Consider the following 144,179-nt stretch of genomic DNA (forward strand, 5'->3'; position numbering starts at 1 on the left):
GCTAGGCTAGATATTTGGTCAGACCAAATATCTGGCTGAGTTGAATCTCCACCGAGATTAGGGACATGACAAAGAGAAATAAATGGAAGGTATATTTGTAGCTGCATAAATGTAGCTCTCAGGTAAAAGTAAATTTGGAAATATATACCAGTTACATATAAGGAGGAAGGACATAATTAACAGAATACTGTTTGCAGATTTATGTATTTTATAGACCAATAATTCAAATGCAATGCCTTTCTGTTGAGTTTATTCATTTATCTACATTCTACATATAAAATAAAATTTTTGTATCAATATAATAAAACAGTTAAAAGTAGATCATTGATGGAGTTGGCATGATTCCATTTCTTGTTGAGCAAGCCTATTTCCCTCGGCTTCACTTCAGGAAATAGCCTTGCTCTTGGGGAACTGGAATCTTGCTGACTTCATCAACGATATACATAACTTGTATATTATATTAAGTATATATACAGTCACACTTCAATATCTCAAACACTGATATCTCGAACACCATGGATATGTCGAACACCATGGATATGTCGAAGTGATTTGGAAGTCCCAACTGCTTATTCTTTAAGTATTTTACCCTCAATATCTCGAATCCTTGGATATCTCGAAATTTTTTTTTGGTCCCTTCGAGTTTGAGATAACGAGGTTTGACTGTATATATATTCCAATTGCTATATCACTTTTATAGACGATGTAGTTGACATTTGACCAAAAAATAATTTGAAACAATTTCTCGACAGGCATACTTTTCTGAAAAATTATTTTAAAAAATAATAGTAGTGCATTTCTTTGACAGGTTACACTGAAATTAATAACTACAGTGTAGTGTACAATGGAATCTCAAGCCCAGACACTGAAGACCTGCAGTTTGTGTGTCAACCCTTTAGTGCTGCGCTGTAACACCTGTTGTGTAGGGCTGTGTAGCTCCTGTGTGGAAAAGCATGTATCTTCCAATAGAGGGCACATCCATGATGTGTCCCTGTATGCTGACAGCCCAGTCTTCAGTCAGGCCAGAGTACTTATCAATGTAAAAAGTCCCCTAAAAAACATCAAAAGGGTTCGGTTCCTGAGAGGGAATGAGGTTTGGATCAGTGGAAAAGATAAAGGGATAAGGAGAGTCGATATAAATGGGTCTGAGATTGGTACAGTAAATACTGTATCAGGAATATTTCCACACGATATTGCTGTCACATCCTCTGGAAATCTCCTGTACTCTGATTTCAGGTCCTGTACCATCATGGAAGTAAAAGACGGAGTTATTTCCCCATTGATAAAATATGAGGATTGGACACCCCAGGGCCTTTGTAGTACATCTGATGGAGGACTGCTGGTTAGCTTGATGAAGCCAAATTTTTCAGAGAGTAAAGTAAATCGATATGCAGGAACTGAGCTGATACAAGAGATTCAGTTTGATGGAAAGAGAAAACCAATATTTGGAACAGGAAATTTTTTGTTATATCTTGCTGAAAACAAAAACAAAGATATCTGCATTGCAGACTGCAATGCTTATCAAGTTGTTGTCCTAAACATTTATGGAAAAGTCCGTTTTCAATATAATGGTTTAACTTCGAAGTCTGTAACAAAATTTGTTCCACGTTGCATTGGGACAGACAGCAAAAGTCAAATCTTGGTTGCTGATCGTGAAAATCATGTGGTCCACATCATAAGTAAAGATGGTCAGTTTGTGTCCTTGATAGATAGCTGCAGTCTTAGTCATCCATGTGGCCTCGCAGTGGATGATAAGGATAGGCTCTGGATTGGAGAGTTCGATTCTGGGAGGTTGAAGGTCATCAGTTATTGATCCGTGTTGTATTTTGATGTGATTTCTACACTTCTGGCATTTAGAAATTTAAATTTACTCGGCTGTGTGTTTTAAAAATGAAGTACAACATTGATATTTTTATACCCCCCGCAAATAAAATTTAGGGGGTATATTGGAATCACCATGTCCATCTGCCTGTAGACAAGATTTTGTCCCGAGCGTTTCACGGAAACTATTGCATAGATTTGTCTAAAAATTTGTACACTTATTATTCACCATATGAAGGTGTGCACCTGGTATTTTCATCATGATTGAAGAATTTTTCTGCATTTTACAGGTGTTTTTTTCCTTTTTATTATGTGGTTTTGTCCTGACCTTTTCTCAAAGACTATTTCATAGAATTGTATGAAAATTTGTACACTTATTATTTACCATATGAAAATGTGCACCTGGTATTTTCAACATTATTTGATAATTTTTCTGCATTTTACAGGGTTTTTTTTTTTCATTTTTATTGACTTAGTCATTTTGGGTTTATTTCTAAGGTTTGAGACACAGAATCTAGAACATCTGTCCAAAAATGTGAACTACATCTTAAAACTATTCATTAAAACAAAAAAAAATCACCAAGTATTAAAAACAATTTTTACATTAGACAGCAGATAGTGTAAATCCATTTGTCCCTTTGGAGTAATGAGTGAACATGCATCCAGTTAAAGATTAATTAATGAGTTCAGTGTTGGAAGTTGTTAGGGCATCTCTGATCAAGAATGTGTTATCTACATGTATATCTCCTGGGAATTTAAAGATCTCTGTTCTTTAATTCTCTTAATTATAATTTATTGTCTGTCATAGTACATAGTTACTGGATGACCTGAGCCTTTCATTTTTAAAATGAATTTGATATAAAGTTATCAAGATTAATTTGATTTTGTAATTAATTAATTATTTTTTTCAAAAATCAATTTGCAGAATGTCATGTCTCAAAAAGATGACAGATAGTTGCAATTTATTTTTTCAATGTATTAAAAAACAATGTAATTATAATATATTGGTACAGTGTATTGATGTTTTATTAGGTTGTTCCTTGGTTTCATTCATTAAAAAAAAATGTAATGAGCAATTATTTTTTCACTTTAAATGTTAATAAGAAAATTGTGAACACCTCTTAGATCCATAAAATATTAGTGATTTGGCACCTCTTAAAAACCCAGCTGGGGGTATTTGTCCCTTTTGGACAGTTCTAGTTTATATACACTGTACAATCATATAAAATGTGTCTTTATTATCTATTTTTATGCCCCCTTATCGAAAATTCGGGGGTATATAGTTTTTGCCCTGTCCATCTGTCTGTCTGATTGTCTGTAAAAACTTTAACCTTGCCCATAACTTTTGATTGGTTGGAGGTATGACTTTCATATTTCACATGTGTATTCCTTGTGAGAAGACCTTTCTTTGGGTATTATCATATTTGATCTTTTGACCTTGACCTTGGATTTTGAACCACTTTTGCAAAATTTTATGAGACTTTAACCTTGACCATAACTTTTGAACAGTTGGTGTTTGGGCTTTCAAACTTCACATGTGTATTCCTTGTGACAAGACCTTCCTTTGGATACCAACAACTTTGACGTTTTGACCTTGACCTTGGAGATTGACCTACTTTTGAAAAAGTTTAACCTTGTCCATAACTTTTGAACGGTTAGTGCTAGGGCTTTCATATTTGATATGTTTATTCCTTGTGACAAGACCTTCCTTAGGATACCAATCACTTTGACCCTTTGACCTTGACCAAGGTGTTTGACCCTTCTGAAAAACTTTAACCTTGGCCATAACTTTTGAATGGTTGGTGCTAGGGCTTTCATAGTTCACATATGTAATCATTGTAACAAGACCTTCCTTTGAATACCAACCACTTTGACCTTTTGACCTTGACCTAGGAGTTTGACCTACTTTCGAGAAACTTTAATCTTGGTCATAACTTTTGAATGATTGGTGCTAGGGCTTTCATATTTAAGATGTCTATTCCTTGAGATAAGACCCTCATTTGTACCAACCACTTTGACCCTTTGACCTTGACGTTTGACCTACTTTTGAAAAGCTTTAATATTGTCCATACCTTTTAAACATTTGGTGCTACGGCTTTCATTCTTCACATGTGCATTTCTTAGGACAAGACTTTCCTTTGGATACCAACAATTTTGGCATTGACCTTGACCTTGAAGTTTGACCTACTTTTAAAAAACTTTAACCTTGGCCATAACATGTGAACGTTTGGTTCTAGGGATTTCACATTTCATGAACATGTGTACATCAATTGTGAAAAGACCTTCCCTTGGGGCCCCATTTGACCTTGACCTTGATGTTTTACATTTAAAAACTTTAACCTTCACCATAACTTTTGAATAACTGGTGCTAGGGTTTTCAAATTTCAGGTATATTCCTCGAGACAAGACCTTTCTTTGGGTACCAACATTTTTTATCTATTGACCTGGAGTTTGACTTGCATTTGAGAAACTTTAACCTTCGCCATAAGCTGCCATACAGGGGCATCAGTGTTTCACAAACACATCTTGTTTTCTATATTACTACTTATATTTCATTAATAAGCAGTTATTTAATACATTATGCTTTAATAAAAACATTTTTTTCATAATATTTTGATTTATTTTTCAAAATAAGCATTAATGTTTTCAAACAAAGCAATATTTCATCTACATGATTACTTAAGAGATGAATTTAATATTTGAGAATTCATGAGGACATGAACTACGATGCTTCATGCCTGCATATTTCATGAAGCATGTTAGCGCTTCATGATAACTATGCAGGCATGAAGCATTGTAGTTCATGTACCTCATGAATTCTCAAAAATTAAATTCATATCTTATATTGACATTATTTTTCTGGTGACTTGCCACATATTTTTGTCTTTCAAGGATCATTTCTGAAAAAAAAAGTTTGCACTATTTTTTGACTTCAATCACATCACAATTGAAATATTCTTACTCATCCCACGGTAGTTCATGAGAACATGAACTTTTTCTGATTTGCAAAGAATCTTGAGGAAAAATATTTGGAAATGTAAATATGTGTATTGGATCTAGCTAGGTCTGCTGTGTGATTAGGAAGGTGGACTTTAAATTGACACAGTGAGTAGGGCTCTTGAATTGAAAAGAGAATAAGTTGCTTAATTTTTTCCTCCCTGGTTACACAAAAAATAGTAAAAATTTGATCAAAACTCTAAGGTGATCTTTTTCCTTGTCTTAAAGGTGCTTGGACACAGATTTGAAGTTAACATTTTCTCAAATTTTCTGCATAAATTCATGACTTATATGTTGCTATAGCATTTCATACTAAAATATAATAAAAATCTTATTTCATCTCGAAGTTACTGAAACTTCAAATTTATGGACGCGTTTGATTGACACATCCTTGCATTTTCACAAATTTTAATTCTATTCTTAATACTTAAAAAAAGTGGCAATTTTGTTTTGTATTAATGAAAAATATTAAAACTATAATCCAGAAAAATTCAGAGTAGAAATGTTCGAAAGCAAAATCCACTCACAGTATTGTCAGTCCGTGCTCAGTGGTGTGTGCAGACTATAACAATTAAACACACCCGGTGAATCGTAAACATTAACAATAACAGAGCTCGTGCCCTGTTTACAGAAACAGTTTATGTTTCACGGGTGTATTCAATTTGTTAAACTCTGTTCACAACACTGAGCACGGGCTGACAATATTAGTGAGGGGGTTTGCTTTCGCACATTTCTACTCTGAATTTTCTGGATTATAGATGTAATGTTTTTCATTAATACACAAAAAATAGCTTCTTTTCTTAAATATTAAGGGTAAAGATAAAATTTGTGAAAGTGCAAGGATGTGTTAATCAAACGCGTCCAGGAATTCATAGTTCCAATAATTTCCAGATAAAATAAGTTTTTAATCATATTTTCGTGTGAAATGCTATTGCAATATATAAGTCGTGATATTATACAGAAAATTTGAGAAAATATAAACTTCAAATCTGTGTCTAAGCACCTTTAAAGGCCTAGTCATCTGTCCAGACCTCAACAAAGTTGGGGTAGTTTATTGAATACTCAGAACTCGCTGCATCCCAGGTTAAAGTTTTCTGTCTAAGTATTTCTATGTCAGTGGCAAGGATGATGCATTTAATATGGTTTTTTTTGTACCATTCAGGTTTCAGATGCTGCAATTCCAGGCAGTATTTTCCACAAGAATGATTGGTTAATGTTTTTGGAGCAGGATGAAGTTTTTGGAGCAGGTCTCATTCCCAAGCAACTATGAACCCTACTTGGACCAAACTTGCAAAGATGCACACTAGCATACTTGCTTCAGGTACTGCATCTGACCTACATTTTCTAGATGAATGAACAGGTTAGAATTGAGAAGCAAGTCCATTACCAAGTAACTAAAAGCCTTATCTGGACCAAACTTTCATGGATGATTCATGTAGGAATGAAAATACAAGATTTGCTTTGGATTATTCTGGACATGACCTACATTTTCTGGATGAATAAGCAGATTTTTCCCCCAGGTTATTGTAAGACCTATGCTAATCAATCTAGGGATGCATACTATCAGACTTGCAAAGAAAAAGTTTTTGGAGCAAGTCCATACTCAAGTACCTTAAAAACCCTACCCAGACCAAACTTGCATACATGTTGCATCTAGGGATGCATACTACTAGAACATTTGTTTGGTGCAAGACTTTGGGAGGTGAGCTTTTGTAATCTTTGCTTACCTTTGTTTTACTATGTTTACTGAATAAACACAAATATGACAGGTTGAATAGATAATCAAGAGCTGACTGTTCATCATTGATGTGATTCCAAGTTCTGTGCACAAATATGGATAATAAGGTAATATGAATTAGAGAAATCTACATTGAACTAATTGTCCCCAACTTTTGTATAAAGTAGGGGATATTAATGTCCATCAACCTGTCTTTTTGTCAGTTGCACTTTCTTGTCCAGATGATGTCTCTATTTGCAATGATACATGTATATTATACCTCCCTAGTGCTTGAAGACCCCATTTTGATGTAAAAATGACAAGCATTTATATATTACATTAAATGGTTTCAAGACGTTTTTTTTTTTTTTTAACTTTTGCATTAAAATTTTATCAATAAGTCAGTACATGTACATAGGAATTTTAAAGATAAAACCCATATTAACTTTGAGGTCCATGGGTCAAGGTCAGAGAATCCTTTACATGTATTGCCTGATACTGAATAACTTTTGTTCTCTTTGAGATGTTGCAGTTCAATTTCAAATCATAATGATCCCTACAATCCTTCTTTTCTTTCTCCATCTGCATCTCCATTTTATTAAGTCTACCGCCCACTTGTTTTTCTTCAGCAGGGAATTCCCTGCATTACCTTGTGTTGTTGTTCTTGTAGCAATAAATTATTTCCAAAACAGTCCTCTACCATTGAAAAAAAAAAACTACAGGCAGAAAATGGTAATAACATTTTTTTTTAAATCTATGTACCCCCCCTTCCCCCATTCAAAGATCAACCCTAGTTATTTGAGGTCCTTTCTTCCTTTCCTTTTTCTTCTTCTTTATTTTAATGTCTTTTTTAACTTCTTCATGCTTTTGCCTTTGCTGAAAAAAGGTAGAACAGGAGGTTATTTACTGCAACAACAACAAAACACACAATAGAAATAGAACCATGGGCCACCATGATAATCTGAGTTACAATTCTCATTCTGACAAATGAACATGTAGATTAATGAAACCCCTTACTGCTACTGTGAAGTACAAGATTGCAAGAAATACAGTATATGACTGGGTCTCAAGTTTTATAGATTGTAGACTTGTTGTCATTGTATTTCTGTGTAAATATTTTTTACCTCTACTGTTGCCCCACATTTGAGGCTATGGCTTACATTAACTGAAATCTATGCTTCATGAGGGTGCTTGCAAATTAATACGAAAAATCAAAGATTATTGTTTGTTTGATGATGTTTAAAATATTTATTTGTACCAATTTCTATGTTAAACTTTGACTCTAATTATAGCCCCCCCCCCCCCTTTTGCCCCAAGGGCCAGGGATCTAGAAAAAAAATTGAATTTGCACTTTGTTAGAATGTTTGCAAATTTATTTGATTGACTGTGGCTCTGACAAGGATTTCTTACTTTAAACATTTCAGTTAATGACAGACATGTATGTAGATGCTTCAAATCTTGACTAGGTTGCACTGCTGTTGTTGAGAAGATTTTTAAGTTTACCAAATTATTTTTATGTAAAGCTTTTCTCCCTCTTGTAGCCTTACCCTAGCTCCCTGGGCTATGGTTTGAGCATATTTGAATCTACAGAACACGGGGATGTTGCGTAATTGTGAAACAGTGTTTTTGAGAAAGACATCTTTCTCAAATAGTACAATGTCAAACTTTGACTCCGATTGTGCCCCTAGCCTAGCCCCATGGGTACTTGACTTCAAGAAATTGAATCTACAAATGGATGCCTCCATATGGTCCTTCTATTCTTGAGAACAACACTTTTTTCAATATTTTTTCTGCTATATTCCTGTAAAAAAAATGACCCCCCTAACCCCCTCCTGCTTTCCAGTCCTTGGACATGAACAAACTGGAATCTAGTTTAAGAATACATACATGTAGGGAGCATTCCCTTTAATAGAAAGCATGGCCTTTAACATGAATAAATTCTCTCATCTCTGTCATCCAGAGATATTTTGTGGAAAATAGGACAGTGATGATAGAAAAAAAACTTTGGAAATCTTACATTACTTACAGATGAACAGAGATACATGTACCCCAGATTAACTTTGATCAGAAAAAGAACTGAACCTATGGTTCAAGTGACCTAACAAATGTCACATACATATATAAGTCTGTCCGTCCATCTGTCTGTCTGTCTGTCCCTCTGTCAGTCTGTCCCACTTGGTTTTCCACACTTTTTTCCTAAACGCTTGCAGATATTGAGCCGATTTTTGGCATGTGAGTGTATCTTGATGAGTTACAGATCAAGTTTGCATTTTGTTCCGCTTCATTGATTTTTGAAGGAATTATGGTCTTTTCAATTTTTCAGGGTTTTCCGCAATTTTCTTCTGAACGCTTTCAGATATTGAGCTGATTTTTGGTATGTGACTTTACCTTGATTAGTTATAGATCAAGTTTGCATTTCGTTCCGCATCATTGATTTTTGATGGAGATATGACATTTTCAATTCTTAAGGGGAACCAGATTACACTTGCCAGTAGGGGACTAGTATTGCTAATGCAATACTCTCAGAATGCTTGTTTATGCTAGGTACAGTCACAAATTTTCTGCAGAAATTTGTTACAGCATAAGTAGAGTGCATTTAAGACATTCAATGGCACTCCAAGTAATGCACATATTTTTCTACCACAGAAATTGTGATTCTGTGGAATTATCACCCATGGAAAAAAGTCTGTTTACAGTAAATATTTATATACATTAGGCCTTCTGCTGATTTTACTCTGTTACAATATCTGTATTATGAATCTAAACCTTTGCTTGCTGCATACAACGTGAATAGGGTCACTGATTATATGTTTCACAATCTTACCTGTTTAAGTTGATTCTCTATCGTGAAAGGATTCAAATAATTCTCCTCTTTTTCTATCAAGTTGACTTCTTGTGCCATCTGTAATGATAAGAATTGTGATAACAGTGATACCCTGATTCTGTAAAAAAAAAAAAATCCTAGTGTCTTCACCATTATCTAGGCAGCTGTCTAATTAACTCAAGTTTATAATTACTAAATCAACATATGTTTCATATTCTCTGAAGCTATTGGTTACCCTGCTGACACTAATTCTTACAAACATCATCAACAGATTTACACAGAGTCTGGTGTAAAAAGTCAAGTTCAGATAATAAAACAAAAAGCAATTAACCAAGTTCTCTATCATCGAAACATGGAGAAGAGTTCTTGCTGTCTTTCTACAAATACCAGATAGTAAGAAAAATCTACAAGTATTTCATACCAAACACTTGCATTGTTAATTTGATAAGTGCATTAAATCAGTTTCAGAATATGTGTCATTTTAACAGGAAACATGTAATCTAAGGCATAGATTTCATGAAATCAGCAGGCATAAAAGCCTCTTTAATCCTTTAATCATTTTTGGAAATGCATACATCCCCCCCCCCCAAAAAAAAAATTATTGATTTACTTGAAAATATATATCATATATTATATGTAAATGTACATTATTTATACCAGATGTAGGAGTTTGCCATCTGTCCCATCGAACACCCCTGACTCTTTACAAAACCAATAACACCAACCAATCAGAAACTGCCAGTCTTTGTTTGAATCATAAATAGCATGGACAATGTCTGGAAGTCGAAGAACTAAGTCTCCAAACATGGCTGTATTTTCAAACACTTTAGAAAGTCCTGAAATGAAGGAAATATTACAGATATAAATTCAACTCTGACCACATTCAAGTACCAATAGTGCAGTGTATATAATGCAGATTCTGGGTATACCTATACAAAACATAGGTTACGAAGCTCCTCTCAACGAATGTTATCTATAAGTAAGGCAAATTTCACATAATATTTTTTTTTCTAGTTTGGGTACATCCCAAGATCAATATCCATGCAAGTTTGGTTTAAGTGGGACTTATAGTTACTTGGAAATAGACCTGCTCAAAAAACTTTTAACCTGTTTTGTAATCAAGAAAATTGTGGTCAGTTCCAACATCCAAAGCAAGTCTAGAAGTTTTCATCCTTAGGTGCACCATCTATGCAAGTTTAATCATAACAAGCCAAAATATTATAAAGCTTCTCCAAAAAATTACCCTGGTCACTCATCTGGAAAATGTAAGTCAGATTCAGAATCCAAAGCAAGTATGAAAATGTCCATCCCTAGATACATCATCCATGCTAATTTGGTTAAAATATGGCTAAAATTCACTCATCTGGAAAATCTAGGTCAGATCCAGCATCCAAAGCAGGTTGGTTAGTGTACATCCCTAGATGCATCATCCATGAAAGTTTGGTCCAGGTAGGACTTATAGTTACTTGGGAACGATACTGCTCCAAAATCTAAACCTGGTCTCACATGTGGAAAATCTAGCTCAGATCCAGCATCCGAAGCAAGTGTGGTAGTGTCTATCCCTGGATGCATCATCCATGCAAGTATGGTTAAGGGTAGGGCTTATACTTACCTGGGAGCGTACCTGCTCCAAAAACTTTAACCTAGTCACTCATCTGGAAAATCTAGGTCAAATCCAGCACCCGAAGCAAGCGTGGTAGTTTCCATCCCTAGATGCATCATCCATGCAAGTTTGGTCAAGGTAGGGCTTATACTTACTTGGGAATGGACCTGCTCCAAAAACTTTAACCTGGTCACTCATCTGGAAAATGTAGGTCAGATCCAGCATCCGAAGCAAGTGTGGTAGTGTCCATCCCTAGATGCATCATCCATGCAAGTTTGGTCCAGGTAGGGCTTATACTTACTTGGGAATGGACCTGCTCCAAAAACTTTAACCTGGTCATTCATCTGGAAAATCTAGGTCAGATCCAGCATCCGAAGCAAGTGTGGTAGTGTCCATCCCTAGATGCATTATCCTGCAAGTTTGGTCCAAGTAGGGCTTATAGTTACTTGGGAATGGGACTTGCTCCTAAAACTTTAACCGGGACGCTAACGCGGACACTGACGCCGACGTCGGGGATATAGCATAAGCTCATCTCGAATTCGTTGAGGTGAGCTAAAAAGCCACAAGTGCTAGCCAATAAAATGAAAGAAAAAGTGAGCAAGCTCACATACCCCACGCTCCCCCAAAACTCGACAGTGCAACACACCTAAAGGCACAGTGCATTTTAAATACACAGTATAATTCAAAAAGGGTCATTACTTGCAAAAAATCATCACATCAAAACTTCTTGCATATAAGGACATTCAAATCTTTGTACATGTAGTTACAAATTTAATTGGGCTGAAGTTTCTAGATAAATAATGGAATCAAAATTTCTTGGTAATATACAAATCTATACATTATGTCTGAAATACCTGCAAAGTTTCAGGAAATTCAGTGCAGGAGTTATGCTGACAAACTGTTATTTAAATTCCTCAGTGATTTCAATTTGTTAATGAGTGTAAGTCCATGTCCAACACATGACAACTTACACATTTATATAATTGATGGAAACAAAATTATGATGTAGTCATATGAATTTGTTTATATACTGTACTTATGAAATTATTTAAGGCAAAGCACCAATTTGGGGGGGGGGGGGGGGGGGGGGGGGAGAACTATCAAAGATTCAAGATTTTGTGTGTGTGTTCAATCATTAATATTTTGATCTCAAAATCAGTAGGGGTCTTTTAAGGTCATAAAATATTTCACATAAAATGTCATTACAAAGGCTGATTCCAGTGGATTTCCTTATTACCTAGCTGGAAAGTTTCTTCAATAATAGGCAAAACTCTTAGGGTAAAAATAACGGGATCGGAATTTCCTGGTAATGTGCACATCTACACACTGTATCCTAAATATCTGCAAAGTTTGACGAAATTCTGTGCAGCAGTTTAAGAGGAGTTGCGTTGACAAACTGTTCATCTGTATATTCAAGATATGGCCAAAAATCTAAGTTGAAAAGTGCCGAAATTCCCAGAAAAAATAAAGGAATCGGAATTTCCTGGTAATATGCACATCTACACACTGTGTCCTAAATATCTGCAAAGTTTGACGAAATTCTGTGCAGCAGTTTAAGAGGAGTTGCGCTGACAAACTGTTCATTTCTACATTCAATATATGGCCAAAAATCTAAGTTGAAAAGTGCCGAAATTCCCAGAAAAAATAAAGCAATCGGAATTTCCTGGTAATATGCACATCTACACATTGTGTCCTAAATATCTGCAAAGTTTGACGAAACTCAGTGCAGCGGTTTAGGAGGACTTGCACTGATAAACTGTTAATCTCTACATTCAAGATATGGCCAAAAATCTAAGTTGAAAAGTGCTGAAATTCCCAGAAAAAATAAAGGAATCGGAATTTCCTGGTAATATGCACATCTACACATTGTGTCCTAAATATCTGCAAAGTTTGACAAAATTCTGTGAGCGGTTTAGGAGAAGTTGCGCTGACAAAAAAACAGGACTGACGGACTGACTGACTAACTGACTGACGGGTCAAAAACATTACACCCCCCGCAACTAGTTGCGTGGGGTATAATAACTAACAATGTTCATAGTAATATAATGTCAGAAAATGTTAACCCCTTCAAATTTTAAAAAGAAAACAGAGACTTTTAATCTTTTTCTCTAGTATAAATATACGCCACTGTATTGGCTGCCAAATTTGACAGATGTAGATAATTTATGGTGTTTAAGCCATCATAAATCTGTCATAGGTCAGTGATCTGTGGTACAATGAAGACAATCAGGCCTGCCACACTTAGGATGCTGAGGTATCACCCAGTCTTCATTATAAACTACTGGGAATAAAGCTATACTGTACACATGGCCTCTTCTGTCCAACAGAAGATGAACTCTTAATGCCCTGTCCCTGAAGGAGCAGAGTTAGTAGTGACTCCACTTCATAAATCAAACTGAAGTAGTATTGTGAAAAACTGTCACAGTAAACCTTCTGGGAAAAAAATTACTGCATCTGTAATTCGTTTAAACAAGTTAATTTTATTATCTGTGGTACTTAATGTAATTAAATATGAGTTTTCTTTCTCATTACTTTAGCTTTTTGAAAAAAAAAGGGAAAAAGCTGCATGGTAAAACTTAGGAGACTGCATGTAACATGAAAGGAGAAAATATCTGTACACTCTGAGAAAGTGCATTATAAAGTTTCTTTCTTAATAGTTTGTTTCAAATATTTTAAATGGTAAAAAAATAATAAATAAAAATAATAATAAAATATAATATAATAATAATAATAAAATAATAAAAATGGTAGCACTTCAATAATTTTATGGAACACAATTAAATTTTACGACAAATATTGGCAACTTTTTCTACTGCATGTTAAAACTGTAAAACCCAATTACTTATATAAAGGTGAAATACATGTATACTGTAAATTTAGAACTAAATATGATAACAAGTACAGTCAAACCTCGTTATCTCGAACTCAATGGGACCGAGAAATACTTCAAGATATCCAAGTATTTGACATATCGGGGTAAAATACTTAGAGAATATGTGGTTGGGACTTCAAAATCACTTCGACATATCCATGGTACTCTAGATATCAGTGTTCGAGATACCGAAGTTCAACTGTATACAATTTAAAGACTTGTATTTAAACAGTTAAAGGCTTTCTTAAAGGATTTTTATCATGTCTCAAAATTTTTGGATATGACAAAGTTTACATGTTATTAAAATCATATATAAAATTCTTTGCTAGAAAATTAATATTTTTGATGTTTCAGTGATTCAAAGTTTGAATTTCTCAATATGCATATTTTGATCGCCAATGTTACACGCCATTGCTCTGACGTCATAGGTGTCAATCCTAGTCAAGCTAAGTACTACATGTAATTGTATACACAAAAGGGCTTATTTGTTATTTGTTGCTTCTGTTAAACCTGTTAGAAAATAATTAAGTGATAATTGAATAATATGTATGACTTTTCCTGTCAACTTAACAGGACTCACATTTTCTAGGGGGGTCCAAGGTCACTTTTAGTGGCTTTACTATATACATTTAATAACTCTGCAAATTCCAGGGGAGTCCAAAAGCCCCCCCCCCCCCCCCCCCGCCCCCTCTAGATCCGCACATGCATTTTGATCATTAATTATGTGGCTTAAATTAAAAATGAATTACAGCACATACACTGCAAATACACATGTACAACTGAATCTTGCAAAAGACATTGCAAAATGTTTATGTTACCAATTCCTACATTTACATACACACACTGAAATTCCTAACATATCTGAAGTATGGCATTAGCAGAGTTTTGTTTTAAACAAAGTAACAATAATCTATGGTTTGTTATGTTTCAATCCTTAAAGCTGTCAGCTTCCCTTGAACACTACCATCTTGTATTGTAATAAATTTAATATTAAAACATTTTCTTGTTGATTCGACCCCTAAACTTTGATGTTTGGTTTTTTTTTTTTTGCAAATAAATGAATCATTGATAAAATGTAAATTATCATATTCTAAGTCCCTCCTTGCAAGTCTGATCAAACCACATGCAGAGTATCCATATGAAAATCCAAATCATGATAACTTCATAAATAATCTAAGATAATTTTTTCATCAAAGAGGGTCAACTGCACTCCCTTTAATGCCAAAAGCTCAACATAATTAATTTGACATTTCCTACAAACTTTTTCATGCTTATCAGAGTAGCTCAATAGGAGCTCAGTTTAAAGTGACCTTGGCTTGATAAATTGTATTTACAGAAATGTGATGATGGTTGGGTTTGCTAAAGCATAAAAATACAAGCTCCCACTGGGAAAACATTTAAACTCATTTACTACAGGCATGCTCCCCATTCCTAATTTTGTTTCTTTTGAATCATTTGAAATTGAACAATGACTCATTTCTGAAATGTTACCCTAACCACACTCTATAGATATTGGGAAACTAAGTACAGAAACTGAAGCTCATGTAACATGAATACTAGGGGCCCGTTTTACAAAAGAACTTACGACTAAGACCAAAATTTAATTCTGCTTGTAACTTTTCAATTTACGTTATATGGTTTTACGAAAATGGTTTAATCTTTTTAAAAGGAATTTAGTAAAATATTTTTACGCTAGCCTAGCAATTTTAAAAAAGAATCGTTAATTTTGAAGAATTGTACAATAAATTTAATTTTTTGGTCTTAGTCGTAAGTTCTTTTGTAAAACGGGCCCCACGGTACCAAACCAGTTAAAATACTGTACAGAGTCATTGTATGTATTAAAGCTTAATGTTACCAGGTTACAGAATTCTGAATGGCAAAAATGATTTATAGTAAATATACTGAACATTTTACCGAGCCTCATTTCAATTACCAGTAAAACAAATTCATTGTATACTACATTACAGTATAGTACATTACTTCACACCTGAAATAGATTTAATATACATGTTTTATAATACAAGTATATAATTTTAAATTTTAAATTCTTGCAGCAAAGAAGGGAATAAAAATTTTCATAGTGAAAGATAAATATGAGCTATAATTAAACATTAATTATCAAGCTGAAGCATACGAAGAGTTTTTTTTCAAACACAACAGCTTCTCTTTATCCTAATTCATTTTTCATCAAGCATGCATCAACTTTAAGACATCATCTAAATTTAAGGTTAGGAGTACATCAATGATGTTTTATATTGTATCAATGGGACTTTGTGGCTCCTAGAAGATTCCAGATAATGATCTCTATTTACCAAAGAACAGAGAAGGCTCTCATTAAAACATCAGGTCTTGTGATAAGCTGGGCTTAATATTTTTATAACATTTATACATATAGCTATCATTAATGTGCTTGTTTTTTTTGTTTTGTTTTTTTTTTCTATTTCTGATGTTTTAACATTACTACACTACAATAAACCTTTGAAATGGTTCTTACAAAAGCTTACTGGTATCTTCAAGAGTATTTTACAAAATTATACCATCTCTGATCGTGGAATTATCTGGAAAAGGGTCTCCAGGCACATACCCCCAGACAGTTAGATTTGCCTTGGCTTCATTGATGACCTACAAAAATCAATGAACAATGCATGAATGAAAATATGATTTTCTTACACATGCAATTCTTATTTTCTACTTTTTTAATGATCTCAAATTTTTGTTAATTCTTGGAATAAAATCATTCATGTTGCTGTAGCATATCGCATTTTTTGTAATTTCATGTATTAAGTGTGTAATTTAAATCATTAAGTGAAATTACAGGCGTATTCATTGTACGTGATATTTTGAATTCCTACTGTAAAAAGCTTCTGAAGCGTCAGCTCAACAAGTTTATATCGTTGTTTGTATTCTCCAAAGTTCTGGATGGATTTCACAGCTTCAAGTTGTAGTGCTCTGTGTTCTTGGAATAATTTTTTATCTGTCATTAAATTAGGAAAGATAAGGAGTAAAAAATGTTTGGAGTTCTACTGAATATAATTATTGTAATGGTAGCAGAACATGGCAGTCAAGCCTGTCATGAGAAATATACAAGCTGCCTCATGTTTTTTCTTGTTGAGTTGAAGGTACCGTATATCTATAGCTAAAGAATTTAAGTGTGCAAGTCATTACCTCCAAAAAAAAAAAAAAAAAACACTTCACCTAATGCATTACTACATGTACATTATTATGAATAAATTTACATAATAAAAAAATACCCTGGTTGCTATGGTTTGTGAGTTAAGAAAGTTAAGTCCACTGACTAATTCTCTCAGTCACAGTTGTATAATATATTTTGAAACAAGTCCTCCAAGAGGCAGGGATTGCATGTGTTATATCATATAAGCAGAAATTTTAGCAAGGATTTAATTTTGGCATTTTAATCAATAGTTCATGAATATTTTATCAAATATTCACTAAAATTACTTCTTGCTTAAATATATTACTGATGGACAAATTGCTAAATTTGCTTCTTGCTGAAACTTCCACTCATATGGTATGATTTTATCTGGGACATTAAATTAGATCCTTTCATGAAATAAATTTATGGACTACTCTAACCTGTAACCAAGTTTGTTGCTTTCAATCATTTACAAATGGTTTGCAACAAAAAAGTAATGTACTAGGGGAAGGAACTCCTACAATCTCTCACATAATGTGTCATCATTCATAGTTACTTATGATAATCTAGGTTTTCAATGAGTTTAAATGAAATCCATTTCATTTTTACTACAAACATAAAGATTTCTCCCTTTATGTACATCTATGCAAGAGGTTCAATCTCTGTATCAAGGTTAAATGAAATCCCCTCAAAAAGGATTGAAAATTTGACACATTAACATATATATATAGGAAGATGAATAGTCTCTGGTATTATTCAAACATTATGGAAGATAAAGACACATCTAAAAACATCTGTCAATAATCTTGGTCAAAATTAAAAAAAGAAATCCTCTCGTTCATTTTTATTTACATGTAATAGAGAACAGTCACAAAATGATTACTATTACAGCTGTATAAAGGAATAACATTTAAATTGTAAATAGAGAGAAGTGAAAGTAAATATGAAGGAAAGAGGAATCTAGAGTACCGGTAAGTAAAATGACAGGAGTGAATGTAAGAGATAGAGGAGCAGAAGTCTTAGATTGAAAAATGACAAGGAATGGACAGAAATAGAACTTTGAAGTTTAAAGTGAGATCATTTGTTGAAGTTAAAGCAAGAGGGATTAAAGTTAGACTGCAAGGTGCAGAACTTCAGAAGAATATAGGATTGAGAGTGAAAGGAATAAATGTTAGGGTGAGAAAAATGGAAGAAAAAGTGAGGGAAATGGAAGTGAAGATTAAGAAGAATAGAAGTGAGAATTAAGGCCTATTTACAGTCTGACTTCAGTGACTTGTAAGATGTGATTTCAGATGTGATTTCACATCTGACTCCAGTGTTTCATAATACATTGTATGATTTGTCAAATATGTAGTTCATTAATATTTCCCTCCAAATTTCTTATTGTTTACAATTTAACAATGGAAAACGGCAATTACATACAACCTTTCCTTTTCCTAATGATAGCAGCTATGTACCATTTGAACACAGAAGAACATGGGCAAGACTTTGGTTAGGACATGGTGCATATCATGCAATAAGTGAGGAATTAGCTATATGAAATACCTAAATGATTTCATTTTTTCAGACAAATTTACTTCTAAGTATAATTTGTTAACCAATAGATTTGTTCAGTTTAACTTTCCTGGCATTATCAATTCAAGTACATGGAATGAAAAACTCCCCCAAGATTTGGCCATGTAATATATCACATTAATCTTAAAATTGATCTTGAGCAAAAGTTCGGGAAAAATCCATGTGTTAATTGTACCTAATTCAGATCAACCTTTCTGACCTTGCTTATGATCGGTTGAAACCATCTGACTTGCCAGACAGAATAGAGCATGTCTCTATTCCATCTGACTTCATATCTGGCTTATGATTTTCCTATCTACACAGTATGATTTGTAAGATGTGGTGAGTCACATCTTACAAATCATACCGTGTAAATAGGCCTATTAATGGGTGTATGAGAGGGATGGAAACAAGAGGAATGAAAAGTGGCATTTTCTTAAAAGGTTCATGTGGCATTTTGGGATATGATGGCCTTAATATTGAGCTCCAGGGTAAGGCAATATGAGACTGACTGGCTAAAAATGGCCTGACTCTAAACTTTTTTTTAACCTCCATTAAACAATAATTTTTTTTCCTTATTTATTCCTAAATTTTCTCATCCCATCAATATGAATGTTGACATTTTCTTGGGAAAAAAAAATTCTACCCACCCATTTTTTTTACCCTGAGTCGGGAGAGGGCAAACAAACATTACGGTACTTCAAAGATGGCCTGACTTAAATAATATAAGGTGATGGTTGTCTAATGTTTCATTTGTATATATGTTTTTTTTGTTCTCCTTACTGTTACAAGTTTGAATGAGCATATTTGATGAGAATCATTGAAAAAAGCTAGTAAAAATGAGATGGAAGTGAAAGTGGGGTGAATGGGAGTATACCAGAATATTATATTACGAAATTAGGAACTTCATCTTCCTTTAAAGTTCTTGTACCATAAGTATTTTTAGTTAACTTGACAACAGACAACAGAATAACAATATGAGGAAAAGAAATTCAAAATCAATTAAATATACATGATTTTATGTTCATACTGTCTTTCTAACATTGAGCTGCTCATATCGATTGCATTATAATTTATATAACAGTTTAGTAACTATTCTCTATTGAGAAGTTGATGGCTCGTTTTAATACTCCCCCTCAAGGGGAGGAGTATTAAAACGAGCCATCAACTTCTCAATAGAGAATATTTAGTAACGTACGTATATAGGAAAAGGTTTTATGAATACACAATATATCTCAAATGGAAATGTAGAAAAGTTTAATTAAAAACTTTTTTTTAAAAAAAGCATGTTATCAGCAATTTCATACTCAATCAACTGTCTATTTCCCTTTCTAAAATTCAAGGGATTTTTGACCAAGAAAGGCCTTATAATATATATCCCCAGCTCCTCTAATTTAAAGATATAACAAGGATACACATTTCTAATGGTGATCTCTGTCCTTTGGAAACATCGGGTGGTTCTTTCTGAGTTATAGTACTTGGACATATCGATAATAAAACCAATACACATCTCACACAGCAAGCAGTAACCATCATGAAACACTTTGTTTTGGCCCCAGTGTCAACACGTGCTATGAGGCCAAAATATCGGAAATCCCCTTAATCGGAAAGCCTCTGGAATGTTTATAACGTAAGGCGGTAAATTCCGTAACCGGAATTAGAAATCTCCAACATGGCTGACGTGGATTTTCTAAAAAGCCAAGAGGTGCTCAAAATGCTGGAAAAATCTTTATTTCTTACGATTTATGTCAAAGCTGAATTGCGAATTTTTCAATTTTCTCTATTGTTGTAGACTGTGACGTTAAGATTTTTAACACAATGATTTCTTCAGAATACACTGATCCAAAATAATTTAGCTTGAATTTTCTCAGATGTCCATTGACTTCTTAACAGCATCCAAGTCGTTGAACTAATTCAAAATATTTGTCTGAATAAACGATCAGTTGGAATTTGAAAAAAAAACAATAATTTAATACTAATATTTTTGCAATATATTCAAATTCACTAATTTAAAAGGCTTATTCCCCCATACATTTTGCATTAATTTCAGCCTCTAAGATAGCCCTTATTTGAGTGTGTACTAAATACATACTGTACTTGTGTCAGTAACCATTTCGTAATATTTAAAATTTGTCCTCTTCAGGGAATGAATGATGTCCCATTGGAAGGAGAGATACTGACAAATGATGATGGCAAGGACAGTGATGATCAAGAATTCAACACATTGGATGAACCAGTCAGAGAAACTATTGTAAGTGAATGAATAAATCAGAGAAACTATTGAAAGTAAATTAATAAGTCAGAGAAACTATTAATAGTGAAATAACAAGTCAGAGTATACGTAAGTGAATAAAAATTCAGCAGAAACTATTATAGTGAATAAATTAAGTAAGTCAAAGAAAATATTTTATTTCATTGAAAAGGGGGGAAAGTATTGTTATGTAATCATGATATTTCAGGAAAATATTGCAATATATCATATATCAAGTTCTTGCATTTTCTAGTTTCTCTTTTTTTTTTTTTTTTTTAAATTTTACTTAAAGGAAGAAAAATGTACTAGCAGTTATTTCAACCTTTTGTACTTTTTAAAACCAAGAATAAAGCTAAGCTCAGATTTAACTTTTTCTCTTTTTGCTAGCAAAGAACTTTTATTCTTCTTTTCGGATTTTTAATGAATTCTGTTAAATTGTTTATGCAAAACATGCACTGCAGCACATTATATACTTTCAGAAAGTATAAAAAAAATATATATATATGCTTCATTTCATATATTGATGTATCAGATCAACACACACTGCATCACAATACATCGTTATATCAATGTATTGTTATATATACATCTATAGTGTCTGAAACAGCGAGAAAAGGTATGAAATATAAATATCATTTGAATCAGACAGAGAAACTATAGGACCTGGGTTTTACATTAACTTCACTAACAGATTGAATTTAATCATACAGCAACATTAACAGTGATTTAAATTTATATACTAATTGTTTTCAGAAAGATGTTTTTGTCATTCAATGAAATGTTTTTTATATTTTTTTTTTCATAGATGAGGGATCTTAAAGCAATTGGAATCAAATTTTGGCATGTACTGTATCCCAAGCAAAGTAAAACATTGCTTAAAGAATGTGAGTACCAGTAACAACTGAAAATGTTGATATTTTTCTGAAATTTTTAAAATAGGTATATTTAAAGGTTAAACATAATCATAAAAACATAACCAAAATGACACATTTTGAATCTGAATGTTATTTAATGTTAGTACTGACTTTCATGCTTTAGCTTTATAGTCGTATGTTTCTAAATACAGATTGGGTTTAGAAAATCATGTCATTTTATCTATTTCAGGGGATTTGTGGGGTCCATTAATTTTATGTGTGTTTATGGCAATGTGAGTATAAAGGAGAATTATCTTTGTATGTATGTCTTCTTCACCTCTGTTCAAAAAGTTTGAAATTACCCCTCATTTTAAGGTCCTGTTTTAAATGCCCCCTAAAGCACTGTGTGACTGTTGTATTTCAGAATGTTACAAGGGTCTTCCTCTGACAGCAGTAAAATCAGTAAAGACAAGGAGGGTGATGGAGGGCCTCAGTTTGCTGAAGTTTTTGTCATCTTCTGGGTTGGAGCAGTGGTTGTTACTCTCAATACAAAATTACTAGGAGGAAACATGTGAGTCCCCCACCACCACCCCACCCCAAAAAAGTAACGTATCCAAGTGTAGAATATATATTTCTTTGCTTTTTTTTTATGTAATTAACAATTTTAGACAATATTTATTGAGATGAAATAGATGATATATATCGTTTATGTAACCATAAACAATCAATTTGCAACCTTTACATGAAATGAATGATGATAAATGTTATTAAAATACCACCTCTCAAGGGTTTCAAGAATAAACTTTTCCCCATTCCTTGGTGAAAGCAGTGATGTTTATCTGTGTCTGTTCCTCAAACTGTTTTCTGACAATACCTTCTCCTTCAAAAACAAGAGGCCCATGGGCTACAATGCTTACCTGAGAGACATTGTCCCTCCTGTTCTTCATCACAAGATTAAAAGAAATATTAACCAGCATTATTCACATAAAAAATGCTTACCCAATACTGTGGCCCCACCTAGCCTTAAGGGTCATAACCTAACCTAACTTGAATCAACACATCCTAGGGATGCTTCAGTATCACTAGGACTAACATGGTCTTGCTGTTCTGCAGAGGAATTAAACATGCATTAGGTTAAAATTGCTCCCTGATTTTTGGATCCATTTTTTGAATTAATTGATTCCAAACAGTGAGTGTGATTTAGTGTGGCTTAGATATTTTTCAGTATAATTTTTTTGACCAAAATCCTCATTAATTTCCTTATGAAATATTGATCTCCTGTTGTGGCCCCACCCTCCTCCTGGGGGCCATGATTTGAACAAACTTGAAACTGCAATATGTTTGTGTAATTTTTGTAAACGTAAAACACTGAAATATCAAGTGACCATTGTTATATATATATTTCTCCCAAAGATCAAGTTTTTAGCTCACCTGAGCTGAAAGCTCAAGTGAACTTTTCTGATCACCCGTTGTCCGTCGTCCATCCGTCTGTCCGTCCGTCTGTAAACTTTTCACATTTTCAACTTCTTCTCAAGAACCACTGGGCCAATTTTAACCAAACTTGGTACAAAGTATCCTTGGGTGAAGGGGAGTTTAAATTGTTAAAATAAAGGGCCAAGTCCCCTTACAAGGGGAGATAATCAAGAAAATACAAAAATAGGGTGGGGTCATTAAAAAATCTTCTTCTCAAGAACCACTGAGCCAGAAAAGCTGAAACTTATGTGGAAGCATCCTGGGGTAGTGTAGATTCTAAATTGTTCAAATCATGACCCCCGGGGGTAGGGCGGGGCCACAATAGGGAATACAAGTTTTACATTGAAATATATAGGAAAAATCTTTAAAATCTTCTTCTCAAGAACCACTGAGCCAGAAAAGCTGAAACATGTGGAAGCATCCTGGGGTAGTGTAGATTCTAAATTGTTCAAATCATGACCCCCGGGGGTAGGGCGGGGCCACAATAGGGAATACAAGTTTTACATTGAAATATATAGGAAAAATCTTCTTCTCAAGAACCACTGAGCCAGAAAAGCTGAAACTTACGTGGAAGCATCCTGGGGTAGTGTAGATTCTAAATTGTTCAAATCATGACCCCCGGGGGTAGGGCGGGGCCACAATAGGGAATACAAGTTTTACATTGAAATATATAGGAAAAATCTTTAAAAATCTTCTTCTCAAGAACCACTGGGCCAGAAAAGCTGAAACTTATGTGGAAGCATCCTGGGGTAGTGTAGATTCTAAATTGTTCAAATCATGACCCCGGGGGTAGGGCGGGGCCACAATAGGTATTACAAGGGGGGAAGTCTGGTAATGAACAGCATGGCCAAAGTTACACAGGTGAGCGATGTGGCCCATGGGCCTCTTGTTTTATTTGTAGGGTTTTTGATTTTTTTTTAATTGTTAATGTTAGAAGATGCTACCATGTCCAGGTTATAAATGAGTTTAGATGATATTTAAGGAGTAACTGTCTTATTTTTTGGATTCATGATGTGATCAATCGAGTGGCTTGCGTGATAATTTGCATAAACGCCAAAGGCGTTTATGCATAAAATTATCACGCAAGCCAATCGATTGATCATCGTCATGAATCCAAAAAAATCTGACAGTTATTCCTTATATTTACATGCTCCTGATTCTGCAAATTCCCGTGTTAATAGCCCTGCTTCTGTCTCTATTTGTCCCGCCCCGCACGTGATTTTTTTTAACCGTGCCTATCGATGAACCAGTAGATTTATGTAGAAATAAAGTATTTTTACAATTTGTAATTTTATCTCGGACAAAGACATTGGAAATGTAAACTTCTTTACTTGGGAAAAAATAACATACAAACATTAATCAATAAAAAGAAAATATCTTTTAATAAAAATAATAAAACATACTGTAAATATATTAAATTTGACTGTGTATTCTATTTAGCGCCTTTGGCGGAGAGCTGTTTCCGCTAAATCAAATACATCGCTAAATGTCTTGTGTGGATATTTAGCACATTCAGAAAGCCTTAATTCAAATCTACACTAACTTGGTGTAAAATCAATTTTCGCTAAACATTGTACATCCTAAATATAATACATTTACAGTATATTAAGGAGGGATTCTTGTTTGTTTTTAGACTAATTAAAATATTCAAAATATATCTGCTTGAATGTCTTTTATACTGAGAACATTTTCTTTCTTTCTCACAAATGTACTGCTTGATATAGGAATGGTAGACTAGCAGGGACTATATTTTGAGGGGAAGAAATGCATAAGAAAATATTACATTCTCTGCTTTTCAAATCTACAACAAAATGATTTTATTTCAATTTTTTAACCAATTAATCCAAAGCTTAAAGAATTTTTTTAAAGTAAATGAAATTTATAATAAGGGACTTTGATTTTAGAATATTTTAAATACAGTCAAACCCTGTTATCTCAAACTCAATAGGACTAAGAAAAAAATTTGAGATATCCAAGATTTTGGGGAGGGGGGGGGGGGTAAAATACTTAAAGAATAAGTGGTTGGGACTTCCAAATCACTTCAAATTAGCCATGGTATTTGAGGTATCAGTGTTCAAGATATAAAATTTTCAAATGAACTTAAATCTTGTTAGGATTTGTAATATTTTTCAATGCTTTATATATATATATATATAAAGCATTGAAAAATGATTTTCCTTAAAATTTTAAGACTATTAGAGGAAATACTGGTTAACCAAAATCTATTTTACATAAAATATATATCAATTACATAGTATTATCTGGTAGAACATTCATTATTTTTTTTTTTTAAAGTAGGCATCACATGATTGCCGGCAACAGCATTAATTTTTAAAGCTGATGAATATGAGAAGAATCTGTCCTTGAGTGTGTGAACATTTGTGTTTTGCAGCTCATTTTTCCAGAGTATCTGTGTGCTTGGTTACTGCGTGTGTCCGCTGACTGTTGCTCTCATTGTGTGTAGAATTATCCTCCTGGCCTCACAATCTACAGTCTTATTCATCGTCAGATTTGTGGTTGTTGTAGCAGCATTTGCATGGTCAACATTTGGTAGGTCCACTATAATTCAGTATTTTAAAAAACATTTTATTCAAATTTTAAGCATTTTCTAAAAAAAAAAAATTACTGTGACTTTAGAATGAAAATTGAAATTTAAAATTATGTGTTAAACTCTTATTGGTGTACTTGTTTGATGCCTAAATTATCTCTTTTATTTGTGATTTCAGCATCAACAGCTTTTCTTGCAGACAGCCAACCGGCACATCGAAAAGCCCTTGCTATATATCCTATATTTCTGTTTTATTTTGTGATCAGTTGGTTAATTATTTCTCACACACATACATCTTAACAAAGAATGAACTGAAATCCATGTCCACTTTAACAAATGCATTGTAAATAGTTGTAATATTTATGAGATTCCTGTTTTATACATATGTATTTTGTTTTATTTTTGTTTAAGTATGATAAAAGCATTAAACAGTGTTACTTTTTTTTTCATTATTTGTTTATTACTTGTCTAATGACAATGTCAACCAATCTTGTGTATTCTACATGTAAAATGAATAAGGGCACCACAATGCCAACAATCCCTCAAAACATGATTTTATTTTTTAGAGCTCAATTTCCCAAATAATGAAATAACTGGTATTGTAAAAATTGTCACAAATATTTATACCTGTAGTAGTCCTTGAAATCATAATGATTGTCATTTGCTCTTGCCTTAAAGCATTTTTAATTAATATGCAAGACATGGTCCTCAAATAGTTTTTAAAATTTGTTCAAACTAGTGACACTGCATTTACTAGGAGCTTTGACTTTTTTGGTCCTATTATTTATCAACCTCCTCTGTCCCCACACATCTCTCTAGCTAGCTGCAGAACTGTAGCTCTCTGGTGAGAAAATTAAATTCGGACAGATAAATCTGATCATCTGTTCAAATTTTCTCAACCAGACAGCTACAGTTCTGCATATACTCTCTAGCATGACTGAAAGGTCTCTGGTACTTTTTGAAATTGGTTAACACCTATTAATCTTTTTGATCATGATCTATAAACTTTTGAACCTAAAATTAATAGGTTTCTTCTTCTGGCCATCAGTTCAGTGATGGATATATGCCTCACATGCAGGCCTCTAAGTGACTTCTAAAATTTTAGGCGCCAACTGGCTCCTAATAAAAAAAAAAAGAATTATTCGCCAATGCAAATTTTTAGTCGCCAGGTAAATGGCACCAATTTAAAAACTGATATTAGTCAATATATAGAGATATGTTCATTCCTAACTTTTAAACTTCTTTTCTGCTCTTTATATAAAAAAAATGAAAATGTTTATAGTTCAGTAATTTGACGAACACGAAGTAAGTTTCAAATGGTCGCCAATTTGGCGACTTACAGAAAAAATTTAGGTTTGTTCCCGTTTTGCACACATTTGAATTTCAGGCGCCAATCATAATTTTTTGGCACCATGGCGATTAAATTAGTCACCAGTTAGAGCCCTGTATGTATAAGGAACACCAGAGAAGGTGGTATAATTTAAAAAGGGGGTAAAAATTATAAATAAAAAGAGTAGTGTTGAAAAAGTTAGTAAAGCCTAATCTAATTGTGCAATAAAAATAAAATTAACAAATGACAGACAAACAAAGCCTTTAAAAGAACCACGCACGCTAACTCTCAATTATCGCCTACGTTTTACCTCATTTAATTCAATATAAATGGCCGTTTGGTCATTAAAACTTGACTGAATTCAAGAAGAGTTCATTATTAAATGATTAATAAATTTAAAACCAGTGTCAAACACTTAATTGCACGTATTTACGACTGTTATCAATAGGGGGTTGAACTTTTTATTCTTTAAAATCAGGCTTTAAAAATTGCTAGATTTTCAAAAACGTTTGGAAATGGAATCATGACCCTTAAAACTTTCCGTTTAACTTGTGTAAAATTCAACATAAAAGATTGATGAAAGAAATTATTTTATTTGTAATCTCGTTTGAAATTGATAATAAAATGACCATTTTTGCACTTTTTGTCTGTAAACATATCCCCCCCCCCCTTGTGAAACAACAAAAGCTTTGGCATGCATTTGACAAATAATTCATAAAACCCATAAAAAGGAATTTTTGTTTCACGGGGAGGGGGATGTTTTAAAAATAATTTTCATTTTCCGTTGTATTTCTATAGTGAAAAACGCAATTTTTACCATAATTAGAGTTATCTCTCTTAGTTTCCCAAATAAGTTATGTTTTATGAAAATTCACATAAATATCTATATAAACATGAAAAATCATTCAACTATGTAAACTTTTGAAATTTGACTTGGAGGTAGGCGGCAGAACAATACTATCGTTCGCAGTTCTTTATACAGCTTTTACATTGACATTAATATATAAAAAATTAAAATATTTATACGGATATACCTAAGATTTAATTTCTTATTAAGAACTTTAGGCGTACAGGCCCGTAGGAAGCAATTTCACTTTGAGGGGGCACAACCATACATTTTCAGTGGGGGGGGGGCACTATCAAATACCAAAATTCCTTGACAAGCCCCCCAAAAAGGTCATCAGACGTTATTATTGAGGGGGCACAAGCATACAGTAGCTATATTTTCTATAGTATTCTATATGTCGGCAAAATTATGGGGGGGGGGGGGCATGGCACCTCCGTGCCCCCTCCCCGTTCCTACAGCCATGTCGTAGATTGTCTGCAGTTTCGAATTGAACTTGTTCTTATGGCAGTGTACAGTAAATGCCATGTCGTGGGCCAGGTTCTTTATAAATCTTTGGATCTTTTTCTGGAGTTGTTTCTTATAAATATGGTCTGAGAGGAATAGATGATAGTTTGACTCCTGACTTACAATTTTCTCACTAAGATAGGAAGCTTGTTTAACCAAGTACGACTGTCTTGCATTCTGCAGACTAGGACATTTTAATACAAATGGCCTAGGGGCCTTAACAGTCACATGAGTATCATAAAACCCTGTAAAGGATCCAAAGAATGGTGAATAGTTATATATTAAACACAATAAATTCAAAGAAAAGGATTGCTGAGGGATAACCAAAGTACATCAGCTTGCCTGTATTTTCCAGTGCTATCTACACTCTATCACTAATCCACTAATCATCAATCATTAAAATGGTGCTCAAGTATATAACACAATGTTTGCAGTGTATACCCAACACAGTCCCTGTCCCACACTGGCCTCTCTTTGTCTTTGAATAATATTTAATGTACATATATAAGATATTATTAATCTATTATTCACAAATCTACCTGTCTATAAAAAAAAAACCATGAAAGCACTTTTTTTTTATATCATACATGAAGAAGTCTTGTTTAATTCTTTTATTCATTATACATATCAATTACAATATTTACTTTGAAAAACTGCATGTATGTGTATAAGTGAATAATAAAGGGAAATAACTTTTCTTATTTAGAGCAGCGTAATTATTCCCATACATGATCATATCACGGTGTGATTTTTGATAAAAACAATTTAGTGACATGTTTTAGCTGACTTTGAAATATACGTTTAATTATCTGTTATTACTTTAAACATCACGAAAAACTTTAATTATGCTAATTACTATGTAACTCAATTTAATCAATGTACTCAACATGTCATGAGTTATTCTATCTAAGCCATCTGTCACTCATGCTCAGAATTGTGCTAAATAAATTGTCATTGTTATACTTTATTATTTATATGTTACATGCATCATTGTTAATCAGTCAAGTCCTAGGCTTCGGATTGTTCGGGTGCAATTTTTGGATTGCCAGAATTCGCCCTACCGACCTAAGTTATAATAAAGTGCTTTTCCATCGTTAGCATTTTTATGTTTCATTGTTGCCGGAAAGTTTTTACACTTATTTTCCCCGGTAATAATCATAATAATTTGACACCAGAACCTCTGACCCAGGGGTCATTAATTTTACTATTTTGGAAGGGGCACTCATACTCATTATAACCATGCACTTAGTTTGTCTGCTAAATATCCAAGAGCAGAAAAGACTTTCAAAGAATAAAGCATATCCCTCTATCATCAATAGAGCGCCCCACCCTAGCTCCAGAATAACTGACCAGGGGTATAAATTTTACAATTTCGTAAGAAGCACTCTTGCTCATCATAATCATGCACTTAGTTCAAATTGTATTCTAAATAAGTAGATGCAGAGAAGAAGATTTTCAAAGAACGCATTTTCACTATATGGTCAAAAGGCTCCGCCCATAACACCAGAACCTCTGATACAGGGGCTATGAATTTTACATTGCGAGAGGCACTCGATCTTGCTTATCATATTTATGCACTTAGTTTGTCTGCTAAATATACAGAAGGAGAGAAGAAGATTTTTGAAGAATTTATGCATTTTTACCATATGATCTAAAGAGCCCCACCTTAACACCAAAACTCGTGACTTTCACAATTTTGGTAGAGAGCTCAATGCTTATTACAATCATGTCAAAAGTCTTACTGCTTGATGTCCAGGAGTAAAGAGGAATATTTATTTATGAAGGTTTTAGCCCCTTCCCTCAGATCCCAGGGGATCAGGGACCATAGAATTTACAAGTTTTGTTCCCCTTCACCTATAAGTGATATATGCCAAAATTGGTTGAAATTGGGTCAGTGGTTCCAGAGAAGAATCCGAAAATGTTCAATTTTTAACGCATGACCACGACGACGTACGAATACAAATAGCAATAGGTCACCTGAGTGATTCGCTGGACACCTATTAACGTGTAATCTCTCTTTCTGTTGGGATTTCTATGTGTACTAATTGCGACCCGTTATTAGCAGACTTATTTTTTTATTCATATGAAGACACTTATTCAAAAACTTCTCCACGAAAAACTGTGGCCTTCAGTTTGAAATGTAGATATATCGACGACTTATGGGTATTCATTTTCATTCTGATTCAATATATCCCTTTGATTTCGAAATAAAAGATACCACAGAGTCTGACACATCTGTTTCATATTTAAATGATTTACTAGAAATAGACATTAATGACAAATAATGGTAACCTAACAACAAAACTTCATGATAAACGTTATAACTTCAACTTTTCTATATTCAATTTCCCTTATTTATGTATTAATATACCGTTATCACCTGCATATGATGTTAATGTCTCCCAATTGATTCGACACAATAGAGCATGCTCTACGTGCAAACTTTTCTTAATCGAGGCAAGCTATTGACAAATACAAAGATATCAACAGCACCGTTTAAAATCAACATTTCCCAAATTCTATGGCTGTGACAACGCCCTTTTTAGCAAATACAATCTATCGTTAAGTCGAATGATGACCGACTGTTTTCATAGAAATTGTTAGGTCACTCTGAATTGTCTATAGGATTTTACCATTTGCCCGATCATGGCAAGGAGCATATGACGGGTGTGACCGGTCGACAGGAGATGCTTACTCCTCCATGGCACCTGATCCCACCTCTTTAATCTCCTTATTATCCTTTGCTTCAAAGCAAGTCCCCGAAATTATTAAGTTGGCCATTAGTGGGGAAATCCCCTCTGTAAACCCTCTTATCAAGCATCTGGTGACAGCCACCTAACATCTCAAACAGTATGAGACTACATGAAATTTGTGAAATAGATGGTGTTCGCAGTTTAGCTGTTTTGTTAAAGCTACCAATGTTTCTGATCATGAACCTATATTAATCCCAACTTCCTCATGTCCAAAACCTCTGTAGCAAGTATAAGAATGAAAGGTTAAAAGACACTCATTAAATTATGTCCAAAACATTTGTAAAGATGCAGGAATTTGTTTACGGACCAGTTACAATATGTACATGTATATACATAGTACTATATACAATTGCAATTTTGTTGCAAAGGGATGGAGATAAGATACTTTTTTAAAAATAAATTTGCAAATTACAAGAACAACGAATAATTATAAAATGTATAGATTGGTGCAAAAAAGTGTCACGTTTCTTGATAAAGATAACTCGTCTCTTGCAGACTTTCTTTCCACTCTAAACACTTTTACCACCAAGACTGATGGCCTCAATATCCCCGGATCTCTGTTCCCAGCCAGAAAGAAGAGGAGATCTGTGTTCGTCCATAGTGTTAGTCAGATACATCGGAGCCATTCCCTCCTTTAAATCTATTTTGTGCTTTTTCTCTTCACTTCTGTCTTCCTTCAAGTCCAAACAAGAACGTAGTTCTTCCTGTGTGGATGCCGTGTCGACGTCGTCTGTGAACGTAAATTCGCCCGGTAAGACGATGTGTTCTGATCCGTTTGAAGTCATTTGGAAACCAAACATTCTCTTGTTGCAGAAGGTCTTCCTTTTCCTGTATATTGTCAAGATCTTTGAGATGCTGTCAAATGAGCTGTCTGGTCTCTTTGTCAACAATGCTTTTGTCTGGAACGTCCCAGAAGTGTGACTATTGTTTCGAAGAAATTTGTTTAGGTCCGTCAAAGCAGCCTTTAAACGTCGTCTGTTTTCAGCAATCGTAAAATCTTGCTTGGTTTGATTTTGCAGGAAGAGATTGGAAAGAAAACTGTGAAACGTTCCAATGTCTTTGTGGAGATGAAAAATGGTAATATTGGCTGGGTAAGTAAAATTTTTGTCGCAATCCACCGCCATTGTCACGAAAATAAGTTTCCTACGTTGCTTGAGCGGCAAGTTTTTAATGTATTGAAGACACCACGTGAGTGATTTAGATAAAATTATAACATTCAAAGTCCCCCCTGGGAAGGAAAACTTCTGTTGACAATTCATATCTTGACGATTTATAAATGTATAGTTTACATGACGTTTAAAAACATTTGAGATATAATTTTGTAAATTGATCACTGCATTTACGTGATATTTATTTTCTTTTGCAGCATACAAAAGGACGTTTTTGTAGTTTGAATCATAGTTCTTGTTCCACTGTTTCTCTACAAAAGAAAATATTCTTGTTTCAAGCATCAATCTTTTACCCACCACAAAGAGAAACCTAAAAAATATCACCAAGTACATTGTGAATTCCCTTCCAATTCTCCAAAATTTTAGACTTAGGCAATATGCTATCATATCTTTCACAGTATCTATCCAATGGAAATGTTAAATTTCTATTTACCTGACATAGTTTTCTGACAAGCAACCAGCAATGCAATCCCTAAAATGGCCAAAATTAGCGTGAAAATAACAACCAAAACCAAAATCACAAGTAAGTAATGGTCCTTCTTTGGTTCTGAAAGTGAATAAGCCTTAGTGATTATATGTGCAATTGTGAAAAAAAACACATATAAAAAAGAAAAAGCAGACATTTGGGGGGAATCATAAGTTTGTTTTGAATTTCTTTTATCTGACCACAACTCTGACCCCAGTCATTTATTGTAAAGGAGACTGGCATGCTTTAGTGATAAAACCAAACTGTTAACGAAGGAAAGGAAACAGTAATAAATAGATAGAAATGGAACGCAATTAGTCGTAATAATTTTCATCAACAGAAGTATGTTACACATTATTAAGTATCATTATTTCATCATTTTTGTTTGTTGATCATCAATCATCAAATTTCTAGTCCTGGGTTGACAACAACTATAAGTAGCTTTAATTGCCTATCATTTTGACGTTTTTTGGGGAGTTAAATATCCGCCAATAATATTTATAAGGAAATAATCATCTTATCTTACTATTGACTCAAGAATTTATAATGATTCCCCAAGGTCGCATATCCCCCATTTCCGTGTTACCTGTCGGTATTTCAATGATTAATTTCTTACGTATGGATACTGCATGCTCGAAAGTATTTGCTATGTCAAAATAATAAATGTTAGACTAACAATGACAGGTTGATTTGAGATAGAATTATTACCTTGTTCAGCTGGTGATGAAGGGTGCAGGAAGATACTTGTCGTCCAATCCGGGTATCGGCTGCAATGTTTGGAATTAAAGCAGTCACAATTACAACTTTCATCAAGAATTCTTATCTGAAATAATAAATATGGACTCTCGATTTTGGGAATACATTGGTAAATGAGAGAGAGAGAGAGAGAGAGAGAGAGCAATCTTAAATTTTAACCTTTGCGTAGTATAATCCCGGTATGATATGGCTGAAAACTGCATAATTCTAAAACAAATAAGAAAATTTGTTTCAAAAACATTTTTCATCCTCGGCAAATTCTAGGATATCGTATAGGGACTCAAATGTTTAAACTTGGTTGAAGAAACTCGAGCCTTTAGATGTTACCTTCCCAACTGTTTTGCTTTGAAAGAACTTGTTATTACTGCCCCAGAGCTCTATATTGTATTTATGACTCGTGGATGTCCAGACCTCGAACGATATTTTCAAAAAAGTTGCATTTGGGTTCTGAATATTGGTTCCACGCAAATTGTCTGAAAAAAATAAACAAAATCTTGTTTTACAAGATCAAGAACTTCCGTGCATCGAAACATAAGAAAATAAATTCTTTGATCTGTAATTTTACCCTTTTTATTCAGCATTTTCCACAACGGCTTTACTGTGGGGGTAAGGTTATTGGATATCCTGAACGACGTCGAAAACGTCCCCTTAAATTTACCAAAGAGATGATTATAGTGGAAATGTTATCAAACTTGATATTAATATCGTAAGAATTAAAGTGTTTTTTCCCCTTACATGAAAATTAGTGTTTGAGTTGACGATAACACTCTTGCAAACCGTGTCCGACCAAGCAATGTCCGCGGGGTACTCCACCAAATATCCACCCGTCTCTGTGCTGTTGTCTGGCGATTATGGAAATGTTGAATATATATTTAGTACATTTACAAAAAAATTAAACGTGGGTGGGTAGTGCGAACTGCTCAAAGAATAAGTCTTAGATACTGAACAGATACAAACAGTAGGTCATTTAACAACAATTGATCTCCATACTTGACAAAACTTTGGGTGCGTACCATTACCGCTACATTTTCAAAATTGTCATTACCGCCACATACTCATTACCGCTACAAAAAAGGTTACATTACCGCTACGTTTATTAAAAGTATACATTACCGCTACATTACCTCTTTCGTTAGCCAGTGGCTTATGCATGCACAGATTGATTTAAAGTACATGTACACCCATAAGACATGTGTTCCCCTGCTCACCATGGGGAGGTGAAAGTAAGAACTTTGAGCAGAATGTTGTTTTTTTTTTGGTTGTTTTCAATCTATTTTATTTAATAAAACATTTTAGAAAGTGTTAAAGCCGAACATTGTTCATGGATGAAACACACAGTCTTAACATAATTGGTAGAGCTTTGAAGGCCATTTACTTGACGTACTGCTGTCTGGAAATCTCTTATATGAATTATAATGAATGGAACTTATATGCCGCGTCATTGCTGGCTGATTCGATATGTAGCGGTAATGAGTTGTAATCGGCAATAGTCTTATTGATAAAATGTAGCGGTAATGATCACCCGAAATTTCGAAGAAATGTATCGGTAATGAGTTGAAATTTTTCGCAATGTAGCGGTAATGTTGACCTCCCCAAACTTTGATACCTGGGCCGGGATTCATAAAACTTCTCAGTATATTCTTAAGTTTAAAATATCATTTAAGTTATATATTTCATACTTAAGTTCCCTAAGTATTACTTAAATTTGTTAGAAAAACTTAGGTGTAATTCATAAACATACTTACTGCTTAAGTATTAACTTAAAGTTAAGTGTCTTCAGGAAGTGTCTTAAGTAGATAAGAAATACTGAAGTTTTCTTTACAAAATGAAAATAATGGAGCACAGAAAAAATCTTAATATTTCATTAAGAAACCATGCTATTACATCCAACTAGAAACTCTTTTTGTTTTTGAGATAATTATCAACTGGTAAGATGTAATATTGTGCAATGTTGATGACATAGTACATTTCACTTGTGATGTAATATACATGGAACTAAATACCTCTATCACAAAAGAGTTCGCTTTTTGTTCGGGAATTCTCATGCATTGCTAGGGTGACTTAACTTAAGTGCTCTAATTTTCTCAGAATTGAACTTAGCTAAGAATTGTTTTTAGAATTTATATGAATATGACTTAAGATTTTTTTTCTTAACTAAGAATTTTTTTAGTACTTAAGTACAACTTTTAAGAAAATCTAAGAGTGTTTATGAATCCCGCTCCTGGGCTCTGTTCTCACTCCTGCTACGTTAGCTTAGAACATTTCCTTTTCTTATTCAGGGCTGAAGGCTTGGAAATGGAACGCCAAATTAACATATATTCAAATATTTGTACCTATCTTTAAATAATTGTACCTATCTTCAAATGAATTGTACCTATCTTCAAATGAATTGTACCTATCTTTAAATCAATTGTACCTATCTTCAAATGAATTAGAGATAGGTATAGTTCAATTATACCTATCTTTAATTCATTTGAAGATAGGTACAATTGATTTGAAGATAGGTACAAATGCAATGAATTGAAGACAGGTATAATTGATTTAAAGATAGGTACAATTGAATTGAACCTATCTTTAATTACTAAGATATTGGCAATAATAACTACTCCCTTCATTATACGTCATTTCCGTTACGTCTACCGATCTCCGACACTTTCGGGGTACTCGAGTATATATATTTTTTCGCTCACTTATTGACATACAGGTGTATTTTAATAAGTATATAATGCTTTTTGCACATTTTAACATATCTTTATTTCTCCTTTCATCCTCGTTGTCGTCGCTCTGCATGCTCTGTGCGTTTCCCTCCATGTTCAATATTGTCTCCTAGGGAGCGTTCATTATTTTCAATAACACAAAACGAATTGAACATAGGTATAATTGAATTGTACTTATCTTCAAATCCTTTGTGGATATGTTCTAATTGTACCTATCTTCAAATCAATTGTACCTATCTTTAAATCAATTATACCTATCTTCAAATGAATTAGAGATAGGTATAATTCAATTGAACCTATATTTAACTGAATTGAAGACAGGTGTAATTCCATTAAAGATAGGTATAATTTATTTGTATCTAGGTATAATTATTTAGAGATAGGTATAATTATTTACACCTATCTTCAATTCATTTGTACCTATCTTTAATTCAATTGCACTTATCTTCAATTCATTTGAAGATAGGTACAATTATTTGAAGATAGGTACAATTATTTGAAGATAGGTACAAATATTTGAATTTATGTTAATTTGGCGTTCCATAGTTGGATTCTTAAGTAACCTTTCCATTAGAGTCCATCTGCTGTCTGGATTTCTAGAATTTGATTCCATATTGGGAAAAAATGTATTTAAAACCTGCAGATGTGCTGTCAGTTAATGTATGCCACGACCTACATTTTCAGAATGAGATATAATAGGTCGACTGTTTTGAGGTAGCTCAGACTAGTTCCTACACATGATGCCACTGAGGATGCTCCCTAGCTTCAGATCTGCGGTTCAATGGTCTGGAAAAATGTGGTGAGTGTAAAGAGACTCGCTAGTCGTCCATACATTTTCCAGCTCTCTCTACATGTCGCCTATCCCGATTTTTCAGATCAATTAGCTACAGATTTACAGCTATTTCTAAGGGTCACTGGTCTGGAAAGAATTGGTATTGGCTACCAAAGACTTTCTAGTCTGAAAATCACATCCGATTTTATTTACATTCCTGCAGCTCAAACTTTCAATAATTTTAACAAGTTAGCAGATAGCTTCAATTCTCTTTGGCGTAGATCATAAAAAAAAAACAAAAAAAAAAAGAATTAAGTTTTTAAAGTGATATACATGTATGATCTTCAATTCTGCAAATTTTTGAGACGGTGATTTGAATCGAAAATGTTGTTAATGTATGTTAAAAATTCTAATCATTTCGAGTACAAGACATTTTGAGAAAGCATACATAACCCTAGCAGGTTGGTAGACAAAGATTCCATGGTTATTACCAAAAGACCTCGTCAACCGTTTCAGTTTCAGTTTATTTTATTCGTTAAGCCAAAGGCTCTTCAGATTTTATAAAGAATATAAAGCATACAAATAATGACATTTCCCAATTGCACAATATAAAAAACAAGGATACAGATATCAAATAATACAGTGTATTTACAAATTGGATTTTCGTAGAGCTGTGGCTTTGCAAAGAAATTTACCCAAGTTAGATAGCTCTTTCACCTTTTGACTACACAATAAACCGAGTAACGCCGTGGTTAGAGTGTCTCGTTCTCGAGTCTCGGAGAGAGGAGTTGATCGATGCGTTGCAGATTTGAATCCCACTGTTGGACGTGGAGATCATCCTTCAGATAAAGCCGTTTTAAAACGAGGTCCTGCACTACGTCGCAGTATAAAAAGATACCTTACTACTCAATGGTCATAAGTGTCAAATACAAGGCTAAATCTGCAGTCTTCCACCGGTGGCGTCCCACGAGTGAAAAATTCTCAAAGTGACAGAGACATAAAGCAAACAAACTGAAACACTCGACGAATACGCGTAACCTGCTGAAAGAGCAAACTTGATTGTAGTGTGAAACCCGTTTTCAATTCTATCTCTACATGTATTCCGGAATTTATGCATGTACTGTATTGTGAAATATTTTTAAATTGTGCTTTTATATATGTTGAAATGCCTCTCGGGGCCCTTGATTTGTAAATAAAATATCTTGTATCCTGTACACAGACCTCTACCCACTCTTATGCCCACTCTTATGATCGAATATTTTTACTAGAATTGTCGACGTCGCCATACTGTAATTTGCCGGATGCAATTCCATTTTTTCCTTCAAAACATCCTTTTATAATTAACAGAACCGCTACATATTTTGCTAAGAAGGAAAAAACAGATCTTTGTATTCTCTGTCGAAATGTACGCAATACTGGTATTATGAATCATATCACTTTTATCAAGATTTTCCTCTATACTGATCTCAGAAATATTGACATAAGAAAATCTGCATAAACAAATAAAATACAACTATTCTTTTTTTTAAATTACAGGTAACAGGTTCAATGTCTAAATGAATAATTATCCTTAATACCTCTTCTCGTGTGCTTTTTAGACCCCCCCCCCCCCCCCCGACTTCAAATCTTTAGCAATGCTTGAGATTTAAATTTTACAGTGATCCCTACTAACGAGTTTTAGAACTTACGGGTAACAGTCCAAGAGACTTCTCGTAAACTGTTGCCGAGACGCTTCACTTGGACATTCCGCAAAGCACAGTCCGGTGGTGCGACACACAGCCCGGAAATGATGTCTTTGTGACATACTGGTTACAGAAAACAAAAACAAATTTGTTGTTATTTTAAGGGTACCGTTAGCATCAAGTCTGCATATTTCTCATCTCACATCTCTTTTTTTTCATTTTAATTTTTTTTTATGAAAAAAAGCATGTAATATACTGGTAATTGTTCACATCAAACTGAAAAAAAATGTCATATTTGCAATGTGTGACTGCCATCGTTATCAACATTTTGACATTTACATAAATATACATAATGAAGCAAAATAATTTTTCTATGCACTAGAATTTGACTCACTTTTATCTGGAATTGTTTCTTCCTTACAAGACACGTGCACATTGATGCTAGTGTTCTAAAAAAAGTAGATAACTGGCACTATTACATCTATTTTGACGCTAAAAGCAAACCAAAGGCAGAAAATAAGGATTGTCGCAGTGTAGTATTTTATAAAAATCCAGTTCTGTTTGTTCTTTAAGGGTTGCATGATTTTGATTAAGCGAGGTTTTCAAGTTACCAAATCAGAGAATACTGCAAACGTATTACATTTGGTTGTGTATTCTTTTTAGCGGCTTTGGCGGAACGCAGCAACCGCAAAATCAAGTACAAAGCTAAATGTCTTGCACATATAAGCATAAATAAGAATATGAAGAAATGCACGAAATCAAATATACGCAAAGTTATTCAAAAATACTTTTCGGCCAAATATCGTACACGCTATAATACATCTATACAGTAATTTGGATAATGGGCTTTTGCCCTGTTTTTAAAAATTGTATGTTTATATGAAAGTAATGCCAACATGCTACTAGAATTGTTAATTAGACCTCCTTACCTCGGATACCTCTTTAATGGCACAACTCTGTAATGGTCGACATCGGCAATCATGATAGAAAGCTCCAAACAGAAGAAGAAAGAAACCGAAGCTGTTCTTCATGTCTTCCTCAAAAAATACATACACGAGCGTGCCACGCGCCGGTATTATACCTGTTGGAGAACCAATACTGAGGCGCGTGGACCACCTTGGAGGTACTGCATTGGGTTTTGATAAATTGGTTTAATAACCTGTTTGGGGTGGTTGCAGGTGGCTTTCTAAAGACGGAAATAATAGAGAAAATTCATATTATTCAGTGTGTCTGGGGTAGTAAAATTCAACAACAACCAAAAAAAAAAAAAAAAATCACTATTCTGAAGCAATTATGTAGACATTTTTTTCGTCACCAATACTGAAGTCCGAGTGTCCATTAATAAACTGTTAAATAAAACATGCGTGGGTATGCAGGCCCGTAGAACGCGAGGGAGGGGGGGGGGGCAGGGGGCCCGGCCTCCCCCCACTTTTTCTGAGTATAGTATTTTGCCATGATAAATTTTTTCATTAGATGATGGTTGCACTCCCCCGCCACCCTCGCTTTTTGTTGCTGTAAGGTCGAGCACTAGAAAATTCCAGGAATTTGACAGGTAATTAAGTTTTTTTTTGCTTGACTGTTTATTTTGAGAAGTTGGCCCCCTACTTTTTGGTCAATTTTTTTTTTGCTTGTCAGATTTTTTGGGAAGTTGTGCCCTTCCCCCTTTTAAGATCTTTAAACAATTTATACTAATTACTTAGGTTAAATCCTAGGATATTTCAGATGAATGGATCATATTTAAAATAATTTATTGGAAGGTTTTTCTTCCACTATTTTTGCCGGACATATTCGAAAATCCAAATGCAGTATTTCTCATCAAAGCGTAGATAATCAACCTGTTAGCAATATCCATTTGAAGTTTGGCCAAGATTGTTTTGTAATTTCATTAGCAAACTATATACACTGTATGATTTTGTTTGTTTGTTTGTCTGCATGGCCGTAGGAATCGGGGGGGGGGGGGCACGGGGGGGCTGTGCCCCCCTCAATAATTTTGCCGATATATAGAATACTATAGAAAACATAGCTGCTATATGTTTGTGCTCCCTCAATAATAATGTCTGATGACCTTTTTTTTTTTTTTTTACATGTCAAGGAATTTTGGTAATTCATAGTGCCCCCCCCCCCAACTGAAAATGTATGGTTGTGTTCCCTCAAAGTGAAATTACTTCCTACGGACTTGGTCTGTCTGCATGTGTTTTTCTTCTTAATTAACTCACCACATCAACTCCTCGAAATGCATGTATTTGGCGCCATAAAGATTTGTACCTTTAACAAACATCAAAGTTATCAATAACCTATTTTCTTTAAAGCAAAATACCTGGAAGCCTGCATGGACAATTTGATTAAATGAGGGGTTATCGAAGAGTGTGGACTGGTGCGATAAGATTAATGCTATGTGTGCTTACGAAATTTATAAGGATCGTAAAACAATGAACGTTTAAGAATTCATGAAAATTTCAGTTTGATACATTGTTAATTTGCTAAATTACACGTATTTTCAAATACAAAAGACATTATATGGTCATCCAGCACTGCCATCGTTGATTTTATTACAACGCCATTGCTTCACAATTCTGCTAGATCTTTGTCACAGTACACTTTTCTGGATGAGATTTCCTGGAATTAAATAAAGAATAAAACCTGTCTTGTTTATATTACTCTGCAATTTCATGAACAGCTGATTTTGTTAACAGAAAGATCCTCACTTAACTGTCTCCGCTTAATTCGCCTGTCAGAGTTCGATTTCTACCGCATATAATCGTGAGAAAAGTCACTTTTCGACAAAACCGACTTAGACATCTTAATGCATTATCCTCTCTGTGAATCTGTTGTGGCATTTAGAAATAGGTAATTTGGACACATTTTATATGAAGATAACAAACAGTATTCAAGCTCAGAAGTCCATTAAAGAATATAAAATAGGAGCAGAGCAAACACGGACCTCTAAAACATCAGAGGTGGGATCAGGTGCCATGGAGGAGTGAGCATCCCCTGCCGACCGATCACACCCGCAGTCATGATCGGGAAATAACGGTAAAATCCGACGACAATTCAGTTTGTAATTAATGGCCTAAAAATTAGTATGAAAAACGTCAGTCAGCATTTGACTCAATGATAAATTGTATTTGCTGACAAGGTCATTGTATCGACCTAAACATTTCACAGGTCTATGCCTGTTTTTCCCATGGTGAAACTTGGGGTAACAGACACCACGTCCTTCCAGAGTCATTTTAATTCCTTATTTGTTTGCGTATTGTATGTAGAATTTATGGGGAGATTTCATAGAACAGACAGAATGAGGTAAAAATTTGCAAATGTTTCACATAATATGAGTGAATAAACGTGATTATTGAATGTCAAACGCTCATATAAAAACATTTTGGCCGTTAGGCTGGAGTGGAAATACGTCGTATTTTGAGGGTGCTTACGAAAAACATGGACAATTTATAAAAATACCCACTCCCTATTTCGGTGATAATTTTATAAAAAAAAAATGAATCGTATAGTATAAATATATATTACAAGGAGAAACAAAGCAGATATTCCAAGGAACATGTCGTCAGATAAACAAGGTTTATACTTGATCATGTGATCTAGTTTGAACCAATCAGATAACTGGGAAGAGAAAAATAATGAAGAACGGACAATTGTGAACAGCGAGTAAGGTAAATGGGTATTGTTACAAGAATTAATGGTAGAGAGAATGCAAAAATTGATAAAAGTGAGAAAAAGATCGGCGGTAGGCAAATACGCCCAAGAGGGTGTCACGACTTGAACCAAGGGTTAAAAAAAAAATGTTGGAAATCTGTGAAACAAATTCTACCCAACGCTTTAAAAACTCTAGAAACCCGTATCAGTTTTTGTTCTTGTCTTTTTTTTTTTCTTTTAAATCTGATTGGTCAATCGTTCTGAGCGTATTCTACAGATAGCCATTTTTCCCCATATTCAAAGAAGACTTTTATAATGATAGTTTTACAATCGGCCGCTTTTTACATTTGACAAATAAATCGCAAAAAAAAAAAAAAAAAAAAAAAAAAAAAAAATAAATAAATAAATAAATAAATAAATAAATAAATAAATTAAAAAAAAATAAATTCATGATCATCTTTCAAATATTTCGCACCATATTCACAAGCAGCATATAAGCCCCAAAAAACTTGCACCCGACGTCTATAGTTTGTTCTATTGGCTTATGGGATATTATGCATCCGGTGAGAGATGTCGTTTATATATATGTAACCGACTTAGGGCTTCCTGTGACAGGTGCACAATGTGTCGCCAATAACAAATTCCGATTGCGGTTTACTTCTTTCGCGATGCACTCCTTTAGTTTTACTGACGGAAAATAAACAAACTCTGAGGACTGACTATAAAACTACGGACAATAAATATTTAGCATTTAACTGTAAATACACCTGAGCAATGAAATATATCCGTTGCCGGGTTAAATGGATAACCATTGACTATCAAAGCGTAATATTTCAACAGATGTTTATAATGGGGTTGAGTAAATCGGACCTAGTATAAATGTTAACAAGGTTAGCTTTTTAAAAAAAAGCTGAGAGTCAGCCACTGGAATATAGAAAGTTTCTTTCATGCTTTGTGATGGTATATGACTTGTTTTATTCATCATGTTGTGTTTCTTAAAAGTCATTGTAATCTACATTAAATTCGCCTAATCGTTTTCTTATTTGGAACACAATGTTGTACATAATAAATAATAAAGCATGGAATAAATTTTAGTTAGACTAGATCGTGATCATTATGATGACCTCCAATTAATTTCTCTTGGGCGCGGACGTCAGAGAAAGTTCGTCTCAGAAATGAACAAAGCCATTAAGAGCCCAGTCATTGAACGTTGACGGATGTATACGAGGGTTCCCCCCCCCCCCCCCCAAACGCGAACATTTCCAAATTATTCATTTATCACAGGTTTGTACATAGTAAAAGAGGTTCAAATATGAATGAACTGGTTATCCGATGGAAGAAGCGTTTGGTTAACCAACAAAAAAAACCTGCAACTTTATGCCAAAAATGAATAATTTTGGTCAGGTAGTTTATGAAATATTTAAAAAGTTCGCGTTTTTCACAACCCTCGTACATATCATTTTCATTGTCAAATTCTATAAATGATATAGATTATGATAGAAAAAAAAAGAAGGTAGACTTTGGGTTAGCTTGTTTTAATTATTATCAAATAAAAGTTTTTAATCGTGCAGGTTCCAGGCAATGCATGATTGGGGCGGGGGGAGGGAGGTGCATAGTGCATGTATATTTAAATCAATTTCTTAGTCTAATCATCCATTTTAGTGTTATTAAGAAAGAAAAGAATTGCTTCCAGAATAAGGTAGTGAAAGCCATGGAAAACAATTCAAACCTGGAAATTCAAAATATTTTTATACATGCAGTACGTATACCCTAAAATGTAACTAATGATGTCTACCATCAAAGCAAAACTAGATTAACATACTGGATTCAATCTCTCTCACTCTTTCCCGGGGGCGGGGGGGGGGGGCTGTCTAAATCCGCGCAGTTTCTCTCAACTATCGCAGTTCTATGTGGTCATTATCTCACCTTTCGGCGCGGTTCACGTGCACAAGCGGCACTTACACGTCTATCATCATGTAAATTTTAAGAATTTACTGTCATACAGTAGTCTGATGATATTTTCATAACTTTCATCATTTTTCACTGTTTTGAGACCTTTGTGGCAAGTGAATTATTGTGTGAATTTCGACCCGTACATGTTTTATGCAAGGTATTGATCGAGGGAGTCTTGCATCAGACATCCAGGGGAATACACACAAAGTCACAAATCCTTGACTTGCAACGGCGATTGAGGGTATATATATATCAAGTGTTAAATGTGCTCTACATATATAAACTTCTTATCTTTTATAAGAAGCACTGAAATAATTTCATAGAAGTATATAAAACAGTACAAATTTCCCACTAAGAACAATCTATGTCTTTAATTTTTCGCCGAGAACAACGAAGCACAATGCAGTCTATAAATAGATCGAGGTCTAGAGTGTGCGTGAAGAAGCACGCCCTGGTTGGAGCAAATAGTACGAGTTTCTTTAGAACAAGTCGTGTAAATCTTTTTCCCAGAATTCCAAATTACGCAAGCGCACTTGCAGTTTCATTCCACCGTAACTAGTCAGCCCGGGGGCTGACTAAAAACTGCATTGAAACAGCATACAAATCACAAAATGGGCAAAATTTGATGGACTCAGTGTGTTTGACATCGTAAGTCGTTTGTCGAATTATGCATAAAAGGCATATTACCATTGCAAGAGTGTATTGTAATGTCAAGAGTTCATGTTTATTACAACTTATTATCATCAACTAAATCTTAAAGAACATCAGACTATCTTTCTATTACATTAAAAAATACACGGGGGGGGGGGGGGTAGTCATAACACATGCAAGGTACACAAAAAACATATTTAATTTACCGTCTGTTGAAATAAAGTACTACAACTGTTACATTGTATAACAAACAACAGGACAACAATAGTTATCTATTAAACACACAAGTTGACAGGCGCATAGCAAACTTTATTTTTCCCTCGTGAAATGTCGCAATTTAATTGGTTTAAATGCGCCACGTGACTGTCGGCTATATTTCTATGTCCAGCAGGTGAAAATTAATATCTGGCATTAGGCCGACGCGTTGTGTTTACATTTCGATATTAGAAATCATTTACTACGGAAACCACTTTCCATAATATTTTCTTTTTGAAATTATAGAGTATCCGATCCTTAAAAGAAATGACTTCATATTTGTTGTGACTGTATCACAGGCCATTCGAGGATCTAGAGGGGGGTCGGGGGGGGGGGGGTCTGGACCCCCCTAAAATTTGCAGAGTTATTAAATGTATATACTAAACCAACTATAATTGACCTTGGACCCCCCTAGAAAACGCGGACCCTCCTCGAAAACGTGGTAAAGTTGGTATGAAAAGTCATAGGTATGAAGCTGTAGAAGTCAACGACTAACCCCCCCCCCCCCCCCCCAACCACCACCACCACCACCACAACCACGAAATAGGTTTTTCACGTTTGGGAAAGGAGTTTACTTTTATCTTTCTTTCTTTTTTTTAGCTTGTCAAAAATGTTTAAATTTTTTTTTGACTGGGATGGACCCCCCCCCCCCCGGAAAAAATTCCTGGATCCGCGCCTGACAGGTGATGGTAGCGTCGAGATTGGATCAAACAAGAGGGGAAAAACGTTTTAATTAGAACGCAAACAAATTATTGAAAGTAAATAAATTAAGGTGCCTCAAAGATTTATGAAGATTACTTGACGGCTATAGGTAAGATTGAATATTTTGAAGAGTGTACTATGTGAAATTGGAGAAAACACGATACTGACAATAGTCGAGATGTTGGGGCGCCGTCTATGAGATTGATCAACCCGATATATTTCTGTAGACAGTCAGTAACAAACCTAATAGGTAAAAGTAGCCCATGAAACAATAACTAAATAGGCAATAACCCCTGAAACTATTTAAGGAAATTCCGAATCACTGTCTAGTTTGTTGGATAAATCAGTGACATATGCCGTGGTATAGTGACTTGTCAATCTAATTTAAATTCCAAGGAACTTTTGGAAAACTCGAAAACACAAAATTTTACCACAATCAACAACAAAAAACTTACGACTTTTCAACTTTATATACAACCATTCCCCACGACAAATTAAAGTCCAGGCTTTTCGATATCATTGACAGCTGCTTTTTGAATAAAAATGGAACTCGTAAATTTACTTACCTTGTCCTTGGTCATTTGCAAAATTATTTTGTTAAAAAAACATTGTGAATGTACACACAAGTACTCTGAAGTTAATATCAAAAAGATGCTGGAGTTTCTGATTGACAATATCTATGTGATTTTTGGAGACCAGGTCTTCCAACAATCTGTTGGAATTTCCATAGGTACCAATTGCGCTCCGTTATTAGCAGATCTTTTTTTTATATTCATATAAAGCATAATTTGTTCAAAATCTTATACATGAAAAGAAGAAAACACTTGCTGTGGTCTTCAACTCGATATTTAGATATATCGACGACGTATTGTCAATTAACGATGGTTATTTCCATTCTTTTGTCGACACGATATATCCCGGTGAGCTTGAAATAGAAGACACCACAAAGTCTGACACATCTGTTTCATATTTAGATATTTTACTAGAAAAAGACGTTAATGGTAATCTTACAACCAAGCTTTATGATAAACGTAATGACTTTAACTTTTCAATCGTCAACTTCTCTTACTTTTGCAGCAATATACCTTCATCCCCTGAATACGGGGTTTATATCTCTCAGCTGATTCGATACACAAGAGCATGCTCTACGTATGAACAATTTCTAAAACGAGGTAAGTTATTGACAAACAAGTTAATGAAAAAAGAATATCAGCAGTCTCGTCAGTTTAAAGTCGTCATTTCGGAAGGTCTATGTTCGATGCAATGGCCTTGTCAGCAAATACAATTTATCATTAATAGTAGGTATGTTTTTTAGAGTATTCTATATATCGGCAAAGGATGACTGCACTTCAGGACATGCGAAAATTGCGACAAAATAAACTTTAAAAACGAGCATTTTTCTTTTAATTGCACGAATGGTCAACATCTAATCTACAACTTTATGTAATTACATTAAATAAAAGTACGTATTTACGAAGTACGAAGCTGTTTTCTAAGGCGGGGGTCATCACAATTCCTTGAATCTCCGTACGATAATGAGGACGCCCACTTTTTCACTGACTTTATACATAGTCAGCGCATGTTTGTCTATTGTTCTCAGTTTAAGGAGGCTTATTACACCCACAGTTTATTTTAGATTTCATTACAGCACCACTTTTTATGAAGATTTCAAATATCCAAATGGAGATTATGATACGATAAACATTTTTTAAGGATTTTTTTATTCTTTCTTCTGATTTTGGTAAAATGTTTTATTTCAAGTTTCTGATTAATAGTATTGCAGAAATCTCAGTGTCAAGTGATGGATATCATCTTCAGATATGTAAGAAATATATCAACACTTCATAATATTCAATATTATTTTTATTAGAAAAAAGAATTTTCTCCCAAAAAAGAATTAATGTGATTTTCTTCTTAATTTCTTCTTAATTTTTGCATGAATAATTTGGAAAATCAGTTATAAATAGACAAGAAATGTATATTAATGGACAAGTGACAAATTGAATGAAAAATGTTTTCAGGAAATGAAAATTCCAATTTATAAAATAATTAGAATAAAATGTCCACTTGCAAGAGTTACCTTTCCTAAATCCCCCTGACTCAAAACACTCAGGAACGGTCGAACATATCAGATTCAGAATAAGCTAAAATTTCTAGAATAAATAGACATTTTTCAAAGAAATAAAAACAAGCACACAAACCAACAAGAGTACTGTTCTATAAAAGCGCAAGTCAATTATAATTTATTTCAACGAGGTTGTAGATTTCAACTCGAATTTCCTCTATATCTACATGTTGTCAGTGGTAGAATTTGCTGCTTTCGCTATGACATTGTACACTACCTGGGTAGGGAAGATTTGACTGTCATTCTCTTTGATCTACACTTAAAAGTAACCTTTCTTCGTTCGTGATTTAGTTATGAATCCGTTACCAAGTTCCCATTGTTTACAACATCGCATGTAGTCTATTTTTAGAGCGTTTTAAAGATTTAGATCATCAGCAAAGCAAACCTGTACAATTCGTCCCCAGGAGAAAACGGACGAAACAATGGAGGTTTATTTTTTTGTGTAGTACGTCATCAAAAAGTCGTGTAATGAGCCTCCTTAACAGTAGTTGTATATTTGCATTAACAATGTTGTATCAAAAGGAGATTAATAGACAAACATGCGCTCATGGTTTAAACGAGAAAAAACTGCTACTTCTTACATTCGCTCTCTCTATTGTAACTAAGGGCTGTGGCATGTGAATATTATAATTCACCACGTGACTTCTTCCCTCGGGTAACTCTGTGAATACTAAATTCCGTCACGTGACTTGTAAAGTAGCATGTTTTGCGGTAACTAGGACAAAGTGCTTGAACAAGTTAAATTGTTAGGCATTGATTTAAAAGATTCTTTACTTACATGGACGTCGCTCATATTGTTAATTTCGTTTTTGAAACCTCTGTAAATAGTGTACTTGTGCCATAAAGAGGGAATGGGAAAGAGTGATCTCATATTTTTTAGTACATGTCATTGTTATTTATCTAGTCTAATTTTAGACCCATTCTTACAATGTTAGCTCCACCTCTTAATTACTTAATGTTTAATCAGGGGCAGGTAAGTGTAAATTCTCTATATTTGGAAAGAGTAAGGACAGAAAACATAGAATCATTTTATTGTATCACAGTCTAAAATCATTTTAATATTTAAATTCGGGTCGAAATTGACAGGATTCTTTTATAAATATATAAAAATAAAATAAGATTATGATATAAAAGCAAAAGAAGCGACCGAAAAAGATAAAAAACCCGGCGTTAAGTACAGTCATCCTTTATCGTTATTGGGGGGGGGGGGGGGACGACATGGCCCCCGGTTCCTACCGTACGGCCATGATGTATGAATTATCCCGCATTTCCAACTGTCATTAATGTTCCAGGGCATGCATATATACTCTTTCATTAAGTTCCAGGATGCTGCCATTTACTCTGAATACGCTGAAGGATTTCTTGTCAGGAGTGAAACCCAGTCTGTTAGTAGTTTACAAAACATCACAAAACAGTTACAATTATATAGCATATTCATCATGTTAATTACACACATCTATTGAATTTTGTTATATTTATGCTCCTAATATTCTAATTATCCGGAATTTTAATTATAATCTGTCATCTTTTCGGCATTTACATTTACTTCCGGATCGAAAAGCACGAGTTAACTGCCAAAAACGAAATCGGTTCCAGAAGGGGAGAAATCGCAAATGCAAAATCAAATTGCATTGCTTACTGAATATTCATGTCACTGAAAACCGATAGAATGCGATATGGAATTCCAGAAGCAGGGATGTGACTAACAACACCTTCTGAATCACAACAAGTTTTATTTTGGAGCCGAATCATGAAATTTGAAGCCAGAAAAAGAGGACAAGTTTGAAAAAACGCGGGGTATGATGCTTTGACCATCAAAAGCCGTGTCAAATGAAACCGTAATCGGTGCTTAGCCTTCAGATTAAAAGTAGTCTTACTGTTAGGTAAATAGTTTTAATATGTAAATGGAAATAGGAGAGTGGAACTCTTATTAATTAGTAATACAGGGTTGTCACTTAGAATTGAAATAGCAGGGGGCATTTAAAAAGAAGAGGCGGGTCTTGAGTTCCTCTCCTAACAGGGGAGCGAGGAGGAATACCAGAATAACTGGAGAATGTCATTTTAGGCAGAGAAATTCACCAGTCTTGGGGACAACCCTGGTAATATCAACAAACAGGTTGGGCACAGCACCTAAATTGATGGTTTATCCCCTGTTTGGGAGCCAATGATCCACATCTGTGTCAGTTTTTACTGTCCTTGTGGCAGAGAAAATCGTTTTTGTTCAATTTCCCCTTATTACATAAAATGGTTCATAATTTTTACTGCAGTGGAATCCAATGTAGACATTTCTCTGTCCAATGAGAGAAAGAAATTGGTTTTGTTGACAAAATCGTCAGCTATGTAAAGTTTTTGTAAACACGGGTTACAACATTTCTGTTATTAAATAGTTTTTTTATTTTTAGCTCTACTGGTCAGAGACCAGAAGAGCTTATGCGATAGTAAATGTCCGTCATCCGTCGTCCATCCGTCTGTAAACAATTTTTCAAAACGCTACTCCTCCTATAGTTTTGATCTGATTTCAATATAACTTGGCACACAAGTAGACTACACTAAAATACATAACTCTGTACATCAGTTTTTAATTTCGATGAACGGTGTTGCCATGGTTACTAAAAATAGAGATTTCTGGGAAATACTTTCAAAATGCTACTACTCCTACAGTTTTGGTCTGATTTCAATAAAACTTGGCACACAAGTAGAATACACAAAGATACATAATTCTGTTATTGGTTTTTGATTTCGATTAACGGTGTTGCCATGGTTACTAAAAATAGATATTTCCTTGAAAAACTTTCAAAACACTACTCCTCCTACAGTTTTGATCTGATTTCAATAAAACTTGGCATATAAGTAGACTACACTATGATACATATAAATTCTGTTTATTGGTTTTTGATTTCAATGAACGGTGTTGCCATAGTTACTAAAATAGAAATTTCTCTGTAATACTTTCAAAATGCTACTCTTCCTACTGTTTTCAGGGCTCTCACACCAGTTTTTGGGATGGGGCCGGGGCTGTGAAAATTGGGAAAATTAGCAACCTTTTGAGGAAATTTGGGAAAATCATAAGTAGACAATATCCATTAAATTCATTATATATTGAGTTTCTGGTGGTTATTATCAACTAAATTTCTATTTTGTAATATAGAGAAATATGAATAACAAGTAAAGGAACTACATATTTTACTTACTGTTCTTTAACATAATATTTGGGGAAGTGACCAATTGGGAAAATTAAAACATTAAATTGGGAAAAAGGTATCTTTTTTGAATTGGGAATGGGGCCTTTAAACGGCCCCAATTATAGAGAATCGAGAGCCCTGCTTTTGGTCTGATTTCAGTATAACTTGGCACACAAGTAGACTACACTAAGATACATAATTCTCTGTATTGGTTTTTGATTTCAATGAGCGGTGTTGCCATGGTAACTAAAAACAGAAATTTCTCTGTAATACTTTCAAAACACTACTCCTCCTACAGTTTTGATCTGATTTCAATAAAACTTGGCATATAAGTAGACTACACTAAGATACATAATTCTATGTATTGGTTTTTAATTTCAATGAACGGTGTTGCCATGGTTACTAAAAATAGAAATTTCTTTGAAAAACTTGCAGAACGCTACTCCTCCTACAGTTTTGATCTGATTTCAATGAAACTTGGCATATAAGTAGACTACACTAAGATACATAATTCTGCATATCGGTTTTTGATTTCGATGAACGGTGTTGCCATGGTTACTAAAAATAGAAATTTCTCTGTAATACTTTCAAAATGCTACTCTTCCTACAGTTTTGGTCTGATTTCACTATAACTTGGCACACAAGTAGATTACACTAAGATACATAATTCTGTACATCATTTTTTTTCCGATTTCAATGAATGGAGTTGCCTTGGTTACTAAAAATAGAAATTTCCTTGAGATACTTTCAAAATGCTACTCCTCCTACAGTTTTGATCTGATTTCAATATAACTTGGCACACTAGTAGACTACACTAAGATACATAATTCTATTTATTGGTTTTTGATTTCGATGAACGGTGTTGCCATGGTTACTAAAAATAGAAATTTCTGTTAAATACTTTCAAAATGCTAATCTTCCTACAGTTTTGGTCTGATTTCAGTATAACCTGGCACACAAGTAGACTACACTAAGATACATAATTGTCTTTATTGCTTTTTGATTTTGTTGAATGATGTTGCTATGGTTACTAAAATCAAAATTTCTGTAAAATTCTTTCAAATGGCTACTCTTCCTACAGTTTTAGTCTGATTGCAATAAATCTTGCCACATAAAGAGACTAAACCAAGGATCATTATTGTATTTATTGCTGTTTCAAGTCCAAGTGCTACTTTTATCTTCCCTCGTTATAAATACAAACCAGTAGAGCTACAGTCTCCTCAGAGACTTCTGGTTCTTAATTCTGAGGTTGTTGCACCCGTCAATTGTGTTTCTCACTTTCTATTTGAATCATCAGGGTATCAGATGAGACATTTTAAACTAATAAAAAAATTTAATCTTTCTTGAACCTTTTCTTGAAAAAGTTTACTTCAAGTTAAAGTTAAATATCAAATTTAATCTTCATTTCACAAAGATATATAAATATGATGCCAAAATGTATTAATTATGTTTTTTACAGTAATGGCAGACAGGTTACCTGGTGTGGAAAGCTCGGCCATCAGTATACTGAAGAGGGCTGTAGAATTAGACTCCAGTAAACGCTATGATGAGGCAGTGACATGTTATCAGGAGGGCCTACAATTACTGCTTGAGGTTCTTAAAGGTACTCGGGTTTTGTTTCTCAGTTAAGGACTGAACTTATATTCTTCTAATTTAGTGTAGTGACTAGTGTAGACATGGATATACTAATATGTTGGGAGTTCTTTATTTTATATATCTAAGAAGTGGAAACTTGGAAGGTCTATTAGTAGTTGGTATTTTTCTAACGATGACAATTTTGACAAGTGGTTATTAATCATTTGTCGATATTTCCACATTGTCAACATTTTCACATGTACAGTGATTTTTTTACTATAGTGATTAATCATACTTCCAATGAAATTGTACTGACACTAATTCATCAAAGTGCCATAATAAAAATTCCAGTTATTTAATTTAAAAAAAAAAACTCTATGTATGTATAATAATTATTTATATTTTAGATGAACAATCTAACTGTTGTCATGCACCATCAGTTTGCCCGTACTGTCTAATGGCATTGAAATTGGGTTGAAACGTTACACCTCCTTCACAGTTCGATACGTATTGTATAATTTTGTCTCGGTTCGGTTATTTTCGATATGATACATTTTGATAGAAGGTAACAAATTCAACGTTGTTTTATGCTTTCTTTTTCTAAATCTAGTCACATATTTTACGAATTTTATTTGCAAATTGACTAGAAGAAATTGATTAAAATTATTTGACTGTCAAAAATTATTTTACAAGCTATCAGTCATCAAAAATTTACGTTTTCTATACTTATTTATACTGAGTAACGTGTTTTACCTTATGTCAAACCCGACTGAATAACGATCCTGACCGAAAAATGAACCGAACCGAAAATTAGAGATTTTGCACCGTGTATCAAACCGAGAAAAAATACCGCGGTGAATCGATACCACAGTGAACCGTTTCACTCCTAATTTAAATAAATGGAAACTAAATAGGGCTGTCACAGTTCCAAAATTTTTCGGGTCGGGTCGGTTCTGTAAATTTTCGGTTCGGTTTCGGGTTTTTCGGTTGGGTTATTAACATCTATTTTAAACCTAAATTTCATGAATTTAACTTGAAAAATCTTTATTTGTTATGTTAAATTCACACTGAAAACAAGTCTTAACCATGTTAACGTCAAGACATTGGTGTTTAGGACTACTAGGCCTACTGTTAGCCACAACTCGAACATTCCTGCTCGTTTTGATAATTATCTAATCCTTTCGTGACAAGTGTTTATTTATCACTGTTACCGCCATCAGTCTTTTTAATTTCGAAGCCATTTTTTGTATTAAACAGATTGTAATATATAAACCACACCCAAACCAAAATCCGGAAAAATGGAACTGAAACCAAACCGATCAATTTGGACCACGTTTTTCGGTTATTTCGGGTAACCGTGACAGCCCTAAAACTTAAGGGGTGGGGTTAAGAATGACTTGAAAGGATAGATAAGTGATTTGTAATAAAGGCATTTTGAAAGATTTAATGCATTTTTAGGAGAAACAGATGTGACAAAGAAAGAAAGATTCAGACAGAAGATAAAAGAGTACATGGATAGGGCAGAGGAACTTAAGAAGTTTGTAAAGGATGAGAAAACAGGTACTCTTTTACATTTTTCATGGAATGGTTGATTTCATGTATGTGTAAAACTTTCTCATTAAAACAAGAAAATCAATACAAAAATTTAATTGGCCATAGTAGTATCCAAGAAGAGCATAGGATAAGGCAACCATGCTTAATTAGGGGTGTACTTGCAAGCTAATACTGTAAACATACTTTTTTCAAAAGGTCATCATTCCGTGGAATCTTAATTTCTGTACAATCTGTGATAAAAAAAATTATGTGGATTTCTTAGATTGTCATTACATGTCCTTAATGCATTTTAAGTAAACTGTGACAAATTTCTGCAGAAAAAATTGTGACTGCATACATAGCGTAAATTTATTCCACACGGAAAATGTAGGTCTACAGTATTACGAAGACTACAGCTGATTTACATATAAACTATTCTGTCTTGTTTAAAACTCTCTTAGGGCTCCCACTAGAGCCTAAAATATTTTTGGCACCTTTTACCAGAAAAGAAAAATGTTTTTTTTTATAACTCTGTAAGTCTCTTATATTCTCTGAGGTCCATGAGTTGTTACCCTAATTTGATTGTGTCTGTTTAAGTAAATTTGAAATACTGTTTCATTTCGTAAGTCTTATGTTATAAATATTCTTTCTTTGAATTGAACTGATAGTTTAGAAAAATCATGTCTTTATTGGTTGTTTACATCTTGTTCAAAGTAACAATGTTTGCCTGGCACCATTTTGAAAAACGGGTCCTAGGGTTGTGACCTCAGCGGAAATGAAATTATAAAGGCAAAAAATTCCAAATTGGATATGTGAATTCTGTTGACATAATGTAAACAATGCGTACGATAGCACCAAAACACTTGAGATAGGACACAACAAAAAAATATTTTGTACTTCCTTTTCAAGGTGAAATTTTGTTTCAGACTTTATTTTTTACCTGTTTTGACCTTTTAATCGTCTTCGGTTGTGAAATATGACAAAAGCAATCCAAATAATATTTTTCTATCAATGTATGTGCAGCAACAGACAATCTTTAGAGATACTTGACGAAAATAAAAAAGGGCATAGGACCATAATGAATTTTAGGGCCTCCAACGATATGTCTAAATACAACACAGACCCAACTAGAAGCCCTATTGTGTCTTGTATAAAATATACAAATATGTAAACTTTGAAAGTTTGAAATACTGTATACATGGACTTGAAACATATATTCTGTGTTTCTTAAATTGCTTTGAATTCATTAATATTGATTGAAGATATGATCATTGCAACAAATCTATTATTAGAAAAGGTAAATCAGTGGAAACATTGTTATGGCTTTACAGCTTGTGTTGATCATGATTATTATACTTATTTTGAATTGCATAATTTATAAGATCTTTTATTGTCACTTTAGGAAAAAAATTGACATTGGCAAAAGGCAGTTCAAGCTCTGACTGGATGATAAAAACTTTTAAAATTTGGCATACCATGTGGATGTTATTGACTTGATATATCTTTTTTATTGATTGCACACATTTCTTTTTGTCCCTCGCTTTTGCAAAAGTGAGGGGACATTAAATTTCATTTGTCTGTCAATCTGTTCATCAGTCACAAAAACTTTTTAACCTTATAAATTTTGTATGAGAAAAGATAGTGCTTTCATATTTTACATGATCATTACCTGTGACAACACTTTTCAGAAAGAACTTTCACTTTTGACCTTGACTTTGAAATTTGACCTACTTTCTATTTTTTACTTTAGTTGTAACTTTTGCTCCAGAAGAGTCTGTGCTTTCCTATTTTTTTTTTTTTACATGTGCATTACCTGTACGTTGCAAGACCTTTTGGATTGTATTATGATATTTGACCTCATGACCTTGAAGTTTGATGCAGTTTTAAGAAACTTTAATCTTGGCTGTAACTTTATTTTGAAATTTAAATCTTTTTTTAAATTATATGATATACAGAAAAGATGGGACCCAAAGACAAGACAGTTACAATATCAATATGCAATAAATAATTGCATCCTAACCAAAGCGGGGAATCACAGTTCTTTGAATTTGCTGGTAGTAATACTAAACATACTCTAAATAATTTTGTGACATATTTCAGCTGGTAAACAGCATGAGCAGATTCAGATAGAGAGCAATGATACAGGATACAGTTATGAGAGACTGTTCTCACAATTCCTGAACCAGTTTGTCACAGAGGTAGAGGTGGAGGATCCATATATTCGTTCTAACCATCAGGTAAGGATAAATTTATTATAGTGTGTAAATAAGTTAATTATATAAGCTCAAAATTAAGCATTGTGATTATAGATTTCATGAAACAAGAAGTGTATTTCTAAAACATTTTAGCTTAATCTTTCTGTTATAATTCAATATATTTTTTTTATAGATATACAATTTTCTAAGATTCTGTGAATTAGTTGTGAAATCTAAAGCACCAGTCAAAGAAATCCGCCTTTTGACAGGCAGTGATGAGGTAGGTTTAAAATGGATTAAAATTAAGTGTATTTATTGTGATTAGGAATTCAGAGAATGAAAATGTGTTTAGCTGATTAAATATCAAAGAAATTGAAGACAATTAAGCAAAATTAAAAGGATACTTAGATAATGATGCAGTATGAAAGGATAACTCTTTATGGATTCAGTGAGCTTCTTTGAACTTTTTCCTGACAAATTTCATTTTGCATCTTTCAGAGTCCTGATCTCCAAGCCCAACAACATGAAAAATTGGGACAACTAACAGAAAGTCTTCGTAATCATAAAATCATGCTGACTGTCAAATACTCGGATACACTTCATGACAGAGAGATCAGGTGTCCTTATCTATTGGTTCTCAAGTGCTCTAGACCTGAATACATATTAATTTGTTGAACTGTGTTGTTCTCAAAAAAGTATGATAATAATTAAAAAGTACTTGTGCATATTTAAAGCAAAGCATTATCATCAGGCAATGATTTTGTTGAAGAAATGATTATTGCACATGACATATAAAATATTAATCTTTGCAAAACTTGAAACAGGGTTTAAGTAATCAGATGTTTAATTTTAGGAGGTTGTTCAATTTCATTCTGCATAGTGTCAATGCTGCTGCATTTAAAATTTATAGTTTTAAGGCTAGTTTAACGTTTGTTTATTTATATATTTTTTGGTTCTTCAGGTTTGATACTGGATGGGTGGTCAAAATTGGAAGAGGCCTGGACATTTATAAAGCTGCAGGGAGCAAGTTTTCTATTGGATTTTGTGATTTTGACCTTCGACCCTGCCACAAGACAACAGTGGATATTTTTAACAGAAAGTATGTGAAAGATACAAGTGACAGTGCTGAGGGGTCAGTTTGATGGCGGCCTATCAGATATGTATCCACGCATGACTGTGATATTTATTTATTTGTTCATGTTCATGTTTAGCTTGTTTAGTAGTTAGTTGTGGGAACCTGCATTTACCATTGTTTTTTGAAATAAGAGTTTTGAATTGGACTTGATGATATAAAGACACAATTGGAATTGAGAGAAGAAAAGATAAACAAGGTAAATGCAGTCTCAGCAGACATGTTCAAAGAGAAAGTATGTACAATATTGATTGAATTCATGGAGTAACAGTTGTTGAGATATAATATTGACATTCAATGATTAAGAAGTTCATGAGCATCAGCTCTTTTATATATATATATATATATATATATATATATATATATATATATATATATATATATATATATATATATATATACACAATATCTATTGTGTTCATACAGATAGACAGTTGTGCAGATTTATTATTTATTTTGACATTTAATGATCGAGACTTTGAGCTTCAGCCATTCAATATTTTATATACTTTATCTTTTGTGGTAGTTAGATGGAATATTTAACAATGAAAATGACAGTATCAAAATGTTATTGATTTTATAGCTGTGCTATAAAGTCATAATTTTGATGCAAAATGCATTGACCATGGTAGCAAGGTATAAAGGCTGTATTTTAAAGAGCATATTGCTCTGACACACAAATGAAGATAACTCATTGACAAACATATATTTGTTTTGTACATAAATGACCACACTCAAAATTTAATGCAATCTTCTTCTACATTTGATGAGCACATTCATAAAATTAGCACACTTGAGTCTTGAAAACTGCAATTATTAGTTTTAATCATGTATTTGTGTTTACGTGAATTAACTGACTATGAAACAGCACAAAGGGCACTAAAATATGATGCCGGCTAAAATTAAGTTTGATTACAGTATGCTTGAAAGCTATGTCTATTTTATAAAGATAGAGAGGATATTAAAATGTTGAAGTAATGTTGATAACTAAAGCATCTAGTGTGTAATCAGTATTCTGAAATAGCTATGGGACTCTGTACATAGACCTACAGTAATTATTTAGATATTGATCAGTATCAGATGCATTATTCTTTAATGTTAACAGAACAATTTAATTCAGGGAGGTCAACCACACTTTGTCTCTTTTTTTATGACAGGAATGCATTGCAAATTAAAAATTGTCAGCATACCGTATATACTCGCCTATAAGTCGGTTTTTTGGGAGTCAAATTTTGGTCCAAAACTCTATGTCCGACTTATAGGTGAGTCATCAAAAGATTGGTATGTAGTATTTTTTACACAACTTCGACGATTATCGTTGACAAATGTCTGGACATACTTTTTTTATTATATTATTTATGTATTCTAAGATTATGCATAAAGTACAAGTATTTACATATTATAATAATTTTATTTTCATCTTGGATGTATATTATTTATTTTATTAATTATTAACAATAATATTCCTTGAATCAGTCTGTTCATTAACTTGTGACTTACTGTAAATCTATCGTTTATCGGTAAAATTGAATTGCGCACCCGATATAATACGTTCAGCATTAACGTATAATCATATGTACCATCGACAATATTTTTGAAAACAGATTTAATATTGTTAAAAAATTATTCAGAATATTATTTTTGACTCTATTAAAACTCGATTGTTTACGAAAATGTTTTCATGTGTGGTACACAATTCTCTCGGGGCGCGTGCCACTAAATAAACACGGTGTCAGGTAAGGGATACAGGTAATTATGAGACAATAATTGCCGATAATAGATCAAATGTAGCCTTTATAAATCGAGAACAGTAGATAGGGTTTCAACATTGAGCACCTCGTAATTATAAAATTTCTCATAAATATCATTGAAATGTTGGTAGACTCATAACATACATGTAGTTCATCACCATGCCAAAGAGACTGACATCCGCGTATGATCGAGATCGGTGTATAAAATATACAAAACGAGGGATTTAAACAAAACAGTGTAAAAAGAAAACGAAAATGGCAGTGGTTTGATTTATTGAAAAATAAAATATTAATTATCGATGTCATATCCCAACATATTATTTGAACACAGCTAAATACATTAGAGTATTGATATGAAATTTATTAGTGACGAAAAAAAATTGAAATTGTCCACGGATTCTGGCAAAAAGTTGTACCGACTTATAGGCGGGTCAATGCCAAATTCCTCCAAAATAACCTCAAAAAACACAACCGACTTATAGGCGGACCGACTAATAGGCGAGTATATACGGTAGTCTTTTTTTTTTTTTATAAAAAATTATTGATGTGAGATTTTTAAGAATTTTTTTGCTTTAGTGATTCCAATTTAAAACTCTCATTTGTCAATAAATATTGTACATTTTAAATTAATGAATATCAAGGTGTGTTATCTCAAGCTAATAATCATAATTTAATACTTTACAGGATGTATCATTCCTCTTAAAAGTGATAGGATTTGTACTAATAAATCACCTTTTCTGTGATCTTTAAATTTAATAGATATTCCTAGAGTGATTTTAATTAACATAACTGTGTAGTATTTGCATTATATTTTAAAGCAATCATCAGGATCATTTGCATTGAAGAAGTAAAGTCCATTTGCTAAGAAATGTTGTTTAAGGACTTAATTTAATAGATAGTTAGGTCAGTTTATGCTGTCTAAAGTGGGAAGTGGTTAAACAAACTGTAATCTATTTTAACCAAGGTTATATGCATGTAAGTATAATTTGGGTAGCTATTTAATTTATTTGTTATAATTTATTTTTTGTCATTTAATACAAAAATTAGGTAATTGTCCTTCAAAAATGCCTGCAAATTGTACAAACTAAGTGTAAAGTCAGTGTGATTGATACATTTTGACACAAGTCATATTGTGGCATAGCAGCACAGGTTATACAATATAAAATAATTTTTCTATCCAATCAATTAGATAAGCTGATAAGAATTAGATTATTTAAGGAATGGATTTAATTGCTTCCAATTCTTTGGGTTAAAGCAGTTTACACTTTATAGACTGTGAGGCACACAACTTATACAGTATAAATTGGGTAGCTACTAAATTCATTCCTTACAATTTAAATTTCTTTCATTAAGTGAAAAAAATAAAACAATTATCCTAGAATTATACAAAATTTGAATGTAAGATCAGGCAGATTGATGTTTTTGACATAAGTCATTGTGATATAGACAACAAAGTAAATTTTCAATCCAATAAAATGGTGCATGAAAACCAGAATTAAATTATTTGCATATATGAGTAAAATGCTCTACGTTGATTTAAGGAATGAATTTAATAGCTATACCCAGTTTATATGGTATAAACTGGGTAGGGGCAGTTTATGCTTTATAAACCACAAAGCAGTTTATAAAAAAAATGTGAACTGTTCCAACCCAGTTTATGCTGTATAAATTGGGTAGCTATTAAATTCATTCCTTATAATTTAATTTTCATTCATTTAGTGTAAGAAAATAAGATGATTGCCCTGAAAAATTACTTCAAATTGCACGAATGTCAGGCGAATCAATACGTTTTTGACTCAAGTCATTGTGACATACGCAATATAGTTTAGACAATATAAAGTAAATTTTTTATCCAATCAAATAGCGTGTTACAAGCAGAATTAAATTATATTTGATTTTTAAATAACTTATGAGTCAGATGAATGCTAAAGAAAAGGTTAATATCTATAAACCACATGACATAACCCAGCTTCTAGTAGTTAACCAAAGAAAAGAAAGGTTACATATGTATATCCTTTACCGTAAAATGTGAGATGGGTGGGATTGAAGCCTGGAAGATAGTGGAAGCTTGCTTTTGCAGTGACAATTCTTGATGTGGATGTTGAATTACTTTATTTTACGAACTCAGAACATTTGAAGAAAATTCAATTTTATTTAATCTTTAAAAGCACATTTACCATGTTTACTGTTGGATGCTGTGAATAACATCTTCATTTTTATTGGTTCACTGATTTGAATGCTGACTTGACTCCTATTAAGTTTTTCCAAAAACATTTGCAATGTTTTAGGATATTGATATGAATATTGATAAAACGTTTATATTTGATAAAAAAAGTTTTGATTTTTATAAATTGTGTACAGTGAAATCTTTATATACAGTCAGGGGCATGATGGATTCAAGTTATTTAAAAAAAAAAAAATAATGGTGACGTAATAATATTGGCGACGTATAATAATTATCAACAAATACCTGGTGACCTTTACACAGTTATGGCTTAAAGCTGAACACAATTCGTAAAAGGAATTTGTCCGCCATATTTGATTATTCACTCGCTATATCTGAGAGCCCTAATATAAGACACTCACTTAGTCACTGTTCAGTGTAATCAGTTGTCACCAGTGTAGATGGATGTATGCTACACAGCACTGGGTAGAGACAAAAAGTAACTGTGTACTTCTTCTATGCCAGGAGAGTAAGATACTAAAGAAACTTACAACAGTTGCACAGGTCAGTGCAGTATACAAAAAACACAAATACACATAACTGCAATAAAATAAATAAACAAAGGCAATGCAAGATAACCAGCACGAACAGGTATCGCCATTCCTTGCCAATGCCCGTGACAGTAAAGCAGTCGGGTGTAACAAATGCGAAGAGTATATCCTGGTGCTGGTATCGTAGATAGTATAATGGAATATGGCGTATGCCTATTTACGAGTCGTGTTCAGCTTTAAGGTAGTACACAATAGATAGGCCAAATTTTTCCTCAAATTCAACTTTTTTGGAAACTGAAATTTTTATGTCCCGCCATGAATATGGCCGGGGCATATAGTGTTTGTCATGTCCGTCTTCTGTCCTTCCATCTTTCCGTCCTTCCGTCACACTTTGCGTTTAGCTCTGTTCAAAACTCAGTTTCAAAGAAACTATCCAAGATATTTTTATCAAACTTCATATGCTGATAGATATTGATGAGAGCTATGCAACTGCATCAACATTTTTTGACCTTGACCTTTCCTTTGTTCTTGACCTCACTTTTCTTAAATTAGTGTTTAGCTCAGTTTTTAAGATACCATTCAAGATAGTGTAATCAAACTTCATATGTTGATAAATACTGGTGTAAGCTATTCAACTGCATCAACATTTTTTGACCTTCACCTTTCTTTTGACCTTGACCTCACTTTTCTTAAATTAGTGTTTAGCTCAGTTTTAATGAAACCATTCAAGATATTTTTAACAAACTTCATATGCTGATACATACTGATGAGAGCTATTCAACTGCATCAATATTTTTTACCTTGACCTTTCCTTTGACCTTGACCTCACTTTTCTTAAATAAGTTTTAGCTCAGTTTTAAAGATACCATTCAAGATAGTGTTATCAAACTTCATATGCTGATACATACTGATGAGAGCTATTCAACTGCATCAATATTTTTTGACCTTGACCTCTCCTTTGACCTTGACCTCACTTTTTTTTAATTAGTGTTTAGCTCAGTTTTAAAGAAACCATTCATAATATTTTTATCAAACTTCATATGTTGATACATACTGATGTAACCTTTTCAACTGCATCAACAATTTTTGAACTTGACCTTTCATTTGACCTTGACCTCACTTTTCTTAAATTAGTGTCAAACTTCATGTGCTGATACATACTGATGTAAGCTATTTAACTGCATCAATATTTTTTCACCTTGACCTTTCCTTTGACCTTGACCTCACTTTTCTCAATTTGTGTTAAAATGTTGCATTACTAATATACCCTTGGCGGGGCATTCATGTCCTATGGACATATTTCTAGTCTGTTCTAGGATACAAAATCTATCTTTGTATGTAAATTGAAAAAAAATCAACCGCACAATTTTTGCTCAAATAGCTTGAAATATGGCCTATCAGCCCCCTGTAAGAAGACTGTGAAATCAGACAATGAAACATTTCATTGTTTTTTACTCTCTATCTCTTGAAGTTCTGCTTGTGCATGTATATCCACCAATCAAGCGTAAAATTAATTCAGCTTGGACTTATGTGGATAACATTATCTAGTGTTAATTGGGTGTTTACAAGATGATTCTACACCTGAGTTGACCAAGTGTTGATATAATTAATTGGTTAATTGGTAAATTATAAACAAATTGCTTCTCAACTTATTTTGACTGGACGAGATATCAAATAGCTTGAAATATGGCCTGTCAGCCCCCTGTAAAAAGATTGTGAAATCAGACAATGAAACATTTCATTTTTTCTTACTCTCTATCTCTCAAAGTTTTGCATGTGCATGTATATACGCCAATCAAGCGTAAAATTAATGCATCTTGGACCTGCATGGATTAGCCAGTGTTAAGAACCCTCTCTACACTGCACTCTAAAGAGTTCTGATTCTGTGGTATTTTTCTGCAGTTAGAGTGATCTGCCCTTAGATCTGAATTCAGATAAATTGAAATCTTCAGTGTATTACTCAATCTGTGATCAATTCAAGCTTTCTGAACATTTTAAAAGGCTAAGATAAATTAACTGGACACTTCCTTTGCATATATTTTATCCACTGAAATAAACAACAGTGATTTCTGTTCATTGAAACTTTGCTGTCTTTAAACATTTTTCCTGGGGGTAAATGCCACGAACCATATATTGAAAATTCAATAGATAAGCTAAATATTTACACATGTATACAGTATAATTTTCTCAGTGTCCAAAAAATATTTTGCACTGGTGTAGAGAGGGTCCTTAATGTTGGGTGTTTACGTAGATAATACTACACCTGAGTCAACAGAGTGTTGATATAGTTAATTGGTAAATTATAAACAAATCACTTCTCAACTTATTTTGACTGGACGAGATGATAATTTTGAGGAAATAATTAATGGACATGTCAATAATTTTCCATAAATTATGAACTTTAATATAACTCTAATCCCAGTTTGGCAAACATTGCACCAGAAATCCTATCTCAAGAATTGAATACCGATTACGAGCAATCTGGTGAAGGACCCGATCAAGCCGGGGGATTATAAGTCACATCGATATTTGTTATTAAGGTTACATGTAATCATGAAATGAAAACAAAAAAATATTGAAACTTAAAAAAATCATTTTATTTATTCAAAGTTTGATCATTGTTGTTGAAATCAAGTGAATTACCTGCAAAATAAGGATAAAAACATGCATTGACATTATCAACATGTCCGGTATTAATAATAGTAGAACAATGATGATCGGAACTGAAAATTCCAAATTTTATTCACTTTCTATCTCTCGAACCCCCTAATCTCTCGAACTTTTCTTACGGTCCCTTGAACTTCCAGAGTCACCTGTATAACCATATTACATGTATTTTAGCAAGTACCCTTTTTCACACAAAGCTTACTTAAAGAGGCAAAATAACATGCACTTATTTTTCAATTTTTTTGTTAATATTAAATATGTAATAATTTTTTTTTATCTTTAAAAACTTCATTTTAAAAATCTAGAATAAATTAATCCATAAACTTGATAAATGTTAAAACATGAAAAATAAATCTGCATGGTCCTTGTTTATCATTACTCAAAAAATTATTTAAAAAAAAATTGAACACAACAAAGAGGTGAGGCCAATTTTTTATTGTTTATCCAAAAACATGCACGATGATGCATCATGAAATTTCATATAAAAATATATATATGAAATTCTCAAAACAACTGTATATGTACTAACACAAATAACAGACTAAACAGAGTAGAAAAAAACATTAAAAATATTCTTGACACTATTTACACATTTACACATACTACAAAGATGTCTAGCCTCTTCTTGAAATGTATTTATAGAATGCATGTACCATGGACTTTCTTTAAAATATGTAATGTTCAAAGACATTTGTGTGTGTATTAACACAAATGATAGAAAACTATAACATGTAAAAGATGAGGAACAAAATAAAGAACTGAAATAAAATCTATTAACACTACAAAGATGAATATGGCCACTTTTTAAAATGTACATGTATACATGTATATCCCCAGTACATATTCTATAGAATTTCCTTTAAAAAAAAAAACAAGAAATTCTCAAGACACTTTGTATGTATTTACACAATGGACAAAATGTCCCTTATAGAATAAAAAATAGAGAAAGAAAAAAATGGCAGTGTTGTATGAAACAGGTAAAAGTTTGACAGTACATTACAATATTACATTTATCTGAGTTAGTAAACTGCATACAAAAATAACTGTAAACCATACAGATAAACCTCTGTACACATGATAGACAAATGAACACATTTAGGTAATTGTTTTAAACATGTTTAAGCACTGTTGTTAACTGGCATTACACAAATGAAAATAAGTGTCTCTGTTCATAAAAAGTTGGAATAAATCCTGGATTCACTGGCCTCTAAAGTGGGGTCTTTTATTCTTATAATGACATCTGTCCTGATTATAAAAAAAATCCTTCTCTTGCAAACTGTATTTGGATTGAACTTTTTAGAAAAATTGAACCCAATATCCTTCAGGATCCTCTGACACTTTGGTTACATGTATCTAAATATGAAAATTGACTTACTTTAATTTATATATCATTGCATATAATTTATGTTTTAAGAGTAACTAGTTTTTTTGGAATCATTCTATTTTTCATAATTTCGTCTAAAAGTAATCGTAAAGCATGTTAAATATTTTGAAATGAAGTTCTTTTGCACATTAGACTGTGTCCATTTGTCTGTCATCAGTTTCATTGGTTCCACCATTTCCAAAGGCTTGCAGGGCTTGTATTCTGCAGTTCTTGACTGTGTCTTTAAAAGATCTTTTATTTTCTAACACATCTAACCCTGCTCTACTTGCTCTTGCAGCATACAACTAAATCCATGCTTATGTTAACATGATCATACATTAAGTTAAACACATGTTTATTCTAAACCCGGGGATTGAAATTTGTACCTACTCAACTCGGTGTGGTAGACTGAATGATTCATGCAGAAGTTTCCTGGTACTATTTCATTGCAATTATTCCTATGTTGATGGACATTTTGCCATTTCTAGGAAGACTGAGTCATATTTTCCAAACCAGGGACTTGGATCTGAGTAAACTTACACCAAAAGTGGAAAGTATCTGTGAAGCTCTTCTGGATTTCAAAGAGGCACAAGGCATTTATGTACATAAACTGGAGGAATTTATTACTATATAAATGGGAATGATTTTACGTACTGTTGACCTGACAGTGCAAGCAATAGATCAGTTGTTCAAGATGCCATTGACACAAATATTGATGGCTTTGAAAATTGATAAAGACATTGAAGCAGGGCATCCTGGAGTTTCAGTCAGATTTTTTCTTCAGCAGAAAACTATTCTTAGATCTATCATGCCACAATAGGTAGACAATATAGAGAAAAATTTGAAATATAGATTTCAAGAAAGTGGTTTAGTTGAAAGAAAATGCAAGTGTTCCAGCCTGTTCACATCACTTCAGCTCAAAAAAAGGAGAGTTGGAAAAATTTGGAAATGAAAGTATATCGCTGTTTTAGCTCAACATTTTGCTATCCAAGGAATAGAAATGGAACAAGCACCAATGGAATACAAACTGTACAAAAGGCTTGTCACTGGCTTTTTCCCAACATCTTCCCTGAGTGAAATTTGTGAGAAACTGGTCTGGAATATGAGGACATCATGCCAGATATCATCAAACTTATTTAGTGATGCACACTTTTGCCAGTGAACAGTTCTATCTGTGAGAGAGGGATCTCCACCCAAAATCGTATCAAATCAAGATTAACTCTTTCCCCCTCAGAGCTTTTAAGATAAGGTGTTACTGTATACTCCCTAGCAAGCCACTGCTGCAGCCTTATCTCCACAGCAGTCTAGCATCAGTGATAATTTACAATTAGACAAGGGTAAGGTACTTACCTGTAGGATAATTGGGATTATCTGAGTCCTCATCGTACATTCAGAGCTAAATATGCAGTGTCCAGCGCATGCACAGATACTGACCACTAATTCACAGAAACAATAAAAGTTTTCCCGCCACTACCCATCATAGTTAATACAGTGTGAGCAAAGAAGACACATGGTAACAACATGTAAATAGGGATGGGTAGGGAGGGATTTAGCTCTGAATGTATGATGAGGACTTGGATAATCCCAATTTTCCTACAGGTAAGTACCTTACCCTTGTTAGCTCACCTGAGCTGAAAGCTCAAGTGAGCTTTTCTGATCACCCATTGTCCGTCGTCCGTCCGTCTGTCCATCTGTAAACTTTTCACATTTTTAACTTCTTCTCAAGAACCACTGGGCCAATTTTTACCAAACTTGCCACAAAGTATCCTTGGGTAAAGGGGAGTTTAAATTGTTAAAATAAAGGGCCAAGTCCCCTTACAAGGGGAGATAATCAAGAAAAGACAAAAATAGGGTGGGGTCATTAAAAAATCTTCTTCTAAAGAACCACTAGGCCAAAAAAGCTAAAACTTATATGGAAGCATCCTGGGATAGTGTAAATTCTAAATTGTTCAAATCATGACCCCGGGGGTAGGGTGGGGCACAATAGTGAATCCAATTCTTACATTGTAATATTTAAGAAAAATCTTTAAAAATCTTCTTCTCAAGAACCACTGGGCCAGAAAAGCTGAAACTTATGTGGAAGCATCCTAGGGTAGTGTAGATTCTAAATTGTTCAAATCATGACCCCTGGGGGTAGGGCGGGGCCACAATAAGGAATCCAAGTTTTACATTGAGATATATAGGAAAAATCTTTAGAAATCTTCTTCTCAAGAACCACTGGACCAGAAAAGCTGAAACTTATGTGGAAGCATCCTGGGGTAGTGTAGATTCTAAATTGTTCAAATCATGACCCCCAGGGGTAGGGCGGGGCCACAATAGGCATTACAAGGGGGAAATCTGGTAAAGAACAGCATGGCCAAAGTTACTCAGGTGAGCGATGTGGCCCATGGGCCTCTTGTTTCTTAGGGTAGAAATACTTACAATTTCACAGTGTCTATAAAATAACCTAGGAATAGAATTTTTTGAGCTGGAATCGGAATAGATTTCTTTTGATTTATTATGAATCCAGCTTGCTGGAGGACTTTGAGGACTTTGGTACACATCTCTTGTGCTTGAAACATTGTCTGTGCTAGCTACAGAGAATCATCTATGTAAATTACTCCACGATGTCCTTGAGTTCTGAGGAAAGACATTAGAGATTTGGTACACTTTGTGAAAATCCAAGGAGCTGATTTCAGACCAAATGGAAGACACTGGAACTCATATGTCTGATTTTCCCAAATGAATCTCAGATATTTCCGATGTAGATGGTAAATTGGTATGCTGAAGTAAGCATCCTTCAGATCCACACTGATCAAGAAATCTCCTTCCTGTATTAGATTCAGGGCTGTCTGCAAAGTTTCCATCTTGAAATGTATTGTCTCTGTGAATTTGTTCAGTGGTTTTAAATTGATTATTGGACGCATTCCACCAGTCATCTTCGGAACTAAAAATATTGTTGAGATAAATTCTTTTGGGTGATGCTGAACTGGTAAAATTGCTTGTTTTTGCAGTAAAGAATTGATTTCATCCTGAATAATTTTTGCTTTTTCCATGTTTTTCCGAGTTGGAGTAATCCTGGGTTTGTGCTGATAGGATTCATCATAAATTCTATTTGGTGTTCTTGAATAATATTGAGAATGTTCATGTCTGTAGTCAGTGTAGTCCAAAAAGTTACATGGTTTGGAAGCTGGCCTGCAATTACTGAGATTTGTGGTTCTTCCCAGTAGTGGTGTTGTTTGTCGATTTCCGGTAATTTGAATTCCATCTGTATCCTTGGTAGTTTATTGAATATGTTTTGTTGTTGACTGACTGTTTTCTGTTGGATCGAAAGGAATTGTTTTCTCGAAGGGAATTTAAATGATAATTTCTGCTAGATGCAGATGATTTTAGCATCTTGGTAGTGGCTCTTGATGTCTCTGATATGTCTTTGCAGACCTTGGTGAGTTCCAAATCAAACAACTCATCAGTGACCTTTTGCGTCTTCTTGCACAAGTCTTTATAATCTCCAGCAAATAAATGTTTAAGGGAATCTCTCCTAGCTACAGAAAGTTGGAATGGGGAATGTGAGAGGAGAAAAAGTGCATCTTCGGATATAGTATGTAAATCGGTAATTAACTCATCATCTGGATTGTCCTTCCTAAGCTGGTGTAACTTCTCAGATAACAATGCTGTGGCATAAATGTCCCCACACAAATTTCCCTGTGTCTTTTGTAGTCCATGATCAGTGTCTTTTTGGAATCGGGACATTTTCCTGTAGATGGTTGCATTTATTGTGAGCACTAACAGATGTGGAATGTTACTTGGTCTGTCATATTTATCCCTGATATCTTTAATGAATGTAACGTCAGCTGGGGATGTGCAAGCCTTATTTAGCATTGAGGTTAAAGAACTATTTGAATTTGCGGAGGTTTTACCTTTGGTAAAGGCATTGCCAAACCTTGTTTCATCCTTGTTATCGTCATTATCTTCATCAGAGGTTTCATTATGATGTTCCACATCCTCATTCTCGTTTCGTTTGACATATTTTCTGGAGGACTCTTTCTCCACTTTTTAGCTGTACTGGTCAGAGACCAGAAGAGCTTATGCGATAATAAGGTGTCCGTCCATCTGTCTGTCTGTCTGTCCATCTGTCTGTTAACAATTTTTCAGAACACTACTCCTCCTACAGTTTTGGTCTGATTTCAATATAACTTGGCACACAAGTAGACTACACTAAGATACATAATTTAGTGCATCGGTTTTTGATTTCGATTAACGGTATTTTGCATTGTTTTATAAAAATAGAAATTTAAAACGCTACTCCTCCTACAGTTTTGGTCTGATTTCAATACAACTTGGCACACAAGTAGACTACACTTAGATACATAATGTAGTGCATCGGTTTTTGATTTCAACGAACGGTGTTGCGATCGTTACTAAAAATAAAAATTTCTGTGAAATTCCTTTAAAATGCTACTCCTCCTACAGTTTTGGTCTGATTTCAATATAACTTGGCACACAAGTAGACTAAAAATAGAAATTTCTGTTTAATTTCTTTAAAAGGCTATTCCTCCTTCAGTTTTGGTCTGATATTAAATAACTTGGCACACAAGTAGACTACACTAAGATACATAATGTAGTTCATCGGTTTTTGATTTCGACAAACGGTGTTGCCATAGATACTAAAAATAGAAATTTCTGTGAAATTTCTTTAAAATGCAACTCCTCCTTCAGATTTGGTCTGATTTCAATATAACTTTGCGCACAAGTAGACTACATTAAGATACATAATTCTATTTATTGCTGAATGTTGCAAAGTTTCAAATCCAAGTGCTACTTTTCCTTTGTTATATGTACAGACCAGTAGAGCTACAGTCTCATCAGAGACTTCTGGTTTACATTTCATGGTTGTTTTCACTAAAGATGACAATTTGTTTATTGAATTGACAATGTCATTCAATCCAAGAGCATTGTGAAGAGATGAAACAGTTTCACTGTTGAACACCATGGGCGCAGCCATGTCAGATCTAGCAGAAGTCGACGTAAAAGTCGATCCAGTCTGTCCGGATTCCGGATACGCTTTCCCCTGAACAGGGAGAGCTGCCGAAACCTGCACTGAACGAGCAGAATTATCCGACTGGATACAGGTGTAGCGTAGACATTGCTACGTGGAGCTGAGTGTCTCAGCCATCGGACTGGTGATCCTTGGGCCAAATGCGTTGGTAATGGCGGGCTGATCATGTTACACCCTGCCTCTGAAGTCATAGATGAGGTGCTGTCAGTTGTATTAGGTGTCAATGCCACAGAATAGGTGGAAATTCCACTTAAAAGAGGCATAGAAGCCTGAGAAACACTCGTTTGGTGTTCAAACTCTTGATCCGCAATGCAGAAATTAGAGTTGGTGATAGCTTGGTCAGCATGCCCCGCCATCTTCTGATGCTGGTAAGAGACGTTGGAATTTGATAAGGTGTCCTGTTCAACTTCCTTTACTTGTTTGATTATAATAAATTGTTCCATAACAGAGTTATCCATAACTTCCACAAGAAAAAACGGTTAAAATAAATGAATCTGAAACGAAACGCAAACACACTAAATTACGTAACTTGGTGGTCTATACTACGCGAGCACTGAATTTACTATGATGGGTAGTGGCGGGAAAACTTTTATTGTTTCTGTGAATTAGTGGTCAGTATCTGCGCATGTGCTGGACACTGCATATTTAGCTCTGAATGTACGTAAGAGGACGAAGGATAACCCCATTTACTCAGGCATTTTCAGAAATAAAGAAAAAAATCAGTGCTTTATATTTATTCTTATTACTCTCAAATTATTGGGTAAAAATATATAAAACCAAATATTTTTATTTTCAGCACAGTCTCATCTTTACAATGACGATAATTTAAAGCCAATCCTTTATTTTTAAACTAAGAAAAAGTTTGGTAAATGTCAAGAGTCAGTGTATATAGACACATTTTCCATGACAAAATATTTAGAATCTAATCATTTTACAGTCAATAAAAAGGTTTCAATGTCTATTTTGGTATGTGAAAAGATCCACATTTTGCATAGATGCACACTGCAAAGTTTACACAAACAGATAATCTTTTTAATTTCTTTTTTTTTGGCCAAGTAAGCCTTCTTTTCTGCTTCAGTGATTTGGTACCAGACACGGTCTTCCTTTCCCTTCTGTGCATTTATTCGCCGTGCACTTTTATTTTTGTGATGCACATAGTCTGTAATAATGTTTGGATAAAACTTATCATCTAAGAAATCTTTTGTTGCAGTTGTTTTTACACAAAAATCGGCTCCGGAATACTGGCCATGTGACTTTCAACTCGCACATCATGAAATGTCGAAGATTTTCTGGCCAATTATAATGTTCTGAATTAATTTTTTCTGCACAAATGAATTCTTTATGAATATATGTATTCGATTCAGCATCCTAAAACCCATAAGTTTATCTAAATTGTCTCGTGAATAGAAATAATCTCACCGTACATTATTCATAATCCGCCATTTTGAATTAACAACTTTTGTTTTTCCTACCATACAAGGTAAAAACCATCTTTATTTATAGGTACACATGAACTGATGACAGTGCACATACTTTATTTTTGTAGGCCTATAATAACATTTCAATTTGATACCTGCTCCAAAGTTGTCGACGTCATAGTCTCATTTTCACATAGTCTTAAAATAACAAGACGTCGAAAGGCGCTTGTGCAGAAATTCTTATAGGCGTCGAGAGACGCTAGTGCGGAAATCATGGATGAGCGTCGAGAGATGCTTGTGCGAAAATCCTGGCTAGGCGTTGAGAGGCGCTTGTGAGGGGGAAAGAGTTAATGAGGCTGAGTCTAATTCTAGTGCACATGACTTTGCGCAGCTTTTTAGTTTCATGCATTCGTAGGTGCAACATAACACTTATCCTAAGTATTGTAATTTTGATACAAAGTTAACATTATATTACATTATCTGTAACATTAATGGGTCTCAAAATGTGATTTTAAGACAACAATTAGGAATAAACGCTGAAATGGCTTTCACAACGTCATTGTTTTCTGATTCTCTAAGCAATGCATGACGCTGAAGAATGACGCATGACTTGTTTGAGTTTTCAAGACGTCCATAGACATTTTATTAAAAACTGTTGTCAGAACATCAAAAGAAACATACCGAAACTCTAAACATTGTTATTTTTTTTTTACCAAAATAATTTATCTGTGCCGATATATACAAAATGTATGTCACAATATGGCAAATTTAGAGGTATTGGGCATGGACAAAAATAAACTTTGTAATAATTCCTAGACCAAACTTTTTTGAAATTTCACGATTTGGTGACTTTTTACAATAACTTTCATGTATTTGACTGAAAAGGAAATCCCTAGGGCAGAAATACAAAAATTATGGGGGAAATGTGATAATTTGGCACTTTCCCAACAAATTCCCATAGCGTCCAATAGTAAAATTCGACTTTTGAGATGGCCCATAAGAAATCGGGATGGGTAACATTTCATTTTTTTATCTTAAAATAATTAATATAATAGTTAAAATTCATTCAAGAAAATTTATCAAAATATCTAAGGTAGAAATAATTAGACTCGGCCTCGTTAAGAACCAACTTAAATAATAACTTGGTTAACGACTTGATGAGAATTTCAGAGGATGGTCCATCTATGGAAACCTTTGACTTTGCAAAAACCCTGAAAATCTGGAAAGATGAGAAAAAGAGAAAACTCTTTCAATCTTAAATCTTTGAACCCAATGAACTATGATGTATACATATGTAAATAATGAACTCACTTTCTACAAATTGACAGACTTTAAGATTGATTATGTGAAAATATATTTTCATGCTATGAATTAATGTCTTTTATTTGAAAAAAAATATCTAATACATTGGTTAAAGATCTCCTATATTTTTTGTCACCTTAAGTAGTTTTAGAATGAATGAATGTATACTATGAAGAAATCAATGCCTTTAGTAGATATGAAATTGTATTCTCAAAAATAACAGGATGCAAAGTTGAATTGTAACTCTATTTATTCAAAATACTATGTTTGCCTTGAGGGCTCATGGAACAAACTAAGAATAAAAGATATACAAAGTACCATAGATGGGCACGGGATAGGCACTTCCGATCCCATTCCCAGCATGGAGAGTTGTCTCAACGTCTTGGTCTGTATTCTGTATTGATCTAGTGAAATTCTGCAAAGGATTGTCTTCTTCCTTTACTTTATCTTTCTGCACCAAAGAGTTCATGGTGTTCTGTAATGCAGTACATGACTGTGCCATCATTTGTAGTGAAGAAAGCCATGCTGGTTGTCTGTCATTGTTGTTTTGAATGACATCAGTTCCGCCCAAGTCTGCATCTCGCTGTATTTCCCGCGGTCTGTCAGTCACTTCTATTTTTGTTAAATAATTGTCGCAACACTGAAACTGAGAGTCTATTCCCAATCCGTTTAACTTTCCTCCTAATCCAGCAATTGTCCAATTTAATGGACTGTTCCTATCTAAGTTACGTGGCATATTTGCTGTTAAAACCAAATCACTCTTTTTCACCCAGAGTCTGCTATGACATCAGTTGGTCATCTTCAGTTGCCGATCTCGGTCTATTAACATTTCTTCTATGATTTCTAGGCATGATGAACAATAGGAAAATAACACATAAATTAAGATACGGAAAATAACATATAAATAGTCACTTGATGATTGTATAAATCCACACACAGTTAGGCTTGTCACTCCATACCACTTATACTGCACAGTTAGATAAGTCCACATAAAATCCATTGTAAACAACAAATAAGATAAGTAATAAAGTTATTAAAGTGAAAAAAGTAAACAAACAAACAGTGATGCTGACGGATGCTTACAGAATGGCTGAACTGATATGATTGGTCTATTAACCCACGTGACTTGGGTATGGAGGTATAGCAAGGGGAACATGCAAAGTATGACAGTGCTATTTTGATAATAAACTTTGATTATATGACATAATCAATAATTAAGAATTCAATAATTCAGAGAAGTCTCCCTAAAATTTGAAACTTCTCCCAAAATTTCTCTGAGGGAGAAGTGAAGTCTCCCTAAATTTTGGGTCTAGGTTAGTCCCTGATCATAGCATCAAAACCATAAGTAAACCCATCACACAAATACTTCGTAAAGTCTTTGTCAGGGTGATAAAGAATTTCATATTCTAAAGCATCAGTGTTTACAGGCGTTGTAAGGAGATTATGTGTTATGTTTTCTTGTCACTTTTTACTAATTTTGTCTGGACTCTTGCAACATTCTTGCATAACGAGGCTTCATGGTCCTTTGAGTGACATGTTGTACACAATTGTTCAAACTGGCAATTTTGTCTTTTGCATTTGTTTACATTGAAGTTTTTGCACACTTCTTTACCATCTATTATGGTCCTAGGACATCCATATTTGTCCATTATGATGACTTCAAGTATTGTGGTGTAGATGAAGATGATGTAATCATATTACTTTCAGGAATTTTTGGACAGAAAGCTGACATGTACGAAGTTGAGGAATATGTTTAACGTGTATTGGGTTGAGCATTTCCCATTACCATCATCATAAGATACATACAAGTCTTTTACTGACCAATCAACTTTAATATTATTGTCTCTTAGAGCTGTGGCTGCTCTGGCAGAAAATTGACGATAATCGTAAAATTTTTGTCCATGTATATTATGAATATCTACAATATTTTGTATCTTTCTAGCTCAACCTGTCTCTCAGGGTATTTCTGACACATTACCCTTTTATGTCTTCCAAATGCTGTGATGAATTCAGCAATTGTTAGTTGTTTATGAAGTCTAAGGTTTCATATTTGACCAGATTAATAGTAGTGTTCTTTGATTTCTCAGAGTCATAATTTTGAAATAAGCAGTACCGCAACATTTACATTCTTGCCCTCATATATTTTTTTTATGAGATTTCCCCCAACTTTGTCTAAGTGGGGAATGCATTCTGAGGGTACACCAAATTCGGACTGGGGAAGTTGGTACCCACCTGTGATGGTGTTAAGTGTATGCTGAGCTGCGAGACAAGTCTCAGCCCCTGCAAGATGATCATGAATAATTCATGATTTTCCTTGAATTACTCATGAATTTTATTCATGAAATGTTCATGAAATGTTCATGAAGATCCTATGAACTTATTATTGGACATTTTCAAATCATGAATTTTTATTCATGAAAGAAAGTTGATGAATATTCATGAATATATTTTTTCATGAATTATTCATGAAGAGTCATATTCATGAAGATTCATCATTTTAAGAATTGTCCAATAATAAGTTCATTGCATCTTCATGAACTGTTCATGAATAATTTATAAAATTTATTCAGGAATGTTCATGAATGAATAAAATTCATGAACTATTCATGAATATTCTTGCTTATTTGTATACAAAAAATGCAATATTATTATTCATTTTTATTCATGAAAATGCAAGAATTCTAATCAAGCAAAAAAACTGTAAAAGAAGATATTTTATAATACAGCATCTTGAAAGATTTCACAAAATTTCTGTTTGTTTTCCAACAATGGCAACAAAATGTTTTTTTTAAAGTAAACAACTCTGATAAGTTGATAACCATAATTATGTATACATGTATATCTTATTTTACTCTTATTTAAAGTGACAAACTAGAAAGAGTTGAAGTATCTTGAAACACTGTTTACAGACAGACATAAAGAACTGATGTTAGCTGAATTTTAGCTCCCTCTTCTTTTAATAACAATAAAAAAACAGCATTCAAATGGCAACACATTTTCATAGAATTGAAGGCTTTGCAATTGCCTTACCACTTACTTGCAACTTTTTGAATGTTTTGAATTTCTCATGTACATGTAGTTTATTCCTGGTAAAATTATGAAAAATTTCAAACACGACTCTTTGCAGAATCCTAACCCTTACTTGGTCAAGAGGAGGGCGGGGTCCTTCCTCAGCATATTTCAAAGTGTTTTTTTTTGGCCAGAAATGGAACAGTTTTTAATTCCAGTCTAGGAGAAAAGTTCGTTTAGCAATAGGGCAACAGCTTTGAGGGCTATCAAGCATTTTCGAGCAGAAATGGTCAGTTCCAAGATTCTTCTTGGTTCTCCATTTGGAATTTCCAGAATTTCATTCAGATCCTTTGATCGAATATCATCCATATTTTCATTTCTTTCTTTTGTTTTTTCAAGAGCACGGATTTTTTTGCAGAGTTTCTTATCTTCTGATCTCAACATATCAACATCGTTTATGAACTGCTTCTCTTTTCCCTACAAGAACAAAGATTTTCTGAAAATGCCCATGAAGATTTCTGTTACATTTCTTAACTAATGAGAATCAACAAATCTTAAACTTTAACATTTTTACACTGAAACATGGTATTATAATGAAGGTTGCCAAGAACATTCACCTTAAAAAATTCATCTATAAATATCTAGTATACTCTTTATTTAGCTGAAAAGTGTAGTATTAACGTAGAACCTACGTCGTATGACGTCATACTGAGAAAATTAGTTTAGACTGTCTTTTTTGGTGCTAGATCCATTATGACGTCGTAATTAATTTAATGTTACTTTTTCCCGTAGTTTCTTCAAGAATGTCTCATGTAATGAAGTTACACAACTGTGATAATGTGAATGACATGCAACTATTTTGAAGGAAATCAAAAATCCTAAGAAATCTAAATAGTACAATATCTTGATGAAAAGTGTCTGAGTCAAAGATCTGTTAAAAATTGTGTGTAAATTTTGTAATGTCTATCATGAAATGACGTGCATTCCCTTTCATAATTATTTGTTAATTATTCATAATGGTTGGTGTATAATAATAATGTTTCCCGAAAATATTATCTTTTTAAATAAAAAAAATACATTTTTTGATAAATATTCACATTGTAAATCTGAACGAAACCCCAAAACAGTAATTTAATAATTAAATCCCGTGTAAGTGCAAAAAGGTCAACAAAAGAAGTATGGATAAATAGAGTGTTCTCATTCGTTTGCGGGGAAAGGTATATATTTTAATCACTTTTTGTAATTATTTGGGTGTGTTCTTCATCATATTAAAGATTGAAAACATTCTGACAAAGACTTTAGAAAAATATTTACAAATTTAGGTGGTAAATTGACTCAAAAAATATTGAGCACATTTGCCTATATTCGTTGAAATGTGGACTCAATCTTTTATGTCCATTGAATAAAAAAGAATTTATTCTTGAATAATATTGCTAAATTTGGTTCAGTTAATAAAGTCTATAAACGATGATGTTTGAAGAAGTATTTTAGTGATTTATTATATTCTCCTTATGACCAGTACCCCTAAAAATGGCTGAAAATATGTAGTCGCTGTGTAAAATTATCCTTCCAAGTTGCACAGACTGCACTACATTTAATAACGAAGAAACATACCATATATTTTTAACTGATTGATAAGCGAGAGCTAATTTATCATTTTGAAAAGTTTGAAAATCTTGTGACAAAGACTTTTCCGACATAGGTTCTACCTTAAAAGCAACTTTTGGTGTGTAATGCTAAAAAGTTACATTTACTAAAACAGATTGACTTAAAGTTGCAAACCGAAACTGCAAAGGGGATCATAAATTTACCTATGACTACCGGGGTAGGGCATCCAATATTAAAACAATGATTCTTAAAAGTTTATCATGGCTTAAGCACTATAACATAATTAAATAAGAAAAGTACTAATTTGTCTTTGTCTAAAGATTCCCTGGACCTAAATTAATGGTTCAAATCTTCAGTGACACTTCCTGAAGAAAGTGTGCCTATTAAAACAGAATTAAAAGAAATTTTCAGGCAATTTATAACAAAAATAAGATTTTTTTCCCTAAAAAAAAAAAAGAAAGAAAAAAAAAAAGAAAAAGATATTAAAAAGGTAAGTGCAGAGAGATGCTGCAAACAGTTCAAAGGTTACTAGGTACATTAACCTGCTTGATTTACCTGTAGTATTTAGTGATGTGGCAGGTGGAGACTGCCTTTCTGTTGCTGAATCAGATGATGAAGCTGGTGCTCTTTTTAGGAGCAAATTTGTTTGCCTTGAAAATAGTTTGCTGGAACAGGATGCTATTTAGAAAAAAATATTTTCATTTTTAATGATAGACTATTTGTGTCTGTGTAATCATTTTAATTTGTGAAAGTATAATTATTCTAATAGATTAACTTAAGAGAGTTGAACTGTTTGGCTTACACTTTAAAACTTATCATACGTACTGATGCATCCTGAAATGTATGGTTAAGTTCTCCAGTTCCTTCTTTTATTTTCTCAAGATGTTTCTTGTCGTCTAGAAATTTACAATAAAACAATTATATGACTTTTAACTTAGAATTTTCATTTTACACAACTCTAATATTAGCATCCAGTCTTGGGTCAAAACACTTTGTACGTGCCTTATCTAATCAATTAAAGCACCATTAGATTACAAGTGTAAAAGTGGTCAGGAACCCCCCCCCCCCCCCCTTTCAAAAAAAAAAAATCATACTCTAAAAGTTTTGAATTCTTATTGTAAATTTACCAAAATTAGGTTTTATCCCCTTCCCTGTCATTAGCTAAAGATACAGAAAAAAAACTTATTCTTTTCTTGCAAGTTTTATTAATTTTAGTTTTATGCATCATAAGCAGATCTAGAAGGGGTAGCAGTTCTTCCATAGAACAGTCTGAGAGGAAGTTTGCCTATTTCCCTCGGCTGTCATGTTGTAGGTCAATAGGACTATGAATGTTTTGATAAACTAGCCTATCTATAATTAATGTATGTTACTTTGGTTGGATCCCCACTCAAAGCAAAGTTTGGCAAAGTCCTCATTAAAAAAAAAAAGCATAATAATTTAACAAATAGAGTAACATCTACCGACAGATATCTGATTAAATGATTAAATCAGTCATTGCCTACCGTTTTTGTAACTCACCACTAATCTCTGAAGTTATGGCTGCAAAGTAGATTGATCCTCTGAATATATATATTCTTCCTTCTTTGTATTCTGTTATTTCCTAAAGAGGCCGACAAAGAATGACTACGCTAATTATAATACTTTAATATCGAACCTCCTACTCTATCAATTCACATTTCCAACGTCTTGCGCGTTTCAAGTTTGCGCCTTTCGTCTTGACCAATGGAAACTTGGGTTCTTAAAAATATAAGGCAGAGCTAGGATACAGTTTTGAATTCCCAATATTTTTATTTTAAAAAAAAACAAAGACTATCTGAATAATTTTTCACTGGAATTAAATTTTAAAAATCAATATAATTTTTATCAATTAACGAATTCAAAGAAAAATTTTACGTCATCAATGAGCGTCTTCGTTTCGTATTATCATAACAAGTATGGCAGCCGCGGACGAGGGAACCGGAGGACAACAACTATGAAGACGTATTGTATGGGAGAATAGACGAAAAGAATACGAATGTGGATCATGTCATAGATACTTTACAACCATGCAATCTGTGTTGTATCATTTACACACGATGCATGGAAAAAGTATGACTTTTTAACTACATCAATATTTTTGTATGGGGATAAAACGTTTCAACCCAAGAATAGTACGGTACAGTACGGATAAGACATATAATTTTTTTAGTTGTAAATAAATATATGACGTGTTTTAACGAAGATTATGAAGTTTTTTCTTAATTGTTTCAGTTTCTCACAACTTGCTTTAATTTTGACATTAGAGAAAATTCGGTCAAACAAAGTACGTTGCGTCGTGAAAAATGAGATTATTTAAAGCACATTTTCAATGTAACTGGTTAATTAAAATAATAAAGGAACATGGGTAATTTAATAAAAAAAATTGCTGGCTATGATGATGCAGTGTTTGTTTAATTATAATCAAAACACGAAATGTTTACAGATTTCATGATTTATATTTTTGCAGATAGTAGATAAATGAAAACATGTAATTAATTATCAGGTCCAGTACAAAGACTAATAATAGCTACGTAGGTATTTAAACCTACCCAAAGTAGCTATTTTTACCTACTTTCTGCATTACTTGCATTTTGTGGCGAAACGGCCGAATGGCGCAACATGGCGAGTACCAAATTTCTAAATGCAGTCACACTGATGATGAATACAACAAAATTTTGGCCACAAATTGATTATGTCGTAAATTAACAATTTTTGCATTAATTACTATGCAAAATTGTTAATTTATGAAGTAATCATTTTTTGGTCAAAGTTTTGTTGTATTCATCACCAGTGTGACTGTAGCAAGAAATTTGGTACTCACCATGTTGCGCCATTCGGCCGTTTGGCCACAAAAGTAATGCAAAAAGTAGGTAAAAATAGCTACTTTGGGTAGGTTTAAATACCTATGTAGCTATTAATAGCTACGTAGGTAGAAAAAGTCTTTGGACTGGACCTGATTATACCAGGGGCTTGTTCAACAGTGCATGTGCATGCAAAAGTTCTATTATGGGAGTTACATGTATGAGTGTTTTCTGGCAATCGATTGTGTCAATTAAGTCTTCATGAAAATTCATGAACATTCATTACCTTGAACTAAACGTTTTTTTTCCTGTTTTTAAACTGAAAATTACCTATATTCATATATATTCATCATTTGTTCATGAACTACATTTTATGAATATATTCATGAATAAAATTCATGAACCATCTTTATGAACCAGTCATGAACCAGTCATGAATACATCATGAATTTTCATGAACGATTCATCAAAGTTCCTGAAATTATGAATTTCATCTCGCAGGGGTCCAGGTTTCTCATGGCTGCAGAAGCCGAATCCAGAGAATTCTCTGCGTCATTGTTGTTGCTGCTCCCTTTTCTGTCCAACATCAGTTTTAGGATGGTCTGTGGTAAGCTCATTACAGTCTGCTGCATACTATTCATTGTATTTAACATGCCGCTAATTACCTCATTGTTAACAGTGGCAGCCATATTAGAACTACTTTCATTATTATGCAAGTTGGATTCCAAGCTTGAATTCATTTTGAAAATGTTTGATACGCAATGCAGTTCCCATATTTGATGATTCCTCACTCTCTGTTACTATGGTTGCCTCTGTCGCCAAACTTGTACACTTCTCATGCTGCTCAGACTGACTTGTATGGAACAAGTCATTTTCCCGTCGCTTTCTCACCGTGGGGGTTCTATTTTCCAAGTATAGTTTTCTTAGCGTAGCCTTTCCAATAATGGCAGGGACGCAAATGTTTAACTTAAAAAATTCTTCCTGGAACTTTAGAGATGTCCAGTTATTTAAATTGGTTGCATTGACTGGAACCACTTTTTAGTGAACGATGGCGAGTGCATGATCTCAAGTTGGCATCCGCCATTGTGAAAGTTTTTCTTTGATCTTTGATTTACTTTTCACCTTACTTTTAAAGGTGCATAGACACAGATTTTAAGTTTATATTTTCTCAAATTTTCTGTATAATATCACAACTTATATGTTGCTATAGCATTTCACACGAAAATAAAATTAAAAACTTATTTAATCTGGAAATTATTGAAACTACGAATTTCGGGAGGCGTTTGATTAACACATCCTTGCACTTTCACAATTTTTAACTTTATCCTTAATACTTAAGAAAAGTAGCAAATTTGTTGTGTATTAATGAATAATATTACATCTATAATCTAGAAAATTCAGAGTAAAAATGTGCGAAAGCAAAACCCACTCACTTAAGTATTGTCAGCCCGTGCTCAGTGTTGTGTAGTTGTGTACAGAGTTGAACAAATTGAATACACCCGTGAAACGTAAACCGTTTTTGTAAACAGGGCACCAGCTCTGTTGTTGTTAATGTTTACGTTTCACCGGGTGTGTTCAATTGTTAAACTCTGCACACACCACTGAGCACGGACTGACAATACTGGTGAGAGGATTTTGCTTTCTACATTTCTACTCTGAAATTTCTGCATTATAGTTTTAATATTTTTCATTAATAAAAAACAAAATTGCTAATTTTCTAAAGTAATAAGGATAAAGTTAAAATTTGTGAAAGTGCAAGGATGTGTCTATCAAATGCATCCAGAAATTTGAAGTTTCAATAACTTCCAGATAAAATAAGATTTTTATCAAATTTTCGTATGAAATGCTATAGCAACATATAAATCATGAAATTATACAGAAAATTTGAGTAAATATTAACTTCAAATCTGTGTCTAAGCACCTTTAAGGGACAATACGCACGGACCTGGATATAAGTATTTTCAGTTATAAAATATAACCCAGCTTAGTTATGACCTTAGCTAACCAAAGATTTTTTTTTTTGGTCTAATGTTATTTAAAAACAGAATTAAGGCATTTGATTTTCATATAAATTTGCATGTTGATGACATCAAAATGTACATGATACAAAAACAATTGAAATTTATTTAAACCTTTGAACATGATGTTCAGGAGGATTCTTAACTTGCCACTGCTTTGTATTTTATTTGTCCATGCTTTACTTCTGTGAAGGATCCTACTGGGTTAACCTCTTCAGAATTAAATTTTGTTACCAAAGCTGTGTGCAATGCAGATTTATCAAGATATCTGTGGTTTATTTAACATTTTTTCTATGAAGATTTACTAATAGAACTTATTCATTAATAAATGCTTTGAAGTAAAATTTTAGCAATGCACTATGAAAGAAACAGAACAAACTTGATCTGGCTTACAGATGGACAATTTAAGCAAAGATGTAAGGTGCTTTGAAAAGATTGATTGATGGCTGAAAGGACTAAGAGTATCATATCTTTTCCTTCTTTTTCATCCTCTTCACCATGTAGCAGGCTCTCAGTGTTTCTTTTGTCATTGTTAGTTGCCTGTCCCCCAAAGTTCTCTATGGTGCGGAAGAGATAAATACAAATGAACATTAAAAAAAAGACATTTAATATCATGTATAAATGCATTGAAAACATTGATTATAAACTAAATATTTGTTAAATCTTTATGATAACTTTTTAATTGAATTAATAATTGTGTCAATTGTTACTTGGTGCAAAGAAACAGCTATGTTTTTGTCTAGCATGGGCACCACCATGTTAGGTGTGACGTCAGTCGAACTTCCGGTAACAGATATACCAGACTGTGTAACAGAATCCGGAAAATTTTATTCATCCCACAAATATCAACTGATTGCTTTTCCACAAGTTGATCAACTGGTGTAGCAATTACCAGTTTACTCAGTGTAGAATGGCAAAGCCATTGTATAGGCGAACCTTGTGCCAAAGCAAGTCCACAAAGTGGAACAAAATAGTTGGCATATCAAATTACACACATCCTCAACCTGAAGTTGCTGCAAGATACGAACTCCGTTGTTTGAGTTAGTGTTGCTCAGTTGTGGCAATGCCACAGAAAAGGTGGGATTTGGACCAAATGTTTGGCATTGAAGCCTATGTCGGTACAGTCAGCTGCTCTGAGGCAGCATGCCCTGCCATATTAACTAATTGTGTCAGCATCTCTTGGTCCATTTCTGTCGATTTCTTCACGGAACGAGAACTTGGTGAGTCCAGAAGGTGTTTAATTATAATAATTAAATTAATTAATTAATTAATTTAATTATAATATACTCCTGATTCTCATCCATAATAAAGCAATAACGTACAAAATAAAAGAGGAAAATGTCCACAAATAAGTAAAAAACAAATAAAAAGAATTGGATGCACAATGTGGGTGGTCTTCTCTGAGTGAGCACTGAATTAACTATGATTGGTAGTGGCGGGAAAACTTTTATTTTTCTATGAATAAGTGGTCCTTATGTTTTGTTCTCCCCGGGGACTCTATCAAAGAGCTTCCGCTTAGAAAACTCCCATTTTACTGGTAAAGTAAAGGCTAGTGATATTATTTGCTAAAAATTTCAGCTTAAGTGCGTCCATTATTTTTCAATAAAAACGTTTTGTCCACGATTTTACCAGACAACCCTTGTAAAAGAAATTTGTAGACACAATTTTTTTCCCAATTTTTATTCACATGCATTTTACTCAAATAAAGTGAATGTGAACAGCATAATTTTTTTGCATATTAAAAGTCATAAACCAACCATTTCTGTGTCAAATACATTTTACACTATAAAAATTTCTTGAAAAAAAAGTTATTACACTTCTTGTGCATGGAGTATTTCTTGAAGACCATTAATTTTCTTCACTTCAAATTTACAATAACCATCAAAAAAATTACTTTAACGACAAATCTTAGCTCTATATATCTGTTTTATATTGTCATATAATGATAGAAAAGTAAATATCTATTTAAAAAAATTGAAACTTAAATGTACTTACATAAAATTAGTTAAAAAAAAAAAAACAAGTTCATGGAAAATAAATTAAATTTCTGACATTTATTTACTTTCTTAGCACTCTCATTAAATGTGCTTAGAACTGCACTCCAAGTGCTCTGGAATGTCACATTGCTGATAACCAAATTTTGTTACACCTTTCCTCTCTCCCTGTGGTCAAGAAAGTGAACACTACCAACACACCTTGTTCTTTGGAGAGAGTGTCACTATGTCATGAGCAGTAGCCTTGCCCCGTAGTCAACCTTTGGTGGTTCCCTTCTGGCCTTATTGTCACCAATAAAATCATCTAGTTCCTCTATAAAATTTTGAAAACCAGGCCATCTTTCCCTTGCGGTGTGTGTGTGTATCCTGGGCAACATTTATTCATTGTGGGCTAATGCCATCAAGTAAAAAAAAAAAAAGGGCACCGCCATTTCTTTGACCTTAGGTGTAGCTGGTTGTACCTCACCATTTAATCATAGAGGTACACCCCGTTCATATTTTTTTGGTAATCAGCCAGCATGAGTGGGACCTGCACCATGCGATTCTTGGCTGCTCTTCTTGAAATTTGACCACTGTGGATTGGATCATGGAAGTAGGAAAGTACTGGTTTAGTATCTTGCCATATGCAGAAAGTCAGGGTGTCTTTCTGAGCAACTTGGCATTCATTTTTCTGAAGGCTAACTTTGCTTGGTAGTAGGTGTTTGGGAAGTCCTTTTCTATTCACATGTACTGTTCCACATGCCATGATTCCTCTGATGTGAAGGTCATTTATAAGTTTTGGACTTGTGTAAAAAATTTCCATGTAGACTCACAAGTTAAATCCAAAATAATGATGGCACCCTTTCTCTTGGTTGTTTTCTTTCCCTGTGTATACTTGGAATTTACTCAAGTACCCGGTATTGCTTTCAGCCAGTGCCCAGACTTTACACCCCATTTTACTGGCTTTGCGGGTAAGTACTGACAAAAGGATAAATTTGATCATACTTTCATTTGCAGTTGTGTTCCCATAGGGCACATACAGGTCTGTAAACTTTTTGTTTTCCAAAAGAAAGCACATCTTCCAAAGTTTATTAGGTGTTTCCAGCTGAACCTTGTTGTTTTTGACATGTAAATACCTCCAAATCTGTTCCTGGACATTGTTTAAATTTGTAGTAAAAATCTACTTAGCCTGTCTCCAGTAATCAGCTTTGTCTGGCAGTCTTAGGATCTCCATTGCAAAACAAAGGGCCAAAAAGGCCTAGATATCTGACATTTCAGGGGGCTTCCATTTTGGAGCAAACAGAAGGGGTAGGGATTTTTCTTGTTCCTGGCATGCATAATTGTTAGTTTCTTTAACTAAACCTTTGAAGGAGTTCGTTGGTTCAAAACAGTTCCATTTACTCTCCAGCTGATGCCTCTTCTGGGTGCTCAACTATTGCGCCACTAACTTTTCTGAGGATTTCCAACACATGGGTAAAAATTTTCCAACACCCATTCCCTCATAAATAAGGTATCTAGTTTCATTTTAAATGCACATGAGCGAGGGAAATTACCACTTTTCTAAATCTTTTTATCTTTTCATCTGGGTTTTCATACAGTAATTCTAAGCCCAGTGTGATGCTTTTGGAAAACAATGACTGGAGTGGTATTCCAAAGGTAGGGCAAACTATGAATACAATCGTATTGCGCAGAAAATGGGTTAATAGATTTAAAATGATAAAAACAATCAAAAAAAAAAAAAGATGTACATGCACATGTTAAAAAAAAATCTGTTGTCATTCTAAATAACTTTCCAGTGTAGATTTTTTTATCCTGAGGTGGTAGCCTTTAAAATGAATTCTTCAGTATAAAAACATTTTTCTAACATATCTTCATTGTTAAAACCCTCACAATGATGTTTCACAATTTCTGCTTACAGATCTGGAAATCACTGTTCTGTGATTCAGAAGTCGCTGTAACAGTTTAACAAACTGTATTGCTTTGTCAAGCAAATCTATTGGTGGTAGACCCTCATCAGTACACTGCATAAAATGTTTTAACTGCTTTTGATGGTAATAACTCGTAAAGCTACTGTTTTAACTGCTTTTGATGTAATAACTCTTAAAGCTACTGAAGCACAAGTTCATTACGCTTTGTAGAAGAAGGCTTTGTTCATAGGCCTTTAAAACCCTTTAGTCTGACTTAGAAAAAAATTTGGGGTGTAAAAAAAAAGATAAAGATATTTTGATTAAAAAAAAAAGAAGGTCAATTTTGGAATTGATTTCAGCATATCTTGGGAAGAATACAGAACTTTGGAATGAACTATGGTAGTAATGTAGATTGTTTATATGTTGATAGATATGAATAGAAAGTAAAATTTTAGATCATTTGATTTAAAAGTATTTCATTGGTGAAAGACAGTACCCTCTGTAAGGAGTTCCATACCTGTATCTTTTTTTACACCACAATTTTTTTGGAAGTTGAATTAAAGCAATCTAAAGGCCTGTGGTTTTGTTGGCCAACAAGCATATCAATTTCTGCTATATCATGTTTTGTCAACAATTAGACTGAGGGCCTGTCATGGCCCATCCCATTGTCTGATGTTCTTTGTGAGAGTTTTTTTGGCAGTAACCTAACTGAAAGAACAGTGAAGTGTGTAATTAGTGAAAGGAGCAGGTCCTAGTTGCTGCTAGTGTGCCATGAAAAACTTCACCCAGAGTGCAGAAAATACTTCTATCACATACTGTTGTGTTGCATCTTCCCTCAGGAGAGAGTGAGCCAACATTGTGGGCTTTCCACTCCCATTTGTTAACTTTATTTTTTAGTAAGTAATCAAGTCAGGATAAAACTTTAAGAAATAAAATTTATTTACACTATGTACAATATCATTATCTGAGAGGATCTTTTCTGTATGGAACTTTGCTGGCAGATTTGCAAAATCAGTTATGTCTAAGTACTTTAGAATTCGCACAAGAAGTGGAAAAAGATTTTAAATAAATTTTGGGATCTTGCCAAGAAAAAGTACCACTGTTGTGAAGTGCTTGGAAACCACTTCCACCATTCAAAGGAGGCTGTTGTTCGGGTTGCTGCTCGGTCGGTAATTGCCCTAGAATGTTGCGAATAAAATTGTCTGATATTTGGTCACTGTCTCCCTCACGAGTTTCGATCTGCCGAGGAGGGTCCTGGTCTGCTTGAGATGTTAAAACTTGTAATTTCCTGTGGACGTTATAAGGAGTTTGTCCCAGCTAGGGGTGTAGAGGAAATGTTTTTTTCAATATGCAGCAATAGGTTATGTTGCCCTATAGGAATATTAATATCGGTTATGTCTTGCTTGGTCAGGAGTGAAAGGGCTTTTACCTCAATGAGAATGTCTGATGTATTGTTCAATAGTTTTTTGGCTGCAGCCCACTTGTGAACAGCTTCTTCGCCAATGATAGCTGTAATTTCATCATAGCCAGCCATTTTGAGTTAGATCTACAAAAACAAAAGTGGAAACATTCGGAACAGTTCAAGTTGGGTGTACTTAATCACTCCTAGCTAACCAAGGAATGCATGCAGGCATAGGTATAATTTCCTCCCAAGCTTCCTCAGATTAATTTCTGTCATTCTCTGTTCTCCTCCTAATCTCTCCCCTAAGGCTGGGTATCACCTAGGAATTTTGTTGTGATATATTGCGATATTTTAACTGTATTGTGATATGTATTGCAACATTTTCAATAACAGTTTAAGTGCATTTTCTTTATTTTTTTAGCCTCCATGTATAAGCAGAGTGTATATAACTATTATAAATATGTTATAACAAAAAAGTTGATTTTACTAAAGTTTTGCAACAAAATGCACCATATAACAGCAACCTTACTGTTTGGCATGATTGAAAGGGTTTATGTCATATTAAGGGTATTCGCTTCTCAGCCAGTAAGGATAACTCTTAATTTTATTATTTAATTTAAAATTTCTAAAAATGAAGCTTCAAATTGAAGTCTTTTTATGCAACAATTTTCATTTCATGCATCTCAGTGTGATTCAAGGTTCTTTGAAGTCTTAGAAACAGTCTTGTAAAAAGTAAACATTTGTACCCCATTGAAGTACAAAAATAAATACATTTTTTAGAAAAGCCGAATTTCTCTATAAGTAAGCCTTAAATACCAATGTTTATTTGCATGATGTTTTGTAATGATAGCAGAATTAAGTTTTAATGCAAAGTATTATATAACATTTAAAGTAAATAGAAGAACCGGAAATACTGTATAAGTATGAAAAACACAATGTTTATGCCAAATACTTGATACCTATTGTTTTTTATCCTAAAATATATTTGTTGATTAATTACAATTAGAAAATGCATAGCAGATGTTTTAATTTGCATTTCCTGAAAATTTATTTGAGATTTTATAATTTTCCCTAAATAATATGATTAACTTTAATGATGAAGTTTCAAGAATTACCATGGGTAAATACAGAAACATTTTTGTGAGCATTTCAATTATTCAAAGCCTGATTTTCAGAACCTGAGGATCGGACTTCCTAAACTTTCATATCTTACTTTGGAAATCTAAAGCCCAAGCATTTTGTTGGTATACCGGTACTAGAAAAACGTATTGCAATGCAATATTTTTTCTTAACGAATCGCAGTATACCTGAATATTGATATTATTGCACAGCCATTATTCAGTAAGTGTTTTGCATAAAAATTTCTCAGACAATCACACATGGAAGTCAGCTGATGAGGAGCATGGACTGTTGCGCGTGTTTAATGGCAGAGTCTGGTGTTTTGATATATCGCATATATACGAATCAAAGGTCCATCATCCTTAAGATTTGATAAGGTGGTCTTCAATACGCCCTTTTGCTGCAGATGTAGCAGCACCTCTATGGAATGAATGTCCAGTGATGTAGCTGTCAGGATGGTTTGTGCACTTCAGTAGCTCTCTAAACATACAGTATAACGGGTATTTTCTGCTGTTGTCCAATTTTTGCGGAATTTTGCGGATAGGACAAATCTGCAAAAATTACAATCGCAAAATATTTTTTTAATATTCATTTAGATATTTTGTACATGCAATTATGATAAGTGGTGCGTATGTTTGACAGGGTTCTCATTAACGTAAGAACCTGCGTACTGGACACAGCAAAATTATTGGAACGCAAGGTTTTTAAAATCGATGCGTCCGCGGACTCCTGAGTGGCCATATCCTCGTTAGCGAGAAAATTCGGTTGTCAGGTTAGATGTCAGGATTTGTCCAAAACATATTGAATCAAAACCTTCCTAGCTGTAAATAATATCAAGAAAATAAGTTGATACAAAAACATCTTTACTTGTACCTATTTCGCAATTATTAGTCCAAACTCTGATAGCTGCAAACAACACATGGTAGCTTTTCTTTTTTAAACATGTGTTTTATATTGAGACAATAATTACTGCTTGTATACACAATGTGGCTCGATTGTCTCGTGAATTTCACCTAATGCACAAGACTGACAGGATTAGTTACACCTCAATGCACATGACACCTGTGATTGTTTACCGTCAACTTTGGGGTACTTCATTATGCAACTGTTTGTTTTAGCTTAAAATATAAACACCAAATTAATTTTGATGGCAGTTAACTAGAAATGTATTTTAGAATATGGCTTGGATGCATTTATTATCATTATCTACATATATTTAAATAAGATCGCATAAAACGTCTGTTAGAATAAAGATTTGTATTGTTGTTTAGGTGGACTGACACTGCATTAATTCATTTCAATTGGTACTCAAAATATTTTTATAAAAACTAAAAGATAGTAGTTTATTTAAGCATAATAGCTTAATACCAGTTTTCATGCACCTTTGATCAATATGTCTTAATGAATTTATAAAACGTAAAACATGACAGCGTTCTGATAATTCATAAAGTTTAGTGCATGATCATACCCCGTAAATAAATTTTTGCAGTATAGTGCAACCACAGAAATTGAAATGCAGAAATTAATTTGCAACCTTTTAGGGGTTAAATAGCAAAAATTTCCAACCGCAGAAAATACCCGTTATATGGTAGTCAAAAAATTACACCGACTAAGGGCACTTCCATTTTCCTTGATGGACAGGGGAAGATGCATTTTGGAGTCAAAAATGGCATTACTACTTCTTTTCGGAAAGGATCAGTCTTGGATTGTTTAAGAAAAAGAACAACATGGTCATTGTAGAATTGCAGGTCACTTACATGTTGATTAACGTAAGAGTTGAAAGTTGTTTTGTATGTTAATTCTGCACATCTGAGGAAACCGAAAAAAGCCACTACGTACACTGTTGTCATCAATGTATCCATGTATTTTGAGAAAACACCTTTTTGAAGTACCCTACACATGTCTGCTTACACATTGTAAGTAATAGGTTTATATAAAACCAACACAAATGACATTTACAAATTTATTCAAATTGCCTTCTGGTAACTACACAGCTATTATAAAATTGCAACAAACTATAATGAAAAATTACACACGCAAACAATGTATTTACAGTACTCTAGATATTTACACTAATTATCAGGCAACATGCCTGATACAACCAGGCATTGTTAATGAGTAAATGCAATGTGTATTAGGCCGATGGCCGAATATGGTAGCCGATGGCTTGTATGTGTGGTGGGCTGCAGGCCCCCATGTATGTGAGGCCGATGGCCTAGTGACAGTGTGAGGCCGATGGCCATGAGTGAGTTAGGCCGATGGCCTTGCATGCACGTAAATGGCCGATGGCCTTGAGACAGTGAAATGAATGCGGCCGATGGCCTGTGTGCGTGTGTAAAAGTGGATCTAACATGGATTTACAATAAACAAAATTTCTTTTGGGGTTAAATAACACACTTGACCAAGTGTGAAATGCCCAAATGAAGTTATTATAATGTCAATATAATAGCAGAGAGCCCCAAAAGGAATTATCAAACACCACCACTCTTGATCTGATACCAAAAATTATAAAATCCAATGAACATAATTACAAAGCAAATTCATCTTCTTGAATTCCAACTTAACCCGTATTATGAACATGAGATAAAATAAAATGTAAAGTTACATTTGCTTATAAAACTACATATGTACATAACTGTTCATTGTTTAACAATCCGCTCCAAGATTTGTGAAAACAAACCAAATACACAACATGATGTGAACATAAAATGTTAAATTGCATGCTTAACTGATCTATTACATTTACATACACAACTGCCTTAAACATACAGCTAGTCTTTTTTACACAGTTTTTTGACAACACATTGCCTTTTGTGCATGTGACAAAGTTTGATCATCGGAACGACTGTACCTGGTGTAACAGTCTGAGCTCCATCTACCCAAGGTTTTGATCAAGTGATCTTCTACTTGGCCACCGGCAGCAGAGGTAGCAGCTCCTATTCTGAAAGAGTGGCCATTGAAATTCTCGTCATCCAAACCCAGCAATTTGAGTATCTGCTTTAGTTTGGTAATGAAAAAGTGTCTTGATAATGGATTTCCACTTTCATCTGTAAATAAGGCTGAAGACATGACACAGTTGTACCACTTTCTTCGAAGGTTTAAATATTTTAACATGGATTTCACTGGACACATGGTTTGGTCTGACTGAAATAAACGGATCTGAATGCCTTTACGAAAAGGGTCAGTTTTAGATCGTTTAAGCGTGATAGTATAAGCTTTGTAGTTTCGATCCATGACGACATCTTCCACACACAATAGGTTGTCTTGATTTATATCGTTCACAGTGAATTCCCTGCATTGAAGGAATGCGAAAAATGCTAGAGAACAAGCAGCTTGCAGCATGGTATCTAGGAAATAACCGAACATACCCTGCTGTAAGACATTTTGAATTTGGATCAAAACACTGTATGTAATGGGCCTCCTTTTCTGTTTAGAACTTTGTTGTTTTTGAATTCCCCTCAACACTGTTTGCAACCTTGCACACGCCATTTTCACAGTATTTGTGTTTTTTCATACTCACTTATGTTACAAAGCACTCTGCATCAAAATATATGATTAAACCCTTAACAATTATGACCAAATTATGACAAAATGGTACCCCTAACAAGTTAAATGATATATAACACTCCCATGTTCTAGACAATATAAATATTAAAGATTTACTACCTAAAATATGGGGTATATTTTGCGTTATGCTGTTGCAGCTGAAAAATGGCTTTGTTTTCCAGTTTTTGTTTCAGGAGATTTACAATAGAAACTCTTAGTCATAGATGTCAAATCATTGTGAAATTATCCCTCTTTTATATGCAATTTACTGTATGTAAATCAACAAAATATTAGCAAAATAATGTTTAAATATGTGAAAATGCAGATACGTTATGAAATTTAATATAATTCTACTGTTTGAACTTGCAGTTAAAAAAAATATATGTTAATGCATTACTCTTACTTTAGGTTCATTTTAAAATTAGAGTTAAATGATAAATGAAACAATAAAGAAAAGTTTGAGTGGATTCTTCGAAACTTTAGAAAATGACACATTTTCTTCTTACTGGCATAAAAATGTCCCAAAATTCTGTAGTGTCCGCAACATGTGCTTATTCTGGAATGCATTGTGAATTATATTTCTTTTATTTTACATGTAAGAGGCCAGTACAGCTACTAATCTATCTACCAAAAAATATCAGACTTTAGCTCAGTGTTGCTTGGAATTCTGGCAAATATATTGTGTTTTGTAGAGTCCGCAACGCTGTAGAGTCCGCAACAGCTTTTTAAACTCAAAGTTTCTTCAAAGAAATGTAACATGATTTCAATTGATCATCACTATAATTGTCCAAATATTCAATACAAATATGTAAGGTTACAAAACTTAGTGGAACTATAACTTCATACTTTGAATAACACCCATAACGACTTGTTTATACATAATATTCAAAATCTTTCAATTGTCAGTCTTGTGTTATATATTGAGAGTTAATTTTCATGTGGTATTTAAAACTGAGTAAGTGGAAACTAAAGAATATATCAAGATGTTAATTGTTAATTAATAAGTCTAGTTCTAATTAATACAATTGTGTTGCGGACACTACAGTAATAACTATATACCACATTCATTTATTATTTTCACTTTTTATTTCCTTAAATATTTTTGAAATGTAAAACACTTCTCTGATATTTTGCTCCTTTGATAATACAATTAGTTAACTGGATTAAGATAACAAATGGTGATTTTTGTACAAGATAACACTTCAAACTTACTGGTATATATATGGGTTTTAATTTCCAGGCCGGATAGCCATTTTTGACTAGCCTTTTTTATTTCCCTATAATATAACACCATTTACTGTAGATATAGAACTAGTTAGAGATTAAGATTTTCAGTTTACTCCATTAAAACCAAATATGGTGTCATATAGCAATATTTCAATATATTGTAGTGTCCGCAACAATTTCAATACTGAAAAAAAATTATGGATGCCTCAGTAAATTCTTTAATTCATTGAATTTATCTATCAAACTATTTGTTATAACTTCTTTAATTGTATTAAAATAAGTAAAATCATAGACATTTTTTAAAACTGCAAAACAATTATACATCAAGAAATAATTAATGCTCCTTGTTATGTGGTTATTTTCATCTCAATTAAACCACATTCTGCATCTTTTTATATGGTACATTTTCAAGAGTTGATCCTGTGGTATATAATTCAGCCTAGAAATGAACATTTATCAACAACTATTTTTATAAAAATGACAAAAGATTATTCTTATGGTTACTTGTAGTGCCCGCAACAAAAATGCTATGCATTTTCAAAGCTAGACAAGATACAAACGAAGATATCCAGGGTGTTATGACAAATGTATTTGAAATTTAGAAGTATTCAATTTAATTTTCACATGATAATTATATAGGTCTTATGTGTGATTGTAAAGGTAGATAAACTTAAGGAAGGGAGATAAATTAGGCAAAAAAATTAGCAAGTCATTAATGTGAATAAAATTTTTGTTTTCAAAGAGAACCATAAGATTTTTCTTTTATTTCACTGCAATTAGGTACGTAATCGAAACCCACAAGAAGTTTGGAATAAATAAATATCTTTAATATTTTATTTTAGACATAACAGGTGTAATGTAGTGTCCGCAACTCAAGGTCTCGCCAAAAATTTGACTTCGCATAACTTTTTTCGTATGAATGCTTATATAAAAAAAATTTGGGACTCATTTGCATAGGTATTGTACTTTCTAGAAAACATGTCAATAATGTGCTGTTTGACTTTTTATTTTTTGGTCCAAGTGCAACACAATTAGCACAAATACTGTGAAAATGGCGACACGGTTCATCTGATGATAGACGATTAGAAATACCAGCCTTCACATAATGGAATCTCACAGCTGCAAGATACAATTTGATGGTATTGTACGTTAGTTTTAGGGAATTGCAGCAGTGTGTAACAAAGTAAATAAGGGTTTGTTCTGAGATCTTAGGTGGATTATAATTAGGCGCTTCTATTCCAATCGATGAAAGGAATTGGCAATATACTGTAAATCCTGCTCTGTATGCCCTCCTTGTATTGTCGCTGATTGAAGATTCGCATAAGTCCCTAGACTCTTTCTCTAATACAGGATAAATTCTTTCAAGGATGGTACTGGTACTGGCATTGCTGCTGCTGCTGGAGGTACTTCTCTGAATTTTGTCATCTGGAAACGAGAAAGAGAGTCAGCAATAATGTTTATCTTTCCTGGAACATGATCACATAATACAAGGAAATTATTATTAGCCGATATCCAAGTTAGTTTTCTTAGTAGCTTCATAATCATAGAGGATTTTGATCTGCGTTTTTTAATTATCTGAACAGTGGCCAGATTATCACACCAAAATTTAATTCTCTTTCCTGACCATTTATGCCCCCATATCACAGCGGCAGCAACTATGGGATACAATTCTAACAATGCCATAGATAATGTGTCATCGCCGAGGTCTTGAATTTCTGGAGGCCATTTTCCTTGGAACCATTCTCCGTAATAGTAACCCCCGTAACCAATGGTAGAAGAAGCATCTGTATACAAGGATATGTCTGAGGCACAAGTCGCATTTTCCTCCAGAAAGAACGAATGTCCATTCCACTGCTTTAGAAATGTTTCCCACATAGCCAAGTCCATTCTGCATTCTTTAGTTAAATTTACGTGATGATGTAATTTAGTAACTGAATGGGCCAGAGTTAAAAGATATGAAATAAATGATCTGCCTGCTGGAATAATTCGTGCTGCGAAATTGAAATGCCCTAATATGCTGAGTAGTTCTCTTTTGTGCAGGAATGTTTTGACTTTAAATTGTCAATGAGAAAAAATATGCGCTCTATTTTTTCTGGTGGGATTCGTGCTTCCATTTTAACAGAGTCCAATATAATTCCCAAGTATTCCATTTCTGTACAAGGTCCTTTTGTTTTCTTCTCCGAAATGGGAATTCCTAAATTGCCAAACACCATTGTTAGTATTGCCATACTTCTGAATCCTTCTTCCTCTGTAGGATCCAATGTCAAGAAATCATCTAACAAATGTAACACCTGCTTGATTTTGTAATTATTGGTTAAAATCCAGCAGACGGCCTGTGAAAGCATATCAAATATTTTGGGGCTACTTCTGCACCCAAACACTAAGCGTTTATAAAAGTAATATTTGTTTCTCCATTTTATGCCATAAAAAGGTTGCACTGTTTTTGACAAAGGTAATAGCTTGAATGCGTCCACAATGTCAGTCTTGCACATCAGTGAATTAACACCTAATGATTTCAAAATACTTGTGGCATCATCAATACGCACATACTGTAATGAGTAATCTTCCTTATCGATGAGGCTATTGATGCTAACTTCGGATGCCGAGTCATGAGGCGATGAGAGGTCTACTATCAATCTGTATTTCTTTGAGTATTTTCCTTCGGCAACACCAATAGGGCTAATACGATAGACTTCAAACGGTGGTTCATCATATGGTCCATCTACATAACCTTTGTCAATTTCATACTTGAGTAAAGTGTCTACTACTTCAGGTTTCTTCCTAGCTGTACTTAAATTTTTGCATTCAAATGAAGTCAATGGCAGCTTAGAAATTCCTGTATCAAATCCATTCACCAATCCATTAATGAAAGTATCTACAAAGTTTTTGTCTGGATGATGGTGCAATTCTGACTTAAATGCTTCGATGTTGATCGTAGTTAAAATTTCTTGTTTTTCGGAATCTGACTGTAAGGTAAAATCAGGTAGTCATTGCTTCTCACTTTGGTTGCCCTCCTTTTGTTTCGTGGTTGTTTTACATTGCATGGAAGTATGTTTTCCCATCTTACAAGTTGAACATATATGTACCAAGTTACACGAGGGTCTGTTGCATCCTGTCTCACTGTTAAAATTGTTACAGATTTCTCTGCCCCTATGCGTGATTCTGGGCCTTCCTTGCACATCCAGTTGGTTTTGTTGTCCTCTGTTCCTGTTTTGTCCTGGAAGTGAACTATTTGAAACTGCACTGAATTTTGCTCTTGAGCAGAAATGTGAAGTGTGTGTAGTACTGTTGCAATTCTCACATCTTATTACCGCCTGGCCAGCAAAAATAGTGGTAAACAGTTTCCTGTCCCTAATTGACCAGTCAACTCTGATATTTCTTTGATGAAGAAGGGCACTGGCTCTCGCTGAAAAGGCCTTGTGATATTCGTAAAATGCAGAACCACGTGTCATGGACGCCATCTCCACGATATCACGTTCATATGCATCCAATTCTATCCTTCTTTCCGGATATATTTCACAAATGATGTTTTTGAATTTTGAGAATGCCAGTATAAACTCGCTTATGGTTAAGTTTCTTTGTAATCTGGCATCAGTATTTTGTTTCAGTAAGATATAACGGCCTTCCGTATCTTGAATTTTGTGTTCCTCATTTTCACGAGGCAGAAATAAAGCGGCAAGATTGACATCCTTACCTTGGATAATGTTGTTCCTGAGGTTTGTGGACACAGTCTCGACATACGGGACCGAATCCGATGGAACACGAGAGCCCGATGGTAAATTAACATGGGCCAGTTCCGATGTCAGTGTACTCTGGTTGGGATTTTGCTGTTGTAACTTGCTGACAACATTTGTAAGTGACAGAAGAGATTGTTGTATTGTATCAATTGCTTGGCTCAGCGAGTCTATTTTGGTTTCATTTGTTGACTTCCACCCAGCCTCGTTATGAATTGCTCTCTCCGAAGATGCCGGAAGTTCATGAACTTCGCCATTTTGATTCTCTCTAATGTCAATTGTTCTTTCGTCTGACAGAGAACTGCTAAGCTCTTTACGACTGTTTTGTACATTGTCTTTATAAATTTGAAGTAATTGAGATTTCTTTAAAGTAGCTGGCACTACTATATTTGAGTCTTTCAGTTTTTGTATTAAGTCTGATGACGACCAATTTTCGGGTATATTAGCGTCCCATCTAGATGTGCTTTGATTTTCACTGCGAGTACGCACATTCCTACCTGGAATCTCACTTGTCTTTCTTTTCCTTCCCGTCATTTTTATTTTCTATAGTCACAATAATAAGAGTCTCGGGCTAAAGTTCAAGTCATTCGGCCATAACATGTAAACATTGAAACGAAACAAACACACGTGTATCCTGGGTCGGTAGTCACATACTGTATATGCATTTACCACTTGTAAATAGTCCACATATTATGAATACGCTACAAAATCCAATTTGGCTAGAAGACGAATATATTCCAAAGGAACCTAGAGAAAATCTTTGAGATGTAACACTACAGTTGCAGGAACTAGACAAGATGCTAAGAATCTGATTGGCTTATAGAATCACGTGATAACAAGCATGTTGAAATATGATACAATCTACATGATTTTATATAAACAATATTTAATAAATTAAATAACATTTGTCAGCTTTGATGGTAGGATTTGACTTTGTCTATCCCGTTAAGTAGCATGTGTAATCTAGGTAGATTCCCTGTCGAATCGGTGAAGGGGTTAGGTATACCTAGCAGGATGAGATGATGTCGAATCCCACAGAGGTAAAATAAAGGTAAAGGTTATACCAAAGAAAAACATTCTGTAAATTAGACTTTGGTTTTCATAAAATCTACGTAACAAGTAGTCCTCTTCTTCTTTATGTGTCTGTTGGATTAGTTTCACTGTCTCCTGTAAGGCTAAAGCTGTCGCAATCAACACAGAATTTTCACTGTTTACGTTTCTCTCCGGAACTGTGATACTTGCTGATCCCGTTGGTGCATGTGCATTTCCAACAGTATAACATGGGGCCCCGCCATGGGGTACAGATGTTTCAGCAAAGGCTGAAGCGGATACTTTGTCAAATAGTTCCATGACATTGGAGGAATACTGAACCATGTTTTCATCCTCATTCCTTACCGTGCTTGGTCTCTTCTGAGCAAAGACAGTATTTACTGTCTCCCCATCGGTACCTATCTCTTTCTTCCCTTTGTTGTCTAACCACAGTTTAACTAGTAATTTGTGGGGAATAGCATGATTAATATCAATGCTCCAAAGTTTTAGTTCATTTTTCAATTTATCAACTGTCCAATTGTTAGGATCGTCAATGACTACAGCTGCTGTCTTTCGAACCCTGGATCTTGATCTAGTGCGATTCGTGGCGGGGTCAAAGTCCAAAGACGCAGATCACTAATTCATAATAACAACAATATCACATGGTAAACACATGTAGTAAGTCCTGTAAAAGCAGTAAGTCCAGCGGAATGAAAACAACAGAAATAAAAATGAATAACAATTGAATAAATGTTATGATAGCTGTTGTAAAAGTATAGAATCACAATGCCGCCAGCCATAGCGTCGGTTTCAGAAAGAGGCTGGGTATTATTCTCTCCGTAATATTGGCCATCTATCGCTCCATTTGGCCAAAGGGGAAATCTTCCACTACGGGGCCTCGTTAAGGAAGTGAATGTGTTTATTTGTTCCCTGGTATAAACTGAGTTTATACTACTTATAAACTTTAAATTACATAAGTGTTACCTAGAAGGAATTCAGAATAAATGCTGTCAAAAAACAAACATAGACCTGGGGGTTGAATTCCCCAGGAATAGACGCCAAATGAACAAAGTAATGAGTGAAGCCCCCAAGGATATATATATTATGAAATGGTTTCAAAAGTTTCTGACAAAAATTGTAGTTAACATCAATTTAAAACTTAGTAAAAACGCTACTTTATGGTTCAAAATGACAAAGTCTTACTTAGGCTCTTTTAATAATCTCCAGATCAGTTCTGATATATCTCACATAACGGTCTGACGACCATCTTCCCAGGTCTTTGATAATGTGGTCTTCAACACATGCTGCAGCAGCAGCTGTGGCAGCACATATTCTGAAGGAGTGACCTGCATATTTTGTATCACTCAGGCCAATTTTCATAAGTAAAGATCTCAGTCGCTGTATAAAAGTATCTCTAAGCATAGGTATATGATAATTAAATTCATCATCGATAAACAAAGGTAACCAAGGATGAAGAAGTCTGACCACATAGCAAGATCTGCTCTACACATACTGTCTAATCTCACATGATAATGCAGCTGCTCCAAAGTGGTGGACAAAGCTTTAGGATGTGAAACGAAAGATCGGCCAGGCAAAACCACTCTGCATGCAAAGTTAAGATGTCCTAACAAACTCAGCAATTCTCTTTTTTGGTGCATGATTTGCGCAGTTTAAATGACTTGACAATATCTAATATCCGCTTAATTTTTTCTTGGGGTAAACGTGCCTCCATTTAATAAGAGTCCAGATATATTCCTAAATATTCCAATTCTGTGCTTGGTTCTCCCGTTTTCTTAATTGAAAGTGCGATTCCAAGTGTTCTAAAGATACCAAGAAAATTTTCCATAATTCTATGGGCATCACAATGTGGAGGTACTACCACCAAGAAGTCATCTAAGAGATGCAGAACATTAGGTATATTGTATATGTGTTCTGCGATCCAACACACAGCTGACGAAAGGGAGTCGAAAATTTTTGGACTAGATCTGCTACCAAATACTAAATGTTTAAAGAAATAATATTGTCTGTTTCACTGGATTTCATGATAGGGCCATAAATTGTATGCTATGGGCATAATCATGAAAGCATCAGTGATGTCTGTTTTAATTAGCAATTAATGCTCCTTCTCCATAGCTTTTAATAAGTTGTATAGCATCATCCATAGTTACAAAACTAAGAAGAAATTCTGACTTGTCAATGAGATCATTTAGGCTAGGATTGTCTTCGTGTGGTGTCTTTGTGTGGTGCTGACATATCCACAATGAGACGTTTCTTCTTTGAGTATTTGCTCTCTGCTATACCAATAGGGTTAATGCGATAGTGCTCGAAGGGAATTTCCTCAAATGGCCCATATAAATAACCCATGGAGAGTTATTTCTTATAAGTTTTGTAACACTGTCTGAATTTAAAAAAGCTGATCTCAAACCCAGTATGAAAACCAAATCTAAGCCCCTTGAGTAGATAATCTGTTTTTTGCCGATCAGGGTGGTTTGTGTTAGTAAACAGGTTACAAAAGAGTGTGTTATTGTATACTGACCGATCAACCAAAATGTTGTTGAACTTCAGATGTGAAGCTGACATGAGGCTGAATTGACGATGATATTCATAAACTTCAAGAGTACTGTGCAACGATATATATTCAAGAATAAAACCCCTATGCTGGATTTTGGGTTGCCATATCAATAATATCACCTTCATACAGATCAAGCTCTTGTCTTCTTTTGGTGTATGCTTGGCCCATTATGTTATTGTATATCCCGAAGGCCTGAATAAATTCCCCAATAGTAAGGGAAAGCAAAAGTCTTTTATCAGGGTTTTTATCTTCATCTTTCTCATCAGTAGGTTTGTAGTTCGGAATGAGCAGTGACGCCAAATTGATGTCCTTACCTGCAATGATTTGCTGCCGAAGTTGAGGTGATTTTGTCTCCACCGGAGGAAGGGACTCCGCCGACAATCCATATCTAGTTCTTCGTAATTCTGGAAGTTGCTCTGCTGACCCGGCAGCTGATGCAGAAATACAAGCAAATGCAGTGTCCAAGGTATAATTGTTCTCCGGTGGACTCGTAATTGTGGAAGTCGTAGATGTTCTCTCTGCACTCGAACTCGTCTGAAAGTCAGCTCCCCGAGTCAACGAATTCACTCTTGTAGTCAGATTTATAACGTTCTGCTGCAAAGACTGCACCGTCAACGTTAGGGTTCTACATGTAAACTAGATGATTCACTGCTGGTTGAGGAACTCGGAGCATCATAACTTGAATTCTTCATCTTCTTTAAGTGTTTTACCTCCTTCTCCAACTCATTGTACTTCTTTCCCCAACTTTCTTAAAAATAAAAAATTCCAATACTATTTTCTAAGATAAAACTTATCACAGTTTAATATCATAATCAAAGAACAAACTCTATTGAATTTCCATTTATACCAGATTATGATCAATAATAAAACGGTGCTTTCGATGAAAGAAACAAACTTTATATTTAACCCCCCTCCCAAAAAAGAAATGCATGAAATCTTTCAAAACTGAGGAACAGAGGAGTTTTGTTGCACATTTTATTGCAAAAATGCAGAAATTACCAATTGTAGTATAATTTCTATATGTGAGATATTGATTCTAACAAATTGGTTTCTTAAAGACTTACTTTGCATTTTATCTTTTCCAACTCCCTCTTCAAGTTCTCAACTTTCGTTTTCAGAAATGCAATTGTTTGGAAACATTCATCAGTTGTAATTCCTTTGTATGAGGTCATTTCCCTGAATGTTTTCTACATGTGTTGTAACTTTCGGTGTTATATAAGGTATTGAAAGCATATAATACATGATTTTCCATCCATTTATGGGAATTATTAGGGGTGTTACAGGCATAATCATATCCTGGACACATGTACTTGTATGTCAACATTTCACTCAGTTGATTCTCATATTCCAAGGAACGGACATTATTTGCTCAATTTAATCAAGCAGATTCAAAATTCAAATAATATTGAGGTGTTTCGAAACATTGACTCCACAAAGGTATTTAATTAATGTGTTTACAAACTTGGAACATTTAGAGATGATACAGCATCAACCGCTGTTCTGGAATTGGTGTCAACTAGACTGCCTGTACTACTAACAGTTCTCATCTTTAGGATTGCATCAGCAGCTGATCTTTTATTCTCATTTCTTTCTTCACTAGCCTAATTAAGTATCTTCAATTAAATTTTTTTTAAAGATGCAAACTTTTAAGTTATTCCATGATATGCTACTACTTATAACATTCTAAACATTTTTTGTGCACCCTGAAGCAGTTGATAAAAAACGTGCTTTCAAAATCAAACTTGCACTTGGCATTTCACCAGTGATTTAGGAGATCTTTATAAAGCTTTCAGAGTAGTTATAGGCAATAATTGCTTCATTTACAGTAAAAACTACTCTTGAATGAGCAAGGGCATTGGATTTGTTGTTCTCACATCTATTCAAGATTTGAAACTAGCTATGGTGAGTCATTTCTTATTTCATGCTTCATGCAAGATGTTTTTGTGTTGTCAGGAAATGGGAATTGAATGATGGAGACAATTCACTGCTCCATCCCTCCATATCACATATGATGAAGATAAGGCCATTTAAAAACCAACCTTATCCCTACTGAAACAATTATGGAAAAACTGTTCCTTATACAAGGAAACAAAAATCATATTTCTATTGCAAGACTGCCAAATGTGTATTGTCAGTGCTTTTGAAATTACCATGCTTGAATTGGATGTCTCATAAACATAAGCAGCTATTTTAAGAAATAAGCTTGATGAGGGGCTATCTCAAAGTCACCTAAAGCAGTCTAAGTTTTTTTTTTGGACTTAAAATTTGGTTACTTGTTGGGTAAGACGGGGAGTCATTTAATACCATGTTTTTATGTGAGAATAAGTTTTGGCTGGACTAAATATGGTGGCATACAAAGAGAGTTGTTTATTACAGAGATTCACTATGGCAGTCTAGACTGTAATCACATTTACATGGCACTCTGTACAACAAACATCATTGATTTCCCATGGCAAAGTGGAAGGCAGTTATGAAGCATTAGCAGTTTCTTAACCTTTCTTCACCATGTTAATTGTGTATGCCAACTGCTTTCTTTATACTGTGTGAAATAAGCAGTTTTCTTAACCTTACCACAATTCACAGGCAGTTCTTTAGCAGTTCACAGGCAGTTTCAAAAGCAGTTATGGGGCAGTTCTTAAGCAGTTATTTTAAGTTGCCTATGAACTGTTTGGCAAACTGCTTAATGTAATTCCTTACTAGCAATATAATACAATACATTTTTAATACAGTTGAAAAAAAAAATATTGCAAATATGGATTGTTCTAATTAAAGCATCATACATCATTGAATTAAAACATATCTGAAATCAAGAGCTTACTATATATAGATGTCCATATGTGTAAATTCAATAATAAATGCATATAGGGAATGACTTATTGTACAACTTAACTCTTTCCCCCTTGGAGCTTTTGAGATAAGGCGTTACTGTATACTCCTGTAGCAAGCCACTGCTGCAGCAGCCTATTCTCCACAACAGTCTAGCATCAGTGATAAACCCATTTACTCAGGCATTTTCAGAAATGAAGAAAAAAATCACAGTGCTTTATATTTATTCTTATTACTCTCAAATTATTGGGTAAAAATATATAAAACCAAGTATTTTTATTTTCAGCACAGTCTCATCTTTACAATGATGATAATTTAAAGCCAGTCCTTTATTTTTAAACAATGAAAAAGTTTGGTAAATGTCAAGAGTCAGAGTATATACACACATTTTTCATGACAAAATATTTAGAATTTAATCATTTTACAGTCAATAAAAAGGTTTCAATGTCTATTTTAAATTGGTATGTGAAAAGATCCACATTTTGCATAGATGCACACTGCGAAGTTTACACAAACAGATAATCTTTTTAATTTCTTTTTTTTGGCCAAGTAAGCCTTCTTTTCTGCTTCAGTGATTTTGTACTAGACACGGTCTTCCTTTCCCTTCTGTGCATTTATTCGCTGTGCACTTTTAATTTTGTGATGTACATAGTCTGTAATAATGTTTGAATAAAACATATCACCCAAGAAATTTTTTGTTACAATCTGTTATATCTGTACAGTGTAGGAATACTTTATGCCGCGATGTGGAAATGAATCGCAATCGAGATCACACTGATAAAGTTCAACTTTAATTGTCAAAACATTTAATACAATAAGCTTATAAAAACTCTTCGAATATTGTTTAAGTCAACAAATATTGTAAATACAAGTAGACTTCAAAAGAATTCGTCCTTGACCATGTTGAAAAATATCATCGACATGTGGCCTGTGACTTAATTCTGCCCTTACGCATGCATCAAAATTTAATTCGAATTAGCTTTGCTTAGCGTTCACATGGAGCTAATGCGAAGTAATTTAATATGCAGTAAACTAATTTGAATTAAGCTAATTGGCATTAAATTCTCCATGTGAACGCGGATCATATTTAATTCGCAGTAACTTGCGTTTAATTCGAATTAAACTCTCCATGTGAACAGGGCATAAGAAATGTTATAAAGATTTTTTTTTCACTTTAAATATCAGGACGTTAATTAGAGGCTGCAAGCTTTTAGTTGTTGTATATTTGAGTTGATGAAAAATCATTTTTATCCATACTTGTATTTAAAAAAACAAAACAAAACAACAACAGTACTTTGTATTAGCAATTTTGAACAACAGCTGTTCATAAGTGACATTATTTCAACACTTTTTCAAAGATCATGATAATTATCATGCAAGAAAAAGGTCTCTTTACCTCATGTTCAGACTTGCTGACTGTGCAAGGTTGGCTATTAATAGTATCCTCTGGCCCAAAGTTACAAGAATCAAAATTATCCATGATTTGACTTGAAATATCTTGATCATGATGATCTGATGTCAAGACATCTGCAATTCTATGTAACAGTCTCCCAGCAAATTAGCTCTCATTCATTGAAATCCTTAGAACTGAAAAAAATTAATTTAAAAAACTATAATATTTGAATTTCCAAACCAATACATGGAATAAATTAGATTTTTTTGCAACAATTTTTACCTACTTTTACATAGAGTATCTCTGTCTGATGTAGATCTTCTTGTCTCTTCTTCTTGTGGGAGTTGCAGCTCAGGTCCAGGTTTAGAAGTTTGATTGCAGTGTGGATAATGGACATCCTGTACACTTGTCCAAGATGACAAAGTTTGAGGCTGTTCCATGTCAACTCCTGCCATGTCAACTCCTGCCGATCCTACAAATGTGTTATCCCATCTTGATGAGGTTTCAGAGATTTCATTTTTTATTGGTGAAAGATCTTGAAAATAAGGGAAATTGTCGTATTGTGTTGGAAGATGATCATGTCCAAATACAGAATGAGTTTGAACATCCGAGGTGGAGGCTTCAAAATCATTTCTGTTTTTAGTCTTGGTTTAATCTGGAGATGTGCAGATCTTGAGTGGTGAATGTCCTAGACCTTCGTTTACTTTGTGCTTTTTGGTGTTTTCCTTGATTCTATATCAGCGGAGATCATTCCGACAGGAGAACTTTGGCCAAATGCACTCAAACTGCGTTTCTTGGGTGTTTTGTTTGGTTCTGAATGCGAATTCACTCTGTTGGGAGATCTTTGGGTGCACTCACTTGAAGGATGTTTCTTGGGCATTTTGTTTGGTTCCAGATGTGAGGAGTTCACTTTTACTGGAGATCTTTGGGTGCACTTACTCGAGTGATGCTTCTTGGGCATTTTGTTTGGTTCTGAATGCGAGTTCACTCTGACAGGAGATCTTTTGGTGCACTCAGTCAAAGGACACTTGTATGTTTTGTTTGGTTCCGGATGGGAGGAGTTCACTCGTACGGGAAATCTTTGGGTGTACTCACTCGAAGGACGCTTCTTGGGTGTTCTGTTTGGTTCTGAATGTGAGTTCACTCTGACGGGAGATCTTTGGGTGCACTCACTCAAAGGATTCTTGTGGGGTGTTTTGTTTGGTTGCAAATGGGAGTTCACTCTGATGGGTGAACTTTGGAAGCACGCACTGGAAGGATGCTTCTTGGGTGTTTTGTTTGGTTCTGACTGCGAGGAGTTCATTCTGATGGAAGATCTTTGGGCGCACTCACATGAAGGACGCTTCTTGGGCGTTTTGTTCCCTTTGGAAGGACATTGTTTTGGCAGGAGAATGTTTCTTTGATGAACCAGTGGCATTTGATTGATCAAGGGATTTTTTAGTTGGGGAAACTCTGCTTTTCAATTTAATATACTGCTGACTTGTAGTATTCTCACCAACTAATTCTAGCATCTCTGCCATTTTCTCTGGATGGATGCTTTTTTTTTGTTACCTTCTCTGGTGTTTTAATTCTTTTCAAGAGATTTTGTTTTTCTATTTTGTCCTTTCTTGGCAGCAGACACAATTTCTAGCTCCAAATCTGCAGACGATGGTTTTGAATTACTTTCTGGCTGCAATTCAAGAATGGCTGCAGCCATTTTCCCTGCAGAATCTCTTTTTCTAACTTTGGGCTCATTTCTGTATTGTTCTATTATTACCTCCAAGGAGGAAGAATCGGCCTCAAGTTGAGACTGACACCTATTTGTGATCGCAACTGCTCTTTTTTTCAGTGAAAAGAAATAAAATTTCATTCACATTACAAGCCTGTTGGAAGCAATTTCAATTTTTTTTTGGGGGGGGGGGGAGGGGGGCACAACTATACATTTTCAGTTGGGGGCACTATCAACTACCAAAAATTTTTGACAAGCAAAACACACACACACATACACACACACAACAAAAAAGGTCATCAGTTATTATTGAGGGGGCACAAGCATATAGTAGCTATATTTTCTACAGTATTCTATATGTCGGCAAAATTATTGGGGGGGGGGGTATGCCCCCCCTCCCCCAGTTCCTACGGCCATGCATTAATTTTTTTTTTACCTTGCAAAATTAAAATACAAAGTTATATGGTTTATTATAACATATATGCTTCCAGAAGAAGAGGCTATATATATGAAATAATAATAAGGGGAAGAGGGTTCAAATTTTGTCCAGATGAATTGGAATATGTATGCCTTAAATTCACAGGAAAAATTAACTAGAAAAAAGGGGCTATCTCAAACACAATATTTTAATTATGAAGGGACTAAATTTTTGTGTGGGGGGAGACCAGTAAAGGATCAGATAAAATATATTTTCTTGCTAGTTGAGAACAGTTTATATGTTCTTTCATTTTTTTTCTTTTCGTGCCCCCCTTATTAAGCATATCATCAACTGCTATCCCTTCAGTTGAATTTATGTTTCTTATGGAAATCTTTTTTTTCTTTGCTGGTGTGTATTATAAGTTAAAATATGTTAATATTAACATACCTTGCCCAGAACATATGATGGTGCCATTATAGAATTCCGTAGCAATCACTTCTCTGCCATCATCTCCAATTTGGAGTGTGTCAAATGGTACTGAGCAAGCAGCTCCAGCTTCTGCGGTGGTCAAAAGCTTCAATTTTGTTTTTGCGACGGATGTAAACTGTTTGTCATATTCAAAATAAACTAGGGAAAACTCTGTCTTGATTACAATCCGAGATGCTAATTAGTAAACAAAGGAAAATGAGCGGGAATATTTTGAATGCGACCTAGACCGCACAAGAGATGTCTCTGATCATTGATTGGTGGAAAATTTAAATGCGATCAAGATATCTAGATGACATAAAACACCGGAAGACCTCAGAGTTTTGGAATTTTTTGTTTCTTTGGAGTTTACCTGTACTTTTTGATGTTTTGCCTGAGGCATATTATGTACATTACTGTTTGTTTGTAAAGGCAATTTATAATCTCTCTAAGGAAGGCGTTTCAGAAACAGAACTACAAAATGCAGAAATGTGCCTTTTTAAGTTTGTAGAAATTTTGGAAATTTGTATTCTGCAAGGTTTTTAACAATGAATTGTCACCAACTCATGCATATTACTGATTGTGTGAGAGCAAATGGTCCTTTGTTTGTTAATAATTGTTTTGTCTTTGAAGATTTAAATGGATACGTACTGAAACATATACACGACCCTACTGGGGTACGTAGAAACTCAAATAATTAATGCAGTTACAAAAATGCAGGCTTTACCAAGTATGTTGGATTTATATGTTGAAAAGGATTCAAGTGGTGAAGCTTTTATTAATGTCATGTTAGAACCAAATTTCATCCATGATGGTACATGCATTGAAGATGGAATATTTTTATTAGGTCAAACATATAAAAAGATATTAAGAAATGAGGAATTTTTAGCAGTTTCAGATATTATTACTGTATTTTCTCCCTCTGTGACTGAATACCGGAGTATTTTTTCAGTGAAAATGGCTTGCCCTGTATATGGGACAGCACATGAGGGGAATCAGAGTGTTGTAAAATTTTATGAGGGTACTGATATAACAGAGGTATATTTTGGGGTTGTTAAGACATTTATACAAGTAGAAAATAGAGAACAAGATGTTTTTAACTTTGCTCTTGTGTATCCTTTCTCTACAACTGCTCCTGCAAATTGCCACAAAGTCACATCTCAGCATGCTGAAATTAAATGTATTTTGCTAACATCCATACTGAAAGTATGTAATATCATTGATGTAGGACCAGAGACATTTATTACAGAATTTCCTAACTGTCATGAAAAGGACTAGTCAGCTTAATGAATTACTGGGGTATTTCATTTTTCCAATTCAGAGTTAAATGTTACCGTTGTTTTTCAATACTTGTTGTAATTTTAAGCAAACACATATATTTTTTTTGTAATGTGTAATATTTATGAGATCTTATGACAGTGACAATAAAATGATAATACAAATGTATATGTATTAAATCACACTAATTTATAAAGCGCTCTTTATTAGCTCTACTGGTCAGAGACCAGAAGAGCTTATGCGATAGTAAGGTGTCCGTCGTCCGTCCGTCTGTCTGTCTGTCTGTCTGTCTGTCCGTCTGTCTGTAAACAATTTTTCAAAACGCTACTCCTCCTACAGTTATGGTCCGATTTCAATATAACTTGGCACACAAGTAGACTACACTAAGATACATAATTTAGTGCATCGGTTTTTGATTTCGATGGACGGTGTTGCCATGGTTACTAAAAATAAAAATTTCTGTGAAATTCCTTTAAAACGCTACTCCTCCTACAGTTTTGGTCCGATTTCAATATAACTTGGCACAGAGGTAGACTACACTAAGATACATAATTTAGTGCATCTGTTTTTGATTTCGATGGACGGTGTTGCCATGGTTACTAAAAATAGAAATTTCTGTGAAATTCCTTTAAAACGCTACTCCTCCTACAGTTTTGGTCCGATTTCAATATAACTTGGCACACAAGTAGACTACACTAAGATACATAATTTAGTGCATCGGTTTTTGATTTCGATGGACGGTGTTGCCATGGTTACTAAAAATAGAAATTTCTGTGAAATTCCTTTAAAACGCTACTCCTCCTACAGTTTTGGTCCGATTTCAATATAACTTGGCACACAAGTAGACTACACTAAGATACATAATTTAGTGCATCGGTTTTTGATTTCGATGGACGGTGTTGCCATGGTTACTAAAAATAGAAATTTCTGTGAAATTCCTTTAAAACGCTACTCCTCCTACAGTTTTGGTCCGATTTCAATATAACTTGGCACACAAGTAGACTACACTAAGATACATAATTTAGTGCATCGGTTTTTGATTTCGATGGACGGTGTTGCCATGGTTACTAAAAATAGAAATTTCTGTGAAATTCCTTTAAAACACTACTCCTGCTACAGTTTTAGTCTGCTTCTAATATAATTAGGCATACAAGAAGATTATACTAAGATACATAATTTATTGCATTGGTTTTTGAATTCGATGAACAGTGTTGCCATGGTTACTTAAAATAGAAATTTCTGTGAAATTCCTTTAAAACGCTACTCCTCCTACAGTTTTGGTCCGATTTCAATATAACTTGGCACACAAGTAGACTACACTAAGATACATAATTTAGTGCATAGGTTTTTGATTTCGATGGACGGTGTTGTCATGGTTACTAAAAATAGAAATTTCTGTGAAATTCCTTTAAAACGCTACTCCTCCTACAGTTTTGGTCCGATTTCAATATAACTTGGCACACAAGTAGACTACACTAAGATATATAATTTAGTGCATCGGTTTTTGATTTCGATGGAAGGTGTTGTCATGGTTACTAAAAATAGAAATTTCTGTGAAATTCCTTTAAAACGCTACTCCTCCTACAGTTTTGGTCCGATTTCAATATAACTTGGCACACAAGTAGACTACACTAAGATACATAATTTAGAGCATCGGTTTTTGATTTCGATGGACGGTGTTGCCATGGTTACTAAAAATAGAAATTTCTGTGAAATTCCTTTAAAACGCTACTCCTCCTACAGTTTTGGTCCGATTTCAATATAACTTGGCACACAAGTAGACTACACTAAGATACATAATTTAGTGCATCGGTTTTTGATTTCGATGGACGGTGCTGCCATGGTTACTAAAAATAGAAATTTCTGTGAAATTCCTTTAAAACGCTACTCCTCCTACAGTTTTGGTCCAATTTCAATATAACTTGGCACACAAGTAGACTACACTAAGATACATAATTTAGTGCATCGGTTTTTGATTTCAATGGACGGTGTTGCCATGGTTACTAAAAATAGAATTTTCTGTGAAATTCCTTTAAAACGCTACTCCTCCTACAGTTTTGGTCCGATTTCAATATAACTTGGCACACAAGTAGACTACACTAAGATACATAATTTAGTGCATCGGTTTTTGATTTCGATGGACGGTGTTGCCATGGTTACTAAAAATAGAAATTTCTGTGAAATTCCTTTAAAACGCTACTCCTCCTACAGTTTTGGTCCGATTTCAATATAACTTGGCACACAAGTAGACTACACTAAGATACATAATTTAGTGCATCGGTTTTTGATTTCGATGGACAGTGTTGCCATGGTTACTAAAAATAGAAATTTCTGTGAAATTCCTTTAAAACACTACTCCTGCTACAGTTTTAGTCTGCTTCTAATATAATTAGGCATACAAGAAGACTATACTAAGATACATAATTTATTGCTTTGGATTTTGAATTCGATGAACAGTGTTGCCATGGTTACTTAAAATACAAATTTCTGTGAAATTCCTTTAAAACGTTACTCCTCCTACAATTTTGGTCTGATTTCAATCTAATTTGGCACACAGTTAGAATACACTACAATACATAATATGTATTTCTGTTTTTTTTTATTTGGGTGAGTGGTGTTGTCATGGTTACCGGTACTAAAAATAGAAATTTCCGTGAAATACTTTCAAAACGCTACTACTCTAGTTTTCATTTGATTTCAATATAACTTGTCACAAAAGTAGACTACATTAAGATACTTAATTCTATTTATTGTTGCATGTTGCAATGTTTCAAATCCAAGTGCTACTTTTCTTTTGTTATACAAACAGACCAGTAGAGCTACAGTCTCATCAGAGACTTCTGGTTTTTTTTTTAGTTTGATCACGTTGGTTGCAGCATGCATTGTATGAAGTAAAAACTTAATAAAATGTTTTGTAAAGTAGTTACTCATTTAAAAATTCTTCTCGGTGCATATTTACTGTCGTGAATGCATGTTGCAATTAACTGAATTCTGGAAACTGTCTCAAAGATTATAACTGCTTCAATACTGCTTAGGAAAACTGTTTGGCATTTTCTGAAAACTGTGTACCCGGTAAGTAATATTTATAGAAGGAGTAACATTAGAAAACTGCTTCCAGAAAAAGAACTGCCTACAAACTGCTTAAGAAAACTGTTTATCTTGTGCATGATAAACAGTTCTTTGCTAACTGATATATTGAACTGCTAAAAACTGTCTAAAATTTGAAAAAAATGTTTAATAACTGCTTAAGAACTGCTGAAATAAGCAGTTCAGTTTAGCATGGGTTCTCATCTGAACAAGTAATACAGATAGGTTTCAGCTAAATCCTGGTGTGTTGCAAATTTTCACAATTCATGTATTTAGCATAAAAACAAGGTTCCTATGTGTGCATGAAGATTACAAATTGGACATCCAGTCACAACTTTGTGCACACCTTTCATGTAGCAGTGTTTTACCTTCCATATGTAACTGTGTGTGCTGCATTTGACTGTTCTTCACAGCCATAGACAAGGAGGCATTCTCTCCCTTGAACAGAAATTTCCAACCATCCCAAAACCAGTATCCAGAACAGAAGTCTTAAATGTGTGATTTTCTTCTTGATTGTACCCAGGGATGAATCTTTGTACAAAAACTATGCATTACATGACAACCCATATGAGAAATATCGAACATTCCATATTTTTTGCAGGAATGACTGCATGCATATTTTTTCCTAAATTGAACATGAGCATCCATTCTATTAATGAACTTGACTTAGTTCTTTTATGTGTTGCTGCTCAGGGGCTTTCTCCCTTGTCAACTTGTGGGTCTGTATATTGAACAAAAGAAGTATGTATGGAAAAAAATTTATTACAGTTTATTGTAGTTAATTCGCACAATTTCTTTGCGTGAGTATACCTATGTCTTGCTCACATGAAACTTTATAAATAGATATAATATTTCTCTCCCAGTTAGAAATGTGAATAAAATATTTCAAATCTCAACTAAACAAATTGGAGAATAGTATTTTAGGGAAATATTTAAATTTTCCAAAATAATTGAAGTCCTCCCATTTTACATTCCACTAATTTTCTCCCATAGAACAATTTACTATAATTATTAAAAGCAAAACTTAAATATCCCAGTAAATTTAGGATTCCCAATAAATACCATGCAATTATAAAGTTATCATAAGCTCCCCTCTCTCTTATTTATAATTTCATTATTCTAAAAAATTACAAGATAAGAAGTTGAGTTTTAAATGCATTTATTCAAACAGGTATCATTTCTGTTTGTTTTGCATAAAATATGTTAAAGTGGATGATTCAAATTTTAGGGAAAAATCTCCCTAAAATTAGAATTATCCACTTTAACATCTGAGGGAGCACTTTTCTTCATCTAGTATATCATTGATACTGTTTACCTTACTGTTTTCATGTGGTGAAGACAAGTTAAGAATTAATCTTTTCTTTTCAGAGTATTTTCCTGTTGCAATTTCTGCTGGACTCATTCTATATTTGAAAAAGGCAATGTGTGTAATGGACTCACTAAATATCCATTTTTAACTCCAGCATCAGTTGTTCTACAGTATTTGTGCATGTCTTCTCTAGCAGTTTTAAGGTTTTTGCATTCAAGAGATTGATCAATCTTTACATCATCTCCCATATATATCAAAACCATTTTGTAGTCCTTCTATTAGGTATTTGACAAAGTTTCGATCTGGATGATTGGCTAGTTCCATATGTAGTCTTTCTGTATTTATAGTTGTTGTCTCCATACTGGAATCAGATCTACTGTCTTTAATCACATTTTAGGTTTGATTGGTGTTTCTTGGCCTTGTTTGTTGATTTGTTTAAATTTTGTTCTGAGCATTTACTTTTTCCTATGTTTTGGGGACATGCAGGAAGAACACACATGTTGGTCTTGTGTAGTAGGGTGATGCACATCTTGTATAGTTAAAGTTGTTGCATAATGGCACACCTTTATGGAATAAAATTTGTCAATCATATTTGTCTTTTCGCAGGTACAAATTTCTTCCTCCTTGCTTTGCATGATCATTTACATTTCTTGCTCAAATTCTCTAATTACATTGTGGTAACATGTAGTAGAATTACAAACATTACAAACATCAAATATAAATTGACATTGCTCCTGAAACAACTTGTTTGAGGAATTAATTCTTCATCCCCCTTTGACCAGTCGGTTAGAATTCAGTTGTTTTACAGTGATGGCAATATTGCTGAGAACAGCTTATAATGCTCTGAAAACTTGGTGGGCCAGATTTTGTGAATTTCAATTATATGAGCTAGCTTAGTATCCATCATGCACATTTCGCCTCTAAGCTATTGGAACACACTCATCCTTTTATAACAAAATACTGCTACAAATTCACTGACACTTAAATTTCTAGACAGACCAGTGATTTTTCTACACCCAATTTAGGTCCAAATATCGACCCTTTCCCCCTATCAAAAATTACTGATTTTTTTCCCAATTTCAGTTGCTTTTTTCCCAAAATAAAACCATTTTTGTATCTGTTATATTGAATTTTTTATGTACAACTTATCTAAAATGGAATGCTATTGCATACATGCCAACTTTCCCGATTTAGGCGGGATCCTCCCGATTTCACCCTTTGATCCCGCTCTCCCGATCGGGAAAGCAAAATTGCCCTAAAATCCCGATTTGAAAAAATTCAACCTAAAATTTCCGATTTTCCCTACCGAAATATTTTGTCAATTGGGATTTGACTATCAGACTTGTTTATTCAATGCACACAGATTAGTCTCTTTGTTTATGCAGAGGTGTTAATTAGCCACAGGAAATCACTTCTCGCTTGAACGCACACAGCAGTCCAGGTACAGGTAACATAGCCTGGGGCGGTTAGGGGATTAAACTTTTCAGTAAGAAGGGGTATGCATAGTGAAACACATAGATTTAGGGGTTAATTAAATATCATTTTAATAAAAACAAAAAATCAATACAGTGATATGATAAACTAACAACAAAATCGGAATTAATCCATGTTGATCGTTTTTTTAAAAACGAAAGTAGAAAACAACAAAGCATAGCCGCTGATTTTATCTGCTTGTAATAAAAATATTGTAAAGTTTACCTGTTAAAATAAGATGAAAATAATTTAGATGAAACAACAAAGTCTTATACCTCAAGTACACTGAATCCCCCCCCCCCCCCCCCCATGTAATATCACAAGGGAATACCCACACAACACTGCCAAGGTTATGCAAAAGTTTATCATGATTATAACAATTTTAATTTTTGTTTGGGGTAGGGGGTATCTTTGTTTTAGATAATTTATTATCTCAAGAGTAAATTTATTTCTTCAAATTGTTTTGTGTGTGTGAAATACCGGTAATTAATCATCATAATGTCTAGTTATTTATAGGAAATAAAATGTCACTTCTGTTTAAAGTACATCCACAAACAAATTTTCTTATCTCTCTCTCTCTCTCTCACGTGCACACACACCCTCACACACACAATGCATTGCAATTTTTCAATATTTCTTTCAATTTAATGTCTAATTAGGAAATTCTAATTGTGTAAAATGTAAATATAGAATTTTACAAATGTTTCCCAGAAACTGTACAGTAACAAAATCTCATATATTTCTAAAACTTTGCAAAAAAATTTATTGAAGTGAAAGTTGTACATTTTCACATTTTTCACCAAATTCTGTGTCTTTTCAAACATAATGTTGTTAAACTAAACAGATATCACTCTTTTAGTGAGAGAGGTACCTATTTAAGCAAAAGATATTTGAATTTTGGAAGGAAAAAATTTGTTTGTATTATTTATTCTTAAATTGTATTAACAAGTGATATTGATATTATAAATTTAAAAAAAAGGGGATAAACATTTTATTTTCACGACAAAATGTCGCGAATTTAAAGCTTTGAAAATTGTTGTCACGCGTAAAATCCCCCATGGGAATTTTCAAAAGTTGGCATGTATGCTATTGTTCTTAGTCATTCAGACTCTTAAAATAATAGTGAGGAAGAGCAAATTATTTTGTGCATTTACATGACATAGAAAAAAACATTGATCATGTCAAATGTCAAACTTGTGTGTAAATATATCGTAAGAAAGTGTAAGTTTTGCATAATGACATGATCCCTGTGATTTTTCAGTCTGGCATTTTTTACTGCCTCTGGCATGCCTTTGCGATTGGCTCGAACAGTTCCAAAACTGAAAATTTGATCTCATTACAAATCTTCGTAGAGTGTTGGTGATGAAAAAAAATTGTCCATGTAAACATGGTGGCCTTTTCCTGTTATTTGGCGAGTCAGATCTTTCACTACTCTTGTTCCTAGGCCTTCTTCAGTTCTTGCGCCTTCAGCTTTGCCGGTGTAGATTTGAAATTCGTGACAATAGCTGTTCTGCGGTGATGCCCGTTCCCAAACCTTTATTCCAAATTTTGTTGGCTTTGCAGGGAGGTACTTATTGAATGAAAGGCATCACTTGAACATGATCATGCCCTTATCCACGCTTTGCCCTCTGTATGGATCATAATTTTCTAGACAGGTCCTTGAAATATCAGTCAGAAGTGGTCTTACATGGCAAAGTTTGTCATGGCCTCTAGTCCTAAGGGGGGTTTGACGAAACATCATTGCAGTGGAAGTAATTGTTTATTTTTTCAAATCTTTCTCTTTGCATAATTTCTGGTACAGCAGGGACAGAAAAGGGCCACTTTGTAGTCCAGGCTAGGGTATATGAGGTAACTGTACAATTGACATCAAAATATGAATGCCCATAAAAGCTTTCATTTCTTCAAATGATGTCAGTCTCCATTGCGCATCAGGCTTTGTCAATATGCATTTCTTGGCATATTTATTAGTTTCCACAACTAATAATTTAATCAGATCTTCTGAAAAAAAGAAAGAAATCTAGTGCATTCTTATCTTCAGCTAGTTCGAAAGTTGCCCCAACTCTTGCCGTAAATGGCTTGTTGTAAGATTTTCTCAAGAGTCCGACCCCGTGTTTCGTCTTCATTGTCACTTTCCAAGTCCGATGATACTGGTGAAATATCCGGAGTAGACACAGGAGATACCGAAATATCACATCCAATGTCTGGTTGATACACTGAACCAATATCAGAAGTAATAAAACCAGAAAATTCTGAGTCTACGTCACTAGAAACATCCGCCATTTTACACGCGATCAAGTGGAATTTCCCCATCTAAAACAAGTATCGTATAACAAGTAAACATGGTTAAAAATAGAAAATTAGGGCACTTTAGATCTACCTTTGTTAATTATATTCACAGTTGACAGATTATCACAGTGAAACAAAATACAGTCCCTGAAACGTTCTACTTTCCACTTGAACGGAGAGCGAACCCTGAACGAACGCAGAGCGAACGGTGAGTGAACGATGTGTGAAGGCTGAACGCAACTTGGTGAACGATGTGTGAACAGTGAGCGAACGCAGAACGTGAACGGAGCGCAAACGCGAACGCAAAGTGAACAGTGAATGAATGGTGAACGCAAGATGAACGATTTGTTCGGAATGCCTCCGATCTTTCCCTTACATTGAAACTATTCTATTGTATGTATGCCTGGTGCTAAAAAAATGAATAATAAATAAAAGAAACAAATTCAATGAAAAGTATCCTAAGAAAGACGATACATGCACATTAAGTAAAATTATTAATTTAAGTTTCTAACAATATTTTCTGCGCATATGTACAATGTTTAAATTCAACTTTTTAATAACACGATTTTTACATCTGTAAAACATTGTAATTGTTACCAAACGCTGTAGTATAAAAGATAAAATTAATCTAGTTGTAAAATAAATATGTTTAATCTTATTTGATATATAAAATCATTACAAATAATGTGGATTTTAGAAGAGCAAACTACGGACTTATAGAATGAATTACAACGGTTGTAACAACCATATATATTTTTCCGTGCCAAGACGATTCCGTGTAAAAAAAATGTTTTACAGTACAATTCGTTTTTTATCATACCGGTTTTATATCATACTTCTTTTTTTATCATAGATATCTGAAACACAAAACCATTTTTAGCTCTACTGGTCAGAGACCAGAAGAGCTTATGCGATAGTAAGGTGTCCGTCGTCCGTCCGTCTGTCTGTCTGTCTGTCTGTCTGTCTGTCTGTCTGTCCGTCTGTCTGTAAACAATTTTTCAAAACGCTACTCCTCCTACAGTTTTGGTCCGATTTCAATATAACTTGGCACACAAGTAGACTACACTAAGATGCATAATTTAGTGCATCGGTTTTTGATTTCGATGGACGGTGTTGCCATGGTTACTAAAAATAGAAATTTCTGTGAAATTCCTTTAAAATGCTACTCCTCCTACAGTTTTGGTCCGATTTCAATATAACTTGGCACACAAGTAGACTACACTAAGATACATAATTTAGTGCATCGGTTTTTGATTTCGATGGACGGTGTTGCCATGGTTACTAAAAATAGAAATTTCTGTGAAATTCCTTTAAAACGCTACTCCTCCTACAGTTTTGGTCCAATTTCAATATAACTTGGCACACAAGTAGACTACACTAAGATACATAATTTAGTGCATCGGTTTTTGATTTCAATGGACGGTGTTGCCATGGTTACTAAAAATAGAAATTTCTGTGAAATTCCTTTAAAACGCTACTCCTCCTACAGTTTTGGTCCGATTTCAATATAACTTGGCACACAAGTAGACTACGCTAAGATACATAATTTAGTGCATCGGTTTTTGATTTCGATGGACGGTGTTGCCATGGTTACTAAAAATAGAAATTTCTGTGAAATTCCTTTAAAACACTACTCCTGCTACAGTTTTAGTCTGCTTCTAATATAATTAGGCATACAAGAAGACTATACTAAGATACATAATTTATTGCATTGGTTTTTGAATATGATGAACAGTGTTGCCATGGTTACTTAAAATAGAAATTTCTGTGAAATTCCTTTAAAACATTACTCCTCCTACAATTTTGGTCTGATTTCAATCTAATTTGGCACACAGTTAGAATACACTACGATACATAATATGTATTTCTGTTTTTTTTATTTGGGTGAATGGTGTTGTCATTGTTACCGGTACTAAAAATAGAAATTTCCGTGAAATACTTTCAAAACGCTACTACTCCTAGTTTTCATTTGATTTCAATATAACTTGTCACAAAAGTAGACTACATTAAGATACATAATTCTATTTATTGTTGCATGTTGCAATGTTTCAAATCCAAGTGCTACTTTTCTTTTGTTATACAAACAGACCAGTAGAGCTACAGTCTCATCAGAGACTTCTGGTTTAATAATTCATTATAAATTTCGTCTGTTATTATCATAGGTAAAAGTATACACTTCGCTTACTATAATAGAAAATTTCCGTCCGTAATATTTTTTTCACACCTTTTCACTCTTGGGACAATCAACAAAACAAAAGATAACACCTATCTACACCTGTGGTTCATGCACTGTCGCTTGTCTATACACAATGGCTTGATTTTCACTTTGAAATTTGCCGATAGTGAAAGACTGGGGAGATTAGTCACACTTCAGTGCACTTACCTGAGCAATTGACAGGGAGTCTGTTTATTTCATGAAGTACATGACAGGATAACACGAACTCTTTTTTTTTCAAAACTTATTTTCTTCTTATGTTAATCCTGAATTGTACGTTCGTAATAAATACGTTTTACCAAATGTGTTGAAACTAATTTTAGTGTCAATATTAACCCAAGCTTTCTTACGCTTGGTGTCTGGATCAATGTTCATAGTTAATTACATTTACAAAACTACCCGATTAATTAAGAAATAATTAAGTGAAATTAACTCTTTCACCAGTCTGTCCAAGCGGCTTTGAATGCATATGCTCATCAGTGTATCAATTAATTTTAATTATACGGCGACATTAAGTGTAAATAGGTAATTTTTTTATGTCTACTTTGGATGAATAAAAGAAACAATTTGAATGCATGCTTTGTTGCTGTGTTAATTTATTTAATATGTGACCAAAAAAAAAAAAAAAAACGAAACGAAACGAAACATTGGTAATTTGAATTGACCATAAATTGAAAATGAAAGTAGATCAAAATAAACAAGATGGATGCCAAGGAATCTAGAAGATTAAGTTTGAAGCGTATTAAGCTTTATTTAAGTGAATTTATTTATAATAAAAAGTTGAAACAGTAAGTAAATATTGTGAAATGATATGTCAGTTAACTTGTATTTCAAATAAACCTAAAAAATCGAAATTATATGTAACGTAAGATGTATAATACATCCAATAATTTACACAAACGTTGTATCGTCAGCCGTCCGACATGAATTTCAGCCGACTATGGTTATTATAAAAGTCGCTTATTATAAAGTTTTGGCCTGACAAATAAACTATGATAATAAACGAATTGTACTGTACAAAGGTATGTGGACGTATTGCATAAATACAACCTTATTTTAAAATTTTTATGCAATAATATATTTATCAGTCAGTTTTATTTTTTATGATGATTTATTGAGCAGACTTCTACATGTTTCCCGGCTGTGATTATACTCGGACAAGATGATACAGAGGCATTCATAGTATTTGTTACATATTAAATTTTCACAACTTCATATTTAAGTAATATGCTGTCATAGTTTTTATTAAACAGACAAATGAGAGAGAGAGAGAGAGAGATTCGGTTTACCCCCCCCCCCCTTTCTCAAATGTTTGTACCTATATCATATCAAATAAAATTTCTTAATTATTTTCTAAATATACCAGGCAATGAAAAAAACAATTATTTATCACCAAACCTATTTGTGTTACAGTCATAATCGGTTTTATTTTCCTGCTTCAAGTTCACACGAAGTCCACGTGCTTGACCTGTCAATCAAAATCATTCGACACTGTGCAGGTGTGAAAGTCTCGTCACACCGAAGGCAAAGTGTTAAGTATCTCCAAGAAGTTTTAACATTTTTTCTTATCATTTCTAGATCTGATTCCAACATTTCTAAAAAAAAAAATAATAATAATAATAAATGAATAAAATGCATTGGGAATAAACACTGAATGATTAAGCCGCTTGAATTTGAAACCTACTCCCTGCCAATTTAAAATATCTTCGCCGGCACATGTATATTTTGAACTGCTATTGTTTAATGGCTTTGTTTAGATGCATGTTTGTTTTGAGACTGAAATTTTTGTGCTACAAAACACATTAACTTCTATTTAAATGTTAATTAAAATATACTGGAAATTCTAACTAAGTAACAGATTTACGGGAAAGGGGGGGGGGAGCTCTTAATTATATCTAATGGCAAACAAATAAAGTTACGGTGAAAAATATCATTACTGGAGAATCACTTTGGTTATATTAATGATAATCATGTTATAAAGGCATTTCTCTCTCTCTAATTAAAGACTTTATATTTGTAAAGTAGAAAAAAATTCTATAATGTATTACATTTTAAACAATTTTTTTTTCAACCCACACTATCAATTTAATTCCCTCTAAAGATGTTTTATTAACTGGATAGCTGCAGTACTGTTTATAATCCTCAGAATTAGTTCTAACAGGTATTTCTGTATTATTTGAAAAAAAAAAATGTGTTAGAAATAAATATTTTCGTATTTCTGCTGAAGTTGGTAAATTAATTGACTTCGGTTATTATCTATCCATTAACGATTTGTGGTCTTTAACAACAAAATGTTGCAGTGCTTGAAGCATCTGTATATTGCCCGTATTTGAATATAATTTTTCAGCATCGTTCTACATAGGTACATACATGTACTTATAAAAACATTTATTTTCCAGATAAATTTAATAAATAACCTAACAGCTAAGTTAGAATAATAAAAATAAATATTGTAGATAATTTTTCTTTAAACACGATATGTTAATTATTAAATTTGTAAATCCTTACTTAAAAAAAGATAAGTCCATTCACTTCAGAGTTCCGAATGACAATAAAGACTGAACGATAGGTGAATGCTGAACGATAGGTGAACGCAAAGTGAACGAAAGAAGAGCGAATGCTGAACGCAAAACTGTGAACGGAGAGGGAACGGTGAACGCACGCTGAACGAACGGTGAACACACGCTGAACAAACGGTGAATGAACGGTGAGCGAACGGAAAAATGGGAAAGTAGAACGTTTCAGGGACTGTACGCTTATGGGGCCATTCACTGCCCCACAAAACACAGGCCATCACAATTGGATATAATTTACAAAATGCCATAGAGTTGGTTTGAGATAGCGCAAAAATATCTTGTGGAATTTCCCCTTGAAACCATCATTTGCCAAAAATCCCCTCTTAATGCAGTGTTAGTGGCGTCTGTAAATAGGTGCATATCCGCTGATGATACTATATTTTCATCCAAGAAGAAAGAAACCCCATACCATCTGCATAAGAATTTGTGCCACATGGTTAAATCTAGATGATATAAGATATTTTCACGTGGTGGTGTAATTCTTTCACTTTTGTGGACAGTTGTATGAGATATGAGGTAAATGATCTCCCAGGATGTATGACTCAGCAGGCAAAGTTTAAATGACCTAGTAGACTTAACAGTTCTCTCTTTGTGCAAGATTTTTTGCCGGAAGTCTGTTCGATTATATTTGGAATACGAACTACTTTTTCCTGTGGTAGTCTGGCTTCCATCTTTGAAGTATCTACCCCTGCGAGATGATCATGAATAATTCATGATTTTCCTTGAATTATTCATGAATTTTATTCATGAAATGTTCATGAAGATGCTATGAACTTATTATTGGACATTTTAAAATCATGAATTTTTATTCATGAAAGGAAATTGATGAATATTCATGAATATTTTTTTTCATGAACAATTCATGAAGACTCATATTCATGAAGATTCATCATTTTAAGAATTGTCCAATAATAAGTTCATTGCATCTTCATGAACTGTTCGTGAATAATTAATAAAAGTTTATTCAGGAATGTTCATGAATAAATAAAACTCATGAATTATTCATGAATATTCTTGCTTAGTAGTATACAAAAAATGCAAAATTATTATTCACTTTTATTCATGAAAATGCTAGAAGTCTAATCAGACAAAAACTGTAAAAGAAAAATTTATACAGCATTTTGAAAGTTTTCAAAGAAATTTTTATTTGTTTTCCAACCATGGCAACAATGTTTGTTAAAGTAAAGAACTCTGATAATCATAATAATGTATATCTTATTTTACTCTTACTGAAAATGACAAACTAGAAGGATTTGAAATATTTTGAAACACTGTTTACAGACATAGAGAACTGATATTAGCTCATCCATCCTCACAGTTTTATGGGTTCAAAGTAGAGTAACTGCATTTATTTTCTCTGAACATAGTTAAAATTAGCCAAAAATAGCAAAAAATGCATAGGCTCCATATTTTTTAAGAAGTAAGACAATATTAAACAGAAGTGTATGTCAGCATTAAAAATTGCTCATTTTTAGTAAACAGTATTATAAACGTTAGGTAAAAACTGGTTAAAATGCACAATTCTGATGCTTAAAGTTCCAAAGTAATTGTTACTGTATAAAATACTAGAATATGAAAATCAGGGAAAACATTTTACTTAATATTGTACAATAAAGAAAAATGCATGAATACATGAGGAGTTATTGCCCTTGGCAACATTTTCAAAGATTGAATAATTGATTAAATATGAATGATTGATTAAACAAAGAAAAAAATTCATTTTTATAATTAGTTTACTTAACAATTATTTGCATTATGCCTATATTGAAAAGCATTCATTCAGAAGATATTTTTTCCATTGGTATGAATTTAAATTCATATCAATTTTTGCAAAAACCTATGACATCACGGGAGGGTGGAAATGCCGTAATAGAAATAATAATCATAACGGCATTCAATAGAAACACATTCTCATAGAACTGGTCTTTGTAATTGTCTTACCACTTCCTCTCTACTTTTTGAACATTTTGAATTTTCTCCTGTAGTTCTTTTCTAGTAAAATTAGGAAACACTTCATACGTAACTCTTTCCAGAACTCGATTTCGATTTGTTTTCCAACCATGGCAACAATGTTTGTTAAAGTAAAGAACTCTGATAATCATAATAATGTATATCTTATTTTACTCTTATTTAAAATGACTTAAACTAGAAGGAGTTGAAATATTTTGAAACACTGTTTACACACATAAAGAACTGATATTTAAGCTCATTTTTAGCTCCCTTTTCTTTAAAGGTCAGACGACACGTTCCTTAAATATATGTTTTGTATTTCTTGCTATTAAATAAAAATAATTCATAATTGTAATTCTTTTCTGCTTGCTACCTTGGTTTCCTTTATGTTTTATAAATATAAGTACACCAAAAATTGCTATACAGGTCATTCAGAAGATTACCCATAAGGATTATATAAGAAATTTCACCATCTGGTATCTTGTCCAAATGCCTGGTAAGGTTAAAGGTACCTTAATTTTTTGTGAGGAAACTTGTTTAAATACCTATACTTCAATGACAGATTCTTGGGAAAAATATATTTTTGAGGAACGTTTCATCTGACCTTAATAACAATAATAATAACCATAACAGCATTGAATTCGACAAATAGCAACACATTCTCATAGAACTGGTTTTTGTAGTTGTCTTACTGCTTCCTCTCTACCTTCTGAACATTTTGAATTTTCTCCCTTAGTTCTTTTCTGCTAAAATTAGGGAATACTTCATACATTACTCTTTCCAGAATTCGAAATCTTTCTTGATCAAGAGGGGGATGGGGTCTTTCCTCTGAACATTTAACAGTTTTTTTTTTTTACCGGAAATGGAGCAATCTTTAATTTCAGCCTCAGAGAAAAGCTTGTTATAAGTAACATGACAACTGCTTCAGGTGTTTTAATACATTTTTTAGTGGAAGTGGTCAATTCGGAGACTTACTGATTCTGCACGTGGAATTGCCACAATTTCATCATTTGAATCTGTTGAGGAATCGTTCATATTCCGTTGGTTTCTTTTGATTTTTCAAGAGTACGGATTCTCTTGCTTAGTTTCCTTACTTCTGATTTTAGCTCTTCAACATCCTTTGTCAGCTCCTCAATTTTTCTCTTATCCCCAAAAGAACAGAGATTTTCTGAAAATTCCCATCAAGATTTATTTTATATTTCTATGAAATTCAACAAATCTTAAAAAATAACATTCTGAAACTGAAACCTGGTATTGCTATTGGAATGTTTAATTTATTGAAAATTATGGTCAGTAGAATCATGGTCCTGTCTGCTTCTTCATTCGGTGCATCAATCGTAAGGAAATCATCTAACAGATGTAGAATATTTTCTACTTAGAAAATGTTTTGGGCAATCCAACAGATAGCTGTAGACAATGTGTCAAAAATTTTTGGACTGGATCGACTTCCAAAAACTAAGCAATTGTAGAAATAGTACTGCCCTTGCCATACTCCATGGTATGGCCATAAAGATGGATGAAGTGGTATAAGTTTAAATGCATCACTTATATCAGTGTCTTACACAACCAACTTCCTTGTCCTTTGTTCTTAATAATTTTGAATGTATGATCTATTGTTACATATTGTAAAGAAAATTCATCTTTGTCTATTAATTCATTTAAACATTTGATGTCCATATTCTGGTGTGGTGCAGGCAAGTCCACAATTAAACGTTTCTTCCTTGAATATTTGCCTTCTGCAATTCCAATAGGACTGATTGTTTTAACAAATGATACATCATCTATCCCCCCCCCTTTTTTTTGTTGATTTTTTTTGGGGGGGGGGGTTCACATTTTTTTGATTCTGGGCATCTTGTCCTTGGGTGATCTTGTTTGCACTGAAGACACACATGAAGGTTATTACATTGAGGTCGTATGCATCCTTTTTTTCCTGACCATTGAAATTATTATAAATCTCAATACCTCCATATCGTTGTCGAACTCTTCCGTATGTGTCTATATTGGAATTGCGGTTGTCAGATCTTTGGAAGGTGGATGATGCATTATTACTGAAGTTGGTCACTAAAGGACAAAATCCTGTTATGAGATACACTAGAACATTTGCTGCAAGTGATAGATTTCTGATTGGCAAATATGTTACAAAACAGTGTATTGTCTCTGATTGACCAATCTACTGGTATGTTGCTGTATTTGAGATGGGCAGCTGCTCTTGCACTGAATTGCTTGTGATATTCATAGAAAGCAGTATCCCCATATCTGGTCGACATGTCTCTTTCATAAATGTCTAGCTCTGCACGCTTCTGAGGGAATTAATCGCACATGATATTCTTGTAAATGCCAAAAGCTGTGATAAATTCCTCAATGGATAGCATTCTCTGTTTAGACGAGGATCACATTTATCTTTTTCTTTAGAATTATCCAATTGTGATGTCAGAGGGGTTATAATAAGGGTAGCTAGGTTTATGTCCTTACCTTCTACTTTGGATTGTCTAATTTTAGGCTGTACAGTCTCGATGTAGGGCAGATATTCAAGACTGAATCCATATTTCGTTCTTACATGGTTGTTGGATGGCGGTATGGTGATGCCATTGAACGCTCAATAGGCTGTAGACAACATATTAACTGATGAAGTAGTACTTGGAGGAACAGACGTTGTTGCTTGATTAACACTATCAACAGTAGCTGTTGTAACTTGCTGGATCTGCGCTCGTTTAATGTTGTTTACTTCATGTCGTAATTTCGCAAGTTCTTGTAGAACAACTGCCAGTTCTCCGCCATCTTTGTTTACATTTCTCTCTTTTGGTTAGATTCCCAGCCATTCAGAACCTGGCTGTTCCATTAGCCCTCCTGCACGAGCATTACTTGTATGATATAATCGTAATAACTCCAATTTTCTGCATGTAATAGGCACAGTTATGCCCTGTTTCCTCAATTCATCTCGAATTTTATTTGCAGTCCAATTATAAGGATTGTTCATATCGTAAACCACAGTCTGTCTAAGATTGCTACGTTGATTCCTCACTGGTCCCATGATCACAATGTTTACAAACAAATTGTCAGAAAAACACGTGCAAAATCACATGGTAAGTAAGTAAAATCACAAATGATCTCCGAAACGATCCACTGTCAGTTTGTTATTTTGAATAAAATAATAATAAGGGAAAAATTAACACATAATGTCTCTGAAACTGATGCTGCCTCTGGTCAGTAATTTTTCAATGGCTGGTTAAAGACAAAGATCACGTGACATGTTCATTTGCTTACGTAAACATTCTAAACTTAGATACGCATAGCTAAATCTCCACACAAGTAGCACAGTACAAAAATTATGTATAAACTAATATTACATAAATGAACCTGAATTCTTTTTCATTGATATGTATAGACACTGCAGGTTGGAAATCCATTTCTGAGGTGCAGTAGAACCAGTCTTGGTTCCAAGAACCCCTTGCAACCACTGTACAGGTTTCATTGTAAACCATTGATATGGTATACTCTGAAGGAGTACAGATTTCCCAATGAATGTTTCAAGGAATTGGCAACACCAAGACATATCCTGGAATACCTCCCCAGACAAGTGTATCTTGTGAGATTTGTGCTTGAGGCCAATTAAAGTGTTGATAATGTGTGATAGGAACACTCTTCCACTGTAAACCACTGATGTGGCCAAATTAAGTTTCCCAGCTAGGGATTACAGTCGATGATTAGAGGTGCACTTGTGCTTTTAAAGAGATTTAGCTCATGGCGAAGTTCAGCTAATTTGCACATGTGCAGTCTACGTTCCATATTGATACTACTGATTTCTCTGCCTAGAAAAATTAAAACCTGAGAAGGGACAACTACTTTTTTCCAGTAAATCAAAAAAACCGAGCTTTCTCAAGAGATGTATTAACGTTGACTGAGCTTGTGAGCATTCCTATTTAGACTTTTCGCAAATGAAAATGTAGCCTCTGCAGTCTACCTTTCTACAAACTGCTTAGGAGAGACAATGAAAAATACCTGGAGACTCTTTAGACCCAAAATGGTAGTTCATGGCATTTTGTCATGTAAATATCTGTCCTTTTTAAAGATTACCTGCAGTAGCATTTTATTTTTTGAAATGATAAAGATCACAATAAAATAATACGAAAGAAAAAAACCGCATCGAAATCTATGCACAAATAACGAAGTTATCGCGCTTTAAAAGTGCCTATTTTTACCTGTTTTGAAAATCCAATCAAGCGAAAATAGAAATGATCGATAACGAGGCTCTACTGGTGTGACGTCACAACATGTACCGCATAAGCGGGTCAGTATTAACGACAATGAGATTAACTTGGAAAACAACGACGATTTTAGCTTTGATATGAGGCATTGGTCTATAAGTTTTAAAAATTCAGACGGAATAATTATTGAGCTTTGCATCAGACCTTACTAGGCTGAACCAGAAACCGATTCTAACGAGGAATTTATAGAGATTTCAAAACAACCTACAGCCAGGGTCGTGTATACTACAATTAAAGTTCCTGTATATATCTCCCTGTTACAGCCTACTGAATATGACTGGAAAAAAAATCATCAAAACCAAAATACAGGAATTTTTAATTCTATATTTTCAATGTCCTAAAACAGTTCGTTCATCAAGCTGTTAATTATTTCAACAAGATCTTCATTACTATCGGCTAAATGATAATTGACGATTTTCTCGTTTGTATAAAAATTCTTCTATGTCTAAATTTGATAATCAGTTGTTACCATTTAGCAATCAGCAGCAGCAATATTATCAATTTAATTTTACTTCAAAGTCACGACCAAATATATTTTCAAAAATTGGGTCATTATCAATATACAAGTTATTAAAACTAATTGTTAAATAATGATATCCGCGTACTCCTAATTATTTTTTTAAACTGTATACAAATCACCATTTGACAGACTAAACAGTTTTAATTCATTAAAGTGTAAAATATTTAATCTATCAGATTTTTCAACAAGTTCTTGGTAATCAGTTTAATTTACACGTGTGGTGGGGTAGGACTTGGGATTACGTGATTAATACACTTGCCATGGTCAAGACCGATGACTTGGAAAGGTGTGATAAACATTCGGTACCTCCGGCTATTTATTTATGTCCCACTATATATTTGACAAAGGAGCCGATGAATGTCTCAAATCGCACCATTCAAGATTGCATCGAGTGATTTTGATTGACAGGTGAAGCACGTGGATTTCGTACGTAACCACGGAGACGAACATGTTACAGGTCCCTGGTGCAGGAAAATAAGAAACACGAATAAACAGAAGTTGAATAAGCAAGAAATTTATTTAAAAATGGCTTTGACAGATTATGTAAGAAAGATGAATACAGAAACACTTGTTTGAATCAAAAAATTATGTGTGTGTGTGTGTTGGGGGGGGTGGTTTACTTATAAATTCAACTGACGTTAAAAATGAACAATCCAATATAATAATAAAAATGTTACTGATATTGAAGATATAACGAAGAACATAAAATTAAATAACATTTGTTGAATCAATAACATGGGGAGGGGTGTTAAACAAGGGAATCTCAGTCTCACTCACTCTCTCATATTAATTCTATGTACTTCCCAATACTAAATAATAGAAAAATATATACGCGTATTCTATACTTTCACTTTTCAAAGAATACAACAGCAAACATCATATAAGTACTTACCAGGGACCTATACACTAACCCTGTACTTACTTTTTTTTTTATTTAAATTAGAAATGTTTTCTTTTATTAACTTACGTTTACGATCTACGATTTGTTAGTGAAACGGTCGCCTGTACTGTCTTTTTGTGATTATTGCTTACAAATAGAATTTAAAAAAATGTCAATACATATTCGGAAGGAAAAAAATGACGATAGAAATGGCATAACCCATCGATTCCTAATTGTTGGAAAATATGAATCGATGATTTTTGGCAATTCCTTGTATCGTTACTTATTATAACCACACACAAAGAAATAATGAAAAAAATATTCACTAAACTAATTTCAAACAAAAATAAGAGCAAATACTATAGTCATAGTTAATTTAATATTCACAAAATCCCTAAAAATTAATGGAAAAAACACTAAAAAACCTCATCGTGTTTCCACCGTATTCTATGCATTCAAAATGGCCGGTACATGTTGTGACGTCACAGCAGCTAAGGCCCGAAAACCGAGCGTTTCAGAAAATCGCTCAGGTGTGAAATAGGGTTTTTCCCCAATAGCTTCGTTAGTTGTGCGTAGATTTCGGTGCGGTTTTTTTCTTTAGTTTTATTTTAGCATGATCTACAACATATTTAAAAATAAAAAGCCACTGCAGGTACCCTTTAAATATCAATCTAATTCATTGAATCATATATTATCACTATACCTCTTATTAAAGTGTTTTCTTCTCTATCAACATCAACAAAGAGACAATTTGAAATTTAAAAAAGTTTATTTTTCAAATCAACAGTTATTTAAAGTGACAGTACGGTGCATCTCATCTAAAAACTGACTTGATAAAATTTTCCGGCAAGATTGTGAATTTTTTTACTACTTATAAATGTATAAACTTTCAGAAAATTACAACTTTTACAATTAAATAATTTGGATTATTTCATTAAAATTAATAGTTATTTATGGGACGTTAATATATACATCGCAACGTGTTCGGGGTTCCACATTCCATGCCATGCACGCATGCGTAGTTTTCATAAACAAAACAGCATGGTTAGAGAGGGAATCCCGGTAGGCCTGCTACATTGACAAAGTCGACCAAAGATAAAAAGAAACTGAAAATAGAACTTAAAAAAGCAACTTTCCTGACTAAAATTTAGTTTGGGGATTAATATAATCGCTGGATAAGGAAGAAACGGGAACTCGGCAACACTCACGCAGGGCTCTCGAAGGTTCTATTCGACAGGTTTGTTGATACTTGTTATCATTTATCATTTTTCCGTTGCTTTCAAAGAAAAAAAGTAGTGTAAACTCAACATAAAAATACACCTTTGACTTATAAACATTGTTGCCATTTGAAATGCTAATTTTTTTTTAACTGTGCAGAAAAATAATTTGTTTGACGTTTGCCGCGATAACGTATGATTAGTTGGTTTTTCCTTTCTCGGACCCCAATACACAAAACGTCAACATTTGTACTTTTAGTTCTGTTAAATTCGCCTGAATGCAGACTAAAATCTTTACGATTATTATTTTAGTTATTTTATCATAAAGTTATGATAATTTGTATTTGAAAATTGTTTTCACCTAATATTCATTATAATTGTAAACTCTACAGTGTAGGCACGTGCCGTTTTAGAATTCACGTGGTACAAATAAACAGATCTAAGATTGCTCCAGTTCGTATGGCCCTTGATTTTCCGGCAGATTCTAATTACGTTAATTTTGTTTGAGTAGAGAATATTTCTGTTTCTCAAACTGCTTACATCAACTTTATACCTTATTTCTTAATGACATATTTGATAAATTTGAATGAAAAAGCACACATTTTGCAGCCGTACTGTCGCTTTAATGTAGAGATTAACATAACACCTCCCTGCCCTGGACAATAAGATATACATATCACATGAATGAAGATGTCAAAGTTAAAAATTATTTACAAAGAAGCTAAAGCAAGTTATCTGAGTTCTGCTACTGTTGGTAAATTAGACAATTTGTAAATCTACTGAGGACATAAATCACAGATGCACAATTTTTCAATGAAAGGGAATACTAAGGTGAAGATGAACAGTTCTTGTTGTAACCAAAACAGGCCTTCTTTGCTGTTCTGAGGAGGTTCTTTGAAGACTTGAGGGTGTGAGTATTGTTCACTTTCACAGAATGTAGCCTAATGTCTGTTTGAATCTTCTTCACCATTGAAAAAATCCTTTCAGCATTAGAATTGGGGATTGCCATCAGTGCCCTCACTATCCTAGACATCAGTAGAAACCTGGGAGTATTGGTGATTTTGTTCCTCAATGCTAATACTTTGCCCCAGAAAACGTTAGTCCTGGTGTCCTGAGAGAAACTGGGAGTGGTCTGGAAGTCCAGGAACTCCTCCTCTATTTTCATCCACTGGTCATGGGGCACCAAGGAAGGAAATCTTTTGGCCAGGTCTGTCAAAAAAGATGGTGGCAAGTCTCCTCTGATTGCAGGGTTAAGGAACCTTAGGCTGAAAACCACAGGGTCCTTAAAAGAAAACTGTGCCAGCATCTTTGAAGTCACTGCCTCATAGAACTTTCTGACAGACATGAAAAATCTGAAATAGATGATGGCTGGATTTCATCAGAATGATCCACAAGGTAGGCTATGGTTGTCACCCCAATAGCAATGATTTAGTCTTGAACTGACAGTCAGAGTCTTTGAAGGGAACAGTTGGTAGGTCCTCAACAGATTGAATAATTTTGGCCTCAATGAATTTCCTCAATATAATGTTAAGTTTCAACCTTCAGGTAGCCAATCCTGCACTCATCTGTTTGAAACATGGTGTTAAAAGTTGTTCAGGGGCTAAAGGAAGTAGATGAAATTAAAGGTGCATCTCATGGTTGCTGAGGTAAAGGGCTCAGCGCTTCACTCACTCTGGCTTTTCAACATCACTCTGGAGGGCTGCCCCGTGGTGCAGCGGACAGTCCACACTCTTCTTCAAGCTGAGCCATCTGGTGCTGCAGTGCTTTAGAATTTTCACTCGTTCTGTGTAGGTGAAATCAGGGAACTCCTTTTATCATTCCTTTCTGTTTGAACTGTGGTAAAAATAGAAGGAAGACTTCCACCAGCAGTTTTCAACAGGGAGGGCAAGGGCCTTCACACAAGCAGCTACACCAGGTTGGCTAGGTGGCACACACATCCAAAGTCAAACACAGCTGGGGCCTTCTCTTTGACTGTGACCATTGAATAGTTCTTCCCAGTCATTACACTGCAATTATCCAACATAAAAGAGACCAGGCAGTACCATGGGATGTTGTCAATAAACATATGCTGCAAATGGTCAAAGATGTTTGCTGCAGTGGCAATGTTGCAGCCTAGCAAGGAAGCTAGTTTGGGACCGGTCGGTGAAGTAACACACAAGGATGGCCAGTTTCTGTCATTCCTCTTATCTATGGCTGGGGAGAATGGGTTGGACTGCAACTGTTTGACTTCTTGATGCAGGGATGGGGCAAGGAATGTTTGACAATCTGCATTGTCTTGGTCCTTCCACATGCAAACTTGGAAGCAGTTTTGCTGTCTGCAAGCATGGCCTTGCAAAGTTAAGTGAAGTGATCTGCAACCGGGAAAGGGATGTTGTGCTCTGCCACAAAGTTGGAAAACAAAATCTCGTCACACATGACATCTGAAATAATTTTTTTTAAAATATTGTAATATAGAAATTTAATGGTTTAAAACATAATTGTGCACAAAGTTATTTTTATTTAGTTGATATAGTTTTTTTTTTTTTAATCTGGAGTGTTCTTCTTTGCATTGGATGCAGATGTGTGCATTCTTACAACAAGCCAGCAGGCATCCTTTTGAACCATTAAAATTGTTGCAGATCTCTCTTCCATAACTAAAATATTGCTTCCTACCATAGGAATCTATTTCTTTATCGCCTTGTTTCCTATCCAATGTTGTCTAAGAAGTGTGGTTTTGCTGTCCCATATTTGTAAATTAATTTCTCTTTACCATCCTTTGACACAACCCTTTCCTCAGTTGCATGTGACTGGTTCATGAAGTCAGTAATGTCTAAATAATTGCTGTATCCAACACCCAAAGAATACAATGATTTTAAATAAATTTGTGGGTCTTGCCATGAATACATACCTGGTAAGTTCTATGTGGCAGGTGTTTGGCTTTTGGACTGTCACCTAGGGTATGCCCTAGACTTCTCACACTCTTGAAATTTTGCTAGCTGTGCACCCCCCACCCCCACCCCCCAAAGACAGTTCTTTTGACTTCATGTAGTGAAATTTTCCTCTGGCCTCACAGAATGTCTATGTCCAGTAAGACATCCTTAGTAATGAGACTTAATGCCTCCTTAGAGTCAAATGCTACTTGAATTAGGCTCTTTGCAGTTTTTATGTCCCCCTTTTTTCTACTTAAGTCATGATTCTGACCTCATCGTTTTGTCCTTGCATGGTGAGTTTCATAGATTCATCGAAACAAAAGTCAAAAAGGGAATTTTTAAAAAAAAAAGTTTAATCATACCTGTGTGCAGAACAAGCCCTTACAGAAAAAAACAATAGAAACTTATAAGTGTTTTATACTTCACTTATAAGCCACTTATAAGTCACCTATAAGTTTTGAAATTTACTTATAAGTGTACTATAAGTCAAAATAAGTATAAGTGAGGAACAGATTTTGTTAATACTTCACTTATAAGTGAAGATTAGCCATGTATCGGTGAATATTTCACTTATACTTCACTTATAAGTGAAGATTAGTATGGTATTAGCCAGAATAAGTGTGGACTTAGAATTTTTACACTATACTAGACTTCTCTTGAGTTGCATTGTGGGTATTCAAGCTAACCAATCAGAAACTTTGTCTCTGAAGAGATAAACAACAAGAATTTGAAACTAAGTTAGTCTCTGTGAAAGGATGTTGTTGGAGATTTCAAATTTATTTTGAGTATGCCTTTACATCAGATTCAACAAGTAGGTTCTATTCACATTATCTTTTTATTTTAACTTCCTTTGCCTGAAATTTTGATTCAATTGACTCAGTTGCTTTCAGATTTCATAAATTTGAAGAAACCTCAAGGTCATTAAATCTTAACTGATTTCTTTTTGTCACACATTTTTGTTTGTGAGCTGAAATAATATATAAAGTTTGCATCATCAAAGAATGTCATATGAGAGGGATTTTTTTTCTCATAAAATGTTAACTTAATTATTTCATCTTAGGTGAAGAGGCATATGTATATATGTAAAAAAACTTCGAACATCATGCAACCCCTGCATGATTTGTTCTAAATTAAGATCTTAGAGGCAGTGCTGTATTTCACTTATAAGTGACTCATACTAGATAAAGTATAAAGGGCTAATACTTGACTTATAAGTCACTTATAAGTGACTATACTTGCATAAAGCAAAAGTGGCTAATACTTGGCTTATAAGTCACTTATAAGTCAAGCACCTCATTTGCATATAAAATCCTAATGAGTCACTAATCAGTCACTTATATGTTAAATGTATCAGTGAAGTATAAGTCCAGTATAAACAACATACAAGTAAAAGAATAAAGCACTTATAAGTCACTTATCAGAAATTTCTGTAAGGAAGTGCACACACACTTGGGCACAAATATTTTCACAAAAGTAGCAACCTTTACAAAAAGCAGAGCAGTCCAGGTTGATGTAAATATAAATAAAACATTTTTTTCTGTCACCATTGTATTTGATGATGTATGCTTCATAACGTTAAGCATTGTTAATGGAAATGATATACCGGACACTCTGGAATGTCTAAGAACATTAGTAGATGTCAGTCAATTTGAATCGGGTTAATTTCCAGTCTTTAATGGCACAATTAAAGAAGTAAACAAAGAACATAAAACAAATATGGCAGTGTTGCTGATTTAATTTATAAATATTAAATTACTTTTAATTAATTAATCTATCTTTGACATTATGTCATCACAGCTGTCTACACAGCCTTTGTCTTCCTTGTTCTAAGTTGCCTTAGGTTTTCCCATAGAATTTTTCCCCACAACCCACGGAATCTAACCATTTCAAATAAACTTGAGGTTCTTGCCATGAGTACATACCTGGTATGCTCTGGGTGGTAAATGCTTGGTTTTGGGGCTGCAGTTTCAGAACATCGTTCACGAATTGGTCTTTGTCACCGATGTTTAGGGCCTGCCCTTAGTCCTTGGCGAATGGATTATTGCCACTGTTGTTGGTAGTGTCCTTGTTTTTGATAGCGGTAGCTCCGTCCGGGAACGTCGTCTTTACCGCATGCAACAAAAGTTTTTTCTGCCCATGTGGAATGTCTGTATCATGTAAATCGTCCTCAGTGAGAAGGCTTAATGCCTCTATTGAGTCAAATCCTAATTCGAGAAGACTCTCTATAGTTTTTTCCGACAGTTTTTTGTCTGTCGCCCATTTCTCTACTTGCGTCACAATTTGGACTTTTTCGTCTTGTCCCTGCATCATGAATATACTAAGGTCACTGAATAAAAGTCAAACAGGAGCACAAAGCAAAAGTCTAATAACCTCTGTGTGCAGATAGAGAGCACTCGCAGACGGGAGACACGGGTTCACAGAAGAAACACCCCTCCCAAAAAGCAGAACAGTCCAGGCTAATATAAACTAACACTTTGTCTTTGACTCTGTTGCACTCAATGATGTAAGCATCGTATCATTTTTCCTCGTCGCTGTATATAATATACCAATCAGGAATGTCTAAGAACATTCAGAGATGCTGATAATCCGCCATTTTGGATCAGAGGTATTTCCCAGTCTATAAATGGCACAAATAAAGTCACAAAGTTCAAAGGGCGTTAAATAACATCACAAAAATTGCACCTTCGATTTTGTTTGACATCACACCATATACATGTATAAGGTTTACTGGTGTTGTTTATATAAAAATTTTGCAACAGAAGGCTAAAAAATTTTGACGAGGTCTGTGTGCACCAAAAAATTTTTCAAAGTGACACTAAAGTGGTAAGTCTTTCCTAATCTTTTGAAAATAAGGCAACCTGATTAGTCAGAATTTAAAACGCTGTCCAGCCTTAATTTCATTGGTGTAAAGCAACACAAAACAAGATTTGATTGGATGGTGCAACTTGTTTTTCTCGGGGACAATGTGGCAACCCTGGAAATGAAAATAGGACTGGGGCTTGCCCCTAGGGGGCACTTACTGACCGGAAGTAAACAAACAATAGAAATAGCAATACAAATGGCATCACTTTCAAATTTGATTAATAAATATTAAATAACTTTAATCTATCCAGTTCTCAAACAATTGAGGAGGTCCTCATTTGTAAAATCTCTGTACACTTAAATACAAAGAATCATGTGTGTCTGTACTTGCTAAATGGTATACACAGTAGTTCTTATGATCCTTCAGATCTGGTGGAGATGATTTCTGATGGAAGAAATAGAATTTTTAATTGTTTTCATCTTCTATTGTTTTTGGATTTGAAAATATGCCTATCCAACAGCACAAATTTGATTGCTTTAATTTGAATTTTGTTCACTAGACTAAAAAAAAATATTTTTCAGCAAGTTACTTAAAGCCTACGTCATGTAGTTGTGAAAGTTCTGATGAGCAGAGATTAAAAAGGAATATGTTTTTAAAAATACTAGATCATTTGATGCAGTACTTGTATTGCCTCTGTCGGAATACTCCCCATTGTTGTGTTTCTAAAAAAAATGTCAACGAGGGAAACATTTAAATGACCAATTCTTAGAGAAAGTGAACAATGACTTGTAATATTCAAGGTCTTGAGTTGAAATTTAAGTTGAAAAGCAGTTCTGTTGAATTACTTCTGATCTTCTTTTCTGTATAGTTCCCCAACTACTCTTTTAAGCTCGTCAACCTTTTGGCAAAGATGAACAAAAGATATGGCAATTTGAAGACATGCCATCTGCTTCAAGTTGTGTAAAGGGTTGAGAAGGGTAAGGGGGGGGGTCTGTTGTTGTTGCCACAGAGTTGATCATAAGCCACCATCACAGCTGATGTTCAAGACTTGGGCTGTCCATGTTTGTGTGTGGGCAGTCTTGGTGTATGTCCAATTTCCTGGTATGGTTGGAACTGTTGTACAAAGGAGATGTATGAATCATCCATAGCTATATATCTAGGGCTACAAGAGGCCTTGGTTGAATAACCTCTGATACTATGAAAACATAAAAGTGATACTGATGTAAACAATAAATTTGTACAAATTTCAAACAAAGCAAATTTGCCCATGATGGATGCAATTATATCAAAATTAATATCGGTAACATTCCTATAATGTATAAATCAGAAATTCTTATATCATTTTTCAGAAGAGTCTGAACATTCACTGCTTCAAGCCTTGACAGTAATTACTTGTACTGTTAGTTTCCAGGTGTTGGTTCTAATCACTTGCACTCTTAATTTTGCAGTAGAGATAATTAATTGCATACAATTGTTTAAGATATTTAAACATCTTTAAATATTTGTCTTTATGCATTCAGTTTTGAATGGTATGTTAGGGTGCTAAAATTTGTAATTCTCTTTCAGAAGAGTGTATTCACTTTTTATGCTCTGCCATGAATATGGGCGGGGCATATAGAGTTTGTCATGACCATCTTCTGTTCTTCCATCTGTCCTGTCGCACTTAGTTAGCGTTTAGCTCAGTTTAAAGCTCTGTTTCAAAGAAACTATTCAAGATATTTTTATCAAACGTCATATGCTAATACATATTGTTGAGAGCCATTCAACTGCATCAACTTTTTTTGACCTTGACCTTTCCTTTGACCTTGACCCCACTTTTCTTAAATTAGTGTTTAGCTCAGTTTTAAAGAAACCATATATGGTATCTTTATAAAAACTTAAAGGGTACCTGCAGTGGCTATTTATTTTTAAATATGTTGAAGATCATGCTAAGATAAGACTCAAGAAAAAAACTGCACCGAAATCTATGCACAACTAACGAAGCTATTGGGGAAAAACCCTATTTCACACCTGAGCGATTCTCTGAAACGCTCGGTTTTTGGGCCTTAGCCGCTGTGACGTCACAACATGTACCGGCCATTTTGAATGCATAGAATAGAGTGGAAACACGATGAGGATTTTTAGTGTTTTTTCATTAATTTTTAGGGATTTTGTGAATATTAAATTAACTATGACTATAGTATTAGTTCTTAGTTTTGTTTGAAATTAGTTTAGTGGATATTTTTTTCAATATTTCTTTTTGTGTGGTTATAATAAGTAACGATACTAGGAATCGCCAATAATCATCGATTCATATTTTCCAATAATTAGGAATCGATGGATTATGCCAATTATATCATCATTTTTTCCCCTCCCGAATACGTATTGACATTTTTTAAAATTCTATTTGTAAGCAATAATCACAAAAAGACAGTACACAAACGTACGTTAATAAAAGAAAAGATTTCTAATTTAAGGATATGTGAACCTGACGATTTTGAACCTACTGCGCAACTCGAACTGCTGAAGATCAGGTCAATGTCGTGATCATACGTAGCGCGTTTGGTTTTGCTATTAAACTATTCTAAAGGATCGTAAACACCGAATTCCTTGTGAAATAAAATCAAATTAAATTAATATTGCATGTTTTCATAAATTTTTGCTTTTTGCTTGTTCTTCCGACCTCGGAGCATTTACGACATACCCTTGCCGTTTTGCGACACCATGTCGGTAGAGAGGGACGCAACGATATATTTGCACAGAAAACCCAGCATATATTCCAGTAAAGGGTTATATTTAGGCAAGAAATATAGAGATTGATGCTGTTAGGTTTCGTGCAACAACTTCCCAAGCGATGTCACCTCTGAATACAGTATCACGATGCACTACATGGTTTCAGGTTAGTAAAAATAAACAGCAGAATAAACATGCACCAAACAGAATGATAACTTCACACCTTATATACTTATTCTTTGGTTGTAATTAATATCATTATAGCATCATCGACATTCATTTTCTTACTAACCGGGATTTACATCATTCACGTCAGTTTAAACTTTTTAATTTAAGCTTTAATTTAAAATTGCAGAAAATCTGCCAAATTTTCCTATACAGTTACATATATATAGATATCTCGCTCATAAATTCACACAGATGGGAAAAATAAACATCTAGCATGACATTAGTGAGCTCTGAGTATAATATTTGGTGCCAAATATTTTGTACTTGTGTTTTTCAGACTTGAAAATATACAGTTGCATAAAATATTTACCTCTTGGGTTGCTTTAAAGTCTTAATTCTTAGTGGGATCAAAATTTTCCTTCATTTATGAATATGGAATTATAATATAATCTGAAGTGACATTTCTAAGATAAACATTGTAATTCAGGGTTCGACACTAACGGTGGACCGGCGGCCCAAGTCCACCAAAAAATTGGAAGGTCCACCAAATGTTCTGGACTAGGTGGACCGTTGGTCCACTTAAAAATTAAACACCATATTTAAAAAAAACAAACAAACCGTAATTCCACTTTTTCTATAAATCGACATCCGTAAATCAACGATTAATTCATCCATACTTATATTTTACAAGAAATAAATAGGGTATAATTTATTTTGGGTAATCAGGGGAACCTAGCAACTAAATATATATTTTACATGTAATATTGATGACTACAATATCAATAACATTGACTGCAAGAACTTTCAACACAGACCTTGAAAAAGAAGCATGTAAAATTCGAGCCAAATTGGTCAGTCTGTCCTTTGTTTGTTTAATGCACAGAAAGGTGTGAAAATATACACTGGGTAACAGGAAATCACTTCACGCCTGACTTTTTGATGGCCAGGTTTGGAGATAATGAGAATTGATTGACAGCTGCATTTATGCATTGTCCTCAAACAGGTGTGATTTATATTTTATGAATACGTTATCTGCAGTTCCTGTTTTTTTTCTGCTATACATTATATCACATAAAAGAATCATATGATCGCATTTTATTTGAATAAATAATAATTTAAAAAAAAAAAAAATAAATAAATATACTTTTGTCAGTTTTGCATCGTTGTAAAAAGTATTCTAGCCATAGATACATGAAAAATTCATTTGTTTATATGAACAACTCAATTATTGGGATTATAAATTGTATCTACCTTTGGAAGCTAAATAAATGCAGGTTTTTACCATTGTAAATAAATTATATTAAAATAACAAATTGTTTGAAGATGTAGATTGTGTTCTTTTTTTTAAATATTGAAAATATGTTTCACAATATTGCTAAAAACTCCTGACTAATTGATTTGTTTCTGTTGACCGGTTAAACTTGTACTTTATTAGTCTGATGAGACTGGGTACATAAGTTGGTTTCAAGCCTTGTGTAATGAATTCATTCATTAATTCAAACATTTATAAAGGTCCACCAGAATTTGAGAAGGTCCACCAATATTTTTTGACTAGTGGACCTGCGGTCCACCAAGGTAAAAAAGTTAGTGTCGAACCCTGGTAATTAGTTTTTGTTTACTAGAGTCAAACTATCAAATTGCACTTCACTAGCCAAGTGACAAACTTAATGATAAACAATTCAGTATGATGTATGTCTGTGCAATACAAGATATGACTTATTAAAAAATGATGGGTTATGTACTTAGCCTAAGAAATGAAGTAATGTGGGGAAAAAAGACTTGATCAAAAAGTGTTCATAATTTTTTTTAAGACAACAAATTGACCAATTTTATTCTTATTTCAAAATGACTCCTTTTCTTGAGTGAGCTTGAACACTGTGGTGACTTTACACATTCATTCATTAGTCTTTGTTGTTGGTTATGGATGCTTATATGCTGCATAATTCTTTTAGAATTTTGGAATTGTATGAAAATTTTAATAAATAATAATTAGCACTTTTTATTATTATATCAATTTCAGATAAAGGAAGGAAGATGTTTTAGAGAGAGATAATTCCCAAAACAATGTGAGATTACAGATTATGGAAGATTGCTGGGCATTATGACAAACAAAGGTCTGATTAAACATTAAATATCCTTTTGCCATTCAATCATTTGGAAACAATTTAACTTCAAGACCTATGGCTTTGGATCTCTACTAAAATAAATTTTAGCAAATGAATAATTATACTGCTTTAAATGATGTAACTGTTCTATGAAATTATAAAAGCAGATATGTTTTGCTAACATTGATTGAAATCATAAAAGCTGTACATGTAACATGAGTTGCTTTGGAATTTGGCACTTACTTTTCCTTGTTATGCTAAAGCTTTTTACTTACTACCGGTAATAACTAATTGACATTGATTGTACATATTCAAATAATATCTATAAAATTTACTTGTAAATTGAATATATTTGTGACTGATTTGTTATTTGTACAGGTATCAAGGAGGAAAATGAACAATGTAGGTCAGCAGTCAAAATCTCTCAACTTATTCAACTCTTAGCAGCATGTTCCTATGGATCCAGATGCATTAAAAGATTTCTATTGTGTTGCAACCAATGGAATAGGTAGGAATGAATTAATTTTATTAAAAAAAAAAATGGGTTCACTATGCATTCAATTCTGGTGGTGGTGGTGATGGGGAGGGGAGGGTAATATATTTTTCTGGCCTTCAATAAGGACAAAATATTTATTTCCCAGCTCACCAAAGACAAATTGTGACAGCAAGATTATTATTTTATTTTCACTGGAATAAATTAGACAAAAGAAAAAAAATCTTCGCAGTGGAGAAGAATTTTTTTTATTTTATTAACATCTTCTAGGTCAGATTATTTCCAAAATCTGCCCTCAGAATCAAAAGGTCCTCCCTTTAACTTGCTAGCAAGATACTAGAATTTATAAAAATATAACTTTTTGAAGCCTCATTAGACTAGTAGTCATATTTCATAAATAACTGGAAAGGTGTCAAATTATTAAAATGTTATGTAGTAATGTAGTAAATTTTAAATAGGCATCATATACAGTTGAACTTTGATATCTCGAACACTGATATCTCGAATACCATGGATATGTCGAAGTGATTTGGAAGTCTCAACTACTTATCCTTAAAGTATTTTACCCCTTATATCTTGAATGCTCGGATGTCTCGAAGTTTTTTCTCAGGCCCATCTAGTTCGAGATAATAAGGTTTGACTGTATTTACAATTTTACTTGTATACTATATATATATATATATATATATATATATATATATATATATATATATATATATATATATATATATATATATACCCATAAGATAAACCTATGCTGTATCCATGGGTATGTGCTTTATCAATAGCACGTCTTCCGGTTTCGACACAATCCCTAGGCCTCGCTTCAAACTTAAATGTAAACTTATCGAAACTTCTAATTGTGAAAGTTCTGTGTTATCAAATGAATGCTAATGAGCAAAAATGTTCATTAAAAATATTAAAAATGAGAAAAAAACTAATTACACTTCCGTGAAATGTCAAAATTTATCAATGTAATGGCTACAGTGATAAAGGATGTTACCCCCCCCCCCCCCCCCCCCCCCCCACCACCACCACCACCACACACGCAATTGCTCTCATAGGAAATGTTAGACCTAGCAGTTAAGTTGTAGTTGGAATATATTGGAAAGCCTCGCGAATATACACCATTCAACTCATTGGATGATGCAAATATCAAATCACACAATATAGATATCCTCTATATATCCATGTCTACTTATCATTAAGGTTAACACAAATGGATTTTATTTTCCAGGCTAAGAATCACACTGTTTTGCCTCTGTCACCAAAGACTGAAATGTTTACTTCAAAA

The 144,179-nt window shown here is 33.9% G+C and overlaps 5 protein-coding genes, 1 long non-coding RNA gene and 1 pseudogene across 6 annotated transcripts in view; 4 read left to right on the forward strand and 3 right to left on the reverse strand.

Moving 5' to 3' along the window:
* Positions 1 to 844: 844 nt before the first annotated feature.
* LOC133173955 (uncharacterized) lies at positions 845 to 1,813 on the forward strand. The gene has a single exon (XM_061309018.1). The coding sequence runs from the start codon at positions 845 to 847 to the stop codon at positions 1,811 to 1,813; it is 969 nt and encodes a 322-aa protein (XP_061165002.1).
* Positions 1,814 to 7,302: 5,489 nt separating this feature from the next.
* Positions 7,303 to 20,146, reverse strand: LOC133172881 (coiled-coil domain-containing protein 134-like). Its single transcript, XM_061307714.1, has 6 exons — positions 19,958 to 20,146; positions 16,687 to 16,808; positions 16,372 to 16,456; positions 10,017 to 10,195; positions 9,360 to 9,437; positions 7,303 to 7,411 (listed from the first exon to the last, which is right to left on the reverse strand). The coding sequence occupies exons 1-6, from the start codon at positions 20,076 to 20,078 to the stop codon at positions 7,313 to 7,315; spliced, it is 684 nt and encodes a 227-aa protein (XP_061163698.1). The 5' UTR covers positions 20,079 to 20,146; the 3' UTR covers positions 7,303 to 7,312.
* A 36-nt stretch (positions 20,147 to 20,182) lies between these two features.
* LOC133172880 (protein YIPF6-like) lies at positions 20,183 to 26,102 on the forward strand. Its single transcript, XM_061307713.1, has 7 exons — positions 20,183 to 20,247; positions 20,686 to 20,793; positions 21,599 to 21,677; positions 21,898 to 21,940; positions 22,072 to 22,218; positions 25,513 to 25,670; positions 25,847 to 26,102. Exons 1-7 carry the CDS (start codon positions 20,215 to 20,217, stop codon positions 25,966 to 25,968), a joined length of 690 nt encoding a protein of 229 aa, XP_061163697.1. The 5' UTR covers positions 20,183 to 20,214; the 3' UTR covers positions 25,969 to 26,102.
* Positions 26,103 to 31,611: 5,509 nt separating this feature from the next.
* On the reverse strand, positions 31,612 to 39,695 carry LOC133173956 (uncharacterized). Its single transcript, XM_061309019.1, has 9 exons — positions 39,594 to 39,695; positions 39,059 to 39,113; positions 38,671 to 38,787; positions 34,229 to 34,335; positions 34,059 to 34,140; positions 33,821 to 33,966; positions 33,446 to 33,560; positions 32,705 to 32,818; positions 31,612 to 32,522 (listed from the first exon to the last, which is right to left on the reverse strand). Exons 1-9 carry the CDS (start codon positions 39,693 to 39,695, stop codon positions 31,612 to 31,614), a joined length of 1,749 nt encoding a protein of 582 aa, XP_061165003.1.
* A 9,886-nt stretch (positions 39,696 to 49,581) lies between these two features.
* On the forward strand, positions 49,582 to 57,949 carry LOC133173122 (MIT domain-containing protein 1-like). Its single transcript, XM_061308054.1, has 7 exons — positions 49,582 to 49,795; positions 52,640 to 52,783; positions 54,214 to 54,315; positions 56,389 to 56,525; positions 56,677 to 56,763; positions 56,982 to 57,100; positions 57,445 to 57,949. The coding sequence occupies exons 2-7, from the start codon at positions 52,642 to 52,644 to the stop codon at positions 57,623 to 57,625; spliced, it is 768 nt and encodes a 255-aa protein (XP_061164038.1). The 5' UTR covers positions 49,582 to 49,795; positions 52,640 to 52,641; the 3' UTR covers positions 57,626 to 57,949.
* A 34,345-nt stretch (positions 57,950 to 92,294) lies between these two features.
* LOC133173958 (uncharacterized) lies at positions 92,295 to 96,381 on the reverse strand (annotated as a pseudogene).
* Positions 96,382 to 140,168: 43,787 nt separating this feature from the next.
* The window catches only part of LOC133173671 (uncharacterized), a 4,082-nt gene continuing 71 nt past the window's right edge, over positions 140,169 to 144,179 (forward strand). Inside the window, exons 1-4 of the long non-coding RNA XR_009719060.1 lie at positions 140,169 to 140,285; positions 142,308 to 142,401; positions 142,771 to 142,900; positions 144,123 to 144,179. The exon at positions 144,123 to 144,179 is cut by the window's right edge and continues 71 nt beyond it. This is a non-coding gene — a long non-coding RNA (uncharacterized LOC133173671). The remainder of the gene's footprint in view (positions 140,286 to 142,307; positions 142,402 to 142,770; positions 142,901 to 144,122) is intronic.

Source organism: Saccostrea echinata, unplaced genomic scaffold (assembly GCF_033153115.1).
Source record: "Saccostrea echinata isolate AGI-Se365-2 ecotype Australia unplaced genomic scaffold, CSIRO_AGI_Sech_v1 ptg000056l, whole genome shotgun sequence".
Lineage (NCBI taxonomy): Eukaryota > Metazoa > Mollusca > Bivalvia > Ostreida > Ostreidae > Saccostrea > Saccostrea echinata.

Coding starts and splice junctions, on each gene's coding strand:
- LOC133173955 (XM_061309018.1), top strand. CDS start 845: ATGGAATCTCAAGCCCAGACACTGAAGACCTGCAGTTTGTGTGTCAAC.
- LOC133172881 (XM_061307714.1), bottom strand. CDS start 20,078: ATGATGGTTACTGCTTGCTGTGTGAGATGTGTATTGGTTTTATTATCG. Junction 16,457..16,686: donor CGCTTCAGAAGCTTTTTACA/GTAGGAATTCAA, acceptor TGATTTTTGTAG/GTCATCAATGAAGCCAAGGC. Junction 7,412..9,359: donor TAGAGAATCAACTTAAACAG/GTAAGATTGTGA, acceptor ACCTTTTTTCAG/CAAAGGCAAAAGCATGAAGA.
- LOC133172880 (XM_061307713.1), top strand. CDS start 20,215: ATGGCTGACGTGGATTTTCTAAAAAGCCAAGAG. Junction 21,678..21,897: donor TAAAACATTGCTTAAAGAAT/GTGAGTACCAGT, acceptor TATCTATTTCAG/GGGATTTGTGGGGTCCATTA. Junction 21,941..22,071: donor TTATGTGTGTTTATGGCAAT/GTGAGTATAAAG, acceptor GTTGTATTTCAG/AATGTTACAAGGGTCTTCCT.
- LOC133173956 (XM_061309019.1), bottom strand. CDS start 39,695: ATGAAGAACAGCTTCGGTTTCTTTCTTCTTCTGTTTGGAGCTTTCTAT. Junction 38,788..39,058: donor AGAAACAATTCCAGATAAAA/GTGAGTCAAATT, acceptor TTCTGTAACCAG/TATGTCACAAAGACATCATT. Junction 33,561..33,820: donor AAAGCAAAACAGTTGGGAAG/GTAACATCTAAA, acceptor TTATTATTTCAG/ATAAGAATTCTTGATGAAAG.
- LOC133173122 (XM_061308054.1), top strand. CDS start 52,642: ATGGCAGACAGGTTACCTGGTGTGGAAAGCTCGGCCATCAGTATACTG. Junction 56,526..56,676: donor ATATTCGTTCTAACCATCAG/GTAAGGATAAAT, acceptor TTTTTTTTATAG/ATATACAATTTTCTAAGATT. Junction 56,764..56,981: donor TTTTGACAGGCAGTGATGAG/GTAGGTTTAAAA, acceptor TGCATCTTTCAG/AGTCCTGATCTCCAAGCCCA.